This window comes from Podarcis liolepis (genome assembly GCF_965112155.1).
Source record: "Podarcis liolepis genome assembly, chromosome: 7".
In the NCBI taxonomy this organism is placed as follows: Eukaryota; Metazoa; Chordata; class Lepidosauria; order Squamata; family Lacertidae; genus Podarcis; species Podarcis liolepis.
In genome coordinates, this window is record NC_139561.1 from 86,856,177 (window position 1) to 86,972,816 (window position 116,640).

At 47.2% G+C, this 116,640-nt stretch overlaps 6 protein-coding genes and 2 long non-coding RNA genes across 12 annotated transcripts; 4 read left to right on the forward strand and 4 right to left on the reverse strand.

Annotated features, from left to right (window-relative positions):
- Positions 1-19,956: 19,956 nt before the first annotated feature.
- LOC310711104 (forkhead box protein G1-like) lies at positions 19,957-21,704 on the forward strand (the record flags this gene model as incomplete). Its single annotated transcript, XM_083512576.1, has 1 exon — positions 19,957-21,704. The coding sequence occupies exon 1, from the start codon at positions 20,676-20,678 to the stop codon at positions 21,702-21,704; it is 1,029 nt and encodes a 342-aa protein (XP_083368702.1). The 5' UTR covers positions 19,957-20,675.
- An 11,487-nt stretch (positions 21,705-33,191) lies between these two features.
- On the forward strand, positions 33,192-36,853 carry SNRPD2 (small nuclear ribonucleoprotein D2 polypeptide). Its single transcript, XM_083516069.1, has 3 exons — positions 33,192-33,345; positions 35,764-35,943; positions 36,447-36,853. Coding segments are annotated over exons 1-3 (357 nt in total). The 5' UTR covers positions 33,192-33,343; the 3' UTR covers positions 36,622-36,853.
- LOC310712748 lies at positions 33,423-35,752 on the forward strand. Its single transcript, XR_014528980.1, has 3 exons — positions 33,423-34,425; positions 34,597-34,932; positions 35,543-35,752. It is a non-coding gene; the product is annotated as an uncharacterized lncRNA (long non-coding RNA).
- A 7,672-nt stretch (positions 36,854-44,525) lies between the features above and the next one.
- LOC310712670 (adenosine receptor A1-like) lies at positions 44,526-53,616 on the reverse strand. The gene is made up of 2 exons (XM_083515954.1): positions 53,336-53,616; positions 44,526-46,124 (listed from the first exon to the last, which is right to left on the reverse strand). Exon 2 carries the CDS (start codon positions 46,028-46,030, stop codon positions 44,978-44,980), a length of 1,053 nt encoding a protein of 350 aa, XP_083372080.1. The 5' UTR covers positions 46,031-46,124; positions 53,336-53,616; the 3' UTR covers positions 44,526-44,977.
- A 7,529-nt stretch (positions 53,617-61,145) lies between these two features.
- MEIOSIN (meiosis initiator) lies at positions 61,146-80,634 on the forward strand. 5 transcript variants are annotated; one of them, XM_083515893.1, is made up of 14 exons: positions 61,146-61,281; positions 63,121-63,200; positions 64,523-64,613; positions 64,823-64,922; positions 65,728-65,856; positions 66,348-66,572; positions 67,065-67,188; positions 69,902-70,005; positions 70,297-70,443; positions 72,032-72,108; positions 73,492-73,611; positions 75,122-75,378; positions 77,386-77,475; positions 78,922-80,634. In XM_083515893.1, the coding sequence occupies exons 2-14, from the start codon at positions 63,121-63,123 to the stop codon at positions 79,091-79,093; spliced, it is 1,716 nt and encodes a 571-aa protein (XP_083372019.1). In that variant the 5' UTR covers positions 61,146-61,281; the 3' UTR covers positions 79,094-80,634. The 5 variants fall into 5 exon arrangements, with proteins under 5 accessions (XP_083372019.1, XP_083372021.1, XP_083372017.1 ...); XM_083515895.1 differs by having other exon boundaries at positions 61,197-61,217; XM_083515891.1 differs by having other exon boundaries at positions 61,278-61,331.
- A 950-nt stretch (positions 80,635-81,584) lies between these two features.
- LOC310711794 (homeobox protein six1b-like) lies at positions 81,585-90,380 on the reverse strand. The gene is made up of 3 exons (XM_083514074.1): positions 88,194-90,380; positions 84,610-84,773; positions 81,585-82,870 (listed from the first exon to the last, which is right to left on the reverse strand). Exons 1-3 carry the CDS (start codon positions 88,575-88,577, stop codon positions 82,600-82,602), a joined length of 819 nt encoding a protein of 272 aa, XP_083370200.1. The 5' UTR covers positions 88,578-90,380; the 3' UTR covers positions 81,585-82,599.
- Positions 90,381-91,605: 1,225 nt separating this feature from the next.
- On the reverse strand, positions 91,606-92,543 carry LOC310712745. Its single transcript, XR_014528977.1, has 2 exons — positions 92,470-92,543; positions 91,606-92,087 (listed from the first exon to the last, which is right to left on the reverse strand). It is a non-coding gene; the product is annotated as an uncharacterized lncRNA (long non-coding RNA).
- An 845-nt stretch (positions 92,544-93,388) lies between these two features.
- On the reverse strand, positions 93,389-105,656 carry SIX5 (SIX homeobox 5). Its single transcript, XM_083515790.1, has 3 exons — positions 104,633-105,656; positions 96,989-98,277; positions 93,389-95,589 (listed from the first exon to the last, which is right to left on the reverse strand). Exons 1-3 carry the CDS (start codon positions 105,508-105,510, stop codon positions 94,964-94,966), a joined length of 2,793 nt encoding a protein of 930 aa, XP_083371916.1. The 5' UTR covers positions 105,511-105,656; the 3' UTR covers positions 93,389-94,963.
- Between the last annotated feature and the right edge of the window lie 10,984 nt (positions 105,657-116,640).

Consider the following 116,640-nt stretch of genomic DNA (forward strand, 5'->3'; position numbering starts at 1 on the left):
CAATTCGGATTTAGAAAATGCAGCGCGGCGCCGTTCGTTCCCTCTCCGCTCGGTATTCAGTGATGGAGATGAGTTTGCTCTCGTGTGCGTCCATGTAATAAGTCTCTCACCGGATCACCTTGCTTTTTGGCTTTCAAATCCAGTTTACAGGCTCATTTCGAGTCGATGTAAGCGGTGCAACGCTTTCTAAATATGTCTGCTCAGAAATTCCTCCCAATTGAATTCAGTGTGACTCCCTGCATGGAGCCCGGAATTGAACGGGTTTGGCCCGCGAAGCCCCCTCCAATTCAGCGACTCCACACCCAGACATAGTGGATCCAGATATATAGGATCGCAGCCTTTAAAACAGTTGCCTGGAGATGTTAAAACGGTTGTATAAATGCGCCCCCGTGTGGTGAGAGAAAGCTCCAGCAGCCTTTTCATTGCATTTAAGCATATCCAGCGTCTGAAATGTGCTGGTTCTACACGCCAGGGATGCATAGTATGCAATGTTATGATATACCGTATTTTCTGCTCTATAAGACTCACTTTTCCCCTCCTAAACATTAAGGGGGAATGTGTGTGCGTCTTATGGAGCGAATGCAGGCTGCGCAGCTATCCCAGAAGCCAGAACAGCAAGAGGGATTGCTGCTTTCACTGCACAGTGATCCCTCTTGCTGTTCTGGCTTCTGAGATTCAGAATATTTTTTTTCTTGTTTTCCTCCTCCAAAAACTAGGTGCGTCTTCTGGTCTGGTGCGTCTTATAGAGCGAAAAATACGGTAATTTTGAATGCATTTATATATTTGCTTGATTTGAAGGACTTATTTGTTCCTCTTCAGCTAAAGATCTCCAAGTGGCATACAATACAATAGGGTGATAAAATTTCTATACAGTGGTACCTTGGGTTACATATGCTTCAGGTTACAGACGCTTCAGGTTACAGACTCCGCTAACCCAGAAATAGTACCTCGGGTTAAGAACTTTGTTTCAGGATGAGAACAGAAATCATGCAGCGGTGGCGCAGCAGCAGCAGGAGGCCCCATTAGCTAAATAATAATAATAATAATTTATTATTTATACCCCGCCCATCTGGCTGGGCTTCCCCAGCCACTCTGGGCGGCTTCCAAAAGAATATTAAAATACTATAATACATCAAACATTAAAAGCTTCCCGAAACAGGGCTGCCTTCAGATGTCTTCTAAAAGCCTGGTAGTTGTTTTTCTCTTTGACATCTGGAGGGAGGGCGTCCCACAGGGCAGGCGCCACTACTGAGAAGGCCCTCTGCCTGGTTCCCTGTAACTTGGCTTCTCGCAGTGAGGGAACCGCCAGAAGGCCCTCGGTGCTGGACCTCAGTGTCCGGGTAGAACGATGGGGGTGGAGACGCTCCTTCAGATATACTGGACCAAAGTGGTGCTTCAGGTTAAGAACAGTTTCAGATTAAGAACGGACATCCGGAACTAATTGAGTATTCAACCCGAGGTACCACTGTACATTCATCTCCATCAATTGCTGCCCCCCACCCCTAAAAAACACACCTGAAGTTAAGCGGGGGTCTAGCCTCCCCAGATGAAAGCTGTAAATGGCTCTTCACCACAAGTGTCCACTCGTTAGGATGTTTGTCTTGTTTAAAATCACAGCATCATAGAATTGTAGAGTTGGAAAAGATCCTAAGGATCATCTAGTCCAAGCATGGCCAAACTTGGCCCTCCAGCTGTTTTGGGACTACAACTCCCATCACCCCTAGCTAACAGGACCAGTGGTCAGGGATGATGGAAATTGTGGTCCCAAAACATCTGGAGGGCCAAGTTTGGCCATGCCTGATCTAGTCCAACCCCCTGCAATGCGGCTGTATTTGTCCTTTTTGAGTTTTTTTTTTTGCGGCAGGGCCTAAGCTATGGGTAGGCAAACTAAGGTCCGGGGGCCGGATCTGGCCCAATCGCCTTCAAAATCCAGCCCGCGGACGGTCTAGGAATCAGCATGTTTTTACATGAGTAGAATGTGTCCTTTTATTTAGAATACATCTCTGGGTTATTTGTGGGGCCTGCCTGGTGTTTTTACATGAGTGGAATGTGTGCTTTTATTTAAAATGCATCTCTGGGTTATTTGTGAGGCATAGGAATTCGTTCATTATTTTCCCCTTCAAAATATAATCCGGCCCCCCACAAGGTCTGAGGGACAGTGGACCGGCCCCCCGCTGTAAAAGTTTGCTGACCCCTGGGCCTAAACACTGGAACTCCCTGTCTATTTATTCATAACAGGCAGGCACCTCCCCTGCCCTCTTTCCAGCTCCTGTGGGCTTATTTACATGAAAGAGGAGCGTGCTAGTTGAAATAAGAATTTATCAATAAATATATGTACAAGATGCCTGAAAAGCTTGTGAAGGATTGTGGAAGAGTTGTTCTGGGTGTTTTAATGATTCCAGATATATAAATGACTTTCCCAACCCCTGAGTCCAGTGCATCAGAGTCCAGACACTGCAGATGTTTCATTCTGGAATACAGACAGGGGCATTGCTAAGTTTCCCATCCGAATAAAGGAAAAGGTAAAGGGACCCCTGACCATTAGGTCCAGTCATGACCGACTCTGGGGTTGCGGTGCTCATCTCGCTTTATTGACCGAAGGAGCCGGCGTACAGCTTCCGGGTCATGTGGCCAGCATGACTAAGCCGCTTCTGGCGAACCAGAGCAGCGCACGGAAACGCCGTTTACCTTCCCGCCGGAGTGGTACCTATTTATCTACTTGCACTTTGACGTGCTTTCGAACTGCTAGGTTGGCAGGATCCCATCCAAATAGACCCAGTTAAATTAATGAGCGTGGCTAGCTTCAGTCTATTAATTTCAGCAAGTCCACTCTGAGCAAAATTCGTTGAATACCACCAACAGTACTTAAAAGATTCGGAACATGGGCCCACAGACAGAAATTTTCATGTGATTTTCATGTGCCCGGTTATACACGTAAGATGCAAATTCAGAATTAAAGTATCGCAGAAGGCTCATTTCCCATCCAAATAACCCTCAAATAAATGATTCACTGACTCCGCTGCAGATCACCCAAAGCAATTCTTCCTCTTAGGTTCTTTTATCCCACAAATTCCTGCACCATATAAATTGCTTCCCCTTTCAATTACCCCTATTAATTGCCTCCAAACAATCTCTAGATGAGGTCATTTTAAATTACGTTTTTCTTCAAAAATTAATATCCTTCCAGTAACCCAGGATCACCCCCCAATTTGTGCCTTATCCAGAAATTATTGGAATACTCAATATAAGACTTTTGAGCAGCACTTTTGAGTAAGGAGCAGCGCAAACGTCTTCCTCTGATGTATACAGTATATATTTCAGAGAAGGGAAAGAACTGCCAATAAACAACATTTTCCCATTGTCCACCAGAGGGCACTGTTGGCTCACAATCAAGGTTCCTTGGGGAAAGCCAGTGGGTTGCCTTATTGGTTATTAAAACCAGAGAAAAGGGACCTGATCCAATAGTGTAGCTGAAATTCCATTGTAATGATTCCCTTTTCCACAACAGGAAGAAATGTACCAGTACTGAAGTGCAGCCTTTGCTAACCTGATGCCCTCCAGATGTGGTTGATGGAAGTTGTAACCCAAAAAACATCTGCAGGGCGTCATGTTGACAAAGGCGGCTGCAGTTTTGTCGTCCACACATTTGACACACACACCCCGAACCAAGCAGGGATTAAGTCAGTGTTTTCATGTCTTCAAAATAATATTTTCCAGTCCTTTTCAATATATTTTCTTAAAAAGCCGGTACAGTATAAGCTTTTGCTCTAACGCAGCAACTTTTGTCAGATCACATCAATCCACACAACTCTCTATTGAGCTGTGTGTTAATATTTGCACAATCACGTTCTTGCACACCGTTTTTTAAATAATGTAATAAAAGGCTGCCATGTTGCCATTAAAGTATCTGAGTTTAGCATTCCTCTTTCTTAACGTTTGAATGATTACCTCTTTGCAGGAAACAATAAATGTTTCTAGCACACAACTGGAAGAGGGATTTTGTAAAACCACAAATGTCAGTGGCACGCAGTTATCATGTTGCAACGCTCATTTAGTACATTCAGATTAATGGCCGTGATAAAATTAAGGAAAGATGGCAAAACTATTGAGCCATAGAGAACTGGGGGAAGTTTATCCAGTACAGTATCGCAAGAGAAGCAGTTTGTATGGAAATGTGGACTCACAGAGATTGCCACTGTAAAAACAGAATTGATAAAACGTGCCCTTTCTCTAAAAGTTCCTTTCGTAAAAATCTTTTCTACTTGATTTTCTTTATACATCCAAACTAAGTACCGTAACAGATGGACGTTTTATGTGAAATTGTATTACAGTCGGATATTTTAGCAGTGTATTATATTCATTTGTTCAAGTTGTATCCTGCCTTTTCACCAAACATTCGGGGTAGCTAACAGCAACTTTTGCAAATACAATCCAGTATAATGAAGTTCAGTTAAGAACATCAACAATATGCAAAGTAAAAAAAACACACACACAACAAGGCATGTAAACATCCATTTTAGACATCCAGTTATTGTTACAGTGGAGAAGGGGAAAAAAAGCTTTATAAGGACATTATTTTTAACCACCTACGTCAAATCTGAAAGCACAATGTACTTGTGTTTTAAAAATTGTTTGTTAAAGAAATATTTTAAACCACCACTGGTTATAATAAGCAGCACCATATGTACAGATCAACTGAAAGGCCAGAGACCTGACTAAACTGAAATGCTTTTGCCTGCTGGCAGATGATCATCACCAGAGATTTATTATAAGTTTGGAGTCTTTTTTTAAAAATGCTAAAATAAAGATTGTTTTAAAACCTAATTAATCTATTAGCCCAGTCCCCCTTGGCCGTTTTCCAGAGATGTTACAGGGAGAAGGAGGGGGGTTGCTTTCATTTTTTTGCCAAGGCATATCATTGCAGCTACAAATAAATATTATTCACGGGTACAATCTTCTCTAACACATTCTCTAGCAAAATAATTCTCAGTTCTTACCTTCATGGATGCCTTCACGTGCCGGTCATTTTCTGCAGTATACTTCTCATCCCAGGGCTTGACTGATTTTTTACCCTTGAGACATGGATACCTCTGACCAGGGCTGGGGAATCTTTTTCATCTCGGGGGCCACATTCCCTCCAGGAAGACCTGTCGAGGGCCACATCCCAGGGGTGGGCAGAGCCAAAGGAGAAAGTGAGTGGAGCAATGATTATAAATTGTACCTTTGCAAAGTAGGCCAGCTTCTACACACAAACCCCTCTCTATGGTCAAGACAGATGGATGCCAGTAACCCCTCTCTATCCCCCATCCAGACAAACAAATTACACTATCGGGATTCTACTCCAGCCAGGGGAAAAACACTCAAAAGGGAGCAAAACTGGGCCAGTGTGGGTCCAGATAGAGTTGGTTGGAGGGCTAGATGTGGGACCCCGCACCTGTGGCTTCCCTTGCTGTTTTAAGGTGAAGGTAAAGGGACCCCTGACCACCAGGTCCAGTCATGGCCGACTCTGGGGTTGTGACGTTCATCTCGCTCTATTGGCCGAGGGAGCCGGTGTACAGCTTCCAGGTCATGTGGCCAGCATGACTAAGCCACTTCTGGCAAACCAGAGCAGTGCCCGGAAACGCCGTTTACTTTCCCGCCGGAGCGGTACCTATTTATCTACTTGCACTGGTGTGCTTTCGAACTGCTAGGTGGGCAGGAGCAGGGACCGAACAATGGGAGCTCACCCCGGCGCAGGGATTCGACCCGCCGACCTTCTGATCGGCAAGTCCTAGGCTCATAGCGCCACCCACGTCCCCCTTACTGTTTTAGCTGTTAACAAAAATGCAAAGGCAACATGCTGGCTATAACTGTTAGTGAATATACCATCTGTTGTCATGTCATTCAAAATATACCAATTAGCCACCTCAAAATGATGTATATATCATACAGCACATCTCACAAAATATACAAGTAACTACAAGTTGTTATCAAAGAATCAAAGAATCAAACAAATCAATGAATAGCGAGGAACGCCAGGCCGTCTCTCAAAGGAAGAGGTCTCACAAAAGTCTTGAAGGAAAACGTCTCTCCAAAGTCTCTCCGAAGTGAGCACTGATCCACTACCATGATCCCCACTAGTATGAATATTTCATTGATAATTATTCGCTGATGAAGACTTACAGTGGTACCTCGGGTTAAGTACTTAATTCGTTCCGGAGGTCCGTACTTAACCTGAAACTGTTCTTAACCTGAAGCACCACTTTAGCTAATGGGGCCTCCCGCTGCTGCTGTGCCACCGAAGCACAATTTCTGTTCTCATCCTGAAGCAAAGTTCTTAACCTTAATTTTTGAATTAGCGGAGTCTGTAACTTGAAGCGTACATAACCCGAGGTACCACTGTATTCCGAAACAGTTGAACTATTCCGGATATACTGTCCTTTTGAGACTTCGGAGAGACGTCTTCCTTGTATATTTTGAGAGATGCGTTGTATGATATACAGTGGTACCTTGGGTTACATACGCTTCAGGTTACATACGCTTCAGGTTACAGACTCCGTATGACCAGTATGAGAACAGAAATCGTGCAGTGGCAGCAGCAGGAGGCCCCATTAGCTAAAGTGGTGCTTCAGGTTACGAACAGTTTCAGGTTAAGAACAGACCTCCAGAACGAATTAAGTTCTTAACCCGAGGTACCACTGTATACATGATTTTGGAGTGGCTTGTTCGTATATTTTGAATGACATCACAACCAAATATATATATATATATATTCACTAACAGTTATTAGCCAGCGTGTTGCGTTCGCATTTTTGTAGGTTGTTACATTTTGCAACACAGGGGTTTGTGTTTGTTCGTTTTAAGTGTTAAGGCAGAATTCCTCTACGTTGTGATCCTGAGTAAGCACTCTCAGTGAACAGCCGAATCTTGCACCTTGTTGTAGCAAAACAGGTGTGAATCTGATCAGGTACCACCATCCCTGAGTTGTGTTCGCTGCCGACACTCAAGCCCACAAGCAACTTGTGAAAATAAGCTAGTCTGTCAAAAAATACAAAACTTTGCTAGAAGATCAGAGGGTGGTTCTGGTGAGCAGTGGCGTAGCGTGGGTTGTCCGCACCCGGGGCAAGGCAAGTAATTTGCGTCCCCTAACCCGTGGATTTGCGCCCCCTAACCCGTGGATTTGCGCCCCCTAACCCTAACCCCCAGATGTTGCGCCCGGTGCGGCCGGCCCCCCCTGCACCCCCACGCTACGCCACTGCTGGTGAGAAACCCTCCCAAGCTCTCGCCTTGATGAATTAATCCCGTGCTGAAACCATCGTCTTAATCTGCCCCTCAGCTACATTGCGTTTTCCGTTTTTCTCCATCTGTGGAAGCCACAATAGAAGTGCCGGCTTTATGGGAATATCTTGCTGATGGATAAATCCCGTCCGTCCTCACCAGAGGGCAGCGAGGCAGACGGGTCCCCTCTTAACCTCATCACTTAACTAATGAGGTTGTTGAAAGAAAGCCCTTTAGCAGAATTCAGCAGGCAGACCCAAGCAGGAGAGTGTGAGGCTAAACAATTGCTCCTTGGGGTGTAGCGGGATGAGAGGGAATTGGGGCGGTGAGAAAAAAATATATACACCTTTCCATGATCTGTGACAAAGCTGGAGAACATGTGGGAGAGAAGAGGTTTCTTAACAGCTCAGAAGTTCAGCCGTCTTGTGACACTCTGAATGTTTCCCCAAGTGGTGTGGAGTTCCACAGGAGCTCTACCTCTGGATGAGACAACGTTGGAGAGATCATAGAATCATAGAATCATAGAGTTGGAAGAGACCACAAGGGCCATCGAGTCCAACCCCCTGCCAAGCAGGAAACACCATCAGAGCACTCCTGACATATGGTTGTCAAGCCTCTGCTTAAAGACCTCCAAAGTAGGAGACTCCACCACACTCCTTGGCAGCAAATTCCACTGTCGAACAGCTCTTACTGTCAGGAAGTTCTTCCTAATGTTTAGGTGGAATCTTCTTTCTTGTAGTTTGGATCCATTGCTCCGTGTCCGCTTCTCTGGAGCAGCAGAAAACAACCTTTCTCCCTCCTCTATGTGACATCCTTTTATATATTTGAACATGGCTATCATATCACCCCTTAACCTCCTCTTCTCCAGGCTAAACATGCCCAGCTCCCTTAGCCGTTCCTCATAAGGCATCCTGAAGATGCCCTTCAGGATTTTTGGACCACAACTGCCGTCCACCCTACTCAGTTTGCAACTTTTAAAAAAAGTCCTCATGAAAATTTGTCAGCATTTTAGTATGAATTTCTGTACTGTATGCAATATTGCTGAATGTGCCTCTTTTCTGCAAGCAATTTTTTCTCTCAGTATAATGCATTTTCCTACGCTGTTTTCACAGATACATTCAATGTGCTCTTTAATGGTGTGCGAATTTCGGCACGCAATTTTTGCGGGGGGGGGACTGCACTGCAAAGCGACACCATTTTGTACATTATGTTCACTAACATATACATCTGTGTGCGTACTTTGCTGGGATTTTTTGTGCACTCAGCTGGATAACTTCGTTCCAAAATCTGGAGAGGTGCAGATTTCCGAAGATGGCTGGCTCTCCTGCCGTTTCAGAAGTTGCAAATTACCGGTAGCTAGATTAATCTCTCAATGCTAACTGAACCCAGTTCCTTCCCTATGACTGCCACTGTACTCAGGACCCCCCCCCCCAAAAAAAATAATTCAATCCATTTGCAAGCCTTTTCTCTGAGCCTCAAAATCCTTGGTGGGTTCCCCCCACCCCACATTTGGCTCAAGACCCTCATACAGGGACGGGAGGAAGAGAAACCTTAGCCTCTTCCTCCAACCCCAAGCCTGGCAGCTGCCCCTCTCTCCTAATGGGGTATAGGGTTACCTTCCTCTCTGCCTTTTGTTACCAGAGTGGAGTCTGGGGAGGGGGAAACCAAGGCGCAGCATTTTTATCTCCCCTCCTGCAGCACCCAGGAATAGGATGGGGATCCTGGGGTTGCTGGACTCCAAGTCCCATCAGCTGCAGGCAGCATAGCAAGCGATCAGGGTGATGGGAGTCATAGTCCAGCAACCTTGATGTAACAGACATGGCTAGAGAAATGTGGAGCCAGGTCGACATGTTTAGGCAAAATAAATCTCCCCAAGTTCCTAAGAACATAGGAAGCTGCCACACTAAGTCCATCTAGTTCAGTGTTGCCTACTCTAACCGGCAGTGCCTCTCTAGGGTTTCAGGCAGAGCAATATTTCCCAGCACTTCTTAGAGATGCTCTACGGCATGTGTAGGCAAACTAAGGCCTGGGGTCCGGATCCAGCCCAATCGCCTTTTCAATCTGGTCCGTGGATGGTCCGGGAATCAGCGTGTTTTGACATGAGTAGAATGTGTCCTTTTATTTAAAATGCACGTCTGGGTGATTTGTGGGGCCTGCCTGGTGTTTTGACATGAGTAGAATGTGTGCCCTTTTCAAAATGCATCTCTGGGTTATTTGTGGGGCATAGAAATCCGTTCATTTCCCACCCCCCCTCAAATCTAGTCCGGCCCCCCACAAGTTCCGAGGGACAGTGGACCGGCCCCCTGCTGAAAACGTTTGCTGACCTCTGCTCTAGGGATTGATTAAGAGAACTTCCAGGGCCTTCATTTGTCATGCGGCCCCCGGAAGGTTCCCAACGGGGCAATGCGGCCCTCGAACCGAAAAAGGTTTTGTTCCAGGTAAATGTGTTTAGGATGGCAGCATTGGCGCCGCACTGAACTCCCAGAAGTAGCTTGCATTTGTGCATGGCAGTGCAAAGGGTCCCTTGCTCATTCGGAAGCCTCTGTTCTCATGCGTACACCAACCCTGTGGGGTTTTGAGAAAGCGTTGTGGGCGCCAGCAACAAAATGGCTGCCTCGGGGGCATGCGGCATTGCACAAAATGGCCGCCACGACCCTGGTATTCAATTTCCAACCCTGGTGTTTGGTGAAACATGGACCTGTTCAAGGGGATGTGTTATCAGAGAGGCCTCGTTAGTAAACGAGGACTGAGGAGGAAGAGGCAACCATTGTTTTTCAGAGGAAATGTACTGAGAACTTTGATGGGCGCCATAGGAGCCGCTTGCAGGGACGAAGGCAGCACATCGGCGATTCCTCCCGCATGATCATTCCCTTGCACTGATGCCAATCTCTCAAAAAAGAATAGAGACAGTCATTTGAGGCGTAAATGCCGCCCTCCTCAGCTGCCTTTGATCCTTCCGCATATTTCATTCCTTTGTGTGGAGTTTCAACCGTGGGTGATGCAAAGAAATAAGAATAATAAAGCTCTGACGTTTCCAGAGCTCGGTCTATATTAAACTGAAAATGTGTTATGCGCCAGAAAGATAGGAGGGACTCGAGTGCCACATTAGTCTGGTATCTGGCTCTTGCAAAGAAACCGACTCTGAAACTTAAGAGGGCTCAGAAGATAACTGAAGAATTAGTCACGATATGTGGCTATCAGGCTCGGTAGCCATATTCCCCTCACAGAACTGCAACTCCCAGAGATCCCTGTGGGTGTTAAAACACTCTGGGAACTGTAGCGCCATGAGGGGAATATGGGGGTGTGTGTGTCCTATCAACTCTCAGCACCCTTAAAGAACCACAGTTCCCATAAATATTTGGGTGACGCCACTGCTGATTTAAATTGGTAGTATTCTAAGACTACTTGCAGAAGCACTGTAAAATTAAGGAATGTTAAAATGATGTCTGATGGAAAATAAGGGGTATTGGTGCAAAAACTTTTAAGAATATGTAAATAGGGACTGACAATTGGAAAAATCATATGTATAATAGGCTAACATCTAGAGTAAGGATATGCTGGAGGGTAAGGGACTTGCTGAATCAAATATCTGAACTGGAATACAAAAAGGGAGGTGTGAGGAGGTCAAGAAACTAGGGAATGAAGCACAAGATATGAAAATACTAATCTATTTTCTGTTTTGTTTTTGTTTTGTTTTTGTTTTTGTTGTTTTGTTCTCTTCCCTTCTTTTGTTAACTGTTTTCTATTGTGTCTTTTCTATGTGTTTTATTTTTGTATTTTTATATTTTTGTAGTTTTTCTTATGTTTAAATTCTGGAACTTTTTATTGTTTGTGAAACTTTAATAAACATTATTATATATAAAAAAAATTAAAATGGTACCATTCTGCTCTGAATGTATGGCGTTTTCTGTGGCCCAAGGCACCAAAGTGAAAGAAAAGGGTTTAGGGTGGCAGGGGAAAAAAGAAGCAAACCTGCCAGCGCAAGCTGCTTGAGGCAGCGAAACATGGAAGCTGTTGTGTCATGAGAAACTGACGTCAAATTATGGGAGTTCCTGGCCAGACTTAGGGGACGTTTCTTGGGGTTTTTTGTCCCCCATGTTGAAGTGCAGGCAAGCTGCTGGGACTCTGAAACAAGGCAAAAGGAAAGAAAAAGGGGGAGAAACACAACCCTGTGCGATTTTATGTTGTGAACCGACCTGAGATCTACAGGTATAGGGCAGTATACAGATTGAATAAATAAAAATAAAATAAGAATAACTTATGAGGCCTTTAAGCCCAAGAGCTGACACCCAGTTACTGAATGTCCTGTTGAGGCCTCCTAGAATAAGTTGGAAATAAAAATGATTTGCTCCACAAAAGGGCCATCGTTAACGTGGCACTTGAACGATAGGCCTGCCATACATCCTTAATTTCCTGGACGTATCCGGGATTTGTCCGCCGAAAATAACATCCAGGCAGAATTTTCAGAAATCGGTGAAAGTGTCCAGGAAAATCCAGGTGTATGGTAGCACATATCGAAAGTGTTGGGGTTTTTTTCTTTTTGCAAATTTCCTTAAAAATATAACTCAAAAACTGTATATATTTTATTTTTTGGCGATTTTGGAAAGGAAAAAAAAGCCCCATATCGGGGTTTGTTAGTTAGTTTGTTTGCGAATTTCCTCAAAAATGCCTCAGAAACGAATTTTTATTAGCTCAACAACTTTTGTGTCTGGATTTTCACTTTTGGAAATATGGCCACCCTATCTTAGCCCCAGCGGGTTCTGCCTCGTTTGCCAAATGGCTCCCACACGACACGTGAGAGAGAGACTTGACGCACAATAAGACAGCACTAGGCGCTGTGGCGGAATTGCCGCCCTCCATTTTGTGCCAGTAGTAGCGAAGAGAAAGGGCTTTGGGAGGCGGGCGTCAGGTGAAGAGGCCCGAAACCTTCGCCGATTCTGACAGGAATCTGATCCCGGCTGACGGGAGCCCGGCTATGTCTCCTCAGCTGCCCAGATGCTGAGAGACGGGAGCAGGAGGGCCGCCGAGTGCGGAAAGATGGCCGGGGCCTGACAGGAGCTGAAAGAAGCAGAAGGGCTGGCAGGACTTGACAAAGCGGCGCTTTTAATGGAAGTGAAAGGATCTGATGGTGACAACCACAACAACAGTGGGGGAAAGATGGCCAGTGAAGAAACTCAGGGGCTGGAATGGCGCGTCGTTCAACTCAAGGCCTGCGAAAGCCATATGGGGGCCTGAGGTGGTGACAAATCAAAATGGCGCCCACTGCCGCTCGCACTAATTTGTGCGGGGTTGTTGTTGAAGATAAGGCACATTCATGTTTGTGGGTCCTCTTCTGTGTAGTCTAGGCATTCATCCACACTGTTGTTTGTTGTGGACAGGGAACTTCCCGTGCCTCCATTATTTCTCTGCTGGCCATGTGGCATTCCCTTCCGAATTTTATTATTTATTATACTGAAATATACTCGGAGTCGAGAGTGGATTTCATGCTCTTTATTCAGCTCATAGTGGTGAGGAGGAATGAATGAAAGTCCCCTCAAAGTATCTGCTTTATATACATTATTTACACAATGGGCCCCATGTGATTGGCTAATTCCGGAATTCTCCTGTAAGCCAATCAGGTTGCGGATTCACTTCCACATGGAGCTGGATTGGGTGGCTCCTGTGGACCAATCAGACTGCTGCATTCTGGATCCTATTGTTCTAGGACCAATCAGACTGCTGCATTCTGAATCCTATTGTTCTAGGACCAATCAGACTGCTCATTTTGGATCCTATTCAACTCAGTACATAACATATACATTATTTATTATTTGTATACCATCCTCCATCGGTGGTTCAAAATATAAAAATGCAAGATAAAATCACACAAGGGGGGGGGGGGATTAAGAAAAACAAGTACAAAACAAAGAAACCGTCTTCCCACAGCCTTTCCACACTTCCCTCACTCCGGACTTTCTCATGCCCTCACATTTTCGGAGCATCCCTGGTATGGGAAAATCCGAATTGTGGGAGGAGAAGGTGTGAGGGATTTGGAGCAGAGCGTCATAAAGACGATGGAAAATTAGTGGAGGTAAAGGAAGCTTTGCCATTCACACGAAACAGCAAGACATAGATGAGCTTCCTATCAGGGTGGGCTGGGATCTACTTGGTAGAGTGATCTGAAGTCGATTGGCGAGAATTTCCGGTCCCCGGCTTTTTTAACAACAGCAACAACAAAACGACTCCCTTCTCTGCAAAACCATACTGTTGAAATGAAGATACAGGAATTGGTTTTTGTGTGGAAAGATTGTAAACTCCAGTTCAGTTCTGGTATTTGGAAGTAATGCCCGGACGCAGGATTTGTTCAGTCTTAAGGGCATGTCCACAGTATTGCTATATACAGCTGAGATCCCATCACACGCCGGCAAATTCAGATCACACAATTGTAGTTGTCTAGTGCAACAAAGCTGCTTCGCTCAGATTTGCTTTTTGCAGTGAAGCAAACTGACGGTGGAATGCAAACTGTGAGATAACTCTTGCTTTGACACCATGTCATCTAACCTCCCCGCAAACCAATCAGAGTAAATGCTCATTTAAACAACCATTTCCTTGCAATCAAATCATAAAGAATGCCCAGTGTTTGGTCAGCAGGAATTGTCCTAAGGGTATTTTTTTTCCTATTTGGACACAAGTTGACAGATCTTTTGGTGTAAGCCTGAGACTGTTATAACCTCCTGATTATACGCATGACAACAGAAAATGATACACACACAAAAACAGATCTTTAGGGAAGGGGGACAGGAAACATATTAAGTCCTGGAACAAAGCTGCTTTCAAAAGCATCAAGCTTTTTTTCTTGCCCTAGATAGAAATGATAATTTTTTGTAAGTCCTTGTTAGGGATGTGAAAATGTTGATAATAACAGAACAGACCCCTTGCTTTGGGGGGGGGGGAGTTTCTTATCTCTTATTTCTCTGTTCTTAGGTTCCCAAGTTGACTAGCATCACAAAGACTGTAATAAAGACCTGTCTTGTGAATCTCACAAGAAGCTGAGAAGTTTGTTCTCGAGACCATTCAAACTGTGCTCTGCAACACAATCTAAAGTGTTGTAAATATTGTATTAAAGCTAGATCCATAGTATATGTGGCCAGCTATGCAAAATTCATTCCTATTCTTTATTCAGAACAATCTGCTTTTTAATTTCATTGTACACAGGTTGTACAATGACAATAAAGGTATTATTATTTCCTTATTAATTTGATGAAATTTGTTTGTTTGTTCGTTTAAATGAAATTATTTGTTTCCCTTTCAAGAGACACAGCTCCACTCTAGCACTTACCATCCCTTCCTCTTCTTTTTCAACACAGGAAAGAGCTAATTGCAAACCGTTATTTAATTTAAATTATATACTTCTGTCCCCTTCGAAGAATAACTGTCATTTAAAAAGGAAAAAAAAAGTTTCAAGCAAATATTCAAACGGTAACTTTTATTAAAAACAATGTGGAAACAATTTTACGGGATTTGGATATTTGGTTATCCCTGCTGTTTCACTCCCTGATCAAACCTTTTAATAATGATTTTACAAGAGCTATTTAGGCAATTATTTGCAGGTTTCGGTGTTAACTCCATAGTGCTCCTGTCCCCTCCAGTTCTCTTAGATTCCGTCCAAACCCTACCTTTCGGTTCACTTTGATTGACAGTGGATGACATGGCATGACTAGGAGCTGAAGAGTGATGTGATTCAAGCCCAAACCTCTAACATGTTTATGTTGAACAAACTCCCATGCTGTAAACTGCTTTTAAAACACATTTTTCCACGGGTTTCACCAGTCCGGCTTGCAGGATCACGGTTCGGAGGACACAGGATCCGAAGTCTCCTTTAGCCCAACAGAACAGGGTAGTTATTTAACTGCTGATCGTGTCCAGGTATTTAGAGATACTGGGAATGATTTTATCTGTAAAAAATAATCGGAGCAGAATTCGTTGAAGACCTTTTGCCTGGTTATTTGTAGGAGTTTTGGTCCGTAATAAATTGCCAGCCACCTTATTTTTGTGTCTGTTCTTGATTTTATTGTCTTATCTTTTTGTAAACCGCTCTGAGGGTTTTTGTGTTTTTTGTTTGTTTTATTTACAAATGAGTGGTGTATAAATATTATGAAATAAATTAATAATTTGTTGCAGTAAGAATGGTGACTATGAGTTCATAGTGATGCAAAAATTACTCTTCAAGACATTAAAGATTGAGGATGTTGTTAAAGCTGTTAAAGGAAAACCATCGGAATGTTAACAGGAGAAAAACCAGGCAAAAAAATGGGAAAACATGAGGGTTGCTCATTAATTTGGGGGGAAATTATCAAGATTTTTAAAAGTTCAAAATTTATTTTGAAAGAACTAGAGTAAGCAGGGTGAATTATCAAGATTTTTTTTTAAAAAAATCTAGATTTAAATAAAATAAATAAAATAAAATAAAATAGATGTTTCTTTCATTGGACAAGGTTTAATGAAATGAATTATGGCTTACTGTCTGTGCAGTGGAATTTTGATTGCATGTAATTCACATTTTCTAACAAATGATACATTGTTTTAAGATATTAAAAGGGGAAATTTTTTCTAGTGTCCATACGACATTGGTGTCATCAAGATATCAGCCTGTCATAGTATCGGTCCCCAAATTATATCTGGATATACCCTTTTTTTAAAATAAATCTTTTGCAACAAATAAATCTTTCCAACAGTCCATTTGTGATATCACAACGACCCATTCACAGAATTAAGTCTCCATCAGAAAGCACCTTAGGAAAATGTTCTCATCCCAAATATTTGATGGAAATATTTAAAACACATTAAAAATCCACTGAGTAGCATTTAAACAAAAAACAAAAAACTCTGAATGCAATTAAATAGTTGGTTTTTCACAGAAATGCTCTAGTTCTAAAGTGCATATAAAATCAGAATGCTTTGGGGAAATAATCATAACTATTGTTTCAAAAAATACTTTGGAAAAATAATTTATAACTACTGTTGTTTTTTGTTGTTGTTATTTACCCAACCTTCAACATAAGGGCGGACTACAACAAATTAAAATACAACATTAAAAACAGTGTAAAACAGCTGCACAGAGACCTGGTTTTGTTTGTTTAATTATGATGTAATATGGAAAATCTCACACGACCCGGGAAAACAGAGGACAGTGGGTACCTCTGAGTGTCACTATTTTTGGGAGGGATTAAAGTGCTTTCCATGAATTTAGACTTGTGCAATTAAAGTGGAGAAAATGTTCTGTTGACTCTCTGTAACAGAGACACTTTTTGTGGTCTGGAAACTGAAAGAAACACATTGAAAAGTGGGATGAACAAATTAATAACAGAAGACGTGCAACCCCCAAAAGCAAACAGAGATTATTGCAGGATGAATGCTTGTTGTCGTATAACCACCCCGCAAACAAACTGTAACAAATGCTCCATAAAGAGCGAGTACAATTATTCCTGCATTACTGAATAATTGGCAATTACATTTTCAAATAATTTTAAAATAATTTGCATCTGCAGCTCTAAATGTGTTCTTCCAATGTTGTTTGATGGTCTGTTTTAGCTACACATTCTTTTATCTATTTTCATAGTTACCAACCACTTCGTGGAACGGCGGGTGGCATGATTCATGTGGCAGAAAAGGCAGACTAAAAGTGTGAAAATAAATACACGGATACGCAACATTATCGCATTTCAAAAGGCATAATTTAAAATATACAGGTTCATATTTCTTGAGAAAGCATAATCGTCGAATTTCAGGCAATTAATTATTCACTATGGTTTAAGCCCAGGACGGGGAGGGATTATTTTGCAAAATGGATTCAATCTGTCCCCTGGGAGATGGAAAGCAAATACTGTCAGACACAGTATTGTTTGTAGATATTTTTTAACAATGGGAAAATTATTATTCTGTCTCCTCACCCCCCTCCCCAAAGTACCTTATAAAACACTAGTAGTGTTCTGTATCCTGGGTTTTAATATCAAGCAATGCATTTAAGATTCAGGCAAAGGAACTGTGCTATGTCAACGTAGAAAATGGGGCAGGAATTTGCCACATCGCTGTCTGATCAATCAATAAGCAATTAACAGCAGCAAATAAGTACGCCAAACAATAATCAGTTGCTACTTCTATTGCTCTTTAAAATATAAGACACTAAGTCTGGGAAAGATGACAGTATCATGGATATTTCATAGAATCAAGTCAGGGGTCAGCAAACTTTTTCAGCAGGGGGCCAGTCCGCTGTCCCTCAGACCTTGTGGGGGGCCAGACTATATTTTTTTCGGGGGGGGGGATGAACTAATTCCTATGCCCCACAAATAACCCAGAGATGCATTTTAAATAAAAGCACACATTCTACTCATGTAAAAACACACCGATTCCCGGATTGTCTGCAGGCCGGATTTAGAAGGGCGATTGGGCTGGATCCGGCCCCCGGGCCTTAGTTTGCCCACCCGTGAATCAAGTGTTGTACTCCACATTAGTCCGAGCAGTTCTGTTTAAATTAATGGACACTTCAGTGAGTCTACTCTGAGTATAACTTAGTTGAAGGCAGCCCATTCTCTTCCTCCCCTCCATTTTATTATCACAACAACCCTGTGTGGTAGGTCAGGCTGAGAGAAAGTGACTGGTCTAAGCCACCCAGTGAGCTCCATGACTTTGTGGAGAGATAGAAGATCAGGGCAAAGGCCCGTCTGGACCAGCGTCCTGTTCTCACCGTGGCCAAATAGCTACCCTGATGGGAAGCTTGCAAGAAGGTCCTGAGCAAAACAACTGTCACGGTCTGGTTCACGGGCGATCGAAGTCCCAGCAGGGGACGTCAGGACTGGGGGCAAGATGGCGGGGTGGGAGCGGGAACAGGGGTCCAGAAGCCAGGAAGCCAAGAGTCCGAGGGTCAGGAAGCAAGGAGACACGAAGTCAGGGGCCTGAGGGTCAAGCAAGGAGTCAGGAAGGCAGGGGTCCGAGGGTCAAGAAGCAAGGAGTCAAGAAGTCAGGGGTCCGAGGGTCAAGAAGCAAGGAGTCATGAAGTCAGGGGTCCGAGGGTCAAGAAGCAAGGAGTCACAAAGTCAAGGGTCCGAGGGTCAAGAAGCAATGAGACACGAAAACAGAGGTCTGAGGGTCAAGAAGCAAGGAGACACGAAAACAGGGGTCCGAGGGTCAAGAAGCAAGGAGTCACGAAGTCAGGGGTCCGAGGGTCAAGAAGCAAGGAGTCACGAAGTCAGGGGTCCGAGGGTCAAGAAGCAAGGAGTCACGAAGTCAGGGGTCCGAGGGTCAAGAAGCAAGGAGTCACGAAGTCAGGGGTCCGAGGGTCAAGAAACAAGGAGTCACAAAGTCAAGGGTCCGAGGGTCAAGAAGCAAGGAGTCACAAAGTCAAGGGTCCGAGGGTCAAGAAGCAAGGAGTCACGAAGTCAAGGGTCCGAGGGTCAAGAAGCAAGGAGTCAAGAAGTCAGGGGTCCAAGGAACAAGAAGCAAGGAGTCGCGAAGTCAGGGGTCCGAGGGTCAAGAAGCAAGGAGTCACGAAGTCAGGGGTCCGAGGGTCAAGAAGCAAGGAGTCATGAAGTCAGGGGTCCGAGGGTCAAGAAGCAAGGAGTCATGAAGTCAGGGGTCCGAGGGTCAAGAAGCAAGGAGTCAAGAAGTCAGGGGTCCGAGGGTCAAGAAGCAAGGAGTCATGAAGTCAGGGGTCCGAGGGTCAAGAAGCAAGGAGTCACAAAGTCAAGGGTCCGAGGGTCAAGAAGCAATGAGACACGAAAACAGGGGTCTGAGGGTCAAGAAGCAAGGAGACACGAAAACAGGGGTCCGAGGGTCAAGAAGCAAGGAGTCACGAAGTCAGGGGTCCGAGGGTCAAGAAGCAAGGAGTCACGAAGTCAGGGGTCCGAGGGTCAAGAAGCAAGGAGTCACGAAGTCAAGGGTCCGAGGGTCAAGAAGCAAGGAGTCACGAAGTCAAGGGTCCGAGGGTCAAGAAGCAAGGAGTCACGAAGTCAAGGGTCCGAGGGTCAAGAAGCAAGGAGTCGCGAAGTCAAGGGTCCAAGGATCAAGAAGCAAGGAGTCACAGAGTCAAGGGTCCAAGGATCAAGAAGCAAGGAGTCGCGAAGTCAGGGGTCCGAGGGTCAAGAAGCAAGGAGTCGCGAAGTCAAGGGTCCAAGGATCAAGAAGCAAGGAGTCACAGAGTCAAGGGTCCAAGGATCAAGAAGCAAGGAGTCGCGAAGTCAGGGGTCCGAGGGTCAAGAAGCAAGGAGTCACAAAGACAAGGGTCCAAGGATCAAGAAGCAAGGAGTCGTGAAGTCAGGGGTCAGGGGTCCGAGGGTCAAGAAGCAAGGAGTCAAGAAGCCAAGGATCAGGAAGCAAGAACCCAAACACAACAAGGGAGGAAGCTTGTTGCTGTGGCAAAGAGCCGAAGGGAACTGCTGACCTTATATCCCTTCCCGGCTCTTGCCACCAGGTGCAGTGAGTTACCGATCAGCCTCACCTGTGAGGCCACGCCTTGGCTCTCCAGAACAAACTTAGGAAGGCCCCAGTCCTGCAAAGTCCTATTGCTCACAGGGCCTGGCTCCTGCCTGCACACCTGACAACAACATTATCCCCAGCTGCGATTCCCAGCATCTGGCACCCAGAGACATGTTGTCTCTGATACGAGAGGTAGGGAGCACCCATCACGCCAGCCTTTTCAGCTGTGAATTTGTCTAACCCCCTTTTAAAACCTTCCAGGGTTGGAGGCCATTACAACATCTTGTGGCGTTGAAACCCATAGTCCTGTGGCAGTGCATTCCATAGGCAGCAAATCTCATTGTGTCTGTGTGTCTGTGTGTACACTTCTGGATTCCTTGAAGGAAAGATGGGGGAGCAGTGTATACCGTCATCATATTTATGTTAATCTGGGCAGGATAGTATATTTGCACTTCTTTGGGAGTCGAGAAAGGAAATGTCATCATCACGGCTAAATCAACAGTGTGTTAGAGATGGCAGTTGACAGCAGTATGATTTTGAGATTTCAGTGATGGACTATTAAACACTAATTTCCGCTTGGCCTCTGGACCAAATCAGTACTTTTCTTCCCGATGAACTTAACAAAGTGCACATTTCAGCAGAGTGTGTGTCAGTGGCCGCCTTGGTAATCAAAGCCAGAGAACTGCAATCTTGTTTCCGCTGCCGCCCGCAAATGAATGAGGATTTGGAGAGGGTTTGGTCAGCAGCGTCACAAAGGTGGGATTGGCTAGAGAGCAAGAGGCTGGGCCACTTTGACTGGCTCAAAAAGAGAGGGAATTTGGTGGTGTCGATGGCAGTGGATGAGATGGGAGTGGCTCCTTTGCCTCCGGCGTTAAGCAAAACATCCAGTTGGTTTGCTGGCCAGGTTGACTGGGGCTGTTGGCCGGACCTGGGAAGGCCCCAGCAACGTCCACCTTCTCTGATGAGCGATGGAAGGGTTAAACACAAACAGCTGGGTCCTGAAATCTCCATTCAGCATCACTAACCTACTCCAAGATGTGGCCTCAAGCGGCGCTCCCAAGGGACCACTGTCATCACCGTTGTTGAGGGAAGACGAGAACGTCGTCGTAGCAGCAGCAGCAGCAGCCGCCGGTGAGGAACGGCAGAGGTTGAGAAAAGAAGATCTTTCTGGCGAAAGGAGAGGAAAACACGAGAAGCCACCTTTCAGCTACAACGCCCTGATCATGATGGCCATCCGTCAGAGCCCGGAAAAGCGCCTTACTCTCAACGGCATCTATGAGTTCATCATGGGCAGCTTCCCGTACTACAAGGAGAACAAGCAAGGCTGGCAGAACTCCATCCGCCACAACCTCAGCCTCAACAAATGCTTCGTCAAGGTGCCCCGGCACTACGACGACCCTGGCAAGGGCAACTACTGGATGCTGGACCCTTCCAGCGAGGACGTCTTCATCGGAGGCGCCACCGGAAAGCTGCGCAGGAGGCCGTCAACTTCCCGGACCAAGCTGGCCTTCAGGAGAGGAGCTCGGCTGGCTTCGGCCGGAGTGACCCTGGCCGGATCTCTCTACTGGCCTCTGCCTCCTCTTTACAGTGCCTCCTCAGCCTACCTGAGCCATCCCCCTGGCACCTTCTCTTCCATTTTCTCCCACCAGGCTATTTCTCCTCCAGTGGGGCACAGACAGGTGGAAGTAGATGGCTCCTACAGCAACCACCAGCAGATTGCCACAGCGATGTTGGCCTCAGCTATCCCTTGCAGCCTCTCCTCACCCGACTGCCTGGACTCCTGCTCTGTCAACTTCCTGGCCGGACAGGCAAATTACATCTTCTCTCAGAGACATCACACCCTGCCAATGAGCCCTCAGGCTGTCGTCCCATCCAAAGCCACCAGAGATCTCCTCGGAAGAGTTCCTCCAGCTTTCCCCGGACGGCTTTCTCCTGAGCTTCCAAGCTACTTTGCTTTTCAGAATCAGGGCGTTCTTTTTCATCCAAGCCTGCCTTGACTGTATGCCCTACAAGCCTCTTCTTCCCTGAAAGAAACATTATTTTGTTTAATTCCTGCCTGCTAATATTTGAACCCAGTCAGCCTCCTGTTGTGCTGCGTGCTGCATTGGTTTTCCACCCGTGGTCCGTGAAAAACTCCGGAGAAATGTTGACTTTTCACCCCATGTGTTTCCTTCTGACCCTTCACTGGTGAAAGCGAGGACCTCTATCAACGTTTACCAACGTGAACTAATTTCTTCGAATGCCTCTCGCTAACCTGAACTATGAGAAAATCTTTGAGGGCTAAGGCAAGTCAGCAAGCTTCCCGTGTAGATCCGAGCTCGGCTTTGCTGCCGATATTTGGCCTCAAGACTGGCACTCTGAACGCCAAGCGAGACAGAATTGCCCCAGCGGGTGCCAGTCGGTTTTGATGCCCATAAATTCTGCACATTTCCCCTTGCCTTGACTCCACTTCTACCCTCCCAATGCCTTTGATCAACGTACTGAATAATAGAACGGACTTTTGAACAGGCACAAATGAACAGCGGTAGCTGCCTGCTTCTTTGCAGAGCATGAAATAAGGCATGCCTTATCCTTCACCCAGCAAAGTTCTAACTTAGCTGGGCTGCTATGATTCAGCCATTAAGCCTCTCTCCTGCGATTACGACCTTTGAACTGTGTGATCCTACAGGGCACATTGGTTTAGGAGCCATTGCAATCAGCAAGACTTCTGTTGTGCTAAATATATTTAAGGCTGAAGAGCCCGTGGGTCTCGGACATCTTTGTGTGGCAGATTTGGGGGTTGCTTTTTTATTGATAATTCATAAGCAGCGTCAACATGCATGGCATTTTCTGAGGGGTGTGGGTGTGTGGACCCACCAGAACCCTATCCCCACCAAGGAGCTTTGACTATAAATTTCATCAGTGCAGTAAGCTAATAGCAGAGGGTGGGAATGGAAGATAGAGTTTGGTTGCGCTTAGTGTCAAGCCTTCTCATCTGCAGCTGTAGCGCATGGTCTGGAAGAAAGAAGAATTCCAGGGCAAGGCAGGTATGTCGCCGCCTCCTCCACCTGAGCACCTCTGCAGGCAGTGCAGGGAGCCGGCAGGTAGAATACACAACTTGCAGTGGTTCACGCAACTCACTGGAATCATCACAGGGCAAAGTGCCCCATGTTTCTGGACTTGGGAGATTACCAGTGCAATAATGCCTTTATGAATTGGGCTAGCCTCAGACGCTGAAAGAAAACTCACAAGGGTATCTGCACCCTCTGTGGATTTGTCCCTATAGCATCTTGGAATCTGTGGCGCACTGCTTTTAAACATGGACATGTAATGTATAATTATCAATGGCTGGTGGACCTTCATAGACTTGTCTTCTTTGGAAATGTAACTTTGAAAAAACCCCAAAAACTAGCAAATTCACTGTCTGGCCATCACCACAGCTTGCGTCAACGAACTGCGAAAGTTAATTATGTGAAGCATTTCATTTGTGCGTAAGCTGCCAATCGGCTTAATTGGGAGAGACTAAAAATCTGCCGTTTTGACAGAGATGGAAGGTAATTGCTTGAGGCTTGCTTGCTTGCTCTGTCTGAGCAGCACATCCAATCCTTAGAATTTGAGGTACTGGAGAAAATGCAGTAAGGTTGCAGTTCTAAGCGTTTGACGGAAAATCCTACTATAAATGCGCTCAGTAGCATCTGCACAAAAGAGTGTGTCAGAATGTGCAAATTCTGGATTAAATTGCTTTGTGAATCGGGCTCCAGTATCCCCCGATTTCTGCTGGACTTAATTCTAAGTAATTGATTGTGCTTTTAATTGCCGCTTGATCATTGATACCCCAGCCCTGAACACATTTACACAAGGGATCGAAACAATCAAGTCCCATTGATTTAAGGGTTGTGGTTTTAGGCTCTGTGGGTTTGGAAGTGAATTTAGAGACAATCAATTTCTATAATGTATTTATTCCAAAGTTTTTGCAGTGATTGTAATAGTACTATTATTAATTAGTTCCTACAGTGTGTGTGTGTGTGTGTGTGTTTAATTATCCTTTATTCATGTGTGTTTGTGTGTCTTACGACTCTTCATTCAGAGAAAACACAAACTCTTAATGCGCGGCAAGAACTTTAGCTTGGAAACATCCACACCCTGAGGGAGCCAAGAGAAATTTATATCATTCACCTATTCTGATTTTTTTCTTTCATGTGCATGTCTGTTTAAGATTTGGCTGAGAAGCGACAGATGATATGCTCAAAAGAGAATACAATTAATGTTTTCAGACACAATAAATCTTCTTCATGGCTATTTTTAATGGAAAAGCTCAAATGTGCAGGCTGAGGCTAATTTTTAGGGTGCTTTGCTTGCTTAGCTACATTATTTCCAAATTGTACGCTAGTTTGAATTGGGATGGGAGGGAGAGAGAGGATGAAATCCATCAAGCATGTCTTATGTCCATAAAGCCGATAAACATGCGATATGCACAGCAACTGTGTGATCAGTAGACCTGTAAGTTTGTTGAAATTAATTGTGTTTGCATGGGAGAGAGAAGCTCCGTGGAATGCACCTTAGAGCGTCCGATATCGCGAACCACAAGTGAGTTTTACCTGCGTGAAACAAGCCCACAATAAAGATACGTACTGATCCATTTGTTTCCCAAACCCAACGGCCGTGTTTGATTGTGAACTTTTGTGTCGTTTCATTTTGGCCAGTACAAGGATCAAGGAATCAAGGTGCAGGGATCATTAGGAAAGGAACGCAAAATCAAACTGCCAATGCGAATGAATTAATTAATTTCATTACTACGGTCACAGACCAGTTCCGGCTCACTTACAATATCAGGAAAATCATAAAACACAACAGGAATACATTGAATTGCAATTGGGTATAACAGAGACAATTCAGATGTAGCGGCAGTTAAAAACATATTAAATCTTAGGGAACAAGCTGTGCTACCAAAATGATGAAGGTTTTAAATGACAATTTTAGGTTGTATTTTAATGATCAAGATTTAATAAACTGCCAATGTAATCGCGCCATTATACAAATCTGTGCTGCAACCACATTTGGAATACTGTGTATTTTAAAAATTATTATTATTATTAGTATTAGTAGTAGTAGTAATAATAATAATAATAATTTATTATTTATACCCCGCCCATCTGGCTGGGTTTCCCCAGCCACTCTGGGCGGCTTCCAAAAGAATATTAAAATACTATGATACATCAAACATGAAAAGCTTCCCTAGTATTAGTATTAGTATTAGTATTATTAGTATTATTAGTATTAAAAGTGGACAGAGAAAAGTTTTTCTCCCTCTTTCATAAAACTAGAGCTCAGGAGATTCCAATGAAGCTGATTGCTGGAAGATTAGGGACAGATAAAATGAAGCCCTTCTTCACACAGCCCATGGAACTCCCTGCCACAGGAGACAGGGATGGGTGGCTTTAAATAGAGTATTAGACAGATTCGTGGAGCATAGGGCTACGGATGGCTACTAGCCACGACGGCTATATTTTGCCTTCACATTTGGAGGCAGTGATGCTTCTGAATGTCAGTTGCTGGAAACTGCGGCAGACAGGAGAGGGCTTTCACGCTCGGATCCTGTTTGCGAGTTTTCCATGGGTATCTGGTTGGCCACTGTGAAAACAGGACGCTTGGCCAGATGGGCCCCTGGCCTGAATCAGCAGGGTCTTCTTACGTTCTTCAGACTGACCGGCCTCACGAAACTGCGCAGTTCATTAATACATACACAAATGGCTCTATTTGAATAACAGATGACCTGTTTATTGAGCCTTCCATATTTCTAGTTACAGGTAGGTAGCTGCGTTGGTCTCCCGTAGTCGAAACAAAATAAAAAAAGTTCCTTCCAGTAGCACCTTAGAGACCAATAACAAACTTAGTTGGTCTCTAAGGTGCTACTGGAAGGAACTTGTTTATTGAGCATTAATCTTGATTTGCTTGCACAAGGTTTACAGAGAGGTTAGATTACCGTATTTTTCATCCTATAGGGCACACCGGCCCATAGGACGCACCTCGTTTTTTGGGGGGAAAATGAATTTTAAAAAAATATTTCCCCCCCCCCCGCCCTGGCTGCCGCCCCAAGCCTTGCGCTCACCTGCCCGAAGCACGGGGCACCCACCGGAGGGCTCCCTGTGCTTCGGGCGACAGGCTGCCGCCCCAAGCCTCGCGCGCTTGGCGGGACCTCCTGCCGGGCGCGCAAGGCTTGCAGACACTCGCCTGAAGCACGGGTAGCCCTCCGGAGGGCTCCCCGTGCTTCGGGCGACAGGCTGCCACCCTAAGCCTTGCACACCGGGCGGTACCTCCTGTCAGGCGTGCAAGGCTTGCGGACACTCGCGGGAGCTGCAGGCTGCTGCCCGCAAGCCTTGTGAGCCCGCGGGAACTCCCGCTGGGCTTGCATGGCTTGCGGAGAACTGCACGAAGCCTGGAGAGCGGGAGGGGTCGGTGCGCACCAATGCCTCTCACTCTCCAGGCTTCAGCGAAAGCCTGCATTCGCCCCATTGGACGCACACACATTTCCCCTTCATTTTTGGAGGGGAAAAAGTGCGTCCTATGGGGCGAAAAATACGGTATATCTGGTCTTTAATAGGTTTATGTCTATATGTTGTTGCTGTTGTTGTTGTTATGCCCTTCCTATCTGATTAGGTTACCCCAGCCACTCTGGGCGGCTTCCAACAGATACAAAAACATAATAAAACATCAAACATTAAAAACTTTCCTATACAGGGCTGCCTTCAGGTGTCTTCTAAAAGTCAGACAGTTGGAGATGTTTAAACCATTATCTTTTATATGTTTCTTGTAGCTTTCTGGACTTTTATCTGTCTTGCTTGAATTTGTTTAAGCTGTCCTCGAGTCGTAGTCTGGGAAGAAGGCAGGAAATAAAATAACAACAGGAACAATTTATTGAGCATTGATTCTGATCTGTTTGTGGGGCAATGAGCACTCAACTCACTTTGCTTGTGGTATGTTTATACATCTTCGCATTTATCAATTGTTCACCTCACACTTTCCAGGGGAGCATCCCCATCACTCTCTTAACCACGACAAGTTTGCGTGGGGTTTTTAAAAGTGGATTTGTTACACTGGAGCAACAAAGCGCTTTAACCCACTTTGATTGCACAAGCCTACATTTTTTGGTGTGTGCTTGAATCCCCTCCTCAGAAATAGTGACCATTTAGAGGAGCTTTATATATCCAACAAGTTGAAACGTAAAGGCAGCATAAAACAGAAATAAAAAATATTTTATTAAAACAGAAAATTTTTATTCTGTTTATTAAAACAAAAAAATTATTTTATTAAAACAGAAATAAAAAATACTTTATAACCTCAAAGTATAAAATGCAGTCACCTTCACACAAACCCTGAGAAGTCGTTGCTTTTTAATGTGTTTTAATGTGTTTCTATGTATGTAGAAAGGAGAAAAACAACATGTGCACAACAAAATAAAATAAAGAACACAAGTTGAATCCCAACTCTTTCAGCTGCTGACATGTAAGATTGTATGTCCGGTGTAGCAGTATATAAAATAAAGCTCTACCATACGGCACTGAACTCTAGTGGCTTTTTGCTGCCTTCTACTAGGAGTATATATAGTTTTGAATAACTTGGGTTTTATAAACAAGGGCCATAGGAATAATAAATTGATACAAATAAATAGACCAAGTCTGCTCATGTCATACAAAAATTACTAGAAGTATATTACGAATGAATTCCCCCACAAATGCAGTGATTGACCAAAATTTACTATACCAAGCTTGGATGATTAAATGGTCTAAGACAGTGGTTCTCAAGCTTTTTTCTCTTTATTTCAGAATAAAAATTTGCTTCTGCCACACTGAATTTTTGATTGATAAGAAATACCGGTACATTGGAAAGCAAAAAGAAGCAACTGGCAGTGCTTTGATTTTAACCTAGAACACAGCTAATTTATAATATGATCATGGGACACCCAGAAAGTATAAAATAACACAGGGATGTCAGAACATGACTCATTCCCAAAATACAATTATAAACGAGCCTCTTACATATGTACCTTAAGTACATATGAGAGGTGTGAGATTGCTTCTGCCAGGTAATCTCATATATATTAAGTCTGTTTTCAGACAAACTCTCATCTCATCCACACAAATAAGCCTTTTTTCTTTTCTAATCTTTCATATTTGTCGGAGTTGAAAATCCCTGTTTGTGGAGAACTATAGAATAGCCAATGTTCTTCAAGAGAGAGGCATGAATACTATTTCTGCTTGCATGGATACAGATAGTGATAGAGATCATAGGGGTAGAGAGATACTACACCGAAATGTTAATTTTTTTGGTTTTGGTTTTTTAAAATAACTTTTATTAGTATTTTCCACACAACAACAACACAAAAGATATCAAAAAATAACAATACACAACACACAAAAGTCAACATTCGAAAACTAAAGAAAGCAACAACAATAACAACAAACAAATCCATATCTTACAAGTTAATATTATATTATAAACAACAGGAAGAAGACATTGACTTCCACCAATCTCACAGCACCTCCTTTATCTCTCATTGTGTCTTCCTGTTGTCCTGATCATCTCTATCCTAACATCTAGATATAAATCCTTATTTCATATTTATTTGATTGCCCTTGAATATTCCCACCATACTTGCCATGTTTTCCTGCCTCACCCTTTGAGAACCACTGGTCTGAGAACGGAAAATCAAGATGACAGACTATGCCAAAATAGCAAAACTAACTAGGAAGCTCAGAAATCAAGAAGACAAGAATTTTTTTAAAAGAATGGGGAAAGTTTATAATTTATATACAAGACCACTGCAAGCAGGTTAAAACAATGGCAGGATTTTAATCACGCTTGTAAAGTAACGGAAACTATGGACAATTTAGAAGGAAAAATATTTGGATAAATATTGACATGCAGTTGTAATTATTTTTACTAGGACCCAGGGAAGGGATGGGGGGAAGTCAGGAGATTCAGAGTACAGTGGTACCTCGGGTTACAGATGCTTCAGGTTACAGACACTTCAGGTTACAGACTCCACTAACCCAGAAATAGTACCTTGGGTTGAGAACTTTGCTTCAGGATGAGAACAGAAATCGCGCAGCGGGAGACCCCATTAGCTAAAGTGGTACCTCAGGTTAAGAACAGTTTCAGGTTAAGAACAGACCTCCAAACGAATTAAGTTCTTAACCTGAGGTACCCCTGTAATAGCAGTATTTGGTTTTAAATTGATGTTTGTTGTGTGTTTATATATATATTTAATCAAATAAAATATTTTTTAAAAAGAGAACCACTGAGGTCACCCACAGCCATTATTGATATAATTTTACATAATGTATTTTCGATGAATCCCCATTTCTTTATCCAGCTAGATCATGGGTAGGCAAACTAAGGCCCGGGGGCCGGATCCAGCCCAATCGCCTTCTCAATCCGGCCCGTGTACGGTCCAGGAATCAGCATGTTTTTACATGAGCAGAATGTGTGCTTTTATTTAAAATGCATCTCTGGCTTATTTGTGGGGCATAGGAATTCGTTCCTGTTTTTTTTCTTCAAAATATAATCTGGGCTCCCACAAGGTCTGAGGGACAGTGGACCGACCCCCCGCTGAAAAAGTCTGCTGACCCCTGAGCTAGACCATAGTCCCAGGCCTCCTTAGATTGCCACCAAAGCAGGGAGTGCCCCCCACCCTCCATTCCTGTTGCGGCACCACGCCAGAGGGACACAAGCAAAACAGGCGCCTGCCCTTCGAGGGAGCTGTCTGAACACGCAGACATGCGAGATGGGGACGCAGCTGATGGTAACCAGAAGCTTCTGTGGATTAAACACAAATTCTCTCTCTCTCTCTTTCTGCCTGCTTGCCCGCCTGGCACCTGCTGATTTTTATGATCCTCAACTCATCCACAAAGCACCAGTCACTTCCGTGCCCCTCGGGCGCAATGACTAACCATTCATAAAAAGGGAGGCCAAGGCAGTTGCAAAACAAGTCTAAGCAGATTTCACTGGGGAAGAGCTACAGCTCAGTGGTTTGGACGCAGGAGGTTGCAGGTTCGATCCCAGCATTTCCACGTAGGGTTGGGGGGTTTATAATGAATTGAAAAAAATGTTGAAATATACATTTATTAAGAAACCAGAGGCCTTTCTTCCTGGGATAATACGTTTGGAATTGCCCCCAAAAGATGGTAGATTGTTTTTGTATGCCACAACTGCATCTAGAATTTTGTTAGCTAAGAATTGGAAATCACAAGAAGTCCTGACAGTGGAGGAATGGCAGATGAAGATGATGGACTTTTCGGAGCTAGCTGACCTGACCAGAAGAGTCCGTGACCAGAAGGAGGAGGAGTACCAAGAGGAATGGAAGAAATTTAAAGACTATTTAGTTAAATATGCTAAGATAGCTTAATTGGAAAAACTTGCAAATTCCAGATAGGCTTAGAATTTAATTATGTAATTTCAGAGAATAATATGTTTAAAGTCAAAATGAAAACAAAGTACAGTTGTGCCCCGCAAGACGAATGCCTCGCAAGACGAAAAACTTGCTAGACGAAAGAGTTTTCCGTTTTTTGAGTCGTTCCGCAAGATGAATTTTCCTATGGGCTTGCTTCGCAAGACAAAACGTCTTGCAAGTTCTTGCGAGTTTGTTTCCTTTTTCTTAAAGCTGCTAAGCCATTAATAGCCGCTAAGCCGCTAATAGCCGTGCTTCGCAAGACGAAAAAACCGCAGGACGAAGAGACTCGCGGAATGGATTAATTTCGTCTTGCGAGGCACCACTGTAAGAGGTTAAGTGATTAAGTTAATTTTATGAGAAAATAGGTTTTGGAAAACTGTTACAATGATATACACTGAAATTCAGCCAGGGGGATTGAGGAAGTCACTTAACAATGTTACTAAGACTGGATCAAGTACAGCTAAGATGCATGTTTGTTTGTCTGTTTAACATTTTTGGAAAACCAATAAAAAAAAATTGAACAAAGAAAGTAGGGTTGGGGGAGACTCCCTGTTGAAACTCTGAAAAGCTGCTGCCAGTTTGTGTGGAGAATAGAAAACCTCCAAGTGTTTCCTTATTTTTCAGGGACAGGACAGCCCCAGATTTACAGAGGCCATTCCGGTTTCTGATTTGATCCCAGAATGTCCCGCTTTCCCTTGGGACGTCCCTATTTTCATCAGATAAATGTTGGAGGGTAATTATGCAACCTCCGAGCCACAGAGATAAGTTAAATATACAACATTTAGAAGACATCTGAATAGGGAAGTTTTTGAATGTTCAATGTTTTATTATGTTTTTATATATGTTGGAAGCCGCCCAGAGTGGCTGGGGCATCCCAGTCAGATGGGAGGACATTATTATTATTGTTATTATTATTATTATTATTATTATTATTATTATTATTATTATTATTTTATATGCAGAATTCATCATGCGAAAGGCTGGGCTGGATGAATCCCAACCCAGAAGTACGATTGCCAGAAGAAATATCAACAACCTCAGATATGCAGATGATAAAACCTTGATGGCAGAAAGTGAGGAGGAATTAAAGAACCTTTTAATGAGGGTGAAAGAGGAGAGTGCAAAATATGGTCGGAAGCTCAACATCAAAAAAACTAAGATCATGGCCACTGGTCCCATCACCTCCTGGCAAATAGAAGGAGAAGAAATGGAGGCAGTGAGAGATTTTACTTTCTTGGGCTCCCCTGAACATTTTTTTTTTAGAAAAAAAAGCACTGCATACATCACAAGCAGGACACAAACACCACAGCCCTTATTCACAAGATACTGTTATCTGAAATATATATAGCCCTTTTTTGTGCGATGGTACTCACTGGTGACGCTGTGGGTCAAACCACAGAGCCTCTTGGGCTTGCCAATCAGAAGGTCAGCGGTTCGAATCCCCGCGACGGGGTGAGCTCCCGTTGCTCGGTCCCTGCTCCTGCCAACCTAGCAGTTTGAAAGCACGGCAAAGTGCAAGTAGATAAATAGGTACCACTCCAGCGGGAAGGTAAACGGCGTTTCCGTGTGCTGCTCTGGTTCGCCAGAAGTGGCTTAGTCATGCTGGCCACATGACCTGGAAGCTGTACGCCGGCTCCCTCGGCCAATAAAGCGAGATGAGCACCGCAACCCCAGAGTCGGTCACGACTGGACCTAATGGTCAGGGGTCCCTTTACCTTTACCTTACTCACTGGTGGAGAATACTGTAACCTTTTTTCCTGCCTGTGAAAGCCTTTTTATGCTGGCACCTGCTTTGACCGACATAAGCATATATATATTTGCCATTACGTGCTTGGACAAAGCTTGCTTGCTCCTTCATTAACAGCCAATTTGTGGGAAAATGATTGCTTGTACATTGAAAAAGCCAGCGTTGTGCTGAGCTGGGCGCATTCAAATCCCTATCCAATGATGGTCCCTTGGGACCAGCCACTCTCTTTTTTTTAAAAAAATAATATTTATTACTTTTAAACCTTACAAAAAAGAAAAAAGAAAAGAAAAAAGAAAAAGAAAAAACAATACAGTACAATATATAAACAATACACAACACAACATTAACACATTAAACCAAACGAAAGCAGAAACAGTTCAAAAAAACACACACACTATACCATCTCAATATCCTCTCTTTCATTCCCTTGTTTCATCGACCTCCTCACACCTCCCCTTTTGTATTCCCGTTTTCCAAGTCTTTTCAGCAAATCCTTACCCTCTTTCATTTATCTTAGATCTATAACTTAACCTATTATAACTATATATTTTCATCCGTATAACTATCTATATTTACCTATTCTTATTAACCTTATTACCAAAACCACTTCTTTTCAGTCCAACATCATTTTAACACAGCCACTCTCTTTTTGGCCTGACCTACCTCTCAGGGTTCTTGTGAAGATAAAATAAAGCAGCGGGAAAAGCTACATATGCCAACCTGAGGGGTTTTTTTTGGTGGTTTTTTTAAAGGGGAAAGTGGAACATAAATAGAAAAGATAATAATGGTTGTCATCTGTCTTGAATTTCCCGGACATTGACGGAATACTGCAGTCGGAAGCAGTGTCCGGGAAAATCCAGGTGTATGGCAATCCATGTGGGAAGACTAGATTTTGGCGAATTTCCTTAAAAGTGGCTCAAAAACTTCTTTTTTGAGAGAGAGAGATTTGGGGAAGAACTAAAGCAAGCTCAACAACTTTGCTGCAAAACGCTCAACAACCTTCGTGTCCGGATTTTCACTTTTTGAAATATGGCAAGCATCTTTTCCCTTCATTTTTGCTGCGGTTTGACTGATTTAGGAACGCCCTTCCTCCATTATAAATGGATTATTATTATTATTATTATTATTATTATTATGCATTCCCCCCCTAACAAAAAAAGTGCAATGTCTGGAGGCCAGATTTTACTCGAAAAGAAGGTCCAACAGGGGCTTCTTTCCCAGGAAATGCCCAAGCGAGTAAACAGCTCACAGGCAGGGCAAAGCCGTTTCGCGGGGTGTTTTGCCTCTTCTCGCGCGCCGTAGCCGCAAAGCCATAGAGACGGTAGGCCTGGAAGGGCCGGCCGGGCAGGCTTGGAAATGCCCCGGAAGCGGAAGCCCGGGAAGGCGCTCACATTTGCAAAGCCGCGACGGAGCAGTTCGCCGCGCGAGTCGACGGCTAGGAAGACGAGAAGGGCCCAGCCATGTGAGGACGAGCCGGGGAGGGGGGTGGAAGAGAAGGAGGCCGGGTTTTTGGGGGGTGGGGGGTGGGGAGGTCCCCTTTCTTGTGGGTCAGGATTTTTTTGGGGGGGTGTCCTCATCACTATACCGTAAATATTCGAATAGGCGCCCCTGTTTAAGAGCGTTATAATTACTGCCGTATTTATTTATGTCCCACCTTCTTCCCTTACAGGGACTCAAGAAGGCTTAGAAAAAAGAGACAAAATTTTAAAAAAATCCTTCCAGTAGCACCTTAGAGACCAGCTAATTTTGTTATTGGTGTGAGCTTTCGTGTGCATGCACACTTCTTCAGATATTAGTTGGTCTCTAAGGTGCTACTGGATTGAATTTTTAAATTTTATTTCGACTACGGCAGACCAGCATGGCTACCTACCTGTAAAAAAAAGAGAGGGAGGGAGGGAGCAGCTAAAAACATAGTGGGGGTAGTGGTGGAAACCGGTCATTAACAAAGCATTCATGGAATTAAATGGCTCCCGCTGCCTTATTGGAAAGGCTACCCCCAGCTCTGCCCCCTGACACCATCCTCTTCTCTGCCGCCCCTTTTCTCGTTCACCTTGGTTGTTTGCAAGTGGGAAGGGGGAGTCACGGCCTTCATGCGCTGCCTCTGGGCTTCCCTTACTAGCAGCTGGTTGGCCACCTTAAGAACAGAATGCTGGGACTCGCTGCCTCCCCTTCGCCGCTTTGGTCTGATCCAGCTACTGGCCTCTTCCTCATGCCCAGGGTCTTCCCTCTTGGCTTATTTGGCTGCTTCCAAGATGCTTCCCAGTGGCTAGTGGAATAATTTTGCCGATTCAGATGGGAGGGGTCCTGCAATAGCATGTTTCCAACCACCTTGCCTTTACAGTGGTACCTTGGGTTACATACGCTTCAGGTTACAGACTCCACTAACCCAGAAATATTACCTCGGGTTAAGAACTTTGCTTCAGGATGAGAACAGAAATCGTGCTCCGGCGGCATGGCAGCAGCAGGAGGCTCCATTAACCAAAGTGTTGCTTCAGGTTAAGAACAGTTTCAGGTTAAGAACGCACCTCCGGAACAAATTACCGTATTTTTTGCACCATAACACTCACTTTTTTCCTCCTAAAAAGTAAGGGGAAATGTCTGTGCGTGTTATGGAGGGAATGCCTACGGGTGGCATGCCTACGGATTTTCCTCCTCTAAAAACTACGTGCGTGTTATGGTCGGGTGCGTGTTATAGAGCGAAAAATACGGTAAGTACTTAACCCGAGGTACCACTGTACTTTGGTAAAGGGCGCTATGTAGCAAAGTAATTGGGTGCATATTTTAAAGGAGCCACCTTAGAGTTTGTGACTCTTAACTTGTTTCAAAACTGTTTTTTAATATTGTGTTTTGATCACTGTAATCTGCCCTGGCACCTTAGGGTGAAGGGTGGGTAAACAACAACAACAGTTAGGATAATTTTATTGCCTGTTAGTTATGAGCAGCGGAGATTTTGCTTCCACAGTAATCACATCGCTCCCCTGCACAGGAGACTTTTAGTGGGTTGTGTCTACTGCCTTAAAATGTTTAAGTGGATGAATAATGATTCTTGGTGGCTAGGATACGACGCGGCAGCTAAAAAAGCCAATGCAATTCTGGGCTGCATCAATAGGAGTATAGCATCTAGATCAAGGGAAGTAGTAGGGCCACTGTATTCTGCTCTGGTCAGACCTCACCTGGAGTACTGTGTCCAGTTCTGGGCACCACAGTTCAAGAAGGACACTGACAAACTGGAACGTGTCCAGAGGAGGGCAACCAAAATGGTCAAAGGCCTGGAAACGATGCCTTATGAGGAACGGCTAAGGGAGCTGGGCATGTTTAGCCTGGAGAAGAGGAGGTTAAGGGGTGATATGATAGCCATGTTCAAATATATAAAAGGATGTCATATAGAGGAGGGAGAAAGGTTGTTTTCTGCTGCTCCAGAGAAGCGGACACGGAGCAATGGATCCAAACTACAAGAAAGAAGATTCCACCTAAACATTACGAAGAACAGTAAGAGCTGTTCGACAGTGGAATTTGCTGCCAAGGAGTGTGGTGGAGTCTCCTCCTTTGGAGGTCTTTAAGCAGAGGCTTGACAACCATATGTCAGGAGTGCTCTGATGGTGTTTCCTGCTTGGCAGGGGGTTGGACTCGATGGCCCTTGTGGTCTCTTCCAACTCTAGGATTCTATGATCTTTCTCTTTTTTTTCCTTCCACCGCCCCTGCACCACAGTGCTTCTTCCATGCTTGCAGTGAAAGGATGCGTCGATACTAGTCGTATAACCACTAGAACGTATTTTATATTGCCAAGTCACATTTAGTCGGTGCTGGTTGTCGTGCACCAGATGCCTGCGTAGTTATCCTATGGGACTTGACAAGCGCCGTCTCTTTTCTTCCTCCTCAGGAGCCTCTTAAACAAGCCCAAGAGTGAGATGACCCCAGAGGAGCTCCAGAAGAGGGAGGAGGAAGAGTTCAACACAGGGCCCCTTTCTGTTCTCACCCAGTCCGTCAAAAACAATACGCAGGTGCTAATCAACTGTCGAAACAACAAGAAACTGCTTGGCCGGGTCAAAGCCTTTGACAGGTAGGATCCTCTGATGCTTGCTCGGAGGTAAATAAAGACAGATCAAGTTCAGACTTTCAAAATAAGTGGCAGATTTCCAGTTTTCCCCTTGGTAGTTCCATCTCCTTCAGAAGTTCAGGGAGAGGAGTGTTGGCCCAGGAGAGGGGATTCTCTTGCAGCCCCAGTTGCGGAATGCTCTCCCCACAACGATGTGTCTGGTTTCTTCATTACAGCGCTTTCAGCAAATGCTGAATATCCATCTCTTTACCCTGGTCTTTGTCAACTGACATGTGTGTTGATAGTGCCCATCCTATTCCTGCGGCGGTGATCCGTTTATAAATTTAACAACAGTATAATTTGTTCACTGGGAATTGAACAATTCCCCTTTGAGGTTCTTCTGGACTCTCTAGAGAATGGGGGTGTTCCTTGGTCACAGAGAGAGGGATGTTTTGTTCCCTCCCCATTTGTTGGTAGCAGGAAAGAGAGAGCCTTGCATCCAGGTAACAGCTTCCTCTCCCCACCAGGCACTGCAACATGGTGTTGGAAAACGTGAAGGAGATGTGGACAGAGGTGCCCAAGAGTGGGAAAGGCAAGAAGAAATCGAAACCTGTCAACAAGGACCGCTACATCTCCAAGATGTTCCTGCGTGGAGATTCAGTCATTGTGGTGCTGAGGAACCCTCTAATCGCTGGCAAATAATAGGCTGTCAGCAGGCTGTAGGTACTTGGGAGCCTAGTGGTCTAATCAAGAAACCAACAAGAGGCATTTAAAAGTATTTTTGAGCAAAGAATACACAGTACCCCGATGAAGGAAAGTGCAAGGCTTCTTGCTATTCATAGAGGTGATAAGGCAAATTCCAATCCCCAGACACCTGGTTATGTTCATATATGATGACCTTTTCTTTTGTAATAAACATTTTGTTAAAATCCTCTTTCTGCTTTTTTGTTTGGCACAGGCTCTTCTACCTGGTGAAGTTTTTGATGGCAATGAAGGGGATGGGAATCTTGTGGCTGGTGGGAGCTGAGCTGTGGGTTACTGTATTTTTCGCTCTATAAGACGCACTTTTCCGCCTCCAAAAATGAAGGGGTATGTGTGTGCGTCCTATGGAGCGAATGCAGGCTTTCACTGAAGCCTGGAGAGCGAGAGGGGTCGATCCCGCTGGCTGTCTTGGCTTCTTTGCTCTTAGGGGCTTGGGGGGGATATTTTTTTTCCTTTATCCCCCCCCCAAAAAAAAACCTAGGTCCGCCCTATAGTCCAGTGCACCCTATACAGTGGTGCCTCGCAAGACAAAAAGAATCCGTTCTGTGATTCTCTTCGTCTAGCTGTTTTTTCGTCTTGCGAAGCAATCCCATTGACAGATCAGCTGATTAGCGGCTTAGAAAAAGAGGGGGAGGGGAAAAAACCAGCAGGAACTCGCAAGACATTGTCGTCTTGCGAAGCAAGCCCATAGGAAATTCGTTTTGCGAAGCACCTCCAAAACGGAAAACACTTTCGTCTAGCAAGTTTCCGTCTTGCGAGGCATTCGTCTTGCGGGGCACCACTGTAGAGCGAAAAATACAGTACATGCTTGGAGCCTGAAGTCCTCTGTGCTGAGAGCATTAGGTAGGAAAAGAAGCCACTCCCCAAACTGAAAGCTTTTGACTTCTCCCACCGATATAGGTCTATCTGTATCCCCACACCTTATCAGCATTCCCTACAGCAAGTACAGCAAAACATCTTCATTTGGTATGAGAACAGAAGTTGTGTTCTGGGCCCTGGTGGCTTCACTGACTTGGACAGAGCTGCCTGCAAGTCCTAGAGTTTGGAACAAGCCTGCTGTTGAGGCTTGTAGGTTTTAGCTAAAAGGTAGAGAAAGGTTCTTCACTTCTGTTCCCCCCATTCCTTAAAAATATCCCCAGACTTTTAAAAACTTAAGATGTATTGTTCAGAATGAAACCTAGAGACGGAATAATACAATATGCCTGTTCAGTCGTCCCTTGGTACTCAGATGTTTGGGCTCCTGAACGCCGCAAACCCAGAAGTGAGTGTTCCGGTTTGCAAATGTTCTTTAGAACCTGAACGTCTGACGGGGCTTCCACAGATTCTGATTGGCTGCAGAAGCTTCCTGCAGCCAATCGGAAGCCACCCTTTGGTTTCCGAACGTTTTGGAAGTCGAGCGGACTTCCGGAACGGATTCCGTTCGACTTCCAAGGTACAACTGTACTTGAGACAAAATTTGCACCAGTTTGCAGTCTTGGGAATTTTCAAATTCATATCCCAAAACATTGCATAAATGTTTTGATCAGCAGCAGCGGATGGAGGGATTATTGGGTTGTCTTTGTTCTTATTTTTATGGTGTATTTTGTGTTTTTAATATTGTAATTTTATGTTGTGAGATCTACAGGTATAGGGCAGTGTACAAATTTAATAACAGCAACAACTGCAGGGGAGGGATGTTTCTGCATCAATTTGCCAGCATCGGAATTTCAGCATATATTCTTTAAAAATTTGATAGCATCCTTGTTGAGTGTTGTAAAAACCACACAAACGAAGTGACCATTGCAATTTATTTTTATCACAGTTTATTTATATACTGCTGTTTGGGCTCCCAAAGCTTTGAACAGAGTATTAAAACAAAATACACAACGGAGCGCAAGAAAGTGCCATAAATCAGTCATCAATCAAGCCAAACAATAGAAGAGCAGGACCGCAATGAAGAAAAGCCTTCCTAAGCTAGAAGATTAAAAGCTGCTCTCCCCAACTACTCATCCCACACACCTGGGGGCTGGAAACTTGGAACAGACAATGAAATATTCTGTTTGTAAAAAAAAATACAAAATTGAGTTAGAAAAATGTTTCCCCAAGTTCAATTTAGTAGCACAGGAAGCTGCCTAATATAGACCATTAGTCGATCTACTTCAGTGCTGGCAGAAGCTCTCCAGGGTTTTTAGACTGGATACAGTCTCCTACTTAGGAGATGCCAGGGACTGAGCAAAGGACTTTCTCCATTCAGATCAGATGCTCCAGCACTAAGCTGCAGCCATTTCCCTTTGCCTCTTAAGTTGAACACTGTAACTCTTCATAAAACATGACACTGTGGGGCTGTTCTTCCTGTAACCCCCTGCTTACTGAGGCTAACGGGATTTGCAGTCTGAACCATCTGGGAGGCCGCCAGGTTGAGGAAAGCTAGGATTGTTCCTAAACCCCAAAGCTGCCTCCCCATATTATTTCAGCCTGCTTGTTGTGCTGATGGCTGTGCCTGGTATCTGCTCCTCTCTATTGTGTGTGCATCTCTTCCTCTCCCTATGTCAGCATGAGCTCATTCCTTAGGCCCAGCTGGCTTCCTCCCAGCCCCCAGGTGAAACCCTAACCCTCTCCAGCCTCTGAAAGTGACATTGTCTTGCTTTGATACAGGGCAAACCTTTTACCGCCTAGTGCGTCCTACGAGCGGTGTCTTACGGGGCTGCAGCGTTGCTTAAAAACAAATTTACTTAAAGTATCGATTACCCCCTAGGGGCGGGCAATCAGTCGACGGGGCACAGCAGCACAAACACACTGGGGAATTTTATACAGGGACAGATGGGCGAATCGTCAGAAGGTGCCTGGCAGGAAAAAGGGGGGAAAAAAAAACCAGGCTATTTGGGGTGCCCCGTATTTTATTTCAGCATGGTAGATACGGAGGAAGGGATTTGAGAAAAGATTTCAGGTTCATAGGCACTGCATTGAACGAGGAGTGCAGAGGCCCATCAGATTAAGAAAGACTTGGGATATTGCTCAGGTCTTAAAAACTAACCACTGCTCCCTGAAGATGAAACACAAAATGTGCACCTCGGAATTTTGAAGGTCAGTGGGGGAACTGTTAAAAAGCTGGAAGTGTTAATTAATGACATGTCTGAATCTGGTGAATTTTGGAATTCACAGGTGAGCGCTGATGGTTCCAGGTTTTTTCTTACATGTCTGAATAATGGATGTGCTTTCTGGGTGTAACAGTCCAGTAAATGCTAACTGCTGAATTTTGAAACTTTCCAAAGCTCATCCATTAAGTCAGCCCCACTACTCCGTTCTAACGCCCCAGCTCAGATTCTGCACCCAAGCCATGAAGGGCGGGGTGGTGGTGGTGGTTTGTGACGAGAGGATGCTGAGCTCGAAGGATGCTGAGCATGATTTGAGCTGCTTATAATAATAATAATATAATAATAATTTATTATTTATACCCCGCCCATCTGGCTGGGCCTCCCCAGCCACTCTGGGCGGCTTCCATAGAAACCAAAAATACAGTAAAATATCACACGTTAAAAACTTCCCTGAACAGGGCTGCCTTAAGATATCTTCTGAATGTCAGGTAGTTGTTTATCGCTTTGACATCTTTGTCACGCTTTGACCACTTACCACTCAAGAGCCTTCTGCATAGGGGGAAAAGGTGGTACTTGTGCAGGAGGAAATGGTAGCTGGAGTCTGGGAGCAACAACCGGCTCCTCCACAATCAGGATATTTCTATCGAGAGACTCAAGGTGGGATAAATAGTCACCAACTTGTTTCCTATCCAGCCACTGATGAAACTCTGGCTGTGCCTACTTACTTTCAGCAGTGCCCCTCAGGTGTTCAGAGTGGTCATCTTTGGCAATCACTCATAGCCGAGTAAGATTGTCTTCCAAAAACACGGCTTTAACAGTGAGTCCGTAAGTGACTGGAGGCCAATTCTGGATCCACACATGCTTCCACCGTGGGGACACAGGTTTCCGGGCGGGAGTTGATCACGGCGAGAGTTTGTCAAACGTGCCTTCCTCTTAGCACGTTTCTCCCTTTCATCCTGAACTCAAATGTCTTCAAAGTCCATGGTTCCAGTTACAGATAGGTAGCCGTGTTGGTCTGCCATAGTCAAAATAAAAAAATTCCTTCCAGTAGCACCTTAAAGACCAACTAAGTTAGTTCTTGGTATGAGCTTTCGTGTGCATGCACACTTCTTCAGATACACACTTCTTCAGATACACACTTTTTCTTTGGTATCTGAAGAAGTGTGCATGCACACGAAAGCTCATACCAAGAACTAACTTAGTTGGTCTTTAAGGTGCTACTGGAAGGAATTTTTTTTATTTCAAAGTCCATGACACCTTTGGTAAAGGCTGTTCTCCAGTTGGAGCACTCGCAGGACGGTGTTTCCCAGTTGTCAGTGTTTACACTACATTTTTTTATATTTGCCTTGAGAGAACCTCTTTTGCTGACCACCAGCATTATGCTTTCCATTTTTAAGTTCGGAATAGTTTCGTTTTGGAAGATGATCATCAGGCATCCGCACAACATGACCAGTCCAACGAGGTTGATGTTGAAGAATCATTGTTTTGACATTGCTGATCTTTGCTTCTTCCAGTACACTGGCATTAGTTCGCCTGTCTCCCTAAGTGTAAAAATTTTTGGAGACACCATTGATGGAATCTTTCGAGGAATTGGAGATGGCGTTTACAAGTGGCCCATGTTTCACAAGCATACACGTTTCACAAGCATACAGTATGCATCATGGAACAAGTGCACTCTGGGCTTGTAAGCAGGTTGTGGGTGGGGACGGCCAAAGGGGAAACTACCCTGACTGCAGTTTCAAAGTGGCCCTCCAGGAAATATATCTGATATGCAGATGGTATAAGTTACTTCTGCACATCTATGGAAATTGGTGATTAGCAGACTTCCTGCAAATGATCTTGGGCGTAAGGCAATGGATACCTTTCTCAACAGCATGCTGACTCCTGCTTTGCAAGGTGTGAATTGGCCCATAGTGAATAAGCCTTTCGGAAGTGTTTCAGAGTCCCCTGTTAAAGCTAGAGGCTCTGGCCAATATCTCTTTTCTCTTCCCCCAACATCCCACCCCCTCCCCCAGCCAGCCCGGCCATCCATCCATCCATCCAGGCAGGCAAGGAGATCCAGCTCAATATTGCAGCTCGGGTTTAGCGCAGGACGAGGCTCCAATTTCGACAAGTCAGAGGTTTCTGCAGAGGCGACAACTGATGTTCAGGAAACGGGGAGACAGCGGAGTCCTGATGATTAATTCAGGACGAAAGGGAGAGGAGGCTGATAAGGGGAAGCTTGAGAACTGCCAGGTCCTGGCTGGACCCATCTCTACCTCTCACCAGCTTGAAGCCCAAAGCACTGGAGAAGACCATAAGAAGAGGGTCAGGCCAGTGGCCTCATCCTGTTCTCAGGTGGCCAAGCAGATGCCTCTGGGGACCCTGAGCACAAGACGAGCCTCTCAGCTTGTAGTCCCCGGAGACTAGTACTGAGAAGCATCACTGTCTCTGAAAATGCAGGCGCACCACAGCCATTGCGACTGTTGTTTAGTCGTTTAGTCATGTCCGACTCTTCGTGACCCCCTGGACCAGAGCACGCCAGGCACTCCTGTCTTCCACTGCCTCCCGCAGTTTGGTCAAACTCATGCTGGTAGCTTCGAGAACACTGTCCAACCATCTCGTCCTCTGTCGTCCCCTTCTCCTTGTGCCCTCCATCTTTCCCAACACCAGGGTCTTTTCCAGGGAGTCTTCTCTTCTCATGAGCTGGCCAAAGTATTGGAGTCTCAGCTTCAGGATCTGTCCTTCCAGTGAGCACTCAGGGCTGATTTCCTTAGTAGCCATCAATAGACCTCTCTTCCTCCATGAATTTATAGAATTGCGTTTTAAAGCCATCCAAGTTGGTGGCCATCGCTGCCTCTCACAGGAGCAAATTCCATACTTTAACTCGGCGCAGCATGAGGGAGAACTTCCTTTTATTTGTCCTGAGTCTTCAGTTTGAATGTCCCTGAGTTCTAGAATTATGAGACAGAGAGAGAAACCTCTGCCTCCTTTCGCCGTGCCATGCGTAGTTTTTATACACTTAAGCAGAGGTTGTATACCTGAAGGAGCATCTCCACCCCCATCATCCAGCCCGGACACTGAGATCCAGTGCCGAGGGCCTTCTGGCGGTTTCCTCGCTGCGAGAAGTGAGGTAACAGGGAACCAGGCAGAGGGCCTTCTCGGTAGTGGTGCCTGCCCTGTGGAACGCCCTCCCAGCAGATGTCAAGGCAATAAACACCTATTTTACTTTTAAAAGACAATGCTGTATTGCTTTAATATTTGGTTGGAAGCTGCCCAGAGTGGCTGGGGAAACCCAGCCAGATGGGCAGGGTATAAATAAATTATTATTATTATTATTATTATTATTATTATTATTATTATTTATTTATTTATACCCCACCCATCTGACCGGGTTTCCCAAGCCACTCTAGCCGGCTTCCAACAAAATATTAAAATACAATAATCTATTAAACATTAAAAGCTTCCCTAAACAAAGCTGCCTTCAGGTGTCTTCTAAAAGCCAGAGAGTTGTTTATTTCCTTGACATCTGATGGGAGAGCCTTCCACAGGGCGGGCGCCACTACCAAGAAGGCCCTCTGCCTGGTTCCCTGTAACTTCGCTTCTCGCAGTGAGAGAGCCACCAGAAGGCGCTTGGCGCTGGATCTCAGTGTCTGGGCTGAATGATGGGGGTGGAGACGCTCCTTCAGGTATACTGGGCCGAGGCCGTTTAGGGCTTTAAAGGTCAACACCAGCACTTTGAATTGTGCTCGGAAACGTACTGGGAGCCAGTGTAGTTCTTTCAGGACCAGTGTTATATGGTCTCTTGTAGTTTCCGGATCACCTTCAAAGGTAGCCCCAAGTAGAGTGCATTGCAGTAGTCCAAACAGGAGATAACTAGAGCATGCAGCACTTTGGCAAGACTGAATTTGGGACTGGAGAAATTAGAAAGCAAGAGAATCTGAAATTGACAGGTTTGCACAGCCCCATTCAGGACAGCATTTCAACAGCATACACAGAGAAATGTTTTGATTCCTCACTCCATCTGAGTCTAGCTGGTTCTTTGCTTTCTCTCTTCAGGAATTAAAAGTGGCAATAGGCAGCAGAGGATGGGGCACAGGGACTTCAATGTGTGCGAAGTCTTGGAGCACCCTCTTGTGGAGAACGTAGATACCAAATCTCACGCAGCAACCGGTTTATAAAACTAATGAAAGGTGGGAAAGGAGCAGGTGCCATTCCCCACCTCCCCATAATCCTAGCCGCCCCCCCAGCACACTAATCAATGGACTTGTCCAGTTAAAGCAATGTCAGATGGAAGGCCTTCCCACAGCACACAATTCATATTCTATGTACCAATAGCAAAACGTGTATATTCTGATGTAGCTGAAACAGCCCAACCTGTCCTCAAGGGGGAGAGGAACTTTGGAGAAACTTCCAAGCTTTGCATAAGTCTTTTGGGGGAGGGAAACCCTATGGTGGGGGAGGTTTAGCAACCCCAAAACACCCCACTGGCGTCCTAGCATGCCCAGGGAACATGGGATGCAACTGATTGTTGGGTAAGGGACATAATGGAACTAAGTGGAATGGAGTGTCCAGGAAAGGGTATGACTGGCCTGGCTGGAACCCTGACCTGGAGCGCTCTTAGGGATGGGAGGGGAATTGGAGTCACTTCACATTTAAAAGCAAGCTTGTGCTTTCTGAAATGTGGACCGAAACCTAGCCGTCCTTTGAAATTTGCAGTTCTCTGAATTTTGCAATGCAAAAAGTCACGCAGCACAAAAATGCCCCTATCACAGTGTGCATATTAAGGCACAGGTGAGCATCAAGGTTGTTCCAAAATGCGTTATATTGAGGGAAATCGCCTTGCAAAAATGTGTCTGTGAGGGAAAGGTGCATATGAAACGTGCACATGCAAGGGAAATTTTTCACTAAAATGCTGGTGAATTTTCGTGAGGACTTCTTAATGGAAAACGCTAGCTGTTGTGGAAATGTAGAGAGCAGAATTTAAGGTGGGAAAGATTGGAAACGGAGTGAAATTCGACATCTTCGCCCATCTGTTACATTAGGAAGTTGTTACATCAGGAAGTTGTAGCAGAGGCTGGTCCATTAGGGTGAAGGGGGGCACTGCCCCACCATTCTCAGCCACCCTCAGCCAACCCCCTACTTGCCTGCCTCCCTGTGTACAACCTGCCGTCGGCTCTAGCGCCACCTGCTGTCGGCCTCCTGCCTTGCAGCCCTGCCAGCCTCAAGCTGAGAATCTGCCTTCACTTCCCCGGCAAAGACAGATTCCGAAGAGGCACCTCCGAGACGTTGGAAGGCGTTACCCTGGAGGTGGAGAAGGCATCCGTGGCAGGGGAGGAGCAGATGCCCGAAAAGGCGCTCTCGAAGGCTTTCCGGAAGGATCTCATGCGGAAGACGTAGATGACCGGGTTGATGGCGGAGTTGGCATGGGAGAGGATGATGGAGGCCAGGATGAGCTGGTTCGGGATGGGGCAGGTGGGACAGAGCAGCATGACCGTGTTGAGAATGTGGACCGGGAGCCAGCAGACGGTGAAGAAAAAGAGGATGATGAACAGCGACGTGGCTGTCTGCAGCTCTTTGCGGACAATCATCCGCCGCCTCTCCTGGGCACTGACGTCCACCTCCCCCTCGGCCACTTTGCGGATTTGCTGCTTGACCTCTAGGAAGATGCGCCCGTACAGGACCATCATGACCAGCAGAGGAGCCAGCATGCAGGCCATGAAGTTGAAGTAGACCATGTAGGTGTTTGTGATGATGTCGTTGAAGAGGCACTCCCCGCTGGCTGGCAAGGGCTTGTGCCAGCCCATCATGGGCAGTAGGCCGATCAGAAGAGCCAGCACCCAGGACGCCAAGATCACCAGGAGGGCGTTGAGGGGGCTCATCCAGGATTTGTACTGGAAAGGCTTGAGGATGGAGATGTACCTCTCGACGGCGATGGCCAGCAGCCCGAAGACGGAGGCTTGCGTCAACACCAGCAGCATGCACAACATCAGGAGGCAGAGCTGCGACCGGTAGCGGGGCAAACCCAGGTCGGTAAATTGGGCAAAAGGGATGACCACCGCCCCAACCAAGACGTCTGCCACCGCCAGCGAGACGAGGAAGTAGTTTGTGACGACGGCCCGCAGCTTCCGGCTCTGTAGGACGACGGCGCAGATGAAGACGTTGCCCACGATGGAGAACAGCGCAATCAGGCTCTCGCTCAGTAAGTAGGGGACGTCCAGGGCCGGAGGCGACGTGGCGTTCACGGCTTGGAGGGGCTGCTGCTGCATGGAGGGCGAATGGTCATAGGCAGCCATTATGGAGCAGCAGCCATGTTGACGCTGTTAGGGAAAAGCTCTCCAGACTCCAGGGGTTGCTGGGCCCTTGTGAGTCCTGAGGAAGCCCGGGAGTCTGTGAAATAGGGCAGGGAAGGAGGAAGAGTTCAGTCAATTGATAAATAGGTATTGCATACCCTCCAACATTTTACTGATATTATCCTATCCAATAATAAAAAGGGACACGGGTGGCGCTGTGGGTTAAACCACTGAGCCTAGGGCTTGCCGATCAGAAGGTCGGCGGTTCGAATCCCCGTGATGGGGTGAGCGCCCGTTGCTCGGTCCCTGCTCCTGCCAACCTAGCAGTTCGAAAGCACGTCAAAGTGCAAGTAGATAAATAGGTACCGCTCCGGCAGGAAGGTAAATGGCATTTCCGTGCGCTGCTCTGGTTCACCAGAAGCGGCTTAGTCATACTGGCCACATGACCCGGAAGCTGTACGCCGGCTCCCTCGGCCAATAAAGCGAGATAAGCACCGCAACCCCAGAGTCGGTCACGACTGGATCTAATGGTCAGGAGTCCCTTTACATTTACCTATCCAATAATAATAATAATAATAATAATAATAATAATAATAATAATAATAATACAGTGGTACTTTGGGGTAAGAACTTAATTCGTTCTGGAGGTCCATTCTTAACCTGAAACTGTTCTTAACCTGAGGTGCTACTTTAGCTAATGGGGTCTCCCACTGCCGCCGCCCCGCCAGAGCACGATTTCTGCTCTCATGCTGAGGCAAAGTTCTTAACCCGAAGTACTATTTCTGGGTTAGCGATCTGTAACCTGAAGCATCTGTAACGTGAAGTGTCTGTAACCCGAGGTACCACTTTACAGTGTATGCATTTCTGTAGACAGAGCTGCACTTTGTACTTTTTTCTCTGCAAGGTAGAACTGCTATCAAACCACCACAGGTCTAGGATTGGTGTTGGGCATGGGTAGTCAAAATAAGGCCCGGGGGCCGGATCCGGCCCAACCGCCTTCTAAATCTGGCCCACGGACAGTCTGGGAATCAGCGTGTTTTTACATGAGTAGAATATGAGTAGAAAACATTTGGCTTCTGAGATGCTCGAAAACCGAGGTTCACATGTAATAAATAACAACAACAACAACAACAACAACAACAACAACAACAACAACAACAACAATATTTATACACTGCCCTTCTGACTGGGTTGCCCCAGCCACTCTGGGCGTCTTCCAACATATATAAAAAGACAATCAAACATTCACATTTTAAAAACTCCCCTATACAGGGCACGTTCAGATGTCTGGTAAAGGTTGCATAGTTACTTATCTCCTTGGCTCGGGATCGCATAACTCCATACCCTCCAACATTTCTCTGATGAAAATAGGGACATCCTAAGGAAAAGTGGGACATTTTGGAATCAAATCAGAAACCGGGACGGCTTCTGTAAATACGGCACTGTCCTTGGAAAACAGGGACACTTCGAGGGTCTGCTATTGCTGCATCTGCTACATATTTTGAAAGCTGTTCATGTTTCCTATGCATTTGAACACCCCTTAAGAGACCATAATCAAGTTTTGCATGTTGGTTCTTGAGATCGAGAAGGAGGTTTGTCCTCTATGTTTTGGTGCCATTGTTAATCGATGTGGTGCTGGGCTGAACCTTTCAGAACTGCACTGATTTTTCACAATGCACTGATTTTTTTGGTTTATCAGCATTCCTGAGCAATGCCAGGTACTATGTATTAGGGGCGCCTCTCAAGATATTGTAACCAAGTTTTGCATGATGGTTCCTGAGGTCGAATAGCAGGTTTCTGTCTCTGCCTGGATACTGTTGGACACCATATCAAATGAAGATGGCAGCCAGAACCTTTCAAAACTGCACCGATTTCTTTGTTTCTTTCTTTCTTAGAACTCCCGAGTGACACCAGGAATGAGGCATGTTATTATTTACTTATTATATATTACTATCTGCCCTTCGTCAGAAGGTCTCAGGCTGGGTTACATTAATATAAAACACAACCTTTAAAACAGTTTACTTGCACTGACTGACCAAAACTTCTCTGATAAACCAGGACTCTGTTTTGCACCGAAGGCACCTTAAAACTAGAGTCTTTGCGGCTGATTCTTCCGCTTCCACTCAGAAATTGCTTACAAATATATGACAGCGTTCCCAGATTGCATCCTTTTTCTGTACCTGTGGTTTTCCAGACTCTCCTCAGTCAGGGAATGGCACCCTTTCCACATGGACTCATCTGCTGGGCGAGGTGTGAGAGAGATAGAGAATCTGCTCAGTGAAGAGGATTTAGGGGGAATGTTCTAAACTGCACCCTCAATTCACGCCAGGCACTGATCATGGCATCATTGCTCCCCCCAAAAATGCACCTCAAATGCTCTAGCTAGCAGAAAATTTCTAGTGGCCGACAAACATTATCACTGCCATTATTTATCTTCTCATTAAGGAAGCTGATACGTTTCCAGGAAACCCAAGGGGGTCCTGTCTGAAGAACACAGAAACTTGGAAAGATGTTTGGACTATTGGTCTATCTAGTTTGGTATGGTCTAAAAGCTATGGTTTTCCCAGTAGTGATGTATGGAAGTGAGAGCTGGACCATAAAGAAGGCTGATCGCCAAAGAATTGATGCTTTTGAATTCTGGTGCTGGAGGAGACTCTTGAGAGTCCCATGGACTGTAAGAAGATCAAACCTCTCCATTCTGAAGGAAATCAGTCCTGAGTGCTCACTGGAAGGACAGATCCTGAAGCCGAGGCTCCAATATTTTGGCCACCTCATGAGAAGCGAAGACTCCCTGGAAAAGACCCTGATGTTGGGAAAGATGGAGGGCACAAGGAGAAGGGGATGACAGAGGACGAGATGGTTCATCATTCATCATTCTTTGGATAGTGTTCTCGAAGCTACCAGCATGAGTTTGACCAAACTGCGGGAGGCAGTGGAAGACAGGAGTGCCTGGCGTGCTCTGGTCCAGGGGGTCACGAAGAGTCGGACACGACTAAACAACAACAACAATAGCACATTGAAAGTAGCAACCATGGATCTCACAGCTCCTTCCCAAGCATTGGCTGTGAAACCCTGTCCCACCAAAACTGCCTCGTGACCAGAGCCACATTCACACCATAAGTTTAGAGGGCTACGATACCACTTTAAATGGTCATGGCTTCCCCCAAGGAATTATGGGATGTGTAGTTTATTAAGGGTGCTGAGAGTTGCCAGGTGGCAATAGTTCCCAGAGTGGTTTAACAGGCAATTCTTCTTCCCATGGGGCTCTGGGAGTTGTAGCTCTGTGAGAGGAAGAGATGCCTCTTAAGAGAGATGGGCGATATCTGGTTTTCAACATCGCAGTAAATTCTGATATATCACAATGTCCGAAAGAAGGATGGAGCTATGCAGAGGCACTGGCTGGCTTCATGTTTTTCCCCGCTTGGTGATTTTTGCACAGCGTCGACACAAACACACACCACAATTCACAGCATACTGCCAGGTCAAAAACTAGGAAACCAATATCATGGTATGAACCATAGCTGTCAACCGTCCCTTATTTGGCGGGAAACTCCCTTATCCCAGCGCCATGTCCCGCTGCTATCCCTTATTGTTGATGTCCCTTAAATTTCCCGGGTTTCAAAGGAAGCAGCTCCTCTCCCTCCCTCCCTGACAGCCAGGGAGGAGGGAGGCTCCAACTATGTTCCTTGGCTGCGTTGCTCACCCAATAAGGAGTCTAAGAACGACTGGGGGGTGGAGCTTGCATGCCTTGTGCTGATCAAATTGGCTGCATTGCCTGGGGACTTGCCTTTGCTCAGCGCTTCCCAGCGGAGAGGTGACGGTGGTTTTCCTTGAGGCTTTGTTTGGCTGCTGGCTGGGCTTTCTGCCTTTGGCTCGGAGGGGCTCAGAAGTCGAACATACCTGTGCTCCGAAAATCCCTTATTTTGGCTGCTGATCCCTTATTTTTGAGGCTGCTGGTCCCTTATTTTCAAATCTGTAAATTGACAGCTATAGTATGAACTCGAAACCGGTTTTGGATGATATATTGATACAGTGGTACCTCTGGAGCGCTGGTCGGATCCTAAGGTGTGTGTATCCAGAGGTGTCGTTTCTGCACATGAGTGCGGTGCAATTTAGCGCTTCTGCGCATGTGGCAAAACCCGGAAAAATACTTCTGGGTTTGCTGTGCACATATCCCGAAGGATGCGTAACCGGAGGTGAACATAAGTAGAGGTACCACTGTATATCGCCCAGCCCTACCTCCTAACAAGTCTCAACATCCTTAATGAACAAAAGCTCTTAGGATTCTTTGGAGGAAACTCGTGCATGTTTACAGCGCTGTGGTCTAAAGCACTGAGCCTCTTGGGCTTGCCGATCAGAAGGTCGGCGGTTCGAATCCCTGCAACAGGGTGAGCTCCCGTTGCTCGGTCCCTGCTCCTGCCGACCTAGCAGTTCAAAAGGACGCCAAAAAGTGCAAGTAGATAAATAGGTACCGCTTTGGTGGGAAGGTAAACAGCCTTTCCATGCACTGCTCTGGTTTCGCCAGAAGCAGCTTAGTCATGCTGGCCACATGACCCGGAAAAACTGCAGACAAACGCTGGCTCCCTCGGCCTGTAAAGCAAGATGAGCGCCACAACCCCAGAGTCGTCTGCGACTGGACTTAACTGTCAGGGGTCCCTTTACCTTTTTAGTGCTTTAAATAGGTGGCATGAAAGTGTCTCAGCTCAGCCCGTTTGTTCTTCTGCCTCTATTTTGTCTACGCTGACTAGCCAGCAACACACAACTTATTTGTCAAGGGTCACATGGCTCCCTCCCAGGTTTCAGGACTGTTCTTTCCTATACTTCCTCCAAATAGAATTGCAGAGTTGGAAGGGACCCTGAGTGTCATTGGGGCTCGAACCTGCAACCCTGGCGTTATCAGGATCTAACCAACTGTCTCCAGCTTCAATCTGACGCAAATATTTTTGCCAACCACTCTTAAGACCTAAGAGGAGGACACACACACAACCCCAAACCCAAACTAAATTTTAGTTATGTATTTCACAAAAAAATCCGGGGCACAGATTTTCCCTCGAAAAGGAGGTAGTTGGATGTTCTGGGTTTTCCCCAGCATTTGGGTGGAAGGGAATAATAATAATAATAATAATAATAATAATAATAATAATAATAATTTATTATTTATACCCCGCCCATCTGGCTTGGCCTCCCCAGCCACTCTGGGCGGCTTCCATAAAAACCAAAAATACAATAAAATATCACACGTTAAAAACTTCCCTGAACAGGGCTGCCTTAAGATGTCTTCTGAATGTCAAGTAGTTGTTTATCGCTTTGACATCTGCTGGAAGGGCGTTCCTCAGGGCGGGTGCCACTACCGAGAAGGCCCTCTGCCTGGTTCCCTGTAGCTTTGCTTCTCGGAATGAGGGAACCGCCAGAAGGCCCTCGGCGCTGGACCTCAGTGTCTGGGCAGAACGATGGGGGTGGAGACGCTCCTTCAGGTATACTGGACCGAGGCCGTTTAGGGCTTTAAAGGTCAGCACCAACACTTTGAATTGTGCTCGGAAACGTACTGGGAGCCAATGTAGGTCTTTCAAGACCAGTGTTATATGGTCTCAGCGGCCGCCCCAGTCACCAGTCTAGCTGCCGCATTCTGGATTAGTTGTAGTTTCCGAGTCACCTTCAAAGGTAACCCCATGTAGAGTGCATTGCAGTAGTCCAAGCGGGAGATAACCAGAGCATGCACCACTCTGGCGAGACAGTCTGCAGGCAGGGAGGGTCTCAGCCTACGTACCAGATGGAGCTGGTAAACAGCTGCCCTGGACACAGATTTGACCTGTGCCTCCATGGACAGCTGTGAGTCCAAAATGACTCCCAGGCTGCGCACCTGGTCCTTCAGGGGCACAGTTACCCCATTCAGGACCAGGGAATCCTCCACACCTGCGCGCCTCCTGTCCCCCCAAAACAGTACTTCTGTCTTGTCAGGATTCAACCTCAATCTGTTAGCCGCCATCCATCCTCCAACCGCCTCCAGACACTCACACAGGACCTTCACCACCTTCACTGGTTCTGATTTAAAAGAGAGGTAGAGCTGGGTATCATCCGCATACTGATGAACACCCAGCCCAAACCTCCTGATGATCTCTCCCAGCGGCTGCATGTAGATGTTGAAAAGCATGGGGGAGAGGACAGAACCCTGAGGCACCCCACAAGTGAGAGCCCAGGGGTCTGAACACTCATCCCCCACCACCACTTTCTGAACACGGCCCAGGAGGAAGGAGCGGAACCACTGTATAACAGTGCCCCCAGCTCCCAGCCCCTCAAGACGGTCCAGAAGGATGCTATGGTCGATGGTATCAAACGCCGCTGAGAGATCCAGCAGAACCAGGAAACAGCTCTCACCTTTGTCCCTAGCCCAATTTGTGGGGAATTTGTGGGGAGTAAAATAAGTCGCATTTCCAAAGCCTGCTTCAAGGCACAACCACCAGTCCTCGCATTCCCCCGCCCTCAGTGTGTTGCCAGGTGTTTGGGGCAAAGGCCTATGGCACAAGTTGGCACAATAGTTCCATATGCTAATTTGTATGTCAGGCTGCCTGTTGGAAATGAAAGGGGTGGCCGGCCGATCTCTCGCCTGCAATGCCCTTTGCGATGCACGCAGCTGCTTTTCCCGCAGAGTAAAAATAATATTTTTAAAAGGGCACCCCCCCAAGACCACCCTTTAACCCTTGCCTCTCCCCCCACCGTTTACCCGGCCACACTTTTAATTAACAGCTTCCCCTCACTGTTTGCTAACTCCTCCGCACCGACGATGATCTCTGGGTCCAGCACCAACAAGTACAAATCGGGCAACATTATTTTTAGTTTCCCAAGCGTTAAAGAGGCCAAGCTAGGAGAGATAAAGGGGGAATTTAGACCTCCGGGCAGTTGAGATAGCACAGCCTAGTTCAGGTCTTAATACGGGGTCAGCAAACTTTTTCAACAGGGGGCCAGTCCACTGTCCCTCAGACCTTGTTGGGGGCCGGACTATATTTTTTTGGGTGGGAAATGAACAAATTCCTATGCCCCACAAATATCCCAGGGATGCATTTTACATAAAAGCACATATTCTACTCATATAAAAACACCAGGCAGGCCCCACAAATAACCCAGAGATGCATTTTAAATAATAGGACACATTCTACTCATGTAAAAACACACTGATTCCCGGACCGTCCGCAGGCCGGATTTAGAAGGCGATTGGTCCGGATCCGGCCCCCGGGTCTTAGTTTGCCTACCCATGTCTTAAAAGTTTTCTTTCTTTCATTGATGAAGAAGCAAAAGGGATCTCTGACTCACCCACAGATCTCTGTCCCTGGACCGGCTGCTATTGAAAAGATCAAGATTGGGGTGGGGTGGGAAAAGCAAGCTCACAGGCCACCCCCAAAGCGTTTCCACAACCTGTGCTGCCTGTTCCGTCTGCGTCTCTGTCCTTTTTTTTGTGGCGCCCGTGTTGTGATGATTTCAAAAGTCAGATCTGATAAGTGGCGGTTGGCATACAAAGGCACCTGTATTTTCCACGAAAAGGGATGGGCAGGCGACTGGGCAGCCTGGCTCCGTGGCAGAACATCTGCTTTGCATGCAGATGGTTCCGGGTTCAATCCCCGGGTTCTCCAGGGATCCGGCGGATCTGTCAGTCCCGGGTTCCCGCTGTTGCTCGTTTCCCCCCAACTCTTCCATGCGGTTCTTTGTGATTCTGCAAATCCGGAGGGGAGTCCCTAAGGCGGTGGGATGGCGCCTCGTATCATCATCATCATTTTTAATTTGTATACCGTCTTTCTATCTTACAATACTCAAGGCGGTTTACAAGCCGAAGGAACAAAAAATGTACATCTTATAACAATCTAATGCAATACAAAAATGTGATAATAAAACCTAACTTTAAAATAGGCAACCTGCATCAAAAAAGTAACATTCAACAATCATTAAAGGTAAAGGTAAAGGGACCCCTGACCATTAGGTCAAGTCGTGGCCAACTCTGGGGTTGCGGCACTCATCTCGCTTTATTGGCCGAGGGAGCCGGCGTACAGCTTCCGGATCATGTGGCCAGCATGACTAAGCCGCTTCTGGCGAACCAGAAGCAGCGGAGCAGCGCACACGGAAATGCCATTTACCTTCCCGCCGGAGCGGTACCTATTTATCTACTTGCACTGGCGTGCTTTCGAAATGCTAGGTTGGCAGGAGCAGGGACCGAGCAACGGGAGCTCACCCCGTCGCGGGGATTCGAACCGCCGAGCTTCTGATCGGCAAGTCCTAGGCTCTGTGGTTTAACCCACAGCGCCACCCGAATCCCTCAACAATCATTAGACTAGTATAAAATAATAATATCAACATATAAAAGTTAAACAGAAATCCACTCAACAGTTACAACAAATAATATCTAAACTATAATCAATAAAACAACGGCAAGCCGCAGTACATAAAACAATACAATACACATTGAGAAGAAGAGACTAGAGGGTGGAGCAAGGCAGGTGGAAAGAGGCCTTGCCTGATGGAGTCTCTCCCCTCACAGTTCTTCCTCCTTCCGGTAACTACGGCAGCCAAGCTCGGGCCAAACGTCTTGCTCTGCTTCCCTTTGAACCACAGCAGCAAGGCTGAGCAGGGCGATCCTGTCGTCTGGGCAGCCCAGAACCTCCATTAACACTGCCCAGGCTTGCACCCCAGCAGTGATGCTCATACAGTGGTTTGACTTCACCGCCACTGGCAGCTAGACTGATGACTGGGAGCAACTGCTGAGACCACATAACACCTGTCTTGAAAGACTCCTAGTAAGTTTCCGGGCACAATTCAAAGTGTTGGCGCTGACCTTTAAAGCCCTCAATGGCCTCAAAGGCCCAGTATACCTGAAGGAGCGTCTCCACCCCATCGTTCTGCCCGGACACTGAGGTCCAGCTCCAAGGGCCTTCTGGCGGTTCCCTCACTGTGAGAAGCCAAGTTACAGGGAACCAGGCAGAGGGCCTTCTTGGTGGTGGCACCTGCCCTGTGGAACGCCCTCCCACCAGATGTCAAGGAAATAAACAACTACCTGATTTTTAGAAGACATCTGAAGACACCCCTGTTTAGGGAAGCTTTTAATGTTTAATAGATTATTGTATTTTAATATTTTGTTGGAAGCTGCCTAGAGATAATTTCGTCAGGCATCACAGTGGGCACTGCAGAAGCAGGAAAGAGGAGAATCGCCAGCTTTTTCTTCTTCCGGGGCTCTCTTGTCTTAAGCAGCGGCCGTGCACAATGAGTGAACAGATCAACCTTTTCTCCTTGCAGGGAGATCTAATGAAAGGTAAATCATCAACTGCAAAAAAAAGAGAGAAAAAGTCTCGTTTGCTGGCTCTACCTAGGTTTTAGCAGCACAGGAGCCCTGCAAGATATAAAGAGTTGGCCACACCTAGCACGGCGCCTGTGCCGAATTAGGAACAACACGTCAGTTTATTCTCTGCATCTGGGTCAGCAAACAAGTCTCCTCTAATTTGCTTTATTTTTAAAGTTATTTACTTTTACGTCAAACGAGCCTATAAATCTCTTATCTGGGACCATGTCTGATGTAGAAGAAGGGGGGGGGCACCCAAACCATTGTGAGAGGCCTTTTATCAAATGGACGGCTCATTAAACTCGTTACGCTTTTAAAAGTGATGAAGAGAGCCGAGAACAGCTGTGGATACAGTCTGGATAAATAAATACACATTAATAGGAGGTGGGAGCCCGGCCTGATTTCATGTCCGCAAAAGAGGAAGATCGGTGGGTTTCTGTGAGGAAACATAGAGGATTGGGTTTGTTTCTTTCTCTCGGTTGCGTAATCTATGTTCTGGGAAAACTGTGTTTTGTATTGCCTTGGTGATAAACATAAATATTGGTTGAATGAAACCTTGCACATTATGTGAGGGGGTCAGGATGTTAAATGAAATTCAAAGGAGTGCAAGATGGCACAGAGGCATAATCTCTCACCATAGTGCCTTTTATTCCTGGACTTGCTATAATAATGATTTTTATAATAATTTTAATAAAAAATTCCTTCCAGTAGCACCTTAAAGACCAACTAAGTTAGTTCTTGGTATGAGCTTTCGTGTGCATGCACACTTCTTCAGATACACTTCAGATACATTCAGTGTGTATCTGAAGAAGTGTGCATGCACACGAAAGCTCATACCAAGAACTAACTTAGTTGGTCTTTAAGGTGCTACTGGAAGGAATTTTTTATTTTGACTATGGCAGACCAACACGGCTACCTATCTGTAACTATAATAATTTTATTATTCCTACTCTGCCCATCTGGGCTATCATCACAATCATCATAAATTTACTGCATTTCTATCCAACTTTTACTGCAAGGAGCTCAAGGTGGCTGGCGGGCATGGTTCTCCGCCTCCTCATTTCATGCCCACAACAGCCCTGTGAGGTAGCTTAGGCTGAGATGTAGGTCCAAGGCCATCCAGTGAGCTGCATGGCCAAGCGGGGATTCGAACCCTGCTCTCCCAGGTCCTAGTCCGACCCTCTAACCACTGTGCCACACAGCCTTATAAATTTCCACCTCACCGTTTAGCTCAAAGAATTCTCAAGATGGCAGAGATGTAGACAGATAGATGTTTTATTTTTTTATTGAATTTATATACTGCCTATACCTGGAGGTCTCAGGGCAGCTCATAGAACAAAAACAAAATATAAAGCCACAAAATATAGAATCAAATATAAAAAAGCAACCCAATAGGAAGGCTTTTGTTGTTATGGACTGCTATATGTGCTTGCCTGTTCAATTTTAAGCTGTGTTTGTCTATTATTTTCTATTAGTCTGAATCTTCTTTCTCTCCAAGGTGGAATGCAAACCGATCAGTTAGAGAACGCGGGTTCTTTACTAAGCCTTCATTCTGATTTGCTTGCAGGAAGGTTAGACGATGCTGTGTCAAAGCATCATCCCACACTTTCTAGTGCATTTCCAGGGGCCGCATTCTGTCCTGGGCAATGTTTCAGGGGCCGCATCCTGGTGGTGGGCGGAGCCAGCATCAAACACAAGCAGAAGAGCAATTCAATGTGAAACATCGCCTTTGTACATGGGTAGGCAAACTAAGGCCCGGGGGCCGAATCCGGACCAATCGCCTTCTAAATCTGGCCCGTGGACGATCTGGGAATCATCGTGTTTTTACATGAGTGGAATGTGTCCTTTTATTTAAAATGCATCTCTGGGTTATTTGTGGGGCCTGTCTGGTGTTTTTACATGAGTAGAATGTGTGCTTTTATTTAAAATGCATCTCTGGGTTCTTTGTGGGGCATAGGAATTCGTTCATTATTTTTTTTCAAGATATAGTCCGGCCCCCCACAAGGTCTGAGGGACAGTGGACCGGCCCCCTGCTGAAAAAGTTTGCTGATCCCTGCCTTTGTTCCTGCAGATATTCACCCCCCACCCCCTTGATCTCTACCCTCTATGCAGGCCCAAAACCAAAGTTTTAGGACACATTTCAGCCAGGCAGAAGCAGGGGAGACAAAGACTGTGGGAGATAAGCGTCCGGAGGGCCAGCATGCAAGGTATGGAGGGCCGCATCCGGGCTGTGGGCCTGAGGATCCCCAATCCTCTTAAAACACAAATAAACATTGTAAAAGACAGGGATAAATGGATCTGAAATGAAAAGGGGGGGGGGCAGAGAAGTCTTCGCTGGCCTGGTGGCCTCTGGATGTTTTGGACTACAACTCCCATCAGCCCCAGCGATGGGAATGCTGGGGGCTGATGGGAGTTGTAGTCCAAAACATCCAGAGGCCACCAGGTTGGCAGAAGCCAAAGGAAAGCTTTCACAGGACAGATACCACCTTGCCAAATGCATAAATAGTTGTCTCTCCCCTGGAATATAGGGGAAATGGCTATATTTTCCCCTTCAAATGCCCACATTTAAAGAGTCCCGCTTATCATGCCTCTGGCACTCACTGAAAATTGTAAGGTTACTTACTAAATAAATAAATAGGAATATGTTAACAGCAACAGCCTCTAAAGGGGCCTGTTTCTTTGATTCTGGAAGCAAACTGATGAAAAACTGGTGGATGCCACACGGCTGCATTTGCACAAATCATTTTCCCTGAAGGCCAGAGGGCCTGGGATGTAATGTCGGCTTTAGGAACATTTTATCCCCGCTGCCTCAGCCCAGATTAACGGAGTAGCTAAACACTCTCCAGATAAGGTGGGCCTCACATCTGCTAGCTTTCCCAGAGAAGCGTGTGCTAGAAAGAAAAATAATTAAATGGGTGTGTCCTGCTTCGATGTAATTCAGATTAACCTTTCCTGTCAGTAGCTGTTTTAAGGAGGATGCATCAGGGCTTTTCCCCACACCCCTCCAAGCAAACAGCCCCAATTTCCACAACCCCTGTCAATCTCACTTCTCTAGGGGCAACTGATGGTGGGAGAGGGCAACTGAGACTCCTCAGGCAGGGCAGATTTGGCCCTGGGGCTTCCAGGCTGCTGGTCCTCACTGAATTAATAATAATAAATAATAATAAATAATAAAACTTTATTTACAGTGGTGCCCCGCAAGACGAATGCCTCGCAAGACGGAAAACTCGCTAGACGAAAGAGTTTTCTGTTTTGGAGGTGCTTAGCAAAATGAATTTCCTATGGGCTTGCTTCGCAAGACGACAATGTCTTGAGAGTTCCTGCTTTTTTTCCCCTTCCCCCCCCTTTTTCTAAGCCGCTAAGCTGCTTATCAGCTGATCCGATCAGCAGATAAGCCGCTAAAAGCCGCTAATAGCGCTAATCCGCTAATCCGTCAATGGGCTTGCTTCGCAAGACGAAAAAAACGCTAGACAAAGAGAATCACAGAACGGATTCTTTTCGTCTTGCGAGGCACCACTGTAATAAATAATAATAAATAATAAAACTTTATTTATATCCCATCCTTCCCAGCCAAAGCCAGGCTCAGAGCGGCTAACAACAGTCAAATAACACAACATTCTAAAATCATTTCATTATAAAATCAGTTATAATAAAATTACTATCACGGTCCCACAGTATGAAATATCAGGAACCCTATGACCAGCAGGTGAGGCCTTCTTGGTGCTCCTGCCTCCAGTGGGGGGCTGATCGGTTGGTGTGTTGAGCTGTGATGGGGCCTTCTCAGTGGTGGTTCCCCATTCGTTGAATTTCCTCTGTGGCGAAGTGCGCCTGCCATTTTCATTGACGATTTTCATGGGGAATTTGGGAACATCCCTGTTCACTCAAGCATTGGGTGGCTTGAAGATAATGTTCCTGGCAACCCTGAAACCAGTGGTTGAGAAAATGTGATGATTTTTATCTGAGTTTCCCGTGTTGCAGGGGGTTGGACTAGATGACCCTTGGGGTTCCTTCCAGCTCTACAACGCTATGATTTTATGATTAGTAGTATATATTTAGTTAAACCCCGCCTTTCTCCTTGACAGCATCTCAAACCAACTAACAGATAAAAATAGGAACAGCTAAAGTATGTTGGGGGTAATTGTTACAAAAACGATTAAACATTAAAAGAATTAAAACTAACTCTTCATCTGTTAAAACCCTACAAACCAGCACAACACCAGCCCTTTCATTAAAAGCAGTCAGTTCCCCAAAGCCTGCTGGAATAAGAAAGTATTTACCTGCTGGCAGTAGGACAGCAAGGAGGGAGCCAGTCTAACTTCTTGAGGCAGAGAGTTCCAAAGTCTGGGAGCAGCCACCAAGAAGGCCCTGTCCCATCTCCCCACCAAGTGTGCCTGTCAGGGTGGCGGGACTGAGAGAAGGGCCTCCCCTAAAGATCTTGTACGAGGGGATGCCATCTTTGTTATTGATAGGTTATTGATAGGTTTGCTGCTTGGACTGCTTTGGGAGGAGCAGCGGCGTAGCGTGAGTTCTCAGCACCCGGGGCAACGCAAGTAATTTGCGCCCCCTAACCCGGGGCAAGGCAAGTAATTTGCGCCCCCCCTAACCCGCGAGTTGCCGCTGGCGCTGCCGCCCAAACGACGCCGCTTGCCCGGAGGAGGAGGGGGGCAGAGAGGCGAGGAAAATGCAACTGCCCAGCAGCTGCAGCAGCACCGGCGGAGGCGGGGCTGTGAAGAGGGGCTGCCTGGCGCGTCCTCCGCGGCAAGCGCTGAGAGCCGCTGCCTGCCGGGCGCCTTCAGCCCGGACGCGCGCACAGCTCGGCGGTTCCGCGAGACATGCGGCTCCGCTACAGCCTGCGCCCGAGGCTCTTTGGCGACTCCGGAGGCAGCGAGCGCGCCCCCCTCCCAGATGTTGCGCCCGGTGCGGCCGGCACCCCTGGCACCCCCCACGCTACGCCACTGGGGAGGAGGGTAGCTTGTAAATTCTATTGTTAACTACAGATATTTTTTAAATACTGGATAGAATCTGTATATCTGCACTTTCCAGAAACAGGTTGAATAATTTTTTCCGAGCTGGGAAATGGATCTTTACCGCAAACATCCAATTGTTAGGCGTTGTTGTTTTTTGCACTTTAAACGGGTTTTTTATTATCCTATATTGTGTGTGAACCCCCTTGAGACGGTGGTTTGGCAGGTGATTAATAAAACGATAATCGTCACACGCACTAGGATTTGTATTTTCTTTCTTTCTTTCTTTCTTTCTTTCTTTCTTTCTTTCTTTCTTTCTTTCTTTCTTTCTTTCTTTCTTTCTTTCTTTCTCTCTCTCTCTCTCTCTCTCTCTCTCTCTTTCTTTCTTTCTTTCTTGGGATTTGTGTGTGGAGACAAGCATATGAGGCAACATGTGAAGCTTTCCCCTAGCGATAAAAAGGGAGCAACAGGCTTCGGCTGTCGCGCCACAAGGCACAGCAACAAGACCGGCGTACTTTCCAAAAATAAAGAAATAAAGAAGTTGCCAGCCTGGCTTGTTCTCACTTGCTCCAGCGAGTGAGGGCAAAGGGAAGCGCTTCCGTTGCCTTCAGCGGAGACAGCTGGGCATGCGCCAAAGGTCGGCGCATGCTCTGTGGCGCTCACTGAAGGAGGGGGGATTTTTGAAGGGAAGCTTCCCTCCCTCTCTCCCCTCCCCGATTTGTAAAGCTTCCTCACGCGCTCCGCCTCCTCCCGTCGAGCTCGCCAATCAGAAGGTCCGCCTTGCTTTCCGCAGGCCACGCCCCTTCCCTCTCGGGAAATGCCGCCGCTGGCATTTGGGTCTCGCGCTCTGTCTCTCTCGTGCGCGTGCGCTCTCTTTCCTTCTCTGCGCTGAATTTCGCGGGCTGAGGCGAGCTCGCGCTTTCCCCTCCCCCTCCCAGCCCCGCCTTCCCTTCGCTTGGTTGTGAGCGAAGGTATCCCTGAGGGGACAGATTGGAGAGGGGGCTTTTTTGGTGGGATGGGGGTGGGTGGAATATTCTGCCCGCTCTTCACCTCACTTTACGCCTTTGATTTATACCACCATCACTGGAGAGATTTAGATTCTCCTCAGTAACTTCTCTTCTCCCTCAAACTCCCACCTTAACTTCGCAATTCAATATAACCCGCTTTTTTTTTTCGTTCCTAACCCCACCCCTCACATTACATTTTTGAAACACGGCCCCCAAAGCACACACCCCATAATTTCCCCCGCTCTGTGTCTCAGGATGGGTCTTGCTAATCCCATATATTTTAATTTTTCTTCAAAGGTCAAATGTGGATATCAAATACTGAAATGTCATCAGTGCGCATGCAACCTCAATTTCATGGAAGAGGTCCCCACCTCAATTAATCCCCAGATCCCCTCTCTCCATTCGACCCAAAATCTTGAGGATTTCATTGCTGCGTTAAAAACTTACAGGGACATCTGTGCCCCACATGGCACCCAATGGAAGTTGCTGCTACAGATGATATACTGAAGCCCTTCTAGACCTCTAGTCATCTTTATCCATCTTTGCCTTGATCCATCTTTCACCCAAACATGTTTTGGGGACCCACTTCTTGTTTTGCCATGCATTTATATGGTGGTAGTGCTGCTGTCGTGAGCCATCTTAAATCAGGTCTTGATTCAATAAATAACAACAACAACAGACCCATCAGTGGTAGACAATTGCTACCTCTGGCAGATCCCTTCCCATTGCCACCCCATAGATGATGCCAACACACTGTCAGAATTTACCTGCCCCCAAATTTCAGTTAAGTGACCCTTGATATCCCATTGTGAGCCAGGGAGCCTCTCATCATTTCCCTCAATTAAAAGTCTCCTCCCTAAACAGGGCTGCCTTCAGATGTCTTCTAAAAACCCACAGTTCGTGAAAGTTCCTCTCTTATTTTTTCATTTTTCTGTCTTTCCCTTTTATAATTTAGTTCCCCCCAGAATATATTACATTGTCAATTTTTCTTCCCCAGAACCTAAAATGGAAGCAAGGCAATAGCTTCCTTTTTGACCTGATAGGAGAGTTTTGATGTAGTCTTCTCTCACTAGGATCTTTGCAAGGAATACATTTTAGGTCAAGCTTGCCCAACTTATGACCAGTTTTGGGCCAGTTTTGGCACACCACCTATATATTGTAACCGGCCAAATGTTTGACAACGGTCCTCTTATCATGCCCCCAGGCCCCTAACACATTGCTTCTCAAACATTTTGAAGTGGACCCCATCTGTAAACGTATTCAGACTTTCAGGACATGCTTTCCTCCTCAACAACAGTAAATGGCAATACTGTTGCACCAGTAATTAACACTGAGCAAATTTATATTTTGCCTTTCATTAACGTTAGAATATAAAGGCTGTTTTGATAGGAGTTAAGCGTTGTGCTTTGGAAGGGAGGGAGCAAGCTTGACTCTTAAAATGGCTGCCTGACAGTGATGTTATGTTTTGGTCCAGTAAAAGAAATGGAAAAACACTTTTTGCCACCCACAGTTCGAGGTTCTTCGGCTTTTATCAGTTTTCCGGCTCACTAGTTGGGCAAGCCTGTTTTATATTGAGCAAGTGCTCTGTACAGTATTGGTTCGCCCTGCTGGAAAAGCGGCATTCTGGCTCCAGCGAATATACAGCAAATAATTTGCTTCCCAGTTCCGTTTTTCCATTCCTTGTACCCCAACCCTTTCCCCTTTCCCTGTAGATTAATTCCCACCACCCACTCTCTTCGCCTCCTTTTTTCTGCATCAGGAATTAACAGTATTTCTCACACCCCTCACCTTTCTCTGTTATAGATGTGGGACCAGATTGGATGTGTTTGCTCTGAGGAGTTGCAGCCAAACAGCAAGAATTCCCAACAGAATTCTGGTGACAGGTAAGGGGCGGGAGGAAGAAAACAGCTTGAAGCCCTACATCAGGGATGGGAGACCTGTGGCGCTCGGGAGGAACTTGGGCTCTCAACTCCATCAGTCCCAGTCAGCATGGCCATTTGTCAGGAACAATGGGCATTGCAGTGCAACACAGCCGTGAGAGTCAGAATTAAAGTGCTACCTATCAATCTACAGTGGTACCTCGTTTTAAGAACTTAATTCGTTCCAGAGGTCCGTTCTTAATCTGAAACTGTTCTTAACCTGAAGCACCACTTTAGCCAGTGGGGCCTCCCGCTGCCGCTGTGCCGCTGGAGCACGATTTCTGTTCTCATCCTGAAGCAAAGTTCTTAACCGAAGGTACTATTTCTGAGTTAGCGGAGTCTGTAACCTGAAGCGTATGTAACCTGAAGCGTATGTAACCTGAAGCGTATGTAACCCGAGGTACCACTGTATTTATTTTCTTGCAGTTACATCCCACTCTTAATTCGATCCTGGAGCCCAAAGTGGCATTTACATGCAGGGGCAGACTTTAGGCTTTAGAATTTCAATGACACTTTGTGCGAGCCCAAATGTTGGCAGCCTGCCCACACCTCTCACCAGTGGTCAGGGGGAGTAGGCTAGTCCCCTAAATGTTCCCTGTAAATTAGAGTATTAAAGCCTGGTGCCTCCTTCCCAAAGTCTAGGAAGCTTCTGCCTGGCTTAGGGAGGGAGGCACAGTGCTCCAACGGGTTCCAAGAGCCAAGGAGGCAGCTGCCTGGCGCCTCATTCCCAGAGCCCAGGAAGTTTATGCACTGAGCAGACCCACACCTGCTTGGCTTCAACAAAAGGGTGTTCTCGACACACTTCACTGGGAGTAAGTCCAACTGAATATGGGGGGTGGGGAGGTATTCTATGGAAACATATACAGTGGTACCTCAGGTTACAGACGCTTCAGGTTACAGACTCCGCTAACCCAGAAATAGTACCTCGGGTTAAGAACTTTGCTTCTGGATGAGAACAGAAATTGTGCTCCGGCGGCGCGGCGGCAGCAGGAGGCCCCATTAGCTAAAGTGGTGCTTCAGGTTAAGAACAGTTTCAGGTTAAGAATGGAGCCCCGGTACGAATTAAGTACTTAACCCGAGGTACCACTGTATCTGAAGGTTGCTTTGCTCCACAGCACTATATGCAGAACTGCCTCTACATGAATAATGAGATTTTGTTTTATTTGTTATCATCGTTTTATTCTCATCTATTAAAAGATAGCAAGCATCAGCATTTTAAAATAATAATAAAAATTACCAACTGACTTTGAAGAAAGTGTCTGACTCCTTCCTTTAATTCTCAACAGAAGAAAATGCAATAACTATACCAACACACTTAAAGAACTGGCTCAGATGTTGCCCATCCCTATGCGGACTAACTGCAAGAGGCTGACAAAGGTACTGTACTGCAAAATTTACTGTGTGCATTCAAAGAAGCTTTCTGATTTGCACAGTTGAAAATTGTCCCTGGCTCTTCAGAGAGTTTAATATGTGTCACACATGGGGCCTTGTGGTGTTGCTGCTCCCAAATTTTACACTGGTAGAAATTGCAAATATTCCTTTTTTTATTTCCTCTCATTTGCTTTGGATTGTCTGACTTGAAACAGAAAGAAATTCTCCTCCGGGTCCTCCACTACATTGAACATTTGCAGGCGAGTGTTGATACGGCCAGATCGGTTCTCCAGGTCCGTTGCGGAGAACAGAAAGGTAATACAGCACCAAAGGGAGGCAGAGAAGGCAAGCAAAACTTAACAAGTTATGTTGCAAGTGTTGTGGATTAAGAACAAAGAAAGGTATGCGGCCACAAAAGGGTTAATTAATCGGACACAGATATCTGTCTGGGAAGGGTGGGAGAGCAATGTGAGAATGGCTGCCCAAAAGGAGCTAAGGAGTGAATTGAGGCAGCCTATAATGCAAGATTGCAAATAGTCTCTCTCCTGAACTCCTGTGGTAAGAACTGCCTCCTAGTGACCAAGCAGGAAATCTTGACAGAAGTTTGCTCTTTTCTTCTGGGTTACAAATGAGCCTGTGTGAGTTTATGCCTTCAGCAGAGTGTGGATTTTTCTGGTTCTAGAATTACACAGTCCATTTTTTTATATTAAAGCACCTACATAACCTAGGAACTGTACGTAAATCAAAAAATAAAGAAAACAAGCCTTGCCTTCAGACTTGCAACCTATGCAGTGGTTGAGGACCAAAGAAAGGAGACTGCAATATAGAGATAGGAAGTCAGTTTAGGGAATGATGTGATGAAAAGATGAGTTAATGTGGAGCCAGGAAGTAAAAGATTCCAATGTAAGGGCAAAAGGGGGACACTTGAGGGATGGAAAGTGTGATTTCGGCTTTTTGGACAAAGAGTACCGGTGGAAAGATTAGAATAACGAGGGTGGAATGGGGGGAAAGGTAGAGAAATAAGTGGAAGCAAGGGAGTGGAGGCATGTTGGGGTCAGGTAATGTAGGATTGAAAAGTCTGAAAGACCTTTATGGACATTTATCTCATTTATGAAAACAGGAGGGTCTGAGCAGATGGCGGCACCTGCCCTGAAGAGAGGACAAAGAGAAGCCACACCACGAGCAAAGAAAACCAAAGCCCTGGGCGTCTGCAAGAAACCTAGGAAGAGGAGACGCACTCGCAAATCAGGTTGCAGAAAGGATCCTGCAAGTGCTGCGTTCTACAACCTCTTACGTTATGTGTTTCAATCTGTTAGGCCTTTCTTTTCTCCTACCTTCACAGGACAGGCTCCCCACCAACCCATGAGGCTGATGGCAGGGGCCAGAGTGGAGCTCGGATAGGCTGCGGATTGGGTGCCATGTGCCTTTTGCTTTTGGAGTGGGGGTAATGTGGAGAAGGAGTACCTACACTGCACGGCTAAGAGGGGGAAAGCAGGTTGCTTGGTCTATGTGTCCAATCTCAGAGAAGGGCAGCATGTATTGGAGGGAGGGGGCTCTTGAACCAATGAAGTTTGAGGCTACAGATGGACCTGCAAGGCTTCTGAGGTTCCCTTATGTTTCTGCTCCACGTGGGCATAAGAGTCTCACATTTACTTGGCAAATGCGCCTGATGCCACAGGGCAGGTGACTGCGATAGCTGAGACTCTGCTCAATAACGCTTGTGTCACTTTGTTTCTGCAGAGCGGCGAGGGGTGAGCAAAAAAGCGTGCAAGTGCCTTGCTTTGGAGACTGCGAAGGGCCCTTCCCAAGCTGACATGCACAGAGAGGAGAGCATGTCTGCCGTGGAAGAGGTGTCTGCGCTCCTTTCGTCCTCCCAGAAGCAATCCCCTTTCTTTCCCAGCTTCCAAGTTCCAGTGTCAGAATATTACCGGCCTGCAAGCGCTCCCTTTCTGGACATCACCAAAGGTGGAGTCCCGTTCCGTGCTGCAGGGGTGGTTTCCTCGTTGCTTTTTGGACGGTTTTTGTGTAAAGATTTTAACAAAGAGCAAGGGCACAGTGGTAACCAAAGTGAGGCTGCTGTTGTTGTTGTTTAGTCGTTCAGTCGTGTCCGACTTTTCGTGACCCCATGGACCAGAGCACACCAGGCACTCCTGTCTTCCACAGCCTCCCACTGTGTCCAGTATATTAAAGATTAACCTATGGGGGGGGGGAATCTGCAGCCCAGTTTATATCAGTTGTTTCTAAAGGAAATTCAGGTTTGGACTTTTATCAGACCTTGAAATGGAGCCCTTAACCTTAGGGAGAGGCCACCAGGAGCTGTTCTCTGCGTGCTGTTCCTAGTCGTACTTGGCTGTAATAAAACTCTCTTTCTGTAGCTCACAGAGGATGGAGTGAATGGGTTCTGCAAAGTTTCTAACAACTCTCCCCTTCCCCTCCCATTGTCACTGTTACTGGCAGACTGGAACTTGGGTCGCAGCCAAGAGGAAAGCAAGGATGGAGATGTGTTTTCTGTGTGTGCAGCACAAGTAGCGTACGAAGAGCTGCGTCAGTATTCTGAAGGACCTGGACATTCACCAATGGGGTAGGAGCAGAGAGTGGATAATTGGCAGCTTGTAAAGTTGAGTTCCCACGAGGGAGTAGCTTGAAGCAGACCTCTGGTCTGGAACTCATTTTTGACAAAGACCTTATGTTTCGAACTGGGCAGGGGCTGGAGAGCCAAAAGTATAGGCTTTATTGGATTTCTGTATCACCCTTCATCTGAGGATCACAAGGCAATATAAAAGCACAAAAATGCGTAACATAGAAACAAACAAACAACAATACCTGCCACAGTTTGTTTAATTAGCCAAAGGCCTGGGAGGAGAAGAGGAATGTTTTTGCCTGGCACTTTGCCTCTGAAATCTCCAACTATCCACCTAAACTGCTCACTCGCATTTGGCTGTGCCTGGCCTCTTTCACAAGTGTAGAGCTGGGCGACTTCTGGTTTTCAAAATCGCAATATGTCATCAGCTAAACATTGTGATATACCAATAATATCACTATGTCTGAAATAAGGATGGAACTATGCAGAGGCAAAAAGTAGGGCTGGGCGATACCTGGTTTTCAACATCATGATATATCACTAGCTAAACATTGCAATGGGACTTGGGTGGCGCTGTGGGTTAAACCACAGAGCCTAGGACTTGCCGATCAGAAGGTCAGTGGTTCGAATCCCCGCGACAGGGTGAGCTCCTGTTGCTGGGTCCCAGCTCCTGCCAACCTAGCAGTTCGAAAGCACGTCAAAGTGCAAGTAGATAAATAGGTACCGCTCCAGTGGGAAGGTAAACGGCGTTTCCGTGCGCTGCTCTGGTTCGTCAGAAGCGGCTTAGTCATGCTGGCCACATGACCCGGAAGCTGTACGCCGGCTCCCTCGGCCAGTAAAGTGAGATGAGCGCCGCAACCCCAGAGTAGTCCGCGGCTGTACCTAACAGTCAGGGGTCCCTTTACCTTTACCTTTAAACATTGCAATATATTGACATATCACCATGTCTGAAGTATGGAGCTATGCAGAAGCATCAGTTGGCTTCATGGTTTGTCACACATGTGTGATTTTTGCATAACACACACACACACACGAACACACAATTCGCAATACATTGCCAGGTCAATAATTATGAAACTGATATCACAATAATTGGACTTCAAACCAGTTTTGGATGATATATCAATATATTGCCCAGCCCTACGCAAGAGTCAGCAGGCGAGGTGCATAGAGGGTGACAGGGGTGTTATTTTATATTCATTTAATTCTTTAATTCATATCCCACCTCCAATGAGCTCAAAGTGGTGTTCATGGTTCTCCCCCTACTCATTTAATTCTCACAACAAGTGAGGTAGATTGGACTGAGAGGCAAGGCCTGGCCCACGGTCACCCAGGGAGCTTCATGGCCAAGTGGGGATTTGAACTCGGGTCTCCTAGGCACTAGTCAGACACTCTAACCACTATGCCGCACTGGCTCTCACAAAGGGTAAAAGATCCCTTTGCCTCCTTGTGCAAGTCCAATTGCCTACATTACATAATATAATGGTAGAGGAGGCATTTAGGATTTGTTTGGAAGGAATGTGGGACACGTAGGAAACCCAAGGGCGGGGCTTCAGATTGAGCCCCTGCAGTGGCGTAGCGTGGGGGGTGCAGGGGGGGCCGGCCGCACCGGGCGCAACATCTGGGGGTTAGGGTTAGGGGGCGCAAATCCACGGGTTAGGGGGCGCAAATCCATGGGTTAGGGGGCGCAAATTACTTGCCTTGCCCCGGGTGCTGACAACCCACGCTACGCCACTGAGCCCCTGTGCCACCAGTTGCTTGTCCCTAATATAAACCAGCCACAGGGAACTTGTGCAGCACTGAAAGGTGCGCTCCGTGTGTTACTAGGGCAAAAATGGAAAACAGATAAGGTACCAACGAAAGAAGAAGGGCATCTCAAACCGTTAGAATATGCAGAGTTAGCAGGCATGACCACTAGAATAAGAAAATAAAATGATAAAAGATGTAAGGAGGACTGGGTATTATTTATTGATTATATGAAAGTTTATTATAACCGGACAATTAGCCTAGCACAGGGGTCAGCAAACTTTTCCAGCAGGGGGCCGGTCCACTGTCCCTCAGACTTTGTGGGGAGCTGGACTATATTTGGGGGGGCGGGGGGGGGGGAATGAACGAATTCCTATGCTCCACAAATAATCCAGAGATGCATTTTACATAAAAGCACAATTTCTACTCATGTAAAAACACGCTGATTCCCGGACCGTCTGCGGGCCAGAATTAGAAGGCTATTGGGCCGGATCCGGCCCCCGGGCCTTAGTTTGCCTACCCATGGCCTAGCAGGATGGTAATATTTTCAGCAGCATAAGTTAGAACTAGAGCTTAACAGGAGGAGTAGAGAAAGATTGGGGAAACTAAGAAAACTCAAGAGGAAGTGGAAGATAAAAGGAACCATGGAAGGAGAGGAAGGGAAGTTCATCAATGACTGGTGTAATATAATATGTAGTATGTAATTTTCTTTTTCCTATTTCCTATTACTTTGGGTGGTGTTGCTTTGTTTCTTGTGTTGAAATTTATCAGAAATGCAAATTAAAAAAAGGAAAGAAAGAAAGGGGTGTTCAAAATATTCTGTAGGCCCAACTCAGGACCTTGTATCTCTTGAGTCCCCTCTCCACACCGCCACATCCCCAATAAGCTCTTCTTTTTTACTGCTGGCATCCTAAAATTTTGCTATAGCACCCCTTGACTGCCTTGGCCACCCTCTCTATTCTTTCAGGCAAGAGCTTGTGCATTATTATTCCTCTTGTGAGGAAGAAGAGGAAGAAGCATCCAGAGACAGCCCTTGGCTCTCCACCCAGTCCCCAGTGAACAGTTCCCATGGTAAGCTGCAAGCAAAGCTGTGGAAAGGCCCAGGAAAAGGCACTGCTGGAGGGCAGGGTGCTGGGACTTTGATGCAGGGAAGCTGCAGGGCTGAAAAATGCCGCGTGCTCCTGAGCTTAGAACCAGCCCCACTAAATTCAATGGGATTTACTTCCCCAGTGAGCGTGTTTAGGATTGCAACTGAAATGCCATTGAGAGGCAGGCATCAGATGCTTTGCACAGTGGTTGCCGTCTGCCAATATTCAACAGTCTTCCAGAAACGGGACACAAAATCTCACTCTCTTTTCTTAGCAGGAAGCATGCAGCTATGTTCCCCTCGGATTGAGGCCCAAAGCAACACTTGCTCAGATTTGGGGCTGAGCCCTTCACTTTTCACCTCTCCTGCTCGGCTGCTTCCTAGGCATATCCTCCACGGCAGCCAGGATGAGCTTTCCCCAGGTAAAGTTGCAGGAAGGAGTGGCCCAGTTGTGCCTCTTGCTCCAAGTGTCTCCTCATCCTGTCCCTGCAAGGAGGGCTTAGTAGGCACACCACCTTCCCTGTGAAATCAGTTTTATACACAGTATTTTTCAAAAGCAGAAATGCAAGAAAATGCTTCATGTTATTTACAAAAAAATAAATAAATGAGGCAGGGGAGAATCCAAAGCCTGTGCTAATGAAAACCTATTTAAACAAACAGAATATATTATTTAAGTACTTTGCTCATATATTTTGCATGACATTGTTTCTTGAGCGATGGAGAACCCTTAATCCTATCCCACCCCCACCCCCCGCTCTCTGGAAGTCTTAATCATTCCTCTCCCCCTTTTCTAGTTTCCAATATATATATACAGTATTTTTGAAAGTACTACTTACCATTTTTTAAGCTTATCCTGCAGCTATAAGGGCTGAACATTTTACTGGGGGGAAATTGGGATTTTCAGGCCACTAAGGCAGCCATCCACTATCAACTTATTTTAGAAGAGAGTGCACAGTTGTATCCTCCGATGAAACCTATGTGTAACACAAAGCATCTTTCTCTTCTCCATTAAATATTAAATATATACATGGATAGAAGGCAAATCCGTGACTGCAGAATTACCACCATAGCGTACAAATTAAACTATTCCATCTGGCTCCTCCAAATAAATATCTCTGTGTGCTTTAGGATTGGCCCAATGCATCTGATTGGCCCAATCTCTTCCTCTGCCTCTTATACTCTGGAGGAGCAACAGAGAAATCTGTTTTTGTGTAATTAAATGACATGTGAGGTTTGCCACATTCTCCCCTAGATGTGTTGCTTCACAAACAAGCCATTATGTTGATTGGTGAGAGATGGTTCTGTCATCTCCTGAAACAATTGTGCTGAGCTACAAGGTTGTTTAAGGGAGGCGGGTGGCACTGTGGGTTAAACCACAGAGCCTAGGACTTGCCAATCAGAAGGTTGGTGGTTCAAATCCCCGCAACGGGGTGAGCTCCTGTTGCTCGGTCCCTGCTCCTGCCAACCTAACAGTTTGTCAAAGTGCAAGTAGATAAATAGGTACCGCTCAGGCGGTAAGGTAAATGCCGGCTCCCTCGGCCAATAAAGCGAGATGAGCGCCGCAACCCCAGGGTCGGTCACGACTGGACCTAATATTCAGGGGTCCCTTTACCTTTACCTTACAAGGTTGTTTTGCATTGGCGGTTAATGAAATGCAGAGCTGCACCTCCACAGAATTATATGGGCATAGTGTATGTAGTTCTACTACTGAGCATGTCTCAGAATGCAGCTCATCCGTGTCTTGGATACTTCACAGTCCTCTACAGTAGATTTCATTGCTTCAACAGTCACAATCTTACCCTTTGGGGTGGGATTTACATTTGGGCAAATTGTGACATGCTGAGGGACAGGCAGAGGGAAACCTGAGAGCAAATAAAAAAACTGGAACTTGATTGGTTCCGCACCCGCTTTGAGTTTGGGATGAAGTTCATCTGAGATGAGGAAACGTGGATAACCTTCTTTGAAAGTGCTTGCTGGAGATTTAGTGGAACCTTGTTTGTTATCCTGCAGTGTTATTTGAAGATGTGTATCTGTCCCCTCAGTCTAGCAGTTTTTCTCAGGCCCTTTCAGGAACCCTCCTGAGAAAGGTAAGTGCATTGCCCCTCAGCTTTATGTATATTCATCCATTTCCTCCATTTTTCATACCAAGTTGAGGCTGGACCAAGTTGAGCCATCAATACACCTTGTGAGAGTGAGTTTCAAAATTTAACTACGCACTGTGCAAAGAAATACCGTATTTTTTGCTCTATAAGACTCACTTTTCCCCTCCTAAAAAGTAAGGGGAAATGTGTGTGCGTCTTATGGAGCGAATGCAGGCTGCGCAGCTATCCCAGAAGCCAGAACAGCAAGAGGGATTGCTGCTTTCACTGCACAGCGATCCCTCTTGCTGTTCTGGCTTCTGAGATTCAGATTTTTTTTTTTATTGTTTTCCTCCTCCAAAAACTAGGTGCGTCTTGTGGTCTGGTGCGTCTTATAGAGCGAAAAAGACGGTTCTTCCTTTGGTCTGTTTAGAATCTTGCAACATGCAGCCTCACTGGATGTTCCCAGTTCTAGCGTTATGAGAGAGGGAGAAAAACTTTTGTCTCATCCTGTGGTCATTATGGCTTCTTTTCAGGGTGCAGTTCCTGGAAAAGGTGATGATGGGGCCTCTTGTGACATCCCCTGGGGATGGGCACTTAGGTGCCTGCCCAAAAACAGTGGCCCAGTTAAGTAGTCATTCCCTTTGTCTTCACCTGTCATTGGAGGCTCATTCGCTTATGTCCATGGAGGGGTGGCTTTGGTTGCCTTCCTTATAGCTGAATCCCAGGGTCTCTTCCTCCCAACTTCCTTGGGCATGGGCAATAGATCAGCAGCCTGCCTCTGCATGACTTGCTGTGAAAGCTCTCTGCAGATACAGTGGTACCTCGGGTTACATGCACTTCAGGTTACATACGCTTCAGATTACAGACTCCGCTAACCCAGAAATAGTACCTCGGGTTAAGAACTTTGCTTCAGGATGAGAACAGAAATCGCACGGCGGCAGCAGGAGGCCCCATTAGCTAAAGTGGTGCTTCAGGTTAAGAACAGTTTCAGGTTAAGAACGGACCTCCGGAACAAATTAAGTACTTAACCCGAGGTACCACTGTACTTGCAAACTGGCCTGCCTAGAAATGACGTATGTGTAGCAATCTAAATATTTGTTTTATTTCTGTCCAAATACACCCATCTCTCTGATTTATGTGGTTTATGATACAGTCTCTGTAGTTGTCCAATGTGTTTGAACCCCATGAGCAATTACATTGCTCTGGGCCAAACTATCCAGTTTAATTTCAAGGAATTAAGGGCTGGTGGAATCTAGGCGAGGATCATATTCCATCTCTGTTTTCAAAGAAAAACTGCTTTAATTATAATCTTTCTTTCTGTGCACCACCTCTCCTTTTAAGATTCTGTCTGCAAAGGTCCCCACCTCTAATTTCTTCCTTCTCTTGCAGTCGGCATTCACGCTGGATCACTGCTACCTTTCCTACAACGAAACAGGTAAAAGTAATTCCAGCCCCGTGTCACGAATGAATGGGAGAACATCTTTATGGAACAAACAGTATCTTCAAGAGGTGAGAAGAAGGTTTTAGAGATGGGGGTGTTAACTTTGTGTGTGTAGGGGAACCTCCTCTTCCATTACTGGAAGCGTGATTGACTGGTTCATGAATTCTCCTATACATTTGGGGGGTCATATAGTTAATCCACACAACCCCCCCCCCACCTGCAAGGCATCAACTTCTATTTATTCATCCCAAATAAGGAACTTGGTTGTTCTCTGTTGTTTCGACCTTGTACAGTGGTGCCTCGCAAGACGAAAAGAATCCGTTCTGTGATTCTCTTCGTCTAGCGGTTTTTTCGTCTTGCGAAGCAAGCCCATTGACGGATTAGCGCTATTAGCAGCTTTTAGCGGCTTATCTGCTGATCGGATCAGCTGATAAGCGGCTTAGTGGCTTAGAAAAAGGGGGGGAAGGAAAAAAAAACAGCAGGAACTCGCAAGACATTGTCGTCTTGCGAAGCAAGCCCATAGGAAATTCGTTTTGTGAAGCACCTCCAAAATGGAAAACTCTTTCGTCTAGCGAGTTTTCCGTCTTGCGAGGCATTCGTCTTGCGGGGCACCACTGTACTCTTCTTTCAAATTGAGGCTCCACTAAAAGGTCATTTGGGTCAGTGAAGTCCTAATAACACGCACTCCTCTTTCCTCCAGGCAAACAAAAAGCTTTATCAAGGTTCAAGGGCACATTCCAACCAGGCATAAACAGTCAAGGAGGGTACAGAGCAGGGCTTGAGAGGGGCATGGCTGTGGGCGAGTTGTAACCTAGGGAAAGTCCCAAGTTCCATAGAGAGAAACCTTGAGTGGCACATTTGGTCCCCAGACCTAAGGTTCCCACCTCCCGTTACAGAAATTTACACTGGGGATTGTTACAAACACCACATATTAGCCCTGTATAATTCTGCACTTCTGTACCATTTCATACTGTTTACAGGAAACTGAAGTCAGTTGTCAAATACAGTTCATTGTGTTTTTAGGGTTTTCTGAAAACTGTGACATAATTGGGTAGGGGGACTCTATTTTTGTTTGATGTCAGATTAGCAAAGTGATTTTTTTTTTTTACAAGAACAGTGGGGTTTAATTCATTCAGTAAGACGATTTTTCTTACCCAGAAAAAAGGCTCAAGAATTGTAAGACTCTGTCTTTATTTATACTTGTACCTCGGCTCCTGAACACCTTGGGAGTCGAACGTTTTGACTCCTGAACGATCGAAAACCAGAAGTGAGTGTTCCGGTTTTCGAATGTTCTTTTGGAAAATGAATGTCCGACGGGGCTTCTGATTGGCTGCAGGGGCTTCCTGTAGCCAATCAGAAGCCGCGCTTTGGAAGTCAAACGTTTTGGAAGTCAAACAAGCTTCCAGAATGGATTCTGTTCGACGTCCGAGGTACGACTGTATTTAACAAAATTTACACATCGCTAGATTGTAGTAAAACCTCTCAGCGGTGTGCAGATCATTTGGACCAGATGGCGCAATTCCACACGCCTCTTCCCTCTCTGAGTAGCCTGACTCCCCTTCCACCTTCTCCTGTCAGGAAACAGCTACCGCCAGGCCTGAATTCCCGGCATCTTCCAGTGATGAGAACAGCGACAGCACCTGGACACCACCATCCAAGAGGGTGAGGCCATCTCAGGTCAGCTGCCAGAAGAAGATGAAGAAGGGGGTCAGGAGGCAAAGGCGCCGGCCAGCAGCCTGTGAGAAACGTAGCAGCTCATCTCCTCTGCAGCTGAAAAAGAAGTGCGTGAATGGCTTCATCATGTTCTGCCGCCTGAACCGCAAGCACTACATCCGGTGAGAACTGGAGGGCAACAAACTCTTACAGAGAGACTGAAATCTAGGCCGGTCTGGATGGAACCAGGGCATGAATCCCTGTAGCGAGATCCACCATATCCAGTTAGGATTGCAGCTGGCTTTTCAGTTTAAGATCATAAAAGGCACCCCTTGCCATCACCTTTACTTCCACAGATAATGTAGTATCCAGGAGGAAGCCCAGAATGCAAACTTGGTCTATTAGGGGAAGTGCAGTCCCATCCAGTTTCATATGATATCCACCTTGAACTGGTAGCTTTCTCCACCCCCACCCCCACCCCCTGGCTTTTCTGGATTAAGTTTATGTTGGTTCACCCTCATTCATCTCAAAACTGCCTCCTGCCTTCTGCAGCCAATCGAAAGCCGTAGAAGTCCCATCAGACATTCGGCTTCCAAAAGAATGTTCTGGTTTTCAATCGTTCAGGAGCCAAAACGTTCGACTCCCAAGGCATTTGGGAGCCGAGGTACGACTGTATTTAGATAAAATGCCTCCCCCACCCCGTATGCTAGATTTGATTATTATGATTTTTTTCTGTGTTCCAAAATCTCATTAATTTTCATTACATTCAGGTCATAATAATAATCCCTTATACAACAACTGCAATATTAATGACTTCTATTTGTGTTGACTCATTAAATGATTTTTAAAACTACAAGTGAGGAGCTCAAACTACCGGTATATCCTTCTTCTTCCTGTGGGTGGCAATTCTGTCTGTGGTGTTTCTTCCTGACCTTGTAAGATGTTATGTCTTTCCCCTGGTTGTTGCTGTCATCTGTCATGCCTTGGGAGGAGCTGATATCCCAGTGTTGTTCCAGTTTTAGATTTTTTTGCCTGCCCCATTCTGAACACCCAGTGCGGATTCTGTCCTTCCCGACAGAGCAGAATAATATTTAATCAAGTGGCGCTGTGGGTTAAACCACAGAGCCTAGGACCTGCCGATCAGAAGGTCGGCGGTTTGAATCCCCGCGATGGGGTGAGCGCCCGTTGCTCGGTCCCTGCTCCTGCCAACCTAGCAGTTCGAAAGCGCGTCAAAGTGCAAGTAGATAAATAGGTACCACTCCGGCGGGAAGGTAAACGGCGTTTCCGTGCGCTGCTCTGGTTCGCCAGAAGTGGCTTAGTCATGCTGGCCACATGACCCGGAAGCTGTACACCGGCTCCCTTGGCCAATAAAGCGAGATGAGCGCCACAACCCCAGAGTCGGTCACGGCTGGACCTAATGGTCAGGGGTCCCTTTACCTTTACCTTTTAATGTCAATTTTCCCAGCCTAACCCTGAGCAAATAGGTAGACTGTTCAAAGCTTCCAAAGAGTGTTCTGTGCAGTGGGAGGGATTCCCATAATTGGGTTGGGGCGACTACCGGGCACACTTTTTCCTACCCCGATCACCCTTGCATCTGTCAACTGCACAACTCTCCGTTGCAATTACAAATCTGTCCCCTAGTCCAGAATTTGAGACTTGTATTAAAGTCCCAACTTCTAGGACTCAGCACCTGCATAGGCTGTGCTTGTGTGTTTCTCAGCCACCCTGAATACATTTATTTTTAAATCCCCCCTATATGAAAGTTGAGACGCTAACGATTTTATCAAGACCTGTAACCAGGGAGAAGAAAATTGCAACATCACAAGCTGTCTCTGGGAACGGGCCTAGATTGGGTTGCACTTCTTCTGTTGCCTGCTAGCTGATTTAATGATAAAATTCTAGGTGCTTCAAGGGAAGAATATCTTCTGCACAAGCTCCTTGCAGCCATGGGCTGGCAAGGTGTGTGTTTGGGCGGGGGTGGGGAGGGAGGGGTTAGGTTTCATTCAGGTGTGTGTGCATGCTAGTTTTTAAACACTGGTCTCTATGGAGAGCAAAAGGCTAGCCTGGCAGGGGGTTGCCAAGGCAACCTGCTTCTCTAAACCTCAAGGGAACATGGGGACATTGGCAAAGCCTCACGTGCGCCCGCCTCTTGTGAATCTGGATGACCAAACCGTCTTTTCTCTTGGCAGCGCTTGCCCAGGCATGGCCTCCACAGTTGCTACGAGAGAGCTGGCCCAGCTGTGGCGTATGATGACGAAGCAAGAGCGGAAGCCATATTGGTATGTCTGACGCTGATCAAAACGCACTCTGGCATGAGGCTGTTCCTTGGGTAGTCATCCAGCAGGCCAGTTTCTAGGTCAGCCCTGTGGTTCAAGGACACAGATGTGATAGAGCTCCTGTTCTGCAGGCCAAATGTCCAGGATAAATCTCCAGCACCTGCAGTTTAAAAAGGACCTCTTGTTGTTGTTGTTTCCTTACCAGCCTGTCACCATGAGGTCCCAAGGCAGATTACAAAGATTTGGAAATACAGTACAGTGGTACCTCTGGATGCAAACAGGATCCGTTCCGGAGCCCTTTTCGGATCCTGAAGAGAACGCAACCCACGCATGCGCGGGCCTCGATTTGCCGCTTCTGCGCGTGTGTGTGACATCATTTCGAGCGTCTGCACATGCGTGAGCGGCGAAACCCGGAAGTAACGCGTTCCGTTACTTCTGGGTTACCGCGGAGCGCAACCCAAAAACGCTCAACCTAAAGCAACTTTAACCCAAGGTATGACTGTATTAAAAATAGTTAAAACAGATCGCAGTCAAGAGAATAGGCTGGGTCCTAAAATGTCTATCTCAGGCATCAAATGCCAGGGTGAGCAGGCGAGGCTTTAGAAAGTCCTCCTAGTGGTGCAGTGATAAAACTGGAAGCACATTTGCAGAAGTTAAGCAGGTTCTGGTATGGTTTCAAATTGGATGTTGCGATTCCTGCACATTGAGGGGAGGCGGGTTTGGACTGAATGACTCTCCGGCTCCCTTCCAACTCTACAATTCTATGATTCAGCATCCAGCAAAAACTGCACAGGTGAATCCCTGTGGAGAGGGAATCCTCCAGTTTAAGGGGCTGCCACAGAGAATTCTCCCTGAGGATGGGAAAGACCCTGGAGAGCTGCTGCCAGTCAGAATAGACAGTACTGGGCTAGATAGACAAATTGTGAGGGTTGGTCTAAGGCAGCTTCCTATGTATATCTCAGGGTGTTGGATCCTTTTGGTAGGAAGCTGAGCTTTTCTATTGCCTTTCTATCTCCCTGTGAACTTAACCATGAAAATAAAGGGATTCCAATTCCAAGTGCTTCTGTCATTTGGTAACCTGAGCGCCTACAACAGTTATATGAGCTATTATCATGTTATGATCCACTGTGCAGCATCCTCTGCATCACGCAGGGAGGTTAACGAGTGTTTGTTTATATTTGATTTTTCTAAAAGCAGGCATTCATTAATCGACAAGGGGGGTCATGTTATGATTATCACCCCCTGTCGCTTCATGGCAAGCCGCATAAGTGAAGTTCCCTTGCGTTCCAATTCACATCGCCTTGTTTTTGTCACATCGTAATGGCAGCCATCACATGGTGGCTTCGTTATGTGCCGCGTTCACTGCAATCTGGCGATTACAGATGAATTGTCGGCCGGAAATAACCACTTGAGTGATAAGCTTATCATTTTATGTTGCATCTCTTCCAGCATGAAAGCTCGGCGGTTCAGCCGCCTGAATAATCGCATCGTGAGGGACGACTTCTCCAGTGGGGAGGAGGACCCAGAGCCGCCCAAACCTTTCCACATGCTGCTCGCTGAAAAATCCCTCCATGGCTCCCAGACCTTTGGTGACCTCTCTTTACTCAAGCTTATCCCCTGACTCTTCGCACTGTAACGGTAATGGCGTATCCATTCATGGGAAAGATGGCCCTTTACTCCAGTCTGTTATCAATGGTTACAGAATTTTCCAGCTGATGGGTTTGCAATGAAGTGTGTGCTCCCTCCCCCTTTTCAGCAACATGCCAGACAACAGGGGCTCCATGGACCCCATTGGCTGGGACAGTAATGTAGGGGGTGTAGAAAAACAGGGAGGAGACAGGAGTCCCTTTGTTGCCACCTGTAGCACATAAACACTCCCCTATTTTCTGCTGCTTGCACCCCACATCAGCTGCTGTGCCTCTGGCTTTCCAGAAGGTGGTTCCTGAGAAGGAAAAGCACAGGTGGACTTTTCCCAGGAACCACATGCATTTTATGTTACAATCCACCAGAGACCCACAGTGGCTCCCACTGTGTTTAAGGCTACCAAAGCTGGCCTCTGGTGGTCTGCAACATAATGTTAGCAACATTGGCAAGGGGAAGGGAAATCCCTGGGCCTGGGTGAGAGGACCATGCTGGGCCAACTGAAGTTTTGGCAGTTTACATGGGACTTAACCTTTGTTTTAGGACAGGGGTGGGGAACCGGTGGCCCTCCTCCTGTTGTTGGGTCCTGTAACCCCCATTAGTCCTAGCCAAATGTCTAAATGGTCAGGAATAATGGAAGTTACACTCCAGCAAAATCTGGAGGGCCACAAGTTCCCTGCCCCTAGCCAAGGAGCGCTACTCCATTTGAAATGAATGTGTTTGATTTTGAAAAAAGGATTTGCGTGGCTTTTTAAAAAAAGTTTTTTTAACCCTGACTAGCACCATGTCTAGCACAATGGAAAGTTGGGTGCCTGTTTTTCAAAACCCCAGGTCCATATTTATTGCCAAAGATTTTAACTCGTCATCCCCTTCACCAGAGTTTAGCTCAGGGAGTAAGTTTTATCCTGTCCAGTCAGTTTAGTTCCTAGTACCTTAAGTTCATAGGAAAATTTTGCTGCAGCATGAAATGCAGTTTCTGAAGTCCGCATGGACTCGTTTGCTCCACAGCAGATTTGATGCTTTGTTACATAGTGAGTTGCTTCATGTGCTCCTTTGCTGTTTACCTGGAGCAAATGAATGAGTTGGAAGTTTGCTCTGGGTAGCATTGTGTCCCTACTGACACAATGGGCCTGTACAGCAGAAATCTTGAGGAAGGAACAATTCTATATCTTTGGTCTGTGGTTGAAAGGGAGTCAGAAAGACTCACTTGATACTGAGCTAACAAGGGTGGGTGCTTCACATTGAGAAAGTAGGGCGTCAGGAAGATTGTACTTATGAAGTGAGTGTCTATACAACATTTGTAGTTGGTTTACATCCTGCCTGGGGGGAACCTTCTCAGTCACCCATCCTTTTACCCACCTCTTAAATTATCCCTCCCCCTGTTCACAATCAGTTTGTGTTTGAAATTCTGTTGCAGGCTTGAATGGGCTTTTACCACAGTTGTATTTATGTATTTATATATTTATTGGCAGGTTTTGTCCTCATCTCAATTTATATTTAAAAATAAAAGCTAGCTTTAAACTAAGATAACTATTTTGGTGCCTCTGTGCCTCTTCTGCCTGTGGTCCTTTCAGAACTGGTCCCAGAATATTTCTTGTTCGGGCCCAGGAATTAATTGTGCCAGTCAATTTTCCATTCAGCAGCAACTGGTGTGCATGGAGCAGCCACCTGTGTTTTTCAAACAGTTGCTTTTGGGCAATTGAAAACATGCTGTAGGCTCATGTCACAACCTGCTTGCTTCTAGCCAAGTCTTTGCTTTACATTTATGGACACTTATAGTTGCTTCTTACTTACAATGGTATCTCTGTAATCTTCAAGTAGGTTAGGTAGTATTATTATTCCCATCTGAAACAATAGTGGTTTGCCAAGTGAGTTCATGGCAGCAGTGATAATTGTTCTGGGGACTTCCTGATTTTCAGGTCACTCTTATAGGGTCATGCCTATTCAGAAATAAAACCCCATTGAGTTAAATGTACCTTAGTCCCAAGTAAGTGTGTATAGAATGTCAGCATTTTTAACTACCCTCCCAAAACCCACAGTAGAGCATTGCTGTGCATGTACCAAATCACCATTGGGCACAAAGCACTCAGGCTAGCAGGATGGTGTCCTTGTAAAGTTGAGCCTCTGCCCCACTATGGGTTGCTGGTAGAGCCTTTGGAGAGGGAAGGAAGTGATATCTGCCACGAGGTTTGTGCAGGAAGGCAAGCCGGCAATGGATTCTTGTTTTGAGTGCCAGACAGTCCCTAGAAAAGCCTTTGTAGAATCATAAAGTTGGAAGGGACCTTAAGGGTCATCTAGCCCAAGCCCCTGCAATGCAGGAATATGTAGCTGCCCCATATGGGAATTGAACCTGCAAGCTTGGCGTAATCAGCACCATACTCTAGCCAGCTTTGTGTCAGTATGCAAGAGGACGCCACCCTTTTCGGTTTTTAATTTATTAGAAAATTGGCAATACAGAGTAACATGGCTCAGTGGGGTAGAAAAAGAGGGTCTAACAGAAGCAAGCAACCCACAGCAGGCCTTGATCCCATCCCACCCTCTCCAAGAAGCCCATTCAAGAATTGTCTCCCAACTCCAGAGATTGATTCTTGCTGAACCTTCTTACAAAAGAGCTTCTGTCTCTTAACATTCCTCTCCCAGAATGGGTGTAAGTATAATGTAGGCTCAGTAGGCCATTATTTCCCATACGGATGCCCACAAAACTATCAAGTGCTTCATTACAGTCCTCTGTCAAAGTCATTAAGCTTGTTGGAACCTCGGCAAGGCGCTTTAATTGCTCTTGCTGTCTCCAGAGGGTAAGTGTTTGCATGTGCTCAGCTGTCTAGGCTAAAGCCCTAATTAACCTTCTTAATTGGATGCTCCTGCGCTTCCCATTTTAAGCTGCTGCATGCACTTGTACTCTGCTTCGTACCGATTTTGTTGCTTTGCTAACTGCTTCACCTTTGCTTGGTTCCATGGGGACAGAGCTCCCCTTGCTTTGCCATCAGGCGCATTTCATGCCACTCTTTTATAAGGTAGGAAGGCTGGGCCCTCATGATCAACTAGTGTATGGGGGGAGCAAGATTTGGGAGTTTTTCCAGGGGGTGTGGGATCAGGGAATGTGTTGAGAGCAGAAATCCCATCTGCTCAAAATCCCCCCTTCCCGCAGAAGTGGTTTCTGATTTTAGCAGAAGTATGTTCTTTTCTATAACAACACAAAGTTTTGCTGCTTTTTTTTTTTAACAATGCAGAAAGTGGAGATCTGGTGGGATTCGAGAATGGTTTGTTTGTCAAAATCTGAATTTTGAATTGTGGGGGCAATAGCATGGCCTTGCAGTGCCCATAGGCCTCTTCCTCTTATGACTGCCCCCTATAGGTCAGGAGGAGATGCTTTGTAACCAATGGCGTAAGTTCCTGTGCTGGCTGTGCAGGAGAGTGCTTAGAAGTACGGAAGGAGAACAAAGGAACAGTCCATTGGGGATGAAGTGGGTGCTCCACTGTTCAGTTTCAGGAGCCCAGATCTACAAGGGTAGAAGTGAGGGGCCCCAGGAGACTATTGTGGAGCGGCTGGTGCTGCAGAAAATCTACCCTCTGGACATTGTGAATGGAGTCTCCCACTGGAGCCGAAAGTGGCAAACCAGAGTAGAGCAGTGAGGGGCTGGATGCATGAGCTGCAGGGCTGTCAATGGGAGAGCTCTCATCATCAGAGCTGGAGAGTAGGTGTCTTTCTCGTGGATTGCCCCTTCCTTCCTTCAGTGCACCACCGTCGCTGTTCTCCCTGCAAGAAGTAGAAGAAGAAGAGGAGAATATTGTCTCTGAGGGCCAGATTGCTAAGGAATCAGTCCTGCTGGATGCATACTAAGATAATAGGCATTGGGGAAGCAGGGATTAGATGGTAACTTTCAGTCTGCAGGTATGGCTTTGTATTTCTGACTGTTCACCCCAACTTTCCTGCTGTTTTCTTTATGCCAAATAAGAGGAGATCTGTGCTTTTGGCTGTAGGGCTAATAAAAGCTTTGGAGATGCCATTTTGATCAGGGAAACAGTGCAGGAATGGGCTAGCCCATCTCTCCAGTACTGCTGCTCCAGTAAAATTCAAATGCGCCACCTACACAGTGCCTTTTAGGTAAAAATGTTTTTTGTATACCCTCACTACCCCCCTCTCTTTCCACTCTTTCCTTCCAGTTAATGATGCATTTAAAATTACTTGAAGAATGGAATCACTTCTGGTGAAACCCGCCTTAGCCTGAGCTGTGGTCATGCCCCAGTTACAGGTTGCATCTCACCAGTGTTCTGTAGTTAAAAACCAGAACATTTTGAACAAGCACATTCCCTTTCTGGAGGCTCATGATCTAAGAACACGGGGCATATCAAAAGAGAAGAGAAAAGAGAGAGCTTGAAGAAGGAAGCAGCCAGTTGTTAAAAAAATTCACTGGAACAAGCATGGCTACTACCGTGGTCCAAGAAAGTGTTTGCAGAAAAATTTAGGAGGAATATGGAGTTGATAGAGAACACAGTTTGTGAAGGCAGGGTGATTGGTGCCCACTTGGAGTGGAGGATGGGAGGCCAAGAGTAGGTGGAGTCAGAGCGAACAACAGGCAGATACCAATGGATCCTAGTTTTGACGCTATTCTCCTGCCCTCTGAGTTGTACAAGAACAGCACTTGAGGTTCATTCAGACTTCCTTTTGTGCTGTGCTTTCTAGGCACTGGTCTGCACTTAAAATGCTGCATCTGAGTGTCTTTGGGGGGGGCTTGTCGCAAAACCCACTCTTTACTGCTGAATAAGAGCAAACAACAATCCACAGAAAACCCAAATAACTGTTTGTTCCGATTCAGCAGTAAAGATCAGGTTTACATGGGGAAAGAGCTGGGGCAAAACAAAAAACCCGACACAGTGCTTTAAAGTGTGGGCCTGTGTCTCGAAAGGGCAGGGCAAAAGGTAATTATGGGTGAGCCTTCTGACTAAGGAGGAAGAAGCTGACAGCTGGGATCACCCCTGGCTGGCAGGTGGGGGCTGGCTTAGGTCAGACAGGTTGGTGGGGCAGTGCCCCCATTTGCTGTGCTGGACCAGCCTCCACTGATGCAAGGAGGTTGTTCTAGACAGAGAGAAGGACATGGCAGAGTTGGATTTGGAAAAAGGAGACCCGAAGGACTGATAGCAGATGGTTGTGTGTCAATCGAAGACTGAGAGGGAGGGGTATGTTCTGTGCCTTAAATGTAAGGGCAAAGGAACTCAAAAATGGACAGCGAGCAGAGATCAAGGGCAGAGAGGAAACTTTTGGGAAAGTGAGAAAAGGAGGCGGAGGCTACAGTAAGCAAGATATTTCTCAATGGTTTCTGTTCCAGCCCTTCTCGTAATCCCAAGGGTTCTGGTTCCCCCTGTCCCTTTTTCTGTGACTTCTAGTATCAGGGCTTCCTCCCTCCCTTCATCCCCTTCTGTGTTGGTAGGCAGCAGACAGCTCTGCACCTTCTTTTCGTTGAACCCACAAAGCCCAAAAACCCCACAAAGCCTCACCTCTCCTTGGTCTCGGCCGCACGGTCCCTCTGGCGCCGGTTCTTGAACCAGTTGCTGACCTGGGTGGTAGTCAGCCCTGTGGCTTCTGCCAGCTCCCTCTTCTCACGAGGGGATGGGTAGGGGTTGTGGATGTACCATTCCCGTAACACACTCCGAGATTTCTCCTGTATGAGAGCAGAGGGTGTTAGTTTTGCTTTGTCCTTTTCATTTAAGTCAAGGGTAGGCAACCTTTTCCCCCCTCAAGGGGTATATATCCGGAATTTGTTTCACCTGTTGCAGCACTCCCAAGTTGACATTTTCAGTGAGCCCATGAGCTTTCCCCCCTCAATTGCCATGGCCTTCTATGAATCTTTTCCTCCCGTCTATGTTTATTTGTTTAGATTATTATTATTAATCTGAATGTGCATTGTTGTACAATTGTAGCTACTAAAGGTGCTATGGTATAACATGAACGGCAGGGGGCAATAACATCATTCTCTCTTCATAGCTGTGCTCTTGACACTGAAGAGTTCTTTTTTTTGTAACCTTAGATATCATTTTGGGAAGTTTTATGGGTTGGTTGGATTTTTAAACCTCTAGGCAGTGAAACCTTGGGCAAGGGCAGAATTTGTGTTCATTTAAAAACCAGGGAGAAATATATTTGAAGGATGAGGGGGCACAACAAGCACCAAGCTTCCCTGTGAAAGTTAACTTCCTAGAGTTGCCACCTTCTTTCTTCCCACCTTTCCTGGCAGGGCTGCTGTGCCTTTAACAAGTTTCTGAGGGGCAGAATTTCTGCTGGCCAATTTCCCCTTGGCACACAGATGGGGAAAGCTGCATAAGTTGAACTCCTTCCTCTCACACAACTGTTAAAGCCACAGGAGACCTGTCCAGGGGCAGGAAAATTACGGCATCCCTAAAGTTTGCCTTCCTTTTCTTTCTCTCCCTACCCCAAACCTGTTTCCCCTTTTCGCTCCCTCCCTTATCACCATAACTCAAAGTCCACAAATGCTGTTTTTAATGCCAGTGAATACTGTTCTATTATGATGGCAGGTTAGGTAGCTCTCAGCAATATGTTGGCACTGTACTCAGTGTAGAAGTGACACTCCTCCCCAGGTGATGGGGTGGGATCCAAAGACAGGGCTTGAGAAGTCAAAAGCAAGGCGGGGGGAGCAGCAATGGGGGAGAATGGCACAGGAGTACTGTACCAGGTGGTAGGAAAGGAAAGAGAAAGTGAAATCTTGGTGCCCCAAGAAAAGCACTGAGGAAGAAGTATTTTTTATTTATGATGTACATATTGCTTTTCCAATCTTAAAGCTCCTTACATTAAAGAAATATATTTAAAATAATTTACAATAATGAATAGCAATGAAATTCCACTCCACCTCACCCCCCCCAAAAAAATAAATCCACAGCTTTACCCACTAAAGCTGTATCCCTTGGCCAATCGTATTCATCTTAGCAGCAAAAAGGCCACACCAAATAAACGGCTTTTGCACGACTGTCACCCAAAGGCCCTCGCAGCTGCTGCATCTTGCTTGGGAGTTCATTCCAGAACTTTGCGGGGACGAGAGATGCTATTGGCACGAAAGAGAAGAGTGGGAGGCTGCTGTGTAGCTTTATCATGTAACATGGCCAATACAGAGAAAGACCGAGCCCTGCCCCAAGGAGCGTACAATTGAAGCTTTGCATATGCTCCAGCGTTCCTCAGAAAATAGGGACAGCACAATGCAGACAACAGGGAGAAGAGGGAGGCAGCAGGATGACTAGGACAAGACAGGGTTACATATGGGACCTTCTCACCTGGGAATGAGGACTAAGGGGAATGGCTGCAGCAGAGGGTTATAGCATTTGCTTTACATGCATAAGATCCCAGTTCAATTCCCAGCATCTCCAGGCAGGGCTGGGACAGCCCCTGGAGAGCTGCTGCCAGTCAGTGTAGATGATGCTGAGCTACATGGACCAATGTTCTGACTTGGTATAAGGTTAATTCCTACAAAAAGGAGGTGACAGCAGCCACGAAATTAAAAGACGTCCGCTCCTTGGGAGAAAAGCAATGACAAACCTCGACAGCATCTTAAAAAGTAGAGACATCACCTTGCCAGCAAAGGTCCGTATAGTTAAAGCTATGGTTTTCCCAGTAGTGATATATGGAAGTGAAAGTTGGACCATAAAGAAGGCTGATCGCCGAAGAATTGATGCTTTTGAATTCTGGTGCTGGAGGAGACTCTTGAGAGTCCCATGGACTGCAAGAAGATCAGACCTATCCATTCTTAGGGAAATTAGCCCTGAGTGCTCACTGGAAGGACAGATCCTGAAGCTGAGGCTCCAATACTTTGGCCACCTCATGAGAAGAGAAGACTCCCTGGAAAAGACCCTGAGGTTGGGAAAGATGGAGGGCACAAGGAGAAGGGGTTGACAGAGGATGAGATGGTTGGACCTTGTTCTCGAAGCTACCAGCATGAGTTTGACCAAACTGTGGGAGGCAGTGGAAGACAGGAGTGCCTGGCGTGCTCTGGTCCAGGGGGTCACGAAGAGTCGGACGCGACTAAATGACAACAACAACACAAGAAGGAGGAGGATTTGAGGAGGGATTGGAAAGGGAGGAAGAGGAGAACCATAGAGTTGGAAAGGACCCTGAGGATCATATAGTTCAACCTCCTGCAATGCAGGAATATGCAGCTGTCCCATATGGGGATTGAACCTGCAACCTTGGTGTTATCAGCATGATGCTCTAACCAACTGAGTCAACCACCTAAGTGGTCTTGAATGGGGTTCCAGGGCAAGGAGGCTGCATCAGAGTGGGGGAAAGAGGCAAAGAGATGAGGGAGCACTTGGGGTCATTCAGGTAGGGGGAAAGAGCATGCGATGTAATGACCTGCCCAATGCACAATCCCATCCCCAGTGGGGCTGTTCTGAGCTGACTGAAGTGGACAAGTACGATAGTAATGAGAAGAAAGTTGCCGTAGACTTAGGCAATGCTTTTCTTCTAGAAAACAGGTGCTGGTACTGTTGAGTACCCCCAGAAATTCTTGAGAGTCCCATGGACTGCAAGAAGAACAAACCTATCCATCCTTAAGGAAATCAGCCCTGAGTGCTCACTGGAAGGACAGATCCCGAAGCTGAGGCTCCAAGACTTTGGCCACCTCATGAGAAGAGAAGACTCCCTGGAAAAGACCCTGATGTTGGGAAAGATGGAGGGCACAAGGAGAAGGGGACGACAGAGGACGAGATGGTTGGACAGTGTTCTCGAAGCTCCCAGCATGAGTTTGACCAAACTGCGGGAGGCAGTGAAAGACAGGAGGGCCTGGCGTGCTGTGGTCCAGGGGGTCACAAAGAGGCAGACACAACTAAACAACAACAACAAAACACCCAGAAAAAAAGCAGATGGCGCTTGCAATAATCCAAAGCAGGGGGAGTTCAGCTGAATGGCTACTTTGCCAAGCCAAGCCCTGAAAGTTTTCAAGGAACGATGTGCAGATTTTGTGCCTGCCGAAAAATGGAGTGTTTGGTGGCAGTTGTTTCTTTGTTTCCTGTATCTCCCTGACTGCCTTTTCAGTGAGATGCCTACCACGGAAGAGGTCTCTTCAGGGAGCCTTCCTTACCTTGAAACAATAACTGGTTTCCTCTCCGTCCCAGATGGTCCGAGGCAGGGGGAACTTGCGCCGCACCCTGTACTTGCCCACGGCTCCCAGCGGCCTCCCGCGCAGCTTCTCTGCCTCAATGTAATGAGCCTTGAGCCACAGTTGCTGCAGCTTGGGGTGGTTGTGCAGAGAGAACTGGTAGCTCTCCAGGATCTTATAGAGCTCCCGGAAGTTTCCCCGATGAAAGGCCACCACTGCTTTGGCCTTCAGGACGCTCTCGTTCTTGTGCAGGTGGTCGCAGGCCGGCAGCGACCAAAGGAAGCGCCCCAGGCGCTCGATGTTTCCCCCTTGCTGCAGGACCTCGCACACGCAGGCCACTTGCTCCTGGGTGAAACCAAAATTCATGGCGGAGAAGGGAGGGCTCCGCGGCTTAGCAGGCTTCACAAACCCAATACACCTCCAACAAGGAGTCCTGCATGTGCTGTCCTTTTGCAAAGCTCTGTGCGGCAGAGAACAGGAAGTGATCCTGCCTCTTTCAAAGAGGGAACCAGATACGTCCCATTAAATCTGGGGAGGGCAAGCCGAGCGGGAGGCAAGTCTGCCGCCCTCCGAGTTTCTCTCTGGGATGGCCATGTCAGCTTTCCCCTCTTGCCTTCTATGAGCCGTCGGGGCTCCCCTCTCCCTGCCTGCCTTCTGGCTCTAGAGACAGTCGCCCAGGGTAGATGTCTTGGGGGGTATCGGTTACAGGCTCAGCCCACGCAGGCTGCAGCTGTGGCCAGCCATTGGACAACTCCGCAAGGAGAGTGAGAGAAAGGGAGACTTTACCACCACCGTCACCCTTGGATGGAAAGCCTTTCTGCAGAGGGGTTGGCGGGATCTGGTAATGTGAGATGCCCCCTACAGAGGGGGGAATGAGGGGGCAAGCCAGAGAGGAAAGTCCCTGCTTTCTGCCCCTGTCCGCCTCTCCCTTTGTTTCCCCATGTCTGCTCCAGCCGGCCTGCTTGCCCAAACCTTTTAGGATCGCACCTTGTGCAAGGCTTCCTTGGAATGTGGGCTGTTGCTCCCATCCTGTTAAGCGAGTAAAAGGGACAAAAGAGCTAAGCAAGACCTGAAGTCAACTGCAACTGCTGGTTGGCAGCTTCTGAGACTTTGCTCTAAAATCATCTGCACACTTCCAAGCTTATTTTATTATAAGTGAAAGGCTACTTATCCTCAATGCAGCAGTTTTTGAACTAAGATTAATCCCTCTTATTTCTCCAGATGTTAAGCTAGCTTCTTTTTTTTAATATCCCTGCTTGTGAAACAAATTTGTTTTCAACTTCTTTCCACGGGTTGCAGTGAGTCTGCAGGAGAAAATTCTTTGTCTCTCCCTTTGTTCTTGGCTCTGCCAGGTGACAGATCGGCCCCCAAGCCAGAGCTCCTGCCGTCAGTGTTTCCTTTCCTTGCCCCCTTGCTCTTCCCATGTGGAGATCATGTTTCGCACCAAGCTGGCAGCCCTTTGCAAGACAAATAACCTGTTGCAAGACAAATAACAAGAGGCCTTGTGTCCCTGCTGGGTGAAAGCGTCATCCCGTATAACTAGGGAAGGCTGCAGAGAAAGAGAGAGACGTTCTGCTGCTGGAAGCTCCCTGGAACTAGATGGGCCATTAGCCTGATCCAGCCGCTCATGCAGCACAAAGTTAAACTTTGGAACTCGCTTCCACAAGAAGCAGTGAGGACAGTCAACCTGGATGGCTATAAAAGACAAATGAATGGATGAGAGGGCTATCGATGGCTACTGGCTACAGTTGGACGCAGCAGTGCTTCTGGTTGCCAGTTCCTGGAAACCATAGAAGGGGAGAGGTCTCTTGTGTTTCAGTCCTGCCTGCATGCTTTCCCCATCGTGGCATCTGGTGAGAGCAGGATGGGTTTTTTTTTTTATTTATACAGCCAGCTTTAGATCTACCATCCTCCCTAGAGCCATTTTACCATGGAGGCAGGATCAAGCTCCTTCTGGGGCAGACATCCCCAGTTGGCGAGTGGTCTGCACAGCCCAGGGAGTCCGCAAAACCCACCCAGGGGGTCCGTGGTGCCACTCACATAACAAAAACTACCACAGAGGGATCAAAAATCTCAAAAGGAGGCGGGCCCGTGGCTTGGCGGGCTTGGGGGCTGCAGTACTTTGCTAACTGGGAACCACTGCTCTAGGGGTCTTGCAAAGGGTTAACCTTGCCTTTTCCCAACCTCTCCTCCCCCCTTCCCACCTAATTCAGGAGGCAAGAAAAGCCCCCTAAATACTCCCACCCCAGACAGTCTTGCTTACACAGCCATCTGAGTAATACTATCCAACCTGGATCACCTTACTTCTTCCCAGCAATAAGGGGAGGTGGGGGGAAGCTTTGTTTTGGAGCTGAGAAAGCAGCTAGAGCACAAAACCTGCTCTCTGCAGAAAGCTAGTCAAAGAAGCCAGTGGCTCCGTTCCCACAGCCTCTTTTTTTTTGCCCCCAGAGAACCCATCAGCCTCTTGTCTCTCACCTCTGGGCACCAACTTGGATGGCTTTGAAAGAGGATTGGGCAAATTCATGGTGGGTACGCAGGTGGCGCTGTGGTGTAAACCACTGAGCCTTGGGCTTGTCGATCGGAAGGTCGGCGGTTTGAATCCCTGTGACGGGGTGAGCTCCCATTGTTCAGTCCCAGTTCCTGCCAACCTAGCAGTTTGAAAGCACGTCAAATTGCAAGTAGATAAATAGGTACCGCTCTGGTGGGAAGGTAAACGGTGTTTCCGTGTGCTGCTCTGGTTCGCCAGAAGCGGCTTAGTCATGCTAGCCACATGACCCGGAAGCTGTACGCTGGCTCCCTCGGCCCATAAAGCGAGATGAGCGCCGCAACCCCAGAGTCGTTCGCGACTGGGCTTAACTGTCAGGGGTCCTTTACCTTTACCTTTTTAAGGCTACCAGCCATGATGGTTGTGTAATGTTCTGCCTCCACAGTGACATCTGGTTAGCTGCTGGCCTGGGTGGCCCATTGGCTTGGTCCAGTATTCTTATCTTCTTAGGTTCAGGTCCTGCTTGTGGGAATCTGTTTGGCCGCTATGAGAACAGGGTGGAGGCATCCACAGGGCTCATTTTTCATCCACAGGGCTCATTTTATGCTCTGGAGTCTTTCTGTTGCTCCAGGCGGCCACCTAAACATTTGTCCCAAATAACCTGTTTCCTCCTGCTCATGTACTGTAAGAACATACACATACATGGAGGCCTTTGCCCACCTGGTGCTCTCCAGATACTTACCAAGGATAGTTCAAGCCTGAAAATGCTCCTTAAATACTGGAACAGTCCTTGAAGTGGAAATGTTTTGAGACCCCTGCGGAGAAACCCCCCGCCACCTCTCGCAATTGGCTTATGATGGGAATTCCCAACAGAGCTCAATGAAGGATGAGTACACGCACAGAGAGAGCTTTAAGATAAAATATATTTATATATATATAAAATATATATAAAAGACACACGTACACGTAAAAAAGGATATAAAAATATCTTGCAGAAATGATTGTTTCTCACAAACTGTGGAAAATAGGTGTGTAGCTGTAGTACCTGTTTGGGAAGTGTTGGGTTAGGAGACATTCAGATGGACAATCGAAACCCTCTACTCAGATCCCATCGCAGCAGTGGGGGGGAGGAACAGCGAGCCCATCCTTTTGCAGTAGGGAGGGGTATGATCCATGAGGCGCATCCCCCTCCCATTTCTTCGCAGCAAAACATGTTGATTGACACAGGCCGGGCAGCCCCAGCAGACAGCTGTTTTCAAATAGTGTACCATCCACACTCAGCAAAAAGCTTTGTGGGTACTGAGTGTTCCTGAAGCAGGATCCAGTTAGAATGGCCCCATTAAAAAAAGAGAGAAAGAAAACAAAAGCCAGAAATTTCTGCCCCAGAATTTCTGTCCTGTATAACTCCCTGCAGGGACGCGGGTGGCGCTGTGGGTAAAACCTCAGCGCCTAGGACTTGCCGATCGTATGGTCGGCGGTTCGAATCCCTGCGGCGGGGTGAGCTCCCGTCGTTCGGTCCCAGCTCCTGCCCACCTAGCAGTTCGAAAGCACCCCTAAGTGCAAGTAGATAAATAGGTACCGCTTTATAGCGGGAAGGTAAACAGCGTTCCGTGCGCTGCGCTGGTGCTGGCTCGCCAGAGCAGCTTTGTCACGCTGGCCATGTGACCTGGAAGTGTCTTCGGACAGCGCTGCCTCTTAAGCGAGATGAGCACGCAACCCCAGAGTCAGTCACGACTGGCCCGTACGGGCAGGGGTACCTTTACTTTTACAAACTCCCTGCACTGTTATCTAATGCTAAAAAGCCAGGGAGCTGCCTTAGGCCAATTCTGACCAAAAACAGCCTTCCAGGTACAGTGGTGCCCCACAAGACGAATGCCTCGCAAGACGGAAAACCCGCAAGACGAAAGGGTTTTCCGTTTTGGAGGTGCTTCGCAAAACGAATTTCCTATGGGCTTGCTTCGCAAGACGACAATGCCTTGGGAGTTCCTGCGGGTTCCCCCCCCTTTTTTCTAAGCCGCTAAGCCACTTATCAGCTGATCCGATCAGCAGATAAGCCACTAAAAGCCGCTAATAGCGCTAATCTGTCAATGGGCTTGTTTCGCAAGACAAAAAAACCGCTAGACGAAGAGAATCACAGAACGGATTCTTTTCGTCTTGCGAGGCACCACTGTATTACTGGACTACAACTGCCCATCATCCCTGACCACTGGCTGTACTGGCAGGGGCTGATGGGAGTTGTAGTCCAAAAGCATTTGTTTGCAAAGGCTGGTCTCCACTGACTGGCTCTCCAGGGCTTCAGACAGAGGTTTCCCCTAGCCTTGCCTGGGAAATGGATGTGGGGCTATTTGCAATGCATTCTGCTACAGACCCCACCCTGACATAGAACAAGGTATCTGGAAGGAACCCATTTTTGTCCTGTCCTTCCCACCTCACTCCAAAGCAGATCTATGGATGGAGGCCTTTTCACTTATGGAAGATTCCTCAGTCCCCGCACAAGGGTCTTGGATCTTGTACTTTGCTCACTGTCTTAAAGTCTGCCACCAGCAACCTGGGTGCAGCGTGAGAAAAGGTTTTGGAAAACGTCAGCGAAAAGAAAAAAAATAATTCTTCTCCCCTCAAGATGACAAGGAAACTGTTAAATATATAGGAAGGAGAGATGCCACCAGCTTATTAAAAAATAAGGGGAAAGAACTGGTTTTTAAATGCCTTTTCTTCTAAAAAATACATTATTAAATATATTTATATATAATTTCTTCTGTGTCTAAAAATAAAAAAGGCAGACCACTTGCTGATTTTAGCATTCAGAGGAAACAGCCCCAGGGAAAGTTTGGGAGGAAACTCGAGTTTTCAAAGCAAATAGTATTTTAAGGGGGTAATGCTCGGTCTGACCCGACTGCATGGCATTTCTATCTTTCAAGATGGATTGACCCCCAACCTTGAGCGTCCCAGATTAATGTGTGGCTTCTGCTCCCAATCCCCCAACACAGGGGATCTCAAGGCGCAGCTAAAGCTAATTTTTACAGTGGCTTAAGTAAGAGATTGTATATCCACACCTGACACCTGCTCCCATGTGCCTTTAATGGCAGGACTAACTGCTGCAGGATCCAATCCCACAATTAACAAATGTGCTTCTTAAGCTGTTCCCGCCCAGAGCAGTGGAGATCAGCCCAGGGTTAAAACGCCGGAAAGCTATTCCATAGACAAAAGATGGGTCCAGGAGAGACATTCTAGCCAGGCTTCTCTCTGCCCTGGAGGACTGGAACAATGTCTGCATTGTTTTCTACCGCCAAAGTGTTTGACTTTGGAACAGGACAGTTCACCTCTCTAGGACAGCACTGAAAGACTAAAAGCCAGCGAGAAGCCAAGCTCGAATGACAATAGCCTCGCCACCCCAACCCTACCCTGGGAAAGAGTAGATGCCTAACTGGAACAGGAGACAAGCACTGGGACCTTCGGTGTCCTTCCTGCCCCTCCGAAATGGGACTTGGGCTCAGACTAGCAGCTGGACCCGTTCCCTAGCACCATAGATGAGGGGAGAGGAAGGCTCTCCTTGTGGTGTAAGTCAGCTGACCTGTTTTGGACTACAACTCCCATCAGCCCCCTCTCAGGGATGCCAGGTGGACAAAGGGCAGTCTGTATCAGGCATCCCCAAACTCGACCCTCCAGCTGTTTTGGGACTACAACTCCCATCATCCCTAGCTAACAGGACCAGTGGTCAGCGATGATGGGAATTGTAGTCCCAAAACAGCTGGAGGGCCAAGTTTGGAGATACCTGGTCTATATGATGTGCTCCCTGCCCCAGTATCAACGAAAATCTCTAGCTTTCCAAGCAACTTGGTAGATGTTAGGTAGGTTTCTTCAAAAAGGCAGAAAGGCCATGAAGGTAGAAAACGCCCTCAACTCTGTGCCTGAGTTTTAGGAGGGCTGGGGAGGGAGGAAAGAAACATGGTGAATGGGCAACACCTCCAAGGGGAAGATAGTGCTTGCTGTTCGACTGGCAGCCACAAGGTGGCACTGGGGTTGCTGAACAGGCAGTTGTACACACCGGATAACGGGGTCAGCGGTGTCCCAGTGCTGTGTTTTTTCCTTCTGTAGTGTTTACAAAAAAAAGATGTGCAGCAGCAGCACAGACTTCAGGGGCTCACCCAGATTTCCCTTTTCAAGGCACTTGTAGCATCCTGTCTGGACCAGGTGGGAACCAAGGATAGCAGGTTTAAAATATCGTTCGGCGGGCAGGCGAGGACTCTGCGACACACCTCGCGGGTGCTTACAAGTCCAGAGGCTCCTCCACCGGTACAGACTGCAACTGGGTTAGCACCTTCTCGTCCGAGTCCAGAGCCTCGGGGCCCATCGGGTCTCCCCCAGAAGCGTCCAGCAAGAGGCCCTCTCCCTCTGGGAGGCGCAGAAGGCCGCCCTGGACCTCCATAGAGTTCTTGTCCATCTCAAACAGCCCCTCGGCACCGGTCCCTTGGAGGTCCATGCCCACCGGGCTGGGCCAAACCACCTGCTGTTGAGACATGGCCAGGCCGTCGGGCTGGGAGAAATTTGAAAGGAGGCCAGCTTGGCCAGAGTCCGTGCCGAAAGCCAAGTCGGCCGGCCCGGTGCTGTCGGGCACCGAGAGCGGGGAGACTCCAGGAGGGAGCACGGAAGCACCCCCCGAGAGCAACACGCTGCTGCCGCCTTCGCCGCTCCCCAGAGTTGCCGGCGCCATCACGGTCGCCACTTCCTGCTTGATGGGCAGGGTTAGAGTCGGGGCGGCCTGGGCTGAGAGGATGGGCGTCATCAGCATGCCAGCCGGGAAGGTGGCCGTCAGGATCAGCTTCCCCTGCTGCAAAGCCATTCCGGTGACAATGGTGCTGCTCCCCGTTGCCGGGTTGGTCAGGAGGATGTTGCCTAAGTTGGAGAGGAAACGGGGAAATCTTAATAATAATAATTTATTATTTATACCCCGCCCATCTGGCTGAGTTTCCCCAGCCACTCTGGGCGGCTTCCAATCAAGTGTTAAAAACAATACAGCGTTAAATATTAAAAACTTCCCTAAACAGGGCTGCCTTCAAATGTCTTTGAAAAAGAAGATAGCTGCTTATTTCCTTCACATCTGAAGGGAGGGCGTTCCACAGGGCGGGTGCCACCACCGAGAAGGCCCTCTGTCTGGTTCCCTGTAACCTCACTTCTTGCAATGAGGGAACCGCCAGAAGGCCCTCAGTGCTGGATCTCAGTGTCCGGGCTGAACGATGGGGGTGGAGACGCTCCTTAAGCAAAGGAAGGGACACAGAGCCCCCATTTCCTCTCCCCCCTGCCCACCCAAATCAGCAAACATCTCCAAGGCGGTCCCTACTCTCCAAGAGAGCCAATGAGGTGGAGTGGTTGGACTAGGGCCTGACAGAGACCAGGGTTCAAATCGCAATGCTGATATGAAGCTCATTGGGTGACCCTGGGCCAGTCACTGTCTCTTAGCCTACCCTACCCCAGAGGGTTGTTGTGAGGATAAAACAAGGAGAGGGAAAACCATGTGCACCACCTTGATCTCCTTGGAGGAAAAGTGGGATAGAAACAAATACATAATAATTAACTAGACAAAAATATTGCTTCGCAACGTTGGAGAAATTGTGGGAATGAAGGAACATTTATACACAGGTGGTGGAAATGCCCATTGATTAAAAACTTCTGGCTAAAAATATTTCAGAAAATGGAACAAATTACATCTCAATCGATCAATTTAGATCCCCAAATAGCATTGCTTTCTATATTTGCAGATGAAGCACAAAATCTTAGAGACAGAGACTTAATTTTGTGCATCTTATAACTGCAGCACGTCTTGCTGTTGCTAGACACTGGAGGACATTAAATGCGAACCTATATGAAGTTTGGTATGCTTATGTCTGGGAATTTTGATGGAAAAGTTATCAGAAAGGGTACATGAAAGAAAACAACATGAGAAACTGCATAACTTTTACATAACATAGTCCTCCTTTATTACCTATGCATCAAAGAAAGAACATGCATTTAAACCACGTACATGCATTTAAACCACATTTAAGCCTACGTACTTCTCTTCCTCCCCCATTTTATCGCTCACAACAATTCTGCGAGTGAATTATTGGCCCAAGATCACCAAGTTTCTTGGCTGGGAGGGGATTCGAACCCTGGCCTCCCAGATCCTAGTCCAGCACCACTCTAAATGTATGGCACAAACGGGGCCCCAGAGTCCTTGATTCAGCCCTGCCAGTTTCCTGAATCCCTTGAATTGTTTTTGAAACCTCCCTGGCCACCCTCTGCCCAAAGCACATACCTGGCGCGGTGCCCGGGATCTGCAGCGTGGTCATGCCCACGTTGGCGTTGATGAGGTGCACGTTGCTCTGGCCAAGGCTTCCTCCCGCTGACACTGCCACCTGCGGCGCCCCTGCCATGGCCCCCACTTTGATGGGGGTGCCGCCAGTGGTCAGGATTTGGATGGGGCTGCCCATGCCCTGCTGCAGGGTGACCACCTGGGAGGTTGGCACAACTTGGGGCAGAGAGATAATCTGGGAGCCCTGGGCCACTTGGGGGAGCGAGACGAGCTGGGGGGCAGATGCCCCCTGCGGGACGGCGTAGATCTGCGTCGGGGACACAGGCACCATTTGGGACGGGGAGAGCACTTGGGTCCCAGAGACAGGCTGGGAGAGCGGTACCACCTGGGAAGGGGGCGAGACTTGGGCGATGGGGACCAGGGATGGGGCAGGGACGTGGAGGACAGCGGCCTGGGGTGGTGAGGGGCCTGGCATGGAAAGCAGCGGCGTGGCTGTGGTAGTCTGGGAAGACTGGGCCATCTGCCCACCGACCGTGGCTGCGGTCACCTGGGGAGCTGGCAGGGCTTGGGCACCAGGGGCCAACTTGGCTAGAGGAACCATCTGAGCACTAGATGTGGCTGATGGCTGAGGTGCTGGGGGCAGCTGCTGCGCAGCCGCGGGGGCTTCTTCGTTTGATGGGACCACTTGCGGCATGGCAACAGCCGCCAGCAGGGGCCCCTTGTGGTTGGAGAGGAGCGTGGCAGCGTCGCGGACAGGCAACAGGGGTGGGGCGGACCCCTGCCCCTCTTCCAGCTTGACCTCGACGCCAAATGCCAGGGCCTCTGCCGCTTCCGACTTCACTTCCCCCTGAAGCGCGGCAGCCGGGCTGAGAATGACGGTGGCCGGGGCAAGGGGCTCCTGGAGAGCCTTGTTGGCCTCCTGGCTGCCGGGTGGGCCTGGGGGCTTGCCACCCAGCAGGGGGCTGGATCCGTTGAGGAGGATGGGTGGGCTGGGCGCTGCCACGGGGCTGAGGGTGATGGTCTGGTTGTCGCCAAGAGCCAAGCCGTTCAGGATGACGCCTCCGCTGGGAGTCTGGATGACGGAGCCGCCGTTCAGCAGCATGGTTGGGGAGCTAGCGGTGATAAAGTTGCCGTTGAGGAGGATGGAAGAGGCGCTGGAGCAAGCGGCTGGCAGGAACAGGCTGTTAGGGGTGGGCATCCCTTCGGGGGTTGCAGAAATCCCCATGGACGTTTCGGTTTCTTCGGTGCCGTGGCTGGACTCGTCCTCCGTACTGGGGTTCCCGTCAGACTCGCTGTAAAGGAGAAGAGGTTGAGGATGTAGTAGTAGTAGTAGTAGTAATAATAATAATAATAATAATAATAATAATAATAATAATAATAAATTTTATTTATACCCCGTCCTGCCCGGCCAGAGCTGGGCTCAGGGCGGTTAACACCAGTAAAATGACAGTAAAAACATAATTGGGGGGGGGGACGGACCAATTTTAAATACAGGTTAAAATGCAATTTTAAATGCAGCCTCATTTTAAAAGTCAAAACCATAAGGGGAGCGAAACATAAGGGTCAGACTGAGTCCAAACCAAAGGCCAGGCGGAACAGCTCCGTTTTGCAGGCCTTGCGGAAAGATGTCAAGTCCCACAGGGCCCTAGTCTCTTGTGACAGAGCGTTCCACCAAGTCGGGGCCAGTACTGAAAAGGCCCTGGCCCTAGTTGAGACCAATCTAACCACCTTACGACTTAGGACCTCCAAAATGTTGTCATTTGTGGACCTTAAGGTCCTCCGTGGGGCATACCAGGAGAGGCGGTCCCGTAAGTACGTAGGTCCTAGGCCGTGGTTGCCACAGTGAACTGTCTCTGACTAACAGTTGTTGGGAATCTCAGGGATGGGGGGAGAAGTGCTCTTGCGCTCAAATTCTGCGCATGGTCACCTGATCAGCCACCGTTACAACAGGATGTTGGACTAGATAGGCCACTGAGTTTCTCCTCTATGAACTGGTCTAATCCACAACAACAACAAAACAACAACTGTTTATTACTTATGCCTGCCCATCTGACCAGGTTGCCCCAGCCACTCTGTTCAAACAGAATATAAAAAAACACACACAACAAAACACCAGACAATAAAAACTTTCTCTTTTACAGAGCTGCCTTCAGATGTCTTCTAAAAGTTGTATGGTTCTTTATCTCCTTGACATCTGAGGGTATGGTGTTCCACAGGGTGGGCGCCACCACCGAGAAGGCCCTCTGCCTGATTCCCTGTAATTTCACTTCTCTCAGTGAGGGAACCACCAGAAGGGCCTCGGCGCTGGACCTCAGGGTCCAGGCTAAATGATGGGGGTGGAGATGCACGGTCAAAGCCATTTAGGGCTTTAAAGGCCAGCACCAACACTTTGAATTGTACTCGGAAACCTACAGGGAGCAGCCATCGTTATAGCCCGTGGCAGGGAATCCTGCATGTTATTTATGCATTGCATGAAATACTTCCTTGTATCTGCCCTGAATCTCTGAAAACCTCCAGTGGTGCAGATTCCCTGCACAAAAATGCTGGTATTGTCTGGGGCAGTGTTCAAAATTAGTCAGGTGCTGGGTGCATTTTGCACCTGGCTATTGGTCGCTATTGGGATGCGGGTGGTGCTGTGGGTTAAACCACAGAGCCTAGGACTTGCCGATCAGAAGGTTGGCGGTTCGAATCCCCGCGACGGGATGAGCTCCCGTTGCTCGGTCCCTGCTCCTGCCAACCGAGCAGTTCCAAAGCACGTCAAAGTGCAAGCAGATAATAGGTACCACTCTGGAGGGAAGGTAAACGGCATTTCCGTGCGCTGCTCTGGTTCTCCAGAAGCGGCTTAGTCATGCTGGCCACATGACCCGGAAGCTGTACGCCAGCTCCCTTGGCCAATAATGCGAGATGAGTGCCGCAACCCCAGAGTCGGCCACGACTGGACCTAATGGTCAGGGATCCCTTTACCTTACTGGTCGCTAGTGACCAAGTGAAGATACCTGGGCACCAGGATGGCACCTGGTGCCTCCGCCATGTGGAGGTGCATGCCTAAGGATCATTGGATCTGGACTGTTTTCGCACACTAGCAACACATTCTGTAGAATTCTATCAGTTATATTTTTATCTGCACAATCGGAATGAATTTCAGGAACCAAAATGCGTTCTCTGTGCAGCTTGAACAGGAGGAGAGAACAACCTAGTTAATTGTCGTCACCTGTCTTAACATACCCTACTCCATGGCCCTGCTTATGGTGGTGCAGAATATTCCTGCGTTTTGAATGGTCCATGTCATCATTAAGAAAAAGAGGTTGGAATAGGCCAATATATACAGTGGTGCCTCGCAAGACGAAAAGAATCCGTTCTGTGATTCTCTTCGTCTAGCGGTTTTTTCGTCTTGCGAAGCAAGCCCATTGAAGGATTAGCGCTATTAGCGGCTTATCTGCTGATCGGATCAGCTGATAAGCGGCTTAGCGGCTTAGAAAAAGGGGGAAAAGGAAAAAAAACCCGCAGGAACTCGCAAGACATTGTCGTCTTGCGAAGCAAGCCCGTAGGAGATTCGTTTTGCGAAGCACCTCCAAAACGGAAAACCCTTTCATCTAGCGCGTTTTCCGTCTTGCGAGGCATTCGTCTTGCGGGGCACCACTGTATGTGGACTATTTCTGGATCAAGTGACTTTTCTTGTTTAAGTTTTCCAAGTTCTTAACCTAGCTCAAGGCGGTCATCTGAACTAGCAAAATGCAGTCACATGTTGAACATACAACATAAAAACAAAATTACAAGGAATCTCTTGGACTTCTCTCCTCCCCTTTGTGGGTCCTACTGTTAATCATTTCCTCCATCTTTTCAGAATAATCCAAATCTTTTCTCTCTCCATTGTATCCAAAATTCCCTATTTAACTATAAGTGCTATTCCAATCCTACTAATGATTTTAACTGTTTACAGTGGTCTTTAAGATAAGTTATAAATTTCCCCCATTCCTTATTAAAATTTTGGTCTTCCTGATTTCTGATTCTTCCGGTCATTTTAGCCATTTCGGCATAATCCATCAACTTGACCTTGCCATTCTTCTCTTGCAAAATGTTTAACTGAGAATCAATCACAGCCAGTCCATCATTTGAAAAAGAAAACTTTGGAGACGCTTTGCCCCAAAATGGCAGCTAGGCGTTCCGTTTTGAAAACTGGTTTAAAGAGCAATTTGGCGCCTAGCTTATATCTCTGAGTTTCTAACCCTGGCCAGGGGGGGAAGCCTCTTTGAATTATTTTCTTTGAATGGATCGTGGGAGCCCCCAACTGCAGCGTAACAAGCCCAAACCCCTGATTTACTGTGGGGAAGGGTTGTAGCTCAATGCTTAGAGCACCCGGCTTGCAAGCAGAAGGTTGCAGGTTCAAATCCAGTTAAAAAGACCAAGTAGCAGGGAATGGGAAAGTCCCTGGAGAGCCGGTGGTATTCAGTGTACAGTATATGTTTCTGAGGTAGAAAGGACTGAGAAATAGATCTTTAGTTGGAGAGTGAAGGCAGGAGTCTGGGCTCCTTGGGCAAGGTAATTTCCACCCTCAGCCCAAGGAAATTCAAAGCCAAGGGATTCACATTTCACAACAAAGGGGATGAGCTTGGCGCCTTCCACGTTGCTGCAAAGTGCAGCTAACTGGAGGCAAAGTTTTTCTCCCAGGAGAGAAAGGGGGGGGGGAGAGGAGAGAGAGCGCCAGCTGCAGAAACATCTGGAGTAGCCAGCTTGGCTGTTCCCCACCCCCTGAACAGTCTGCAATAGAAGAATGAACTAGAACTTTCTCAAACTCAAGTGGTTTCTCCCTTTTGTTTGCAGAGGGGAAGGCAAAGGCAGACACACAAAAAATCCTCCGTGCCCAGGAACAGCTAGAAGAGAAAAGCCCTCTTCACTCTCCTGGGTGCACCCTGCTCTGGAAGCACCCAAAATGTGGGGGGGGGGGGAGGAGAGAGAAACCAGGGAGGGGAAAAGCTCTGTCTGCAGGGTTCAGGTCTCCCACCTCCTCATTCCTTCCTTACAGCCCCATCCAACACATATTTATTCGAAAGTAAGGCAGTGGTGTTACCCAGGGGTTCCCAAAGCGGGGAGGGGGATTACCCAGGGGGCAGTAAAAGGCCAGGGGGTGGCAGGGGGGCACTGGAGGTGTAAATGGCTATCAGACTTTGAAAAGCTGGTATCAGCAAATCTTGTTGAATTAAGTAAACTAGGCAATTTGAACTGGACGTTTAATGACTGTTTGGAATTTTATTGCATTATTATCTTCCCTTTTCTGGGTCATGCGAATCGCTATTCTGAATAATGCTTTTTACAGGGAATTGTTTTTCTTTCTTTATTTATTTATACCCCGTCCACCTAGCTGGGTTTCACCTAAAAATACATTAAAACATCAGTCATTAAAAACTTCCCTAGGGCTTGCCAATCAGAAGGTTGGCGGTTCGAATCCCTGCGACGGGGTGAGCTCCCGTTGCTCAGTTCCTGCTCCTGCCAACCTAGCAGTTCGAAAGGACATCAAAGTGCAAGTAGATAAATAGGTACCCCTCTGGCGGGAAGGTAAACAGTGTTTCCGTGCGCTGCTCTGGTTCGCCAGAAGCGGCTTAGTCATGCTGGCCACATGACCCGGAAGCTGTACGCCGGCTCCCTCGGTCAATAAAGCGAGATGAGCGCCGCAACCCCAGAGTCGGCCACGATTGGACCTAATGGTCAGGGGTCCCTTTACCTTTTAGGGGGCACCAGGCAGGATTAAGCCTTCCGTAGCCCACTTTGTGGATTGTGCAAATACAAGGCTGTTCCTGTGTCTGAGGCAGCCTGTCTCAGCACTCTCACACAGAAGACAAGAGTTGAAATTTAGGGTAGTTTGTGGGTTTTGCAAAGCCTTGGCCATACCTCACTCTTCTTGGTTTAGCTGGAGAAGATGTAACTGATGTTACCCCTCTTTCTTAGCACCCGGAGTTTAGTAATTCCTTACAATATGCCACATTTATTTCCCAGCCTCTGTAAAAATGGTTGTTCCTGGAAGTTACTTTTGACAACCTTTTTTCCACGCAGTGGGAAAGGAGTTTGCAATGCGTGTGACGGAAATCGGGTGTCTCCCAATCTGCCAATGGTCAGGCATGATGGGTATTGTAGTTTCTGGAAGGCCCTATGACAATACCCATCATGCTGGCTGAGACGAATTGAAGCCAGAATCCCAAAACATATGGAAGGCACCAGCCTGGCTACCCCTGCCCTGGAAGGACAGGAACTTTGTAAAGGGTCCATTAGAGACCTATAAAACTTCGAGAGGGGTCTCCCAGCAGGCTCATTCTCTCTTCCTGGGAGTGCTTACTATAAACTGAGAAGCACATGTGATTCAGGAATTTCTCCATCACCCTAGACTTTTTCTGAAACTTGCGAGGACCTTGAACTAAGAATAGGTGGCATCAATGTCTCCCAAAAGCCCATCCAGAGGAAATAGGTATTCTATGGGGGGTTGGAGTCAAGTGTCTAGATGATGCTGGGTTTTCCGTGAAGACCCCAAAGTCCCCTTCAGAACTTCAAGATCCCTTTAAGGAGAGTTGGGGGTCTGCCCCCTAATTATCAGTATGAGGTCTTTAAGAATATTAGAAAAGCCCAGCTGGTTCTGACCCACATCCAGGTCCAATCCTAAACCCATTTCTTCAAGAGTAAGCTCCAACTTTAATGGGACTTACTTGGGGTCTGCTGCAGTCCTAGTTGGGCTGCATCCTGCTTCCCAACAGTGCAGAGAGAATAATTGGGTGCACTCTTCCCACCTTGGATCAAATCTATGCTTTCAGGTGTTATAAGAAAGCTGCAGAGTACGCACCCCGGAAATGATCTCTTTCAGCTTCTGCCTTCTGGAAGAAGGTAAAGGTAAAGGGGACCCCTGACCATTAGGCCCAGTCGTGACCGACTCTGGGGTTGCGGCGCTCATCTCTCTTTACTGGCCGAGGGAGCTGGCGTACAGCTTCCAGGTCATGTGGCCAGCATGACTTATGCTGCTTCTGGCGAACCAGAGCAGCGCACGGAAATGCCGTTTACCTTCCCGCCGGAGGGGTACCTATTTATCTAATTGCACTTTGATGTCCTTTCGAACTGCTAGGTTGGCAGGAGCAGGAACTGAGCAACGGGAGCTCACCCCGTCGCAGGGATTCGAACCGCCGACCTTCTGATCGGCAAGTCCTAGGCTCTGTGGTTTAACCCACAGCGCCGGGTTATAAAGACTAGGACTAGCCGCCTGAGAAACAGTTTCTATCCAAATGCGATTTTGGTTTTAAACGCAGTGTAAGGTAGTCTCTGTGGGAGTATATTGTATTTAATTATGGGGTATCAGAGTTTTTAGGGGGTCAACCAGGCTGGGATAGCAAGGATAGCAGGCATGTTGGGTTTTTGCATGTCTGATGTTGATTTTTTCAATTTCGTTGTTCTGTATGGGACAACGACAATAAAGATTATCGTATTGTATTGTATCTGGCAAGGCTAAGAATCAGGCCAGGGAGGCTGCAGTCACCCCGCTCCCTCCCCGCAACCGGTAGGCTGCTCTTGTCCACGCAGGTTCCACTTCTCTTTCCTGCGCAGCAGTGCGCGCGCGATTGCGCCCCGAGAGAGTGTGGCGCCGCGCTCTGCCCATGCCCCGGGGACGCTCACCTCTTGCTGGGCGTGCCGGCGCCTCCTCCCCCGGCTCCTCCTCCTCCTCCGCTGCGGTCGCGCTGCCGTCGGTTCTTGAACCAGTTGCTGACCTGCGTGAGCGACAGGCCGGTGTCCTGGGCCAGGCGCCGCTTCTGCTCGGGGCTCGGGTAGCGGCTGCGCCCGTACGAGTCGCGCAGGGCTGCCCGCGAGCGCCGCTTGAAGCAGTACACCGTCTCCTCGCCGTCCCAGATGGTGCTGGGCAGCGGGAACTTCTTGCGCAGCCGGTACTTGTCGACGGCGCCCAGAGCCCGGCCCCGGGCAGCTTCGGCCTCCCGGTAGCGGGCGCGCAGGTACAGGTCCTGCAGGAACGGGTGGTGCGGCGCGCCGAAGGGCCGGCTCTGCACCAGGCGGTACAGCTCGGCGAAGTCGCCGCGCTGGAAGGCCAGCAGCGCGCGCGCCTTGGCCAGGCTCTCGCCCGCCTGCGCCTCCAGGCACGGCGCCTCGGCGTCGGGCGGCAGCGAGCCCAGGAAGCGGCCCAGCCGGCCGGGGTCGCCCGCCTGCAGCAGCGCCTCGCACACGCACGAGACCTGCTCCGCCGAGAAGCGCGGCGAGCGCGGAGGATCGGGCGCGGCGGAAGCCAGCCCCGCGCTTGGAGAGGACGCAGCAGCCGTCGCCAAACCCGATCCTCCTCCTCCTGCTGCTCCGCCGCCGTCCTCTGGCTCTCGGCCGGGAGGAGCCTGCGGCGACGGGGCGGGCGCCGAAGTTGGCAGAAGTTGGCGCGCCTCCTCGGCGGCGCCCTCGTCCTCCTCCTCCTGCCTCTGCTCTCCTCCGGCGGCGGGGGCGCGCCGTCCTCCCCGGCCGGGGGGCTCGGCGGGGCCCGCGGGGAAGGAGGCCATGTTCGCGGCGCGCGGGATCGCGGCCCCCCTCGCCCGCCTCCGGCCCGCTCCCCTCCCCCTGCGCGCTGCCCTAGCCGTGCGGGTCTCCTCCCCCTGCGCCGCCGTCCCCTTTCCACATCCTAGGAGCCGCGGTCCGCCTCCCGCCCCCGGGCCGCGGCGCGGCTCCCAGCCCGGGCTGGCCTCCGCCTCCTGGGACGCGCGCCCACCCCCCGCGGCCCCCCAAACTTCGGAGCAACTCTCCGGACGCTTCTCCCCCGCCTCGGTCTCCCTCCTTTCCACTTCTCTTCCCCCCCTTCCTTCCCTCTTTCTTTCTCTTTCTCTCCCACCCGCCTTTCCTTCTATTAACTTTCCTTTCCCCTCCCTCCCTTCGTCCTTCCTACTTTTACTCCCGGGCTCCTCCTCCCTTTGCGCAGCCACAAATCAATCTCTCTCTTTTTTCCCCTCTCTCTCTTCTTTGCTCAGACGCAAAAAAGCGCCGCTTTTTGGAAATCCCGACTGCTGTCCCCGCTGAAACGATACTTTAAAAAAGGAAGAAGCCACTGACTCTTATTTCTGTTTAAAGCAGTAGATCCCGAACTCTTTTGGCCCACTGCCCCCTTGGTTCCACATCCCCCAGTGTCCCCTATGCTTACTCTAGAGAAAGCATTACAGGGGTTAACACGGCTCGCTAAGGAAGATATTAATAGAATTCTGCATTGGGGGGGGGACCCTAACGGTCATCTAGTCTAACACCATGCAGTGCAGGAATTTCAACTATACAGTGGTACCTTGGATTAAGATCTTAATTCGTTCCGGAGGTTCGTTCTTAACCTGAAGCACCACTTTCGCTAATGGGGCCTCCTGCTGCCACTGTGCCACCGGCGAGCTATTTCTGTTCTCATCCTGAAGCAAAGTTTTTAACCTAAGGTACTATTTCTGGGTTAGTGGAGTCTGTAGCCTGAAGCGTCTGTAACCTGAAGCGTTTGTAACCAGAGGTACCACTGTAAAGCATCGGGGATAGTTGAGCACAATAAAATTCAAAACAGTAGCGATTAGTTGCACATTCAGTCAAAATCCACGTAAAACTACTCAGTTTAATTCAGGGGTTGGCAAACCACGGTCCGGGGGCCAGATGCGGCCCCCCAGGCTCGTAGATCCGGCCTGCGGAACCTGCCGCCTGCTCGGTCCCCGCAAGCTGTGGACGCCTCTCCGCGCTGGGACTGACTTCCACAACGCTGGCATGGCTTCTGGGTGGGCGGCGACATTGGGGCAGCTTTGGATTCGCTGCAAGCAGTTCCTGCAGCCAATGCAAAGCCTCACCGCACGCGCACTGAGGTAAACCCGGCGTGGCCATGGATGGAGTGGGCGGGTGGTGGGTCTGGCCACGCCACGGGCATCGTGACGGGTGCATTGCGGGGCTTCAGCCAGAGCTTGGCGGGCCTGCTGGCCCCGCGCCTGGTGCCCGGCTCAGCGCTGCTACTGGTGGCGCGCTTGGTGGCATTGCTGTCAACGTTTCCCTTTTTTAAAGCGAGATTCCCTTATTCCGAATAGGATTCCTCGCAAGAAAAGGGAAAAGTTGACAGCTATGCGTGGCTGCGCTGCAGCAGCTGGAGGCGGTGCTCTGCCTGCGCTGCCTACCCGCCGACCTTGGCACCGGATGACGGGCCATAGCGAGTGGTGCACACTGACTGGAAGCTCTGCGGGGACAGGCCGGTGGAGTGGCTGCTGCCCATCAACAACGCCGGTGAGCGGACGGCGCCAAGACGTGCTCCTTAACGCGTGCAGAGTGCGTTCCTCCTCCAGGTCCGGAGTCAGCTGTGGGACTGGCTTGCAGGGTACAGTGGTACCTCAGGTTACAGACGCTTCAGGTTACAGACTCCGCTAACCCAGAAATAGTACCTCGGTTTAAGAACTTTGCTTCAGGATGAGAACAGAAATCGTGTGGCGGCAGCGGGAGGCCCCATTAGCTAAAGCGGTACTTCAGGTTAAGAACAGTTTCAGGTTAAGAACCGACCTCCAGAACGATTAACTTCTTAACCTGATGGTACCAGTGTATTTATATATTTTTCTAAATATAGTCCGGCCCCCCACAAGGTCTGAGGGACAGTGGACCTGCCCCCTGATGAAAAAGTTTGCTGACCCCTTGTTTAATTCAACAAAACTAATGGACTTGAGCTTGGGCTGCCCAGAACCTCGATACACGCTGCCCAGACTAGAGTCCTGGGGACGTCACTTTGGTGGAGGCCAACAACCAAGAAGATACAGTGGTGCCCCGCAAGACGAGTGTTCTGATTTTTTTTTTGCTTTCCCTCCCCCCTTTTTCTAAGCCGCTAATAGACGTTTAGCCGCTAAGCTTTTAATAGCTGCTAAGCCTCTAATAGCGCTAAGCCGCTAAGAGGGTTGCTTCGCAAGACGAAAAAACCACTAGACGAAGAGACTCGCGGAACGGATTATTTCGTCTTGCGAGGCACCACTGTACCAGCTTTTCAAAGTCTGAAAGTCATTTCCATTTTCAGCAGTCCCCTGATGCTCACCTGAGGTTTGGAATTGCCCAAGAAAGATGTTAAATTATTTTTGTATGCCACTACGGCAGCTCGAAACTTACTAGCTAAGAATTGGAAAACATAAGAAATACCAACAGTGGAAGATTGGCAGATGAAGATGATGGACTTTTCGGACTAGCTGACCTGACTGGAAGAATCGGCAACCAGAAAGAAGAGGAATATCAAAAAGGCTGGAAGAAATTCAAGGACTATTTGAATAGATATTGCAATATAAAAAATTAGAAACTACTTGAAAGGACCAAATAGGCCTAGGATTAAATTAAGATTTAATAAAATAAATGGGATTTAGAACAGTAAGAAAAGTGAATAAGTTAGATTACAATTGGAAATATTTTTGTCTAATAATGATATTGGAAAGCTGTTACATCCAGATACAAGGAAACTCAGAAGGGAGGGACTAGAGGAAGGTCAACTAATATGTACATAAGTTTGGATATTTAAAGAATTAAGTTTGTTTTATTGTTTATTGTTTTCTTCTTTGATGTTTCTTTTTTTCGTTTGTTATTCTGTTATGTGATATTTGTTATAATTGTGGAAAACCATATATATATATATATATATATATATATATATATATATATTTGCTTTCGTAGATTTTCACGGGTACAGGAATGCAGGTTTTGGTGTCTTCGGGTGTCTTCCCGTGTAAGAGTTGGGGTGTCTAGGCGACGTTTCGACGAGGTCTCACTCGTCATCTTCAGGCTGGTGCTTTCGGCTTCTTGTTACTGGAACAGAGCAGGATCTCAGTGTTTGAGTTCCTATAAATACTGTTGAGGGGGTGTGGTGTATAGCCTCCGACGTTCTGGGCAGAGAGGAAGTTCCCAGGTTAGTGTGACTTTTCTTCTTTTGTTCCTTAATTACTTGAGGGATATCTTGAGTGATTTCTTGAGTGATATTCTGAGTACCACTTAGGAGGGTCATTAAGTGTGGATTAGTTGCTAAAGCTTTCGTGTCTTGACCTCTTGAGCTTGTGAAGAGTTTTTCTGAGAAGATGGCTGTACTGCACTTAGTTGTGCTCTGGCTTGGCTTCGTGTATAGGGGCGAGCTGTGGTTTTGTGCCCTGTGCCAGCCAGATCTGTGTAGGGATTGCAGGGGGGTGCAGCATCCGGAGGTGCCACTATGGTTTGGCTACTGGATGGTGTCTGTAATTTATCTGTGGAGAGGGTCTGGGTTTGGGTCTGGTGTGGTTGATTGGTGATGGCGTTCTGTGTGCCTCTGGTTCTGGTGTCGGTTTTTGTGGGGAGGGCTAATTTCCAGATGTCTGGCAGGCGGGACGTGTCGTCACGCTTGTTCATGTTGTGAGGGTGTTTCTCTATCTCGATGGCTTCCATGATTATTCTCTTGTGGTGATGTTCCATGTTAAAGAGCAATTTGGAATCTGCAAAATTAATTTCGTGTCCTGTTTCTTTCATGTGTTGGAAAAGAGAGGAAGTTTTTTCTTCTTTTTTGACGGCATTCTTGTGTTCTGCGATACGTGCATTTATTCATCTGTTTGTTTGTCCAATGTACGTGGCTGGGCAGACTTTGCAGGGTATTTCATAGACCCCTTGGTTTTCCAACTGGATTTTATCTTTGGGGTTTCTGAGGATATTGGCTATTTTTTGGTTGGTGCAAAAGGCTGTTTTGATATTGTGTTTATGGAGGATTTTGCTAATTTTATCTGTAGTGCCCTTGATATAAGGAAGGAGGGCCATGCCATTGTTTTCTTCTGTGTCTTGGTTTTTGGGGGGTGTTTCTTTTTGGATTAGCTTCGTAACCCTGTTTTGCTGGTATCCATTGGCGATTAACACATTTGAGAGATTCTGTAACTCAGTTGTCAAGTGGTCTTTGTCAGCCAGGCGTTTGGTTCTGGAGATGAGAGTCTTGGCTACGGAGTTTATTTGTGCAGGGTGGTGGTGTGATTGTGCATGTAAGTAGCGGTTGGTGTGTGTTTTTTTCCGGTAGATAGTGTGTCCTAGGGAGCCATCAGGTTTTTTGTAGATTAGGACGTCAAGGAAGGGAAGTTGGTTGTTGGCTTCTATTTCCATAGTGAATTGTATTTTGGGGTGTAGGCTGTTGAGATGTGTGAGGAAGCTATCTAAACCATAGCCAAACCATAGTGGCACCTCCGGATGCTGCACCCCCCTGCAATCCCTACACAGATCTGGCTGGCACAGGGCACAAAACCACAGCTCGCCCCTATACACGAAGCCAAGCCAGAGCACAACTAAGTGCAGTACAGCCATCTTCTCAGAAAAAACTCTTCACAAGCTCAAGAGGTCAAGACACGAAAGCTTTAGCAACTAATCCACACTTAATGACCCTCCTAAGTGGTACTCAGAATATCACTCAAGAAATCACTCAAGATATCCCTCAAGTAATTAAGGAACAAAAGAAGAAAAGTCACACTAACCTGGGAACTTCCTCTCTGCCCAGAACGTCGGAGGCTATACACCACACCCCCTCAACAGTATTTATAGGAACTCAAACACTGAGATCCTGCTCTGTTCCAGTAACAAGAAGCCGAAAGCACCAGCCTGAAGATGACGAGTGAGACCTCGTCGAAACGTCGCCTAGACACCCCAACTCTTACACAGGAAGACACCCGAAGACACCAAAACCTGCATATATATATATATATATATATATATATATATATGGTATGCTCACTTGAGTGGTCCTCCCCACTTTTGGAACCACTGGGAAAGAGATTGCTTGTTTCCAAGTGGATAGCTCAATTGGTGAGAGAGTGGTGCTGGTAACGCCAAGGTTGCAGGTTCAATCCCTGTATGGGGATTGGGCTGGATGACCCTCAGGGTCCCTTCTGACTCTACGATTCTGTGAATCTGGCAGAGGGAATCCCGCTGCCGCCGTTTATAGACCCTCTTGTGTTGCTGCCTCCTTGTGATGATGTGAATGAAAAAAGAAGGAGGGTTGGAAATGGCATACACAAGACACCTCCTCTGCTACTTCGCACTGTTAAACTATGGAACTCTCTGCCACTGGAGGCAGCGATGACCACCCACTTGGCTAGGGCTCTGAGAGAGGGTTGGACAAGGTTGTGGAAGAGAAAGCTAGCAGTGGTTACTAGCCAGGATGCCTAAGCTCTGCCTCCATGCTCAGAGGCAGCAATGAATCCCAGTTAGTTGCTGGAAACCCCAGGAGAGCAGATTAGCTCTTGAACTCGGGTCCTGTTTGCAAGTTTCCCACAGACATCTGGTTGGTCCCTGTGAGGACATGATGCTGGACTAGGTGGGACGCAGGCCGGTGCACCAAGCGATTGTTTGGTTCTCATCATTTGGATGGATGGCGGATAATGGATTGAGGTTGAATCCTGACAAGACAGAAGTACTCTTTGGGGGACAGGGGGCGGGTGGGTGTGGAGGACTCCCTGATCCTGAATGAAGAAGAAGAAGAAGAGTTTGGATTTGATATCCCGCCTTTCACTCCCCTTCAGGAGTCTCAAAGTGGCTAACATTCTCCTTTCCTTGCTGTGGCGAAGGGGCTTGAATAGGTCAGAGAAGCTATGAACTACCAGCAGGGCACCAAAGATGAATAGGTCGTAGTGGAGTTTTGACCAAACGTGATCCACCTGGAGGAGGAACTGGCAAGCCACTCCAGTATCCCTGCCAAGAAAACTCCATGGACAAAGACAACAGCAGGACTAGTTCTCCACATTTTGTAAGTGAACACACACAACTGCAGAGGCCGCCTCCCCTCCCTGCAAGAGCATTAAAGCCCAGAGTCTAAAATTACTGAGTTGCATCACTTAAGCTACCCACCCGCCGCACATTTTCCTGGAAGCGAAACCCCCAGTTTCTCTCCAGAGTGGACCTGTTAGCTTTTTCTGGCGCTCCATCCCAAGACCAATTCAGGAGCCGGAAAGTGTGCAAGGACGTAGGCCAGGCCATCGCCAACGTGGCACCTGTGTACTCATGCCCATCGAGGTCTTGGCTGGCACTCGCAACTGCCTCCCTCCAGGCAGATGGCAAAGGGGAAAGGGAAGCCGGTACAAATTTCTGCGCCCAGCAGTCTAGAAGGGGCCCTGACTATTTTGCACATGCTTTATTTAATTCTTAACAATATACAGTGGTACCTCTAGTTGCGAGCTTAATTTGTTCCGGAGGTCCCTTCTTAACCGTATAGGTATCGTGTTCAGTGCACACACAATTCTGAAAAAAATGGCTTGCGGCCTTGTGCCGTGAACCGAGCATTTTGCCACTCTATTTGAACATTCATCCTTGTACTTTGACAGCAAGGCAGCACATCTTATTCTGTGCAGTCTCTGTTCCCTGTTTTTTTGATGATGTTGATGTTTGATGTGGATAATAATAATAATTTTATATAAATAATAAAATAATAAATAATAATAAATAATAAATAATAAAATAATTTTATATCCTGCCCTTCTGGCTGGGTTTCCCCAGCCACTCTGGGTGGATCCCAACAGAATATTAAAGGTAAAGGTACCCCTGACCATTAGGTCCAGTCGTGACCAACTCTGGGGTTGCGGCACTCATCTTGCTTTATTGGCCGAGGGAGCCGGCGTACAGCTTCCGGGTCATGTGGCCAGCATGACTATGCCGCTTCTGGCAAACTAGAGCAGCACACGGAAACATCGTTTACCTTCCCACTGGAGCGGTACCTATTTATCTACTTGCACTTTGATGTGCTTTCGAACTGCTACGTTGGCAGGAGCAGGGACCGAGCAACGGGAGCTCACCCCATCACAGGATTCAAACCGCCGACCTTATGATCGGCAAGGCCTAGGCTCTGTGGTTTAACCCACAGCGTCACCCGCATGCCATAACAGAATATTAAAAACACAATAAAACATCAAACATTAAAAACTTTGACACCGTTGTCTGGTACACATTTGTGTCGTGATGCACATGCAAGCTTGACATTTGCAGTCTACGCTTAGCTCAGGGATGATTGTGTGGGTGCTTATTGACATTAGTCATTAGGACATTAATACTTGCAACAGGTTCAAAGATTATCCCTATTTATCGCTAATCTTCTCTGTATCGTTTCAATTTTAGTATATGTGCTGTGAAAGCGAGCACCTATTTATCGTCAACATAAAAATGAGACAATGCATTTACATATTTTATTTCCCGTGCAAAGATTTTTAGCTGGTTTGCCCTTACTGTGGGGAAGAGCTCAAATATTTTTTCTCACTGGGCCCCAACCTGCTCTCGGCAGCCCTGCCCCACTGAAATTAGGCTTTAAAAAAGCATTCTATTGAAGCTAACAGACTAGGTTGTGGGTAGGCAAACTAAGGCCCGGGGGCTGGATCCAGCCCAATCGCCTTCTAAATCCGGCCCGCAGATGGTCCAGGAATCAGCATGTTTTTACATGAGTAGAATGTGTCCTTTTATTTAAAATGCATCTCTAGGTTATTTGTGGGGCCTACATAGTGTATGGAAGTGGGAGCTGGACCATCAAGAAGGCTGATCGCCGAAGAATGGATGCTTTTGAATTCTGGTGCCGGAGGAGACTCTTGAGAGTCCCATGGACTGCAAGAAGATCAAACCTCTCCATTCTGAAGGAAATCAGCCCTGAGTGCTCATTGGAAGGACAGATCCTGAAGCTGAGGCTCCAAGACTCTGGCCACCTCATGAGAAGAGAAGACTCCCTGGAAAAGACCCTGATGTTGGGAAAGATGGAGGGCACAAGGAGAAGGGGACGACAGAGGACGAGATGGTTGGACAGTGTTCTCGAAGCTACCAGCGTGAGTTTGACCAAAGTGCAGGAGGCAGTGGAAGACAGGAGTGCCTGGCATGCTCTGGTCCATGGGGTCACGAAAAGTCGGACACGACTAAACAACTAAACAACAAGTCCTGCTGCATCTGTGGGGAGGGGAACTTGCTCATTCTGCAGAGTGGGGCTCTGGACATCTGCCTTAAAGTCCTGGCTAAGCGTTGCTGTTGTTAATTACCCCATTTCTTCCTTGCTACCTGGGCCCACCCTCTACCCGCTTTGCGATCACTCTATGGACTAATTTGCAGGCTAGGCACAAGAGGTCACTGTTGTACATGGAAACTGGACCGGTTAACCAAGGACTCAAACCTCTCCTGGCTTACTTACAGAATGAAGTGGGGCTACTCCCCAAGAGTTGTTACCCCAGGGTAACAAACCCCTGTTCACTCAAATAAGAGTGTTTTGGTCACCCCCACCAAGCCACTGCTACTGGGATAATTTGCAGAGTGCTGAGTTTCTTTAGGGAGGGAATGACAATCAGCCCCATATGTACACACACTGGAGGTTGGGAAAACCACAACTTTTCTTACAATGAAACGAAAGTGAAATAGAGGCCTCTGATCTTGCCTCGCACATGTCAAAAAATCTAAAGGGAAAAAACCCCCGGATGTACATTTCCAAAACATAAGATAAAAAACAAATAAAATAAAACTGACATACAGCAACAGTATTTTGTGTTGCAGAGACATCACCTTGCCAACAAAGGTCCGTATAGTAAAAGCTATGTTTTTCCCAGTAGTGATGTATGGAAGTGAGAGCTGGACCATAAAGAAGGCTGATCGCCGAAGTATTGATGCTTTTGAATTCTGGTGCTGGAGGAGACTCTTGAGAGTCCCATGGACTGCAGGAAGATCAAACCTCTCCATTCTGAAAGAAAACAGCCCCGAGTGCTCACTGGAAGGACAGATCCTGAAGCTGAGGCTCCAGTACTTTGGCCACCTCATGGGGAGAGAAGACTCCCTGGAAAAGACCCTGATGTTGGGAAAGAGGGAGGGCACATGGAGAAGGGGACGACAGAGGGCGAGATGGTTGGACAGTGTTCTCGAAGCTACAAACATGAGTCTCACCAGGCTGTGGGAGGCAGTGGAAGACAGGAGTGCCTGGCGTGCTCTGGTCTAAGGGGTCACGAAGAGTCGGACACGACTAAACAACAACAACATATATTCAACACAAAAAAACCGGCGCTAATTTGTTGTTGACAAAGGACAGCTGGACATGTAAAGGGCCCCATTACCTTCAGTAGCTGAGGGCCTCATCAAACCAAAATCTGGCCCTGATGTGGACTCTGATGCACACCTCCCCACCTGACACAAAAGTAAGCCAGCTGGAATAGCTCATTCGGTAGAGCATGAGACTTAAATCTTGAGATCGTGGGTTTGAGCCCCACATTGGGAGAAAGGGGGTGCATTGAAGGGGGTTGGACTAGATGACCCTCGTGGTCCCTTCCAATTCTACGATTCTAACCCCGCTCTTCCTCATCCCTACTGCTGCCTCCAGAAAGCCAGGCCACTGCTGGGAAGGGATTGCTGCCCCTTGTCTTTGCTTCTGACAAGAGCACCTTCCTTTCTTCTAGAACATGGGGAGGCAAACTAAGACCTGGGGGCCGGATCCGGCCCAGTCACCTTCTACGGGACAGCCTCTCCTGGTATGTCCCACAGAGGAACTTACGATCTTCAAACAAAAACATCTTGGAGGTCCCAGGCCACAGAGAGGTTAGGCTGGCCTCAACCAGAGACAGGGCTTTTTCGGCTTAGGCTCCGATCTGGTAGAACACTCTGCCACAAAAAGACTAGGGCCCTGGCGGGACTTGGCATCTTTCCACAGGGCCTGCAAGATAGAGCTGTTCTGCCAAGCCTTTGGCCAGGGCACAGCCTGACTCCCTCCTTTGGCAATCTTCACAGAACTGATGGTTGCCATCAATTTGATTTGAAGTAAATTTTTTAATGAAATGATTTTAAAATGTTGTCTTATGTTATTGTTGTTAGCTGCCCTGAGCCCGGCTTCGGCTGGGGAGGGCGGGATATAAATAAAATTTTATTATTATTATTATTATTATTATTATTATTATTATTATTATTATTAAATCCAGCCCACGGATGGTCCGGGAAATCAGCATGTTTTTACATGAGTAGAATGTGTCCTTTTATTTAAAATGCATCCCTGGGTTATTTGTGGGGCCTGCCTGGTGTTTTTACATGAGTAGAATGTGTGCTTTTATTTGTGGGGCACAGGAATTTGTTCATTTCCCCACCCCCAATATAGTCCGGCTCCCCACAAGGTCTGAAGAACAGTGGACCGGCCCCCTGCTGAAAAAGTTTGCTGACCGCTGTTCTAGAACTACAAATCCTCTGTAAGATGGCCTTTAGGGGAAGGGTTGTAGAAGGACCCTGGTTTAATTCCCAGCATCTCCAGTTAGTCTGCCACTGGTCCTTTGAAGGCTCCCCTCTCCCAGCTCCCTCCAAGGCATGCAAAGTTTTTTTGGAAAGGGGACCCCTCGGGAGAAAGAGGGTTTGCAAAGGACTGGGTTGGAGCGAGTCTCTGTGGGCCTGGCCCAATATCATCCCGAAAGGGAGGGCGCCAGCTGCCTTCATGCAGCCAAAAGTCCTGCTCGATTTAGGCTCCAGGAATGTCTCTGTTGTTCTAAACTTAGCTCGGTGGAGACTGGCCAGTGGAAGGGGGGGCAGCGCTTTGGGCAGCAGAGCCTGTGGCCCCGATCCCAGCATACCTCTCCTACTTTATATATAGATTTTATTAGTTTTTTAACATAATTTTCAACAATAATTAAACATACTTTTACATCTTATTCCATTTTTTTGACTTCCATCAGTCCTGTCCTGAAAATTTT

Coding starts and splice junctions, on each gene's coding strand:
- MEIOSIN (XM_083515891.1), top strand. Junction 63,201..64,522: donor CAACAGAATTCTGGTGACAG/GTAAGGGGCGGG, acceptor AATTCTCAACAG/AAGAAAATGCAATAACTATA. Junction 70,444..72,031: donor CCAGGATGAGCTTTCCCCAG/GTAAAGTTGCAG, acceptor GTTATCCTGCAG/TGTTATTTGAAGATGTGTAT.
- LOC310711794 (XM_083514074.1), bottom strand. CDS start 88,577: ATGAATTTTGGTTTCACCCAGGAGCAAGTGGCCTGCGTGTGCGAGGTC. Junction 84,774..88,193: donor AAACCAGTTATTGTTTCAAG/GTAAGGAAGGCT, acceptor GCTCTCATACAG/GAGAAATCTCGGAGTGTGTT. Junction 82,871..84,609: donor GCGGCCGAGACCAAGGAGAG/GTGAGGCTTTGT, acceptor TACTTCTTGCAG/GGAGAACAGCGACGGTGGTG.
- LOC310712670 (XM_083515954.1), bottom strand. CDS start 46,030: ATGGCTGCCTATGACCATTCGCCCTCCATGCAGCAGCAGCCCCTCCAA.
- SIX5 (XM_083515790.1), bottom strand. CDS start 105,510: ATGGCCTCCTTCCCCGCGGGCCCCGCCGAGCCCCCCGGCCGGGGAGGA. Junction 98,278..104,632: donor GCCGGCACGCCCAGCAAGAG/GTGAGCGTCCCC, acceptor TCTCCTTTACAG/CGAGTCTGACGGGAACCCCA. Junction 95,590..96,988: donor GATCCCGGGCACCGCGCCAG/GTATGTGCTTTG, acceptor TCTCCAACTTAG/GCAACATCCTCCTGACCAAC.
- SNRPD2 (XM_083516069.1), top strand. Junction 35,944..36,446: donor CGGGTCAAAGCCTTTGACAG/GTAGGATCCTCT, acceptor TCTCCCCACCAG/GCACTGCAACATGGTGTTGG.